This window comes from Euprymna scolopes, chromosome 29 (genome assembly GCF_053919585.1).
Source record: "Euprymna scolopes isolate OS-2025 chromosome 29, ASM5391958v1, whole genome shotgun sequence".
NCBI lineage: Eukaryota > Metazoa > Mollusca > Cephalopoda > Sepiida > Sepiolidae > Euprymna > Euprymna scolopes.
Window position 1 is genome coordinate 79799954 of NC_136510.1, and position 144179 is coordinate 79944132.

General features: G+C 34.2%; 2 protein-coding genes across 2 annotated transcripts; one reads left to right on the forward strand and one right to left on the reverse strand.

Moving 5' to 3' along the window:
• Positions 1-15147: 15147 nt before the first annotated feature.
• On the forward strand, positions 15148-79398 carry LOC145252744 (cell cycle control protein 50A-like). Its single transcript, XM_080112616.1, has 8 exons — positions 15148-15304; positions 44269-44402; positions 54165-54296; positions 59948-60152; positions 61601-61717; positions 64403-64627; positions 75792-75957; positions 78895-79398. The coding sequence occupies exons 1-8, from the start codon at positions 15244-15246 to the stop codon at positions 78932-78934; spliced, it is 1080 nt and encodes a 359-aa protein (XP_079968742.1). The 5' UTR covers positions 15148-15243; the 3' UTR covers positions 78935-79398.
• A 14688-nt stretch (positions 79399-94086) lies between these two features.
• On the reverse strand, positions 94087-111896 carry LOC145252746 (EKC/KEOPS complex subunit TPRKB-like). Its single transcript, XM_080112617.1, has 4 exons — positions 111688-111896; positions 104628-104750; positions 96545-96718; positions 94087-94320 (listed from the first exon to the last, which is right to left on the reverse strand). Exons 1-4 carry the CDS (start codon positions 111868-111870, stop codon positions 94228-94230), a joined length of 573 nt encoding a protein of 190 aa, XP_079968743.1. The 5' UTR covers positions 111871-111896; the 3' UTR covers positions 94087-94227.
• Between the last annotated feature and the right edge of the window lie 32283 nt (positions 111897-144179).

Consider the following 144179-nt stretch of genomic DNA (forward strand, 5'->3'; position numbering starts at 1 on the left):
TAAATAGAAAACGGGGACCATCAATTGATTACCATGAGATTGTTTCAGAGATGTAAAAACAGGATAGTAGTTAAATTCATGGCTCTCCCATGGAAAATACCACTTCCCTAATAACAATATGTAGACAAAATTGAGTTACAATTTGACTAATATATAAATTATAAAAATTATATATCTTGGAATTTTCTTTAAAACTATTAAAAAAAAATTGTCCTTCATTAGAACATTATTTTGTCAGTAAGTAAGTTAATCTTCTGTATCGCTGAATAGTTTAAACAAACAATAGTACTAATGTTCTTAAAGGGATCATCAGTTGTTTACCATGAAATACTGTTTTGGGGATTTAATATATATATATATATATGTATGTATGTATGTATGTATGTATGTATACAAAATTATGTGACTTCAAACATGTGTTTCTTGCATCCACATTAATTACACTTTTTTTATCTTTTTTTTAATTGATTAGTGTCAAGTAGTAAAACAAACTTTTTAAAAAAGTAATTTGAATACAAAATTAAAATTGACCAAATTAATTTCAGCTTCTTCATAAACGAGACATTTTTTTCTTCTTTTTCAGGAGGGCAGTAGCTCATGTATATTTCAAACCAGAAGTAACTAGAATTATCTGCCCTTAGATAATTTTGTTGATAAGGCAGACCAAGAAAGAACGCCATGTTGAATTTTAGTATTGCTGTGAATACAGTAAAAACATGATATTTATTAAGTATTGTTTTTACTACAAAAAAAATGTGCAATTCATGATTTTAGTTCCAAGTAAGATGCCGAAATCCATTTCATTGTAAAATATTTAACTAAAAATTGTTAAGGTAATTTCAATAAAGAATATCTTCTCCCTCAGTTAAATATGATTTCTTGCCTGTTTGGGAGTAATGTCAAAATCCACTTCACTGTAAAACCTTAAATCAGTAAATTACCTTATGGAGACAGAATCTAAAACAGTTCACAATAGATATTATGTTTCAGCACTTCAGCAACCCAAAAAAGGGTTGATATGGCATAAAATAGAAAAAAAAAACTTTACCTTTGATTTTCTTGTATATTTCTTTTTCTTATGCTATCTTACTTTCCTCCTACTCCCTCTATTTTTCTCCTTTTGAACATATTAACTCAAATAAAGTGTGGAAAGCCCCTACTCACAAAATACCTACTCTCAGTGCAAACAGAAAGCCATTAGCAACCCGTACTTAGTTTCTCTTTTATTTAAGAAATTATGAAAGCCTGAGCATATTCAATTTCCTAGAGAAATAATTAAAATATTTTACTCATACAAATAAAGTAGTGTAGTTATCTCCCTTGATTCTATATAGCTCTCATTTTTTTTTTTTTGGTTGTTTAATGTTTTAAAAAATATATAGAAAAAGGAAATTCTAAACTTTTTAACATATCAGTCATTGTTACCAAATAATTATTTCAAGAATAATTATATTATATTGGGATGTGATAAGAATTTTGATTTATATAAAGATTTCACGGCTAGATCGTTTTTAACTTATATTATTAATTACATTATTTTTTAAGTATATTTTTTAGAAATATTAACTTTTGTTTGAAAAAAAAAATCCCTCCTTTCATCGATTTTTTTTTTTTTTTTTTTTTTTACACTTGATTTTAAAAAAAAATTAAGATTGAAGTACTTAAAAAAAAACGTCTGTTTGTTGCAACTATTTTTTTTTTATTGTTAACATTAACCTTTTCTTCTTTTTTGTTACTTTTTTACCAATAAATCATTACCATTGATGGTAGTGGAGATCCACATAAAGAAGGTTCCTTCATTTGTTTTGTTTGTTTTTATTTTTAAAGGTGGTTTTCTTAAAGTATTCTTGGTAAACAAATATGCAGGTGTGGTGTTTGTTTACATTGGTGATCTTTTAAACCAACGCATTACAGGTGAAAACATTATTACGTACTTATGTGTCATGGCAAAATTAGTATAAATTCAAAAATTGATCCTGTAGAAAATGTACTACATGTATTCATAAAAAAAAATCAAACCTCCACAATTAAGCTCGGTTTTAAAATAGCAGATCCTTAATTTAATTCAATTAAAGTCAAGGAAGTTTGTCATACTGAATTGGTCGCACAGCTCTTCCACATTAAAACAGCAATAAAAGTCGATAATTCGATATAATTTTATTTATTCTTGTAATTATTATTTACTCAATCATTTTTCATAACTTTTGGAATTCATACTAATTTCGCCATGACCTGTAAGTATTTGATAACGTTTCCACCTGAAATGCGTTGGTTTAAAAGATCACCATCATAAACAAACATTGTTTGAGAAGGCTGTTGGCAATGTAGGATACAGGGATGGTAAAGTGACGTGACGTATGAACAAAAAGAGACACAGATTGCATTTAAATTAGAAATCTTTTTATATTCGTTTTTCAAAATCTTTCACATAACTCACTAAGTATGATTCTGCTTTTACAGCATACTTTTGGTTTGTTTTTGAAAAAGAGATTTTATTCTTACACGTTACCATCCCGATTATATTTAACAATAAGTCCATATTTACTGATTTATGTGTGAAAGATTTTTTTTTAAATACTAGGTGCCTTAAATAAGTTTACAGACATTTTTCGTATGGGCACTTTTATTGATAGCACACACATGAAACTCTCGTCCCCTTCAAAGTAATCTCCTCCAGCTACATTGCACTTGTTGTATCGTTCAAACAATTTCTTGAAGGCCCCATGGAAGTCCTCTTGTGTGACCATGTCAATGACACTCGTCACAGCCTCTTTCATCTCCTCAACTGTCTCATAATGACAGCCTCTAAGGTTTTCCTTGAGTTTAGGGAATAACCAAAAGTCACAGGGAGCAAGATCTGGGTTTTAGGGAGGGTGAGGAACTGTCTTGATGCTCATCTTGGTCAAATAGTCTGTGACAAGAATGGAGTTGTGGGCTGGTACGTTCACACAAATCTTCCGCATCTTCGGTTCATGGTCTGGAAATTTGTTTAAGGCACCTTGTATTTTATGTTTTCTTAGACAAAATGTTTATTATCAATTTAGCTGCTCCATCAGAACTGCTTAAATTAACATCCACCATTGTCTTTGTATGTATGACGTAGTAACCACTTAATTTTTAAATTGGACAGAATGTGACATGACTGTCCCAGAGGGTGGTTGAGCCCCCCAAAAATGGGGTCGAAAACTTAAAATTCACTAGAGAAAACAGGTAGACGTGACTCTTTATTAAATATTGGTGTGCCCAGGCGACGGCAAAAATCCCTACTGAAAAAAAGAGTAATATAAAATTTGATCAACAAACAATGTCATTTTAAGAATCGAACGAAAATATTCTGTGAGCCGGTGCAAATAGGTGATGACTCATATTTTGGAGAAGAGATGTTTACACCTCAAGGACAGCTTACCTCAACCCTGGGATCATGGGTGTGACTAGAGTCATTATAAACCGCTCGCAAAACTTGCAGGTGCAACTCGTGGAGGGAATCCCCACTGTCTGAAGAGACCAATAGAAACATGCAAGAAGTTGACACTCTTATGGTTGATTGGGTGAAGGGATCACCCTGCTTTGCCCCACCGCGACATATATAACCAAATGCACAGCTGAAAACAGCAGTTATTTCTGAGATTTGAGATTGATTTAGCTTGAAACAGCTTGTGAGCCAAATTATTGTTTCCGCTCCTCTCCGCGAGGCCCTGTGTTGCCAACACTGCACGGCTAAAAGAGAGAGAGAATGCATAAAGATTAATTATCGACTTAGAAGTCATGACTTGTATGGACTCCTTAACTATTGTACGGTAAAGAATAATTGTACATATATATTTTTTTCTTTTTAATCTAATCAGTAGACTAGAAAGAAAACGGGTTTGTTCTTTTTCCTTGTGAATTGAATTGTCTTATTGCCGGAGGGCAAATTGTCAAGTTACTGTTTCTTTTCCTTAGCATACGACCGATTGGTGAGGTAACGGCATAACCCTGACACAAGAACTGACAAACACCTGGACGCAAATTAAAGACTGACCAGTGTGACCAACTGAGTTCTGCTGCATAAAAAGGTCACAGCTGGACTTGGACAAAATCAGAGATCAGAAGAAGTGGAAGTTGGAAGTTAAGAGTCTTCTGTTCTTCAGGATAAATATTTTTTATTTTTATTTTTTTTTCAAAGTTACCTGTTGATATTTTGACTGTGGCACCCATGATCTCACTCGATTCATATAATTCATGATAATACAATTTAACTTGGATATTACCATTAGCTAATATATTATTTATCATGGGAACTAGTCATTCTATCATCATAGCTTGATTTAGCGGAAAGAAAAAAGCTAGTTAAGTGTCGTTCATGGGTGAAATGCAAGCCATTTTTGTTGGTTGAAATACTAGCAGGAGCAAACATGACACAGTTATCTGTGTAGAAAGCAAAAGGAACGTTTTGGAATTAGCAGCAGTAGTGGTTGTAATAAAATGGAGGCTACAAAAAACTTTATTCATTGAAACAACAGGTTGAAAAACAAATTTCTTTCCAACTCCTAACTTCAAAGACCTATAAATAAAATTAAACTTTACTTTGTATCTGGTTTTTTTTTTTTTTTTTTTTTTTTTTTTTTTTGTAATGCATATAAATCTGCTGAAACTTTAATTAATAAAGTTAACTATTAGAAGGTAAGAAAATAGTTGTTGCAGGGATCAATGCTGGTTGATCGATCTTACGGCTAAGAAAGAGGTTGTTTAATTTTCTACCACTGCAAGAACTTAGACACCAGGATCTAAAGTGGGATTCTGAAGTCAGCGCCCCAGAGTAGGTGCACTCTGACTTGCAAAGAGTGCCTGGCATTCCCCTATGAAAGCATCTCAGGCGACCAGCAATAAACAAACTCCTTCTCTTAGAGAGAAGTCAAAGCCTGGGAGGACCTCCTAGAACTGCACAAAACTAAACTCTCACCGCAAAATCAGCAAATCATTACAGGAATGGTCTACTCTCTTGATTTTGGGGGTTGAGGATAAAAATCCGTCAATAACAAAATGTAGGAATTATAAAGAAATAAAGGTTGTTTATTGTACTGATAAGATAGGAGAATAACTGTAAATCAAAAGGATGACATCAAACTGAGATGTGGATGTCGCTAAGGTGTAGAGAAGTGTTTCAGGTAGATCCAGTTTGTATTAACGTCAAAAGGTTTGATAGGCAGGACATTGCTAAATACAACTATGGCAAGAGTTCACTCTTTCGATGCCTAATTGTAATAAATCTTCCTATTCCAATAGCTTTTTCCAAGAACAGCAGGCTTTAGGAACTCTCTTCTTGTTGACATTTTTTCCTCCTACCTATAATCTTTAGTTAATAATGAAGACAACGAAAGGAAGTCTCATTTTTAACATTTTATAAACAAACTTTATTTGTTATCCTCGTTAGCAGTTTTATTAGAAGAGTACAAGAGAGAAACGTGTTAGTAAGAGAGTTCATTGTTTGTACATGCACGTGTAGTAGTATAGTAGTCGTGAAGAGTTCGTTGATAGAGAGAAAAGTGTTCCATGTATTTAAAGATAGAATTAATATATTTGCCGGCGTGTTGAGGGAGACGATAGTTCAGTGTTCGGCACGCACGTGTTCATAGCTAGTAGTTGCTGGAACAAAGGAAGCCGGTTAAAAGAGAAAGAAAGGGGAAAGACTACAGTGCGTTGCCGTGTTGTCATGAGTGTGTGTGAGTCGTATCAACGAGAACAGTTCTTTAACATAACAAAGAATGCACGTGGAAATAACTAAGTTTGAAGAGAGATATAGTTAGCTTGTAATACTCACGTTGGGCTTGAGGCTGAAGCCCCAGGCGACGTGTGCTTTTTGGGCAGACCACAGTGAAAAAGAGGAAGATAGATTCGTGATTTCGCCTTTTATATACTCGGTCACGTGATAGGGGGCTGGCTTGTGATTGAACAAGCCAGGAGAAAATAGATTTCAAATCTCAAAGTTATGAGAAGTAGCTTCTGCCTATTGGAGCGGCTGCTACAAATCTTATTCTTTTTAAGACCAAAGCAAATAAACGTCTCTTGTCTCTCTGATAATCATCTTCTAATCTGATTAGCTCCTTACAGTATGCGGTTTCATGCATGGTCTGGAGTGATTTCGATAAAAATAAATAAATAACATGTTTTAGTACTCGTCATTTTTAATCTCAATTCATCATTGTAATGTTTCGAAGCACAATAAAAGGGAGAAAACTTCTGGTGTCACAGGAGTTACGGGCCTTGGAGACATCCGGGGAGGTTGCTATTTCTGAAGATCTACAAACTAAATGTGTGCTCGTTTTCTGTCTCCCTTTAATCAAGACCCATCCTGCTATCTCACTGTGATAATAATGGATAACTAGCACATATTGATAACTTCATATACTAAATATGACAATCAGCATCATCATTATCATCATCGGTTTAACATTTATTTTACATGCAGGCATACATTTAATGGTTTTAAGAAATTGACTTTTAAGGTAAACATGACACTAGCCAGGTCTTTATTTATCCCTATTTGCAGTCAGTTCTTATCACTTCTTCCGATGTTTTACTTAGCCATTCTCTGTAAACTGAACCTGCCCTCTCCACTGTTCTATTTCTATTAACCCAAGAACTCTCAACCATGCTTTTAGTGTGACCACCCCATTGGAATAGGAATGAGATATTAAAACATTGAATTAATGGAGACCACTACACCAACGAGTCAAACGAGCTGAAACAAAGGACGCAGGGAACAGATCAGACAATTCTGAAGAATACATGCCATAATAGTATTTACTAGCACGGCCCATGGAAATTCCACAGAATTATAAATATACTGTGTAGCCTGGATATAAGAGACTTATATCCGGGTAACACTTCTATCCAGGTAACACTATACATTAATACAGGCTTTAATTTGGGACCAAAGAAAATCTCTCTTATATCTGTTTTTCTTATATTCGGGGCTCTTATATCCGGGTTACACTGTATTTAATCAACAAATATGTTATGATAAAGCCAATATTTTTCTGGATAGTGCAAAAAATTAGCTTTTTGAACAGAAAAAAAACAATAACGTAGCAAATATGAATCTATTAACATTTCTATGAAAATAGTGTCTATTGTATTTTAAATATAGAACTTACCCAAATGAGATTAATTAATAAGTACTAATAAATACTTAGCAAGTAATATTGTGCTACATAGTTCAATACAAATAATAAAATTAAATCGTAAAAGACAATCTTTAATTTTCTCCTTCATGCAATACTTCTTGGCATACAATGTTCTTTTTTTGTCCTGTTTCTTTTTAAGGAATGTTTCGCTAACTTCGTTCTTCGGTGAAGAACCACTATACGTCAAAATTACTATGAATTTTTTTCACCATTACAGCAATGATCATATATTATTATAATAATATTCAAAAACGAGGTTACATCAAAGGCGGGGGGTCACTTTCATATTCTTATCCTGGGTTACCTGATTGACCTTTTTAAAAACCAAATTTTGCAAGTACCAAATTTTGAATTACTAATTCTTTGCTTACCAGCCCCCTTTCCGATCCCTTTTCCCGCTTCAGCTTAGTGTTTAATCGATAATAATCTACTTCTTTTCAAGCAGCTTCGCCTTCAAAAATTGTATTTGTCCTCTTTCAAAGTGTAACTTACAATCTAAGGAAATATGCAGAATATTATGTAGATAGAAAAGACTGAGACTAACACTATCACATTTGTGAGAAATATTTTGTCGAGAAAAAGAAGAGGTAAGACCAATCAAATTACAGATATGTTTCTGCATCTTATCATGAACCCTCAAATGGGATAAGGATGTACCAGTCCAAATATGACAACGATACTCCATACATGGTTTGATAGTAGATTTACAGAGATAGAGGATAGCCTCAGGTGTGAGAAAGTGTTTAGAATGATATAGAGAGAAAACTGACAATACGAAAAACACAAAAAAAAAAATGGATGTAATATGTGGAGATTGATGAGAGTTGGCTGCGAACCGGAGGTTGACACATCCACTGTAAGAGACTGAATAAAAAATGTCTTGTTTGCATTGGCTCGACACAGAGCTTCCGGTTGAAAAAAAGAAAAATAGTAATAAAAAAAAATGATTGCAAACTAATGGGAAACTTTGGCACCTTTTAAAAACCGTCAACTTCCATTGCCGCTGGGAGCCCTCAGAAAAATATAAAAATCCAAGATTTTACAAACCAAGGGGAATCCAGCAGGAGGATTCGAGAAGAGAATTCGTCTCGCTATGTCAGTGAATGTACGGAGGATTCTGTCACCAAACTTTAAGAGATGTGAAGAAGAAAGAAGACACCAAAGTGGACAGAAGCCAACTCTGCTCTCACGTTATGGGCTGAGCGCCTTCATTTACTAACCATTGCCTGATTCACACCTAAACCGATAAGTACAAACCAAATGAACTTTCTTTTCTTGTCGATTTCTCTCCATGCTGACCTTTCTCTCACACATTCACGAACATTCTCCTCCACTAAAACAAACACTTTCCACTTACAGTCTATCAATAAATAAAGCTGCTTTTCTCACATTTAAAATTTAATGTCTGTCTTATTTATTTTATGGAGTCAGATAATTACATCACATCTGAGCAGGAGCTGCTAAAAACAGCCTATCCTGCCTTGACAGAGTACAAAATAGACTTCGTGGCTTAGTGGGGGATGCCCTTTTCTCTTCCCTGCAACCTCTCTCTCACAGAAGAGACATTGCGAGCCTGTCTTTGTTTTATCGTTACTTCCATGGCAAGTGCTCGCATGAACTCCAATCCCTGGTCCCCCCTCTTTAATCTTTCACGATAAACACCTATCTAGCTGAAACTACTGTCAAACATTTTTCCCAGTCTTTAACTGTGCCTAAATCAAAACATAGATTCCATGAACAAAGCTTCTTTCTTGGAAGTGCACGCCAGTGGAACTCTCTTCCGTCTGCCTGTTTCCCACCTGACTACAACTTGGATGTCTTCAAGTCCAACATAAACAAGTTCCTGATGAACCGCCCCCTTAAGTAAGACACTTTATCAAATCTCCAATACTAAAGATTACTACAATACTATCCCATCGATTACTGTACATGCAATAACCCTTATCCCCGAGTGGCTTCCGTGTCTTGATAAGTGGTGACTTCCATGTAAAAAAAAAAAAATTTTTTTAAATACAAACCTGGTAAACCATGGGCGATAAATATATGAACTCCAATAAAAATTTGATGAAAAAGAAAGGCTAATAAATTTCAGAGTGGATTTCTCCTTCAAGAGCAAAACTATCTATGAGAATCTCAAGAATAAAAAAATAGATACGATGATTGAAAGACATGAGTTGAGTTTTCGAAGGATTAAACAAAACAAGCTATTTCGTACTCTAATTGACAACAATTTCTTAGCCTGATTATTCATAACTAATTACTAATTTGCAGCAAAATAGCGATGTGGAAAGAGATAGAATACAATGTTAACAATGAAGTAAGGATTATAATGAAATCGAAAATGTTGCCATAACTATTAACTTTCAACTTTGTATTGACGTACTTCACAACACATAAGTATGATGTGACACAAAGTTACTAGCGGGAGGGGAAGACTGTAAGCATTCCTAGGTCAAAGAACCTCGGGCAATTAGCAATAAACTAACTCCTCCCCAAATAGTAAAGTAAGGCCTGGAAAAGTAGACCCTATAGAACTACTCATGGCTAATACCTCAGCCCATTAGATAAAAGGCCACTGAGTTGGCCTAGTCTCTGTTGGATTGATTGTCAAGAATGAATGCTCAATTGGTATATACTGGTCTGAAGTCTTCAAGCAGTTTTTTTAAAAAGTGAGACTGTTTCTACCCCCCCCTCTCTCTCTCTTTGTTAAAACTCAAATGTACTAAAGAAAGTAAATACTAAAACGACTGGAATAGTTTATTATAAACAAAAGGAAATATCACTACATGCAGTAAAACTATTTAACTTATAGTTAAAAGAAAGAGAGGGAGGAAAAAAGAGAGATATGCAGCAAGCAGAAAGAGACTAATTTTTAATTTTGTTTTTTTATTTCCTTATACTTTGGAAAGTCACTCTTAAAGTCTGGGAGAGTGAACCGCTTAGGACTACTCAAGACTAATACTTAATGTAACATTGTCCATGGAACCAACACGTTGTAGCCTTAGTCACAAAAGAGACAAAGAATAGAAAAGAACTGTGGGCTTGAGGAATGCCTCGAACAATGCCTAACGATGCATCTCAAGATGATCCGAAATGCTCTGATGATGAGTGTGACTAGAGAAAGCAAGATTCGAAACTGGAACCCCAGTGGTTAGTATTTTTTTTTTTTTTTTTTTTTTTTTTTACATAGGCATCATCACATTATCAAGGCCAAGAGGCCACTCAAGGATAATGGTTAAAGAGTGTACAGTAGAAATTGGACAATATAGTAATCATTAGTAATGAAAATTTGGTAAATTTGATAACTTATATGGAACGGCTCATCAAGAACTTATTTACGTTAGACTTGAAGACAACCATATTGTAGTCAGCCGGAAAGCAGGAAAACGGAAGGCAATTCCACAGGCGTGCAGTTCTAAGAAAGAAGCTTTGTTCATGGAATCTACGTTTAGGTTTGGGCACAGATAAAGAGTGGGGGGAATTATTGATAGTGTTTACAGCTAGACGAGTGTTTCTTGTGAAAGATTGGCGAGGGGGGACCATAGATTGAAGCTCAGTCGAACACTTTCCATGAAAATAACGATACATCAGAGACAAACTCGCAACATCTCTTCTGTGAGATAGAGGTTGCAAGGAAGAGAAAAGGACATCTCCTACGAGGCTACGAAGTCTATTTTGAACTCTATCAAGGCAGGCCAAGTCCTTTCTAGCAGCTCCTGCCCAGATGTGGCAACAGTATTCCATCCTTGGACGTACCTGGCTCTTATATAGATAGAGAATAGCATCAGCAGTGAGATATCTACCGGATCGATAGAAGGGCTTTACTGACTAAGCAAAGTGAATCAATGTTTGCTTCTTAAAAACTTTTTTCTATTTAGTTTAATGACACAAAATGACACAAAAATAGAGTGAGAGAAGATATCATGATCACCAGTTTGTGGAAAGGATTGCTCAGTAGATATCCATCCTTGATGTTGGGTATGAAAAAAACAGGTGATGATCTCTTGCTTTATTTTGCCATCTAACTTATTACATAGTGTGTCTGTTCACATTGTAAACCCATATGTAAAGCAGATAGCAAATAATAATAACAAGCTGTGCATGCATGGTTCCCCTCTGGTGCTGCATGTGAGATGACACCACAAAAAATAGTGAAGAAATGATGAATGTGAGAAGTGTAAAGGGCCAACGTTGCCTTCACATTTTCACCAGGTTTCAGAGAAATCTAATGGATGGGGTAAAAGTGATGGGGTAAAAAGTGTCAATTTTTGCAATTTGGGGGCATTTGTGACCCCTTTGAAGTTTCTGGGAACGCCGAATTCCAGTAAACATGGACAAACGGTGCAGTTTCACACCTTAAGACATGTATATTTGAATTCAGCACCATGGAAAACCACTATATACATATCAAGTTTTTGAGTAATATGAAAAAAGAGCTCCAAAAAGGCATATTTTTTAGCCCTAAAAGTCCCAGAGGGAGGCAAACCAGAATTTTGCCAAGGTCACCCATACTGAATTTATATTAAGAACAATGGCCTCCACATTTTGGCCAAGTTTCAGGAAAATCTAATGGATGGATCAAACGCTATGAGGCAAAAAGTGTCATTTTGGGCCATTTTTTACCTCTTTTGATCCCCTGGGGACACCGAATCCCAGTGTAAATGGATAATGGTGCATTTCAGGCCTTAACACATATATATTAGAGTTGACCACCGTGAAAAACCACTATATAGTCAGACATATCAAGTTTTTGTTGAGAAATATGGAAAAAGAGCCATAAAAAGGGGCGTTTTTAGCACTGAAAGTCCCCGGGGATGCAAACCAGAATTTTGCCAGGGCCACCCATAATGAATTTATATTAAGAACAATGGCCTCTACATTTTGGCCAAGTTTCAGAAAAATCTGATAGATGGATCAAAATTATGGGCAAAATGTGTCATATTTGGCTATTTTGGGGGCATTTTTTTTATCTTTTTTGAGCCCCTGGGGATGCAATGGGAATTTTCACAAAAAAAACTTTTTTACTGTGCACATTTATTTAATGAAATACAATTTGTGGCAAAATTTCAGGAAAAACTAATGGACGGTTATCTAGCAATCGTCCAGAATACAGGATGCACAAATGGACGCACGGATGCCACTGAAAACATAGGTTCTTCTCCAATAAATCAGAGGACCAATAATAAGTCTCTTTACTTCTATAATATCCTTATGGATAATATAGAATTTGTTTGTTGGAGGTTTTTTTTTTTTTGGTAACATCCAGTCTGCTTAGCAACTCTATTTATATTCCAGTGTTCCCTTTGAATAAAGGTAGTTTATATTTTAGTGGAGATGTCGGTGTTCTCTGTAGAAAATATCCAAAATTCAATTCTAATCAGATACGTCCAGACATGGCTAATGCTACAATGGCTTTCTTTAGAGTAACATTTTTCCAGACTAATCAACACCTAACACAAATCACTAAATATTTTTTAGACAACTCACTGAGGCGGGGGTGGGGTGGGGCGCTCAACTTTGCCCGGTCGTAAAGTACACTTAAATATGATATTTTAATTTGTACAGATTTCGTAAATATTATCATATAGTCGTGATTTTAAAAGTAAAAAAAAAAGTATTTGGGTGCCATCAGTTAGGATCGAAACCGAAAGCAAAACTGTAGCATTCAAAGCTGGCGACGTTACCACTGTCCTAACGTGACGTGCAAATGAACTGAATAAAAATTAAAAGTAAACTAAGATTAATGTACAAAATGTTTAACGATTATTTTTCAATTTTGATCCAATTTTGACCCCCGTAAAAACAATTTTAACCGGTTAAAGACCCATAAAAGAATGGCCCATAAAAAATCTAATAATTTGAGGCCCCTCACACAGCTCTGCGACTTTTAGTTTCGGAGGAGATAGAGTTTGAAAATATGGAGAGACAGACAGCCATATAGCCATTTATGTATTAGACTAGCGGTAGGGAGGGGGCTTTGCCCGGGTGTAAAATACGCTTAAATATGATATTTTAATTTGTCCAGATTTCGTATATATTATCATAGAATCGTGAATACAAAATTAAAAAAAAAAAGTATGTAGGTGCCATCAGCTAGAATCGAAACTGAAACTCGAGAATTCAAAGCTGGTGACGTCACCACTGTACCAACATGACACGCATATAAACCGATTAAAAATTAAAAAAAAAACTAAGATGAATGTTTAACGATTTTTTTCAATTTTGACCCATTTTTGACCCCTTAAAAACAATCTTAACGAGCTAAAGACCCATAAAAGAATGGCTGTAAAAAATCCAATCATTTGAGAACCCTCACACATCTCTGCAACTTTTAGTTTCGGAGGAGATAGAGTTTGAAAATATGGAGACAAACCGACAGACAGACATATAGCCGTTCATATATTAGATTATGAATGAATATTCTGAAAAACAAACAATTCATTTAGAAATTGTAGTAGGGGTTTCTGATTTAAATTTTACATAAAATGATCCCCTATTTTCAGTCTATTTTAGTATTTTAGAGGAGTTAACAATACTTTTTAGATAATTATGTGTAGTTTTACAAGGGTTTTTGTTTTGCGATGGGGCTTGCCACTCAAATTTAAGGCCATATTAAGAGAGTTTTTTAAGAGGTGGAGGCTTAGTTAAGTTTTTACTTTACTAACTTTTTAGCATTAACTTCCAACCCCACCCCCACATACATGCAAAAAAACAACAACAAAAAAAAAACATACAGCACTCATTTCTAATTGCTTTGCCACTTGAAAAAGAAAAGGCAATTGTACAGTTTAATCAACACATTAAAAAAATGAAAATAGCGAAAAAAAAAAAAAGGTTATATTGTACGTTTTGAACTGCAAATCTCTGAAAAAAATTTTTGCTTAATTTGATGGAGTAGTTTTTTTGTTTTTATTTTTACAGCGGAAAAACACGTTTTTCTGACAGTGCGTTGAAGGTAGACATCTTTGAATCTTTTTAACACACCATGGGGAGATAACTCAATTTAAAACGCCGACACTCCCTCTCCATCTTTAATACTAGCTTTTCTTCCTAAAAATCGAACCTTTTATTCGGTATCATAACAAATTGAAAAAAAAAACCTACTCGATGAAATTAAGTGAAAAAATTTTTTCAGAGAACTTCATTCCATAACGAATACGTACAATATAACTTTTTTTTTCGATATTTTCATTTTTTTTAATGTCTTGATTAAACTGTACAAGTTTCCCCCCCCCAAAAAAAAAGGTAAATTTTCAGATTAGGTCCACCTCCACAATTTTCTTTTAAATGACAACTTTTGTATGTTTTCGACTATGCTGAATACGAAAATCGCATTGAAATTTTTCAGAAATAAGTAGTTATCGAGATATAAAAAGTTGTATTATGCATTGTATTCTTTGGTGGTCATCTCTTTTACGCGCGTGCGCGCCATAAACAAGTCTACTCATCTTAGATGAGTCTCATCTATGACTGACACTGCACGAGTGCACGCGCATAAAAAAGATGTCCACCAAAAAATACAGTGCATAATACAACTGTTTATATCGCGATAACTTCTTATTTCTGCAAAATTTCAATGCGATTTTCGTATTCAGCATAGTCGAAAACCTACTAAGTTGTCATTTAAAAGAAAATTGTGGAAGTGGACCTAATCTAAAAAAAATACCTCCCCCACCAAAAAAAATGCCTGAAAAGGACAGAATATCCCGGAAATATAGCATCTACGTAAAATATACGAAATTGATCCCCCGCACTAAATTTTTAAATATTTTGTTTTGTTTTTTTTCTTTTCCCCCGATAAGTTTTTCATCGTTTTCACACGTAATCAGCTAAAAACGTAGCATCTCATTTCTTCTTTTGGGTGACGCCGATATAACGGAGAGTGTGAATTTGCACATTTTGCCTTTTTGTGTGTGAAGGAAGGACTTGCCAATGTTTAGCCATAAGGCAAACATAAAATAATCCAGTAGAGTTATCTTTCTTGTTTAAGAATATTTCTCCCTTGTTTCCTTGTAGAGGGCGCAACAATTCACCTGATTAAAAAAAAAAAAAAAAAAAAAAAAAAAAATCAGCCAAAATGGCTTCCTTAACGAGTCCTAATGTTTTGGATGAGAAACCAAAAAGTCGAAGGCCAAAAGGTAGATGTTAATTTTCTATGTTGCATCTTTGGGCTTTTTTTTATATTACAAATTTTCGCATCGTTTTAATATGTTGCTTTATATTTCCTTAACTGTGTCCCAGTCTGCTCAGAAAAGCAACCATATTTCGATTGTATCCTGTTTATGATAAGTGCACTGTGCAACTCTCATCTACGGAAAAACAACATTGAAATAAAAATATTTACCATATTTTTAAGGAGGGTTTTATTTCCTAAGATAAGTTATTATTATTAAGTTTTATTACATAAAATAATATATTAATGTTTTTTTTTTCTTTAGGAAATCTGATCTCTATATCTGTATCAATTTTCGTGTTTAGCTATTAATCGAATATTTATTTAAAAAAAGATGCAACTTTTAAAATTCCTATTAAATAAATAAATTTAATATTGTGTGCTAATGCACTTATTGAACAGCGCTATTTTTTTTTTTAAATATTATTTTCAAGTTTTACGATATATTTTATTGAATTGTTAGGTGAAAGTACAGAATAATTACAAAATACCTTCCCTATGTTAAGAATGGTTTTCTAAACAACGTTATCATTTCAAATTCAGCACTGTATAAATACATGAAAGTTGTAAACCCCCCCCAAAAAAACCCAAATATATAACAAATAGATGTTATCAAAGGCAAGATAAGTTACTTTTCTACCTAACTGAATAAGTTTTAGTGTTTTTATTTAATGTAAAATGTTTACTCGTTTTTCGAACCGAATAATGTTGAGTGAGTGCTGCTAGAGAACAAGAAAATATGGCCGCGATGTCTTTGAAGACTCGATGATCACTTCAAAATAAGAAATAAAGCATTTCTTATTTTGACGTGATTATCGAGTCTTCAAAGACATCGCGGCCATCTTTTCTTGTTTTCCGGGCAGCGCTCACTCAACATTACTCGTTTTTTCGAACCGAATAAACATTTGACATTAAATAAAAACACTAAAACTTATTCAGTTAGGTAGAAAAGTAACTTATCTTGCCTTTTGATAACATCTATTTGTTATATATTTGTTTGTTTATTTTTTTATTTATTTTCCACCGCTTTTTCCTATTGTGCATAGTAATACAAACCCAAAATCATACCTGGCTTTAAAATTCTTTACCAAGTTCTCACGCACTGAAAGTTTTGGAAACTTCCGTTCATTTTATATATTAAAAAAAGGTGATTAAACTCGCAATTAGTCATAGTTTTATAACTTTTGGTTATAATGGCCAAACGATACCATCATTATTAAAGTTAACATTCAAAATCCTATTAAAATATAATTTGATGCAAAACAAAGCGAAAATGGCATAAATGCTTTAAAAAATGCGAAATTAATACTTCCAACCTACTCACTTCAGGTTAGGTCTAGCTGCCACACACACACACACACACGTGTGTATGTATAATTTCTAACATATTTTTCATTTCATAAATTAAAGTTTTATCTTGATTATTTGGCTTAAAGATCGTAGAATATTGAGGCTTTGATAAAAATTAATATTCATTAAAATTAGTCGATTCCTTGTTGATTATATTTTCTCTTCCTTTTTAAGAGGGTGTGGCAAAATGGTTCAATTCTACCATAGGGCCCATTAGTATATCTCGCTTATTTACTTCGACTTTCGCCCACTTTATTTTTGTCCTCAAGTAAAATTCTACTCCTTGACCCCCACGTACTGCAAAATAGAAAAATGGGTATTTCAGCGATCCAGAAACATAGGCGACCATAAGTGCGACTATACCAGTGTCAAGTGAAAACTTAGCCTCGATGTGAAAATGTTTCGAATACTATCGGACTTCTTGTAAAATATATTAAACAAAATAAAATGAAAACAAAAACGTATTCAAAAGTTTCACATATTTTCTTTCGTGTCTATTTGGTTATTTATTTTCAACTAAAATAGGAAGCTCGGTTTAATAATCCAAATATTGGGTTTGTACTGTACATAGATTCGAAAAAGTTGTCAAAAAACAAATATATAATAAATAAATGTTATCAAAGACAAGATAAGTTACTTTTCTACCAAACTGGATATATTTTTTGTGTTTTTATTCAATGTAACATGTTTATTCAGCTCGAAAAACATGCAGTGTTTACCGATGTATTGGAAAATTAAAAATGGCGCCTGCGCCTGACTAACACGGGAAAAGGTGTTATAAATAATAAACTAGACAAAATACTATTTTAAAAAAACACCAAATATATGTCAACTTATGTCATGGTAACATATATTGAGCGAATTTTTAACAGTATTTTGTCTAGTTTATTATTTATAACACCTTTTCCCAAATTTACCGTGTTAAAGAGAAAGTCGGGCGCCATTTTGAATTTTCCAATTCATGCATGTTTTTCGAGCTGAATAAACATGTTACATTGAATAAAAACACAAAAACTATATCCAGCTTGGTAGAAAAGTAACTTATCTTGTCTTTGATAACATTTATTTGTTATATATGTTTTTTGACAACTTTTTCGAATCTATGTGTACAGTAATACAAACCACAAATATTTTCACCAGGCCTAGGTTTTCACCTGATGCCCGTACGGTTGCACTTAGGACTTAGGAGCGCCTATGCTTCTGAATCGCCAGTACTTCTGTAGTTTACTGACCATGCCGAAATAATGTTATTATTTGGAAACCATTTATGGGGAGGCTTTGTTTACTTGTATGTACTTTCACCTAACAATTTCATAGACAAAAGATATCGTAAAAATTGCGTTGTAGAGACTGCCAAAATTCACCACAGAATTACCCCACCCACCCACTTTTATAATAAAGTTACATCGTGTTACATATAGGGTGGGTGGGCCACTGGGCCACCCACCCTATATGTAACACGATGTAACTTTATTATAAATTAATATTATCAGTATAACTTCTGTACCATTTAAAAGAAGAACGGCAAAATAAACCAGTAATAATTAAAAAAAAAAAATGTTCCATCGAACGAAAATAATAAAATTGCGAGACGAAAATCGTGTTTACATAATTGGCGCTTTAAAATAACGTTCCCACGTAGAAGACATTCCGAACGTGAAAACATACCCGTATCTAATAAATCTAGCAAAAATCAACTAATGGTCAGATTTTCGTGAAATTTTCGATACTTATCTATTTTAGAATAAAATTACATATAAAAAGCAGTTTTCGTAAAATATACGAGGGGAAAATATTTTTTTAGTGAGTGCCCCCCCACCATATTTGTTCGAAATTCGAACAAAATATATTTAAATCTATCAAAATTTCTATTTATTATGAAACATAAGAGTTCAAATAAGTAAGAAAATATTTTTTTTTTTTTTAATTTAAATACACATATTGAACAAGACAAGTTGCAATTAAAAAATTGATATAAACTTAAGATTTTTTTTTTTAATAGCGTAAGTACTTTTTGACGTACCGTCTTTTTAAAAATCTATCAAAAATCGGGTAATTATCCAATCAATACGAAATTTTCAGCGATTATTAAGAGAAGAATGAACTTTATAACAGTGTACTTATTTTTCATAAACGATATATATATATGTATATATATATTTTTTTTGCTTGCAAACCCCCCCCCCCTTGTTTTGAGGGGGTTCCAAATATGCTTAAAATAATCATCTGAAACTGAACAAAACATATTGTGTTGTTGTAAGGGAGATTTAAAAAAAAAAATTGTTTGCATACCTTATTTTGACGTCTGAATACCTAAACCTAAACATAGATTCCATGATCAAAGCTTCTTTCTTAGAACTGCACGCGTGCACTGCACGCCTGTGGAATTCTCTTCCGTTTTCCTGCTTTCCAGCTTTCTATAATATGGTTGTCTTCAAGTCCAACGTGAACAAGTTTCTGATGAGCCGTTCCACTTAACAAATTTACCGAACTTCCATTAGTATCGATTACTATATTGTCCTTTTGACTACTCTACACTCTTTAACCCTTATCCTTGAGTGGCCTATAGGCCTTGATAACTGGTGCCGTCTATGTAAAAAAAAAAAAAAAGAAAGTTTTTTTTGGCCTGTTTGGTCTTCGGTAGTTTGGTTTTTATCAAGTACAAATGTAAACACTGTATCAAATCGACGCGAAGTAACTGGTTGCCTATATGAATAAGTGGAATTATTTGAAATCCAGGTACTTATATTATAATATTTTTGCATATTCTCATAGAAAATCACTCTAAATCTTGGTTAGACAAGAAGTAAACAAATTAATTCTTTCAAAAACCTTTTTTTTTTCTTCTTTTTTTTTTTTTTTTTTTTTTACTATTTATATACGTTTTTTGTGCAAAATAAAAAATGTCAATTGTTAACTTTTGGGGAAATTTTAACATTTAAAATTTAAGTAAAAATAGTAGAAAAAGTTTTACATTATTCTGATTTCTATATGATAAAATTCAGGGTTTTATCTTTCTGGAAAAAAAAAAGTTGCTCCGAAATAATGGATTTTAATAAATGTAATTTCGTTTTAAAAAAACAACAACAACTTGATTTTTTGACGGTGTCTATATTACAAGAAAGCTGATTGGGAAGCCATCAGGGATACTTCATGGGGAAATATCTTTTCTTTTTCTGCAGAACAGTGTGCAAATGAGACCACTGAATGTTTCCAAGCGGTAATTGAAGCGCATGTTCCAACACAGAAGTTCTAAAGCAAACCCTACTCTCCCCAATGGTTCACTCCTACTTGCACAGCTGCCATTGCTCAAAGGCAGCACGCATACCCCTGAATCATCCGACACTGGTCTAATATGAATAGACAAAAGTTTATAGAAGTTAGAAATAATTGTTAGAGCAAAATAGCCATAGCCATATGCTGAAAACACATTGAAGCACAGAAATTAGGAACTTGTGATTTCTGAAAAAGTTATAACTGTAATAAATAATGAACAATCAACAATTCCCCCACTACAACCTTGAGGTTTTTGCATAGCAACTGAGAAGACTAACCTGCTTGCCCAACGATTTGCATTCAACTCTACTTTGGACCCAGCCAACCACTTGCTCCCTGATGTTCCTTTGCAAACAGAAATCACACTCGATGATATGAAAATCACCCATTCTCAAGTTTGTGATATCATAAAAAACTTAGACACTTTAAAGGCATATGGACTTGATCTCATCCCAGATATATGATTAAAAATATGCTTTACTGAGGTTGCCCTAGTTCTCTCTAAACTAAATAAATGCTTTACTGAATCTTGCTTTCCTGACTGCTGGAAAACTACTTCTGTGGTATCAGTTTATAAAAATCTTGTCAAAAGAACTGACTCGCTAACATGAGGGGAAAATGAATGAACACATATCTAAGAAAATGTCTGAAACCTTAGAGGAAGACCTCCAGTCTGTAGTGGAATAGAGACATAAATAGATATTCAATGCTGCTAATAGTAAGCTTCTTTCCTTTTATAATTACCAGAAACCTTTTCAACCACTGATAGCCATGGCTTATGATACACTACCTGAAAGCTTTTCATTCAAATTCCTTGGCTTAACGTTTACAGAGAACCTGAATTGGAACAGATACATTGAGGGTATTGCCAAGGTGGGCTCTCTCTACCATGCTAGAGGGTTTCTTATTCCTGTCAGTATCTTGTATCTCTACAAAACCATCATCCACTTATGTATGGAGATTGGTGCCACTAGCCTTTCTCTCCTAGACAGGGTTCAAAAAAGAATCACCGACTTAATAGGTCCCGTTTTGTCAAGCATACTCCAACCATTGTCCCATTGATGGAATGTTGCATTCCATGCCTATTTTACAAGTATTTTAGTGTTAGGTGCTCTGATGAACTCCAATCCCTTGAACTCCTTCGATGTAAATACCCCAACAAACTCGACAGGCAGCAAAATCCCACCCCTACACAGATCCCTAGATGCCAGAAAGCTTTTTACTTTAATAGTTTTCCCCTCAAACTTCTAGACTTAGGAATTCCCTCCTGAGTGCCTGCTTCCCTGACTATACTGACAGGCAGAAGTTCAAGTGTAATGTGAACAGAGATCTTGTTGCTCGACTCTGTGCTTATTGTTTCTGCAAATTATGCCCCAAAATGTAGCCCTCTCACCCACCCACACACATATTCAATTAGTACCGTGCCTTATTTGGGGTGAAATAGCAATAAAAAGAAAATACCCTCAAAGTATTATAAAATTAAAATTGTATTCATAAATGTTTATACAAATTCATTGGGATCGCCAATGTGAATTTAATATTACCTTAACACTTCTTCCTTTGGAGGAAGCTAGTTCAACCTGCCTAGAATGAGTGCTGTACAACAACAAAAAAGACTGGCTAATAAGACCCTACCAAGCCTCTACAAAAGAATAGACCAACTAATGTTTACTTGTTTGTTTAGAACCAAAAACAAGCGTATCAATCTCTAAATGGGAGTGGGAGAGAAAGAAATAGGCAGGGTTTGGAAGTTAATAGTATCCTTTCAAAATGAATATCATTTTGGGAAGCTAGGGAGAAAAAGTAAGATGGAGAGTGGAAATCTTGGAGGAGCTCTATTATCAAAAATTTATTCAGAAGAGTGAGAAGTGACGTTTCTGAATTTTTGAGATGAGAATTAGTTATTTGTATTATTATTCATCGAACTACTGTTCTCATGTTGAGTGCGATTTTCACAACATTTCAGTCGATATAACTTCCGACTTTCTTCAGATGTATGTATCTTGTCGAACTCGGGAATGTTTCTGTCGAACATGGGAATTTGGAGGGAAATAAATAAAGGGTTTCGCTCGAAATTTCGTTGGACTAGGAAATTTGGACAAGAAAAAAAAAAAACATTTGCGAATTACTTAGGACCTCTATCCAGTTATGGCTGATGCAACAAGAGCACGCTACCCCCGTGAAGTAAATAAAGGGTTCCGCTCGAAATTCCGTCCAAATTCCTGAGTTTGACAAGACACACCTGAAGAAGGTCGGAAGTTATACCAACCAAAATGTTGTGAAAATCATACTGAAGATGAGAACAGTAGTCCGATGAATAATAATACAAGGGTGAGAAGTGTTTATATATTTTGCAAGCTGGTTGGAGTAAGGCATGTTAGATACAGCACGTAGCAGGATGAGGTTGCAATCGATGGGTTAATATTCTAATACAGAGTGCTATTGCCACATCTTGGGAGGTGCTGACCAGAACACTTTTCCCTTTCTTGACAGAGTAGAAAACCGACTTTGAAATCTAGTCAGAGAAGAGAGCAGTTCTTTTCTCTTTCCTACAGAAGAGAAGTTGCTAGTCTTTCTCTACTCTATCGTTTTCATTGCAGGTGCTCCACTGAGATACAATGTATCGTTACTCCATGTAAAACATTCACAACAAAAACTCGTCTGGCTATAACAACTGTAAAAAAATTTTTTTTTTTTTGCGTGTGTTCCTAAAACTAAATGGAGCTTAGATGAGCAAACTTTCTTTCCAAAAAATAGCCTATCCTGCCTTGACAGAGTACAAAATAGACTTCGTGACTTAGTGGGGGATGCCCTTTTCTCTACCCTGCAACCTCTCCCCCCACAGAAGAGACGTTGCGAGCCTATCCTTGTTTTATCGTTATTTCCATGGCAGGTGCTCGTCTGAACTCCAATCTCTGGTTCCCCCTCGCAAATCTTTCACAAAAAACACCCGTCTAGCTGAATCCACTGTGAAAAATTTCCCCCACTCTATATCTGTGCCTAAATCAAAACACGGATTCCATGAACAAAACTTCTTTCTTAGAACTGCACGCCTGTGGAACTCTGTTCCGTCTGCCTGCTTCCCACCGGACTACAACTTGAAAAGACAAAAAAAGCACAATACCATGGAGCTGCTTCCCATCTACAACATGTTTGTTTAATGTTAAATTCTTATTTATCTGTCCTCCTAAATCAAATTCTGTGCAGTTTCAGTCATTGTTGCCAATCCTCGCAGCATTGTAACCCTTATCCTCGAGTGGCCTTTACGCCTTGATAAGTGTAGACGTACATATAAAATAAAAGAAGTGAAGCATGCATGGTCCTCCATGAGTGCACAGTGAACGAGACATAAAAAGAATGACTAAGTTCAGCATTTGCCACTCCCCACCCATTTAGCCTCAAAAGTCCCCAGGGGACGTCAAATCCTGGTGAAAATAAACAAACGGTGCAGTTTTAGGCCTTAACATATGTAAATTTGAGTTCTGCTCCATGCAAAAAAAAAGAAATTACTAAGTCCATCATTTGTGCCCCATCCATTCAGCCTCAAAAGTTCCAAAGGCTTTAACAAATTTAAAACATGCAAAATTGCTAAATAGACATACACAGAAATTTTTGGACAAATATGGTAAAATAGTCCCAAAAATGGAGTGTTTTTTATTAGCCCTAAAAGAGCCCCTGGGTGCACCCAAAAGTTATCGCGAAGTATAGACAAACAAAATTATACAGAAATCAGTTGGTTACAAAATTTCAAAAAATTCCAAGGTGTAGTTATTGAGAAAAGTGTGGACGGATGAATGAACAAGAGTGAATTTACAGGTCCACCCTCATTTTGTCGGGGTACCAAAAATTATAGTACGTATAAAAAAAAATATAAATGGTAGATAAGTTTCAGTGAGTATTAGTGTTCAAAACCTCACTTTCAGTATTTTTAGAATGTTTTTTGTTTCATTGGAAGTTAAACATGTAAAGTTATTTTTTATGTTGTGTTGAAGCATTTGCTTTTGATAAGGTTCATGAACATATATAATTTGATTGGCTCTACCCTTTCTTCTCTCTGCACCCTCTCTCTCACAGATGTGATGTTTCCAGTTTCAATCTCTTCTATAAACATAAGTATGACATGTGTTCTACCGAATTGTGTGATTTATTCTATGCTTTTTGTTCCAACTTGTTTGACTTGTTGAATTAGTGGTTTTCATCAGTTCACTGTTTTAATACCTTGTTCTAATACAGATTCCGATTCCAGTAGCTTCTTTCCAAACATTGCAGACTTGTGGAACTCCCTTCCTGTTCACTGTTTATCTTCTACCTATAACATTGGTCTTTTCGAGACTAAAATCAATAGGAATCTGCTGTCTTTGAAATAATCATCTTCTGTTATTTTTAGCTCCTTACACCAAGTGGCTTCATGTCTTGTCTGAAGAGACCACAATTCAAAAAAAAAAAAAAAAAAAAGCTGGGGGAGGGGTATTTTGCATCCTTTCAGTATTTTGTGATCCATTTGACTAATTTTAATTGGCTATTTTCACTTGTGGATTGTTTTTCAGAAATATATTTCCGCTATGGTGTTTTTTTTTTTTTTTTTTTTTTGACATTGACACATAAGTTTTGGTCTGATTACCTAAATTAAGCGATGTTGACCCTGGTTAGTTCTTAGGTGACCCTTTGAGAATTTTATGTGTTGTCTCAATGGATATCAGCCTGCTGGGTAGTATAACAGGTGATAAACTAACGCCTTGTTAAGGAGTAATTCAGGTCATCCACTTATCCCCCTCGCCCCATTAGAAGGATTCAGCATGAGTTCCTCAAACCTTTTGGCTTAGCAAGGGGCTTTAAATTATTTTCTGTTGGATTAATAGAAAGTATTTTCAATTAGTTTTATTCATTAAATATTAAAAAATCGATTTATACTAATTGGAAATCTACTCCTTGAAAAGTATTCGATAATTAAGAATTTAAGTCAAATTCTTAATATTGAGTGCATTTCCAACAGTGAATTTCCTATTATTATTGACCCATACATTCAACCAATGTTAACACTATTATCGGATATTTAATCATCATTCAGTCTCAATTTGCAACTTCTGGAGATGTGCTAGGAGTTACCCCCACCATGACATGTAAGGGGAAAAAAATTGTATTTCTTGGAAAATAATATTTTATTCAAAAATTTGAAAAAAAAAAAATTAATTTTAATAAATAGAAATGTTTATTAAAATTAATTTTGCACTTGTCTGTTTTTTTTTTTTTTTTTTTTTTTTTTTTCAATCGTTAAATATTAAGGATTTATAATTTTAACTTCTGCTTGTCAGTTAAAATTTGATTTGATTTGAAAGAAAATCCTAAGTCAGGGCTCTACATTGCGAGTGAAACAGTCGCATTTGCGAGTGATTTTTCAAAATGGCGACTAGAAATAATGAAACGCTTATCTTTTGGCGATTGTATTTCTTTCACTGACAATTTTCCAAAGCTCACTACTGAGTGAAAAATATCTTTTCAAGTTTTTTTTTTTTTTAAATAAAACGAACAAAGTTAAATTACTTAAACAATAAAAGTTTAATAGAACAATATATATTTTTTTTTTTTTTTTAACGAAGGCTGTTTAAAAAAACATATGAAGAAATTAGAATGTCTATACCTTCAAGTATCAACATAAAATTTGTTGTATATTTAGAATTACATTTATTAAAAAAAACACAGAAAAATCTTTATGGTATACATACTCGTCACAGAATGAAGATGTCATATTCTAAAAATCATATGGGTTTGGCTAGTAAACGAAAATATTCAATTGTCAAAGGCCAACTAAAGATAAATTTGCCCTGTTAGTGTTGATTTGGAAAAAAATAAAATTATTACACAAATAATAATAAAAAAAATTTAATTCACAGACAATGTTAAAAAAATTAAAATATTTTTTAACATGATTTTTAGATAAGGTTTGATAATTTGGACTATTTAGACTACTGTTTTCATCTTGGATATTATCCGCACAATGTTTCAACCAATGTAACCTCTGACCTTCTTCAAGGACTAGTGCCGCAACAGATTATATTACGTTGGTGCAAAAATTTCGTTTTTTTTATGTTCAGTTTCAAAAGATCATAACTCCTTTCATAATAAACTTTATTAATCAAGATAAGAGCCATGAGAATCTACACATTTTGGCCAACGAGGAACAAATTTATTTATCCCATTAGCAAAGAAATCCATTCTGGAAGCGATGAATTGAAGGCCAATTTGGCATCATCTTGGCTTTTGAAGCATTTTTTGTGCAGGAAGTTGTCGAGATGCTTGGAAAAGTGATAATCAGTGGGAGAGAGATCCAGTGAATATAGCGGATGAGGCAGTCTCGTAGCCCAATTCATTCAGCTTCTGCAGAGTCAGTTGAACAACATGTGGGTGAGCGTTGCTATGGAGGAGTATTGGTCCTTTCATATTGACCAATCTCAGGCACATACGTTGGAGATTCTGGTGCATTTCGTCAATTTGTCGGCAGTGCTTCTCTGCCAAAATCAGTTCGCTCGGATTCGCAGACCACTAAACAGTCTCAATAACCTTTTTTGGTGGAATTTCGACTTCAGGAAGTGTTGTGAACCTTCTCCGGCATCCAACCAGTGTGCCAAACATCGGCAGTTGTCATAGAGGATCCACTTCTCATCACATGTCACAATCTGCTTGAGAAATGGATTGTTTTTGTTGTGTGGAAGGTGCGTGGAAGACCCTTCAAAAGGACGATGTTTTTTGATTATCGTTCAATTTATGCAGCATCCATTTATCCAACTTTTTTGACTTCCCTATTTGCTTTAAATGACGACCGACTATGGAATGGTCAATCTCGAGTTCAACAGCAACCTCTCGTGTGGTTTTGCAAGGATCAGCTTCAAATTAAGGCTTTCAAATGTTCGTTATCAACCGCAGTCAGCCGGCCGCAACCGTCTTCATCTTTGAGTCTCTCATCACCATTGCGAAATTTCTTGATCCACCGTTGTGCCACACATTTATTAGTGGTTCCTAGACCAAACGCATCATTGATATGAACTGTCTTGGCAGCTTTTCGGCCTAGTTTTAACTGAAACAAGAAAATCATGCGGATTTGAATTTTGTCCATGCTGTCGAAAATCCTGCAAAAAAAAAAATGAAGAGATTGAGAACGGTAACGAATAACATGATTCGATAGTGAAAAACGCACTTCAAAATGATATATAACATGGCTATATATATATATATATATATATATATATATCAATGAATTAATTCAGAAATCATATATAAAAGTAACATGTGAGAAAACTATTGTTTTTACACCAACCTAATAAGTGCTAAGTAAGGCCTCCTATTTTTTTTTTCACTAAAATATTGAACTATGAAGACCTGAATGTTACCATTTTAAATGAACAACTCTTTCTCAATGTTCTTTTGCCAGTGATGAATGATGCCGTGCTCGTAAATGTCTGAAATGTGCTTTGTCACTTGCAACTATGGCACCACTCTGAAATTGACAAACCCATCACCTAATTGTATTGATATCCACTGCATCAGCTTCGTAAACCTTCCACAGGCACTGATGAATGTAGATCGAATCAATTTTTTTCTGCATGGAGGAATTCCGTGACGCACGTCCGTGACAAGTTGCTTTCTTAATCTCACACCATCAATATCTGCAGCAGAGAAATGAAACTTTCAGGTTATGAATGCATGTTCAGTCATCATAACAATGCAATTTGCAATCTGCTTTGATCTGTTCAGGTGGAATAAAAAAAATAGGTGGCATTACCTTTGGAAGGTCGCTCACCAGTTCGAGATGACAGTCATCTGAAGATTGAATGTTGAAACCTCAGTATGGGTGATACTGAAATACTGGCTGACGGAACGAGAGAAAACTACCTACGTGAATTAGCTATAGGATTCCGTCTAAAATTCCAGATTCAGGAGTTAGACATTTAAATTCTCAAGAAGGTCTGTCAAAACATTGATGAAAACAGTAGTCTGAATAATCCAAATAAGACTTGTATGAAAAGTTTTTTTCTTTTTTGTAACTATTTAAAAAATTTACAGCGCTTTGATTTGCTAATTTATTCCGTCACATGATCTTGAACAATCTAATCTCGGTGATAATTTTATCGCTTATTCAAACGTTCTGTGCCAATTCTTTGCGTAGCAAATTAAAGAAATAAGATTAAAAAAATAAAACGTATTAATCAAACCGCTTTTCATACCTTCAAATGTAACTAGATGGCATTTCTAGCTTGCTATCGCTTTGCATAGTTCTCTACTCAAAATAATTGAAACAAAACTTTTAATGCAAATTTATCTTTTAAATATGACCATGAAGAAAGCAGAATGCAATTTGACTTGAAGCTAAGATATCCATCTAAAAAGACTGGCGTGCACAAACGCAGAAATACTGCTTATATTAATGAGTGATGTTGCAATCTTCTCAACTTAAAATACTTGAAACAAAACTTTTAAATAATATTTCATTGCTGTAAACACGAAACAAAAACTTTTATGTATTTATAAGAGCCAAGTGCATCCAAGAATGGAGTACTGTTGCCACATCCGAGCAGGAGCTGCTAGAAAATCTTATCCTGCCTTGACAGAGTTCAAAATAGACATCGTAGCCTCATAGGGGATGCCCTTTTCTCTTCCCTGCAACCTCTTTCCCACAAAAGAGATGTTGCAAGCCTCTCTCTGCTTATCATATTTTCATGGCAAGTGCTCGTCTGAGCTCCAATCTATGGTCCCCACCTTGCCAAACTTTCATGAAAAACACTCGTCTACCTGAAACCACTATCAAAAATTTTCCTCCCTCTTTATCTGTGCCTAAACCGAAGTGTAACACTAGCGAAGACAATTGTTTTAAAACAATTGTAATTTAAACGATTAGATAGAGTGAGAAACGCTCTTTAAAATGATATATAAAGTAAAGGTATTATAACGAAAACTTATTTGAAAATACATCATTTGAAATCAAAATTAAAAATCTGCAATGACCTTCTTGTCAACCTAGTATATAGGAAGGGGGGCAATCTGTGTGGGGATTTAAAGAGCAAGAGGTTTGTTCACATCACATTTAAATTTCTGCATGTTTAGGGAAATAAGGAATGGTAATGGAATTCCAAAAACAAGTACAAGGAAAGAAGTTATCAAACTAGAAAATATTACGGCATCTAGAAGTTTATTGAAAACTGCATTTGAATGGATTTTATTGTTATAAATTGTGTGGTATTTCTAAATTATTATGCAGCATTGTGTTTTTTCCACACAATTGGAATGTCAGTCTCATAAATTTCAGCTTCACTGATGTCTGATATAATTTTCACGTTTATATATATATATATATATATATATATATATATATATATATATATATATATATATATATATAGCCATACTCATGCCGATTGTTAGATCTTATTGTTGCATTGTTATTCACACATATGCTGACTGTGAAACGTTTGTTTTTTCCCATTCTGTTTGCTGAATGTCTATTTTTCCTTTTGTGTTGTATTTCTTGTCTAGGTTCCATGTTACTGGAAGCTTTACTTAATGCAATTTTTTTTTTTTTTTTTTCAAATTCTACATTTTTTTCTTTTCTTTTTTTCGTTTTTCTTTTCTTTTTTTTCTTTTCTTTTTTTTCTTTTCTTTTTTTTCTTTTCTTTTTTTCCTTTTTTTTCCTTTTTTTCCTTTTTTCCTTTTTTTCCTTTTTTTTCCTTTTTTCCTTTTTTTTCCTTTTTTCCTTTTTTTCCTTTTTTTTCCTTTTTTTCCTTTTTTTTCCTTTTTTTCCTTTTTTTTCCTTTTCTTTTTTTTTCCTTTTTTTCTTTTTTTTCCTTTTTTTCTTTTTTTTTCTTTTTTTTTCTTTTTTTTTCTTTTTTTTCCTTTTTTTCCTTTTTTTTCCTTTTTTTCCTTTTTTTTCCTTTTTTTTCCTTTTTTTTCCTTTTTTTCCATTTTTCTTTTTCCTTTCTTTTTCTTTTATTTTTTATTTTTTGTAGCTTTAGTAAACTGCATGACAGTTACTTCTATCATGTGCACCATTAGGTGTATCAGAATTTTGGGGGAATTTTTGACACCCCTAACAGAAAACTGCGAATAAAATATAAAAACTCGTAATTTCTCTTTTTAAAATGGGGTGTTTATTTTCTGTATGGAATATACTTCCAAAATATACTATTAAAGTTGTTTAAAAAATGATAGAAATATTATTTTTGAAAAAAGTATTTATAAAGTGCCGGTGCGCGTTCAACCAGCAATTTTTTTTACGTATGAAATCAATTAAATTTTACGAGTGAAATTTTTTTTCAATTTTTAAACTTTAAAAATCTATCAATTTTTCTATTGGTTCAATTTTTACATTATTTTCAGGGTCAGTGTGAAATTTTATGCTCTTTCCAATAAACCGATTATAATAATTTAGACAAACGATTTTTTTTAGTCACCCCCCCCCCTCATTTTGAAATGTCTATTAAAATTTAAATAATTAATTTATGTACCAAAGTTTTATATATCACAAATTGAAGATAAAAGATCAATAAATAAAATATTCTAATTTAAAACAAAAAAAAAAAGTGTTTTTTTTTGGGAAATTTACCTGTAAGGTCTAAAGTGTAAAACCTTTTTTTTTTTTTTTTTTTTTTTTTAAACCACGTTGATTTTTTTTTTTTTTATAAAAGCTCATGTTATGCTTATATCGTCAAGTAAATACCGGACGCTGACTGCAATTTTTTCTATTTCATTCAAGTTTTTCTTTTTTTTTAGATATTTTAAAAAAAAAAAAAATTCACTCGATAAAGTATAAATAAGCTATAATAATCAAAAACTTGTGCATTTCATTAAGAGAATTAAAAAAAAATAAAATTGGTCGACTGGATTTTTTTAACGGAAAAAATTGAATGTGTGCTTTTTTTTTTTCAGCTACAGAGACCCCAAAATACTAATTTTGGTTAACAGCACGCAATAAAAACACATTAATTCTGGCGTTTATAAGTCACCATAAGATAATCGTGAAAAAAATCAGATTTCTCTCCCTTTATTTGAACAGTCAATAAATCTGAGTTAGCATTTTTTTGGAATCCTTGTTTAAAAAAGTATTTTATTTAAAAAGGACATGGAATATAAGTATAAACATGGATAAATTCTTAACAATGAACAATGGAAGTACACATTGAATAGAATTTTTTATAGGTAAGTGATTTTTTTTTAATTTATATCGATTTTTTTATAATTGAACTAAGTAAAATTTTAAAGAATATTTTTTATAATTGAACTAAGTAAAATTTTAAAGAATATTTTTTATAATTGAACTAAGTAAAATTTTAAAGAATATTTTTTATAATTGAACTAAGTAAAATTTTAAAGAATATTTTTTATAATTGAACTAAGTAAAATTTTAAAGAATATTTTTTATAATTGAACTAAGTAAAATTTTAAAGAATATTTTTTATAATTGAACTAAGTAAAATTTTAAAGAATATTTTTTATAATTGAACTAAGTAAAATTTTAAAGAATATTTTTTATAATTGAACTAAGTAAAATTTTAAAGAATATTTTTTATAATTGAACTAAGTAAAATTTTAAAGAATATTTTTTATAATTGAACTAAGTAAAATTTTAAAGAATATTTTTTATAATTGAACTAAGTAAAATTTTAAAGAATATTTTTTATAATTGAACTAAGTAAAATTTTAAAGAATATTTTTTATAATTGAACTAAGTAAAATTTTAAAGAATATTTTTTATAATTGAACTAAGTAAAATTTTAAAGAATATTTTTTATAATTGAACTAAGTAAAATTTTAAAGAATATTTTTTATAATTGAACTAAGTAAAATTTTAAAGAATATTTTTTATAATTGAACTAAGTAAAATTTTAAAGAATATTTTTTATAATTGAACTAAGTAAAATTTTAAAGAATATTTTTTATAATTGAACTAAGTAAAATTTTAAAGAATATTTTTTATAATTGAACTAAGTAAAATTTTAAAGAATATTTTTTATAATCGAACTTAGTAAAATTTTAAAGAATATTTTTTATAATTGAACTAAGTAAAATTTTAAAGAATATTTTTTATAATTGAACTAAGTAAAATTTTAAAGAATATTTTTATAATTGAACTAAGTAAAATTTTAAAGAATATTTTTTATAATTGAACTAAGTAAAATTTTAAAGAATATTTTTTATAATTGAACTAAGTAAAATTTTAAAGAATATTTTTTATAATTGAACTAAGTAAAATTTTAAAGAATATTTTTTATAATTGAACTAAGTAAAATTTTAAAGAATATTTTTTATAATTGAACTAAGTAAAATTTTAAAGAATATTTTTTATAATTGAACTAAGTAAAATTTTAAAGAATATTTTTTATAATTGAACTAAGTAAAATTTTAAAGAATATTTTTTATAATTGAACTAAGTAAAATTTTAAAGAATATTTTTTATAATTGAACTAAGTAAAATTTTAAAGAATATTTTTTATAATTGAACTAAGTAAAATTTTAAAGAATATTTTTTATAATTGAACTAAGTAAAATTTTAAAGAATATTTTTTATAATCGAACTTAGTAAAATTTTAAAGAAAGCCGATTTTAAAAAAACAAATATTGCATAATTTGCTATTAAATTTGTTATTTTTTTTTTTAAATTTGGTCTTTGCTCCTTTAATTGAAAAAATAATTAGGGTTTGAATTACATTTTTCAAGTAGTTATAAGCTTCAATAGTAAGTTGATTTATTCAAGTTCATATAAGGCATTTTAATAGCCGATTCTGATACACCTAGTGCACCATAGTGATATCTGGTATTTCTTAGGAATATGCACTCCAAGAATTACAGTTGTGTTACATAAGCAATTCAGAGTATGAACATAAAATCCCTAAGCATTTACGACTATTCCAGACAGATGATGTGAATAAAAAGCCGGGATCTTTTATTTATTTTTTTTATTTATTTTATTTTTTTGCTCCAAATTTATTTAACAAAGTCTGATTTTTTTGTTCAGAGTAATTTTTTTTTCTTTCCAATTTATGTAACACAAAGCTTGATATGCCTGTTCATCTTAATTAAAATCTGTCATTTCTTGTTGATGTAAGAATTCCGGATTGCTCGAATGACATTCCTAAATGTCACATGCATAGAATCAACAAGAGGCATTTGTTGTGCCTTAACTTGTTGTATATAAATAACTTGTTGTATATTTTTTTTTTTTTTTTTTTTTTTTTTTTTACAGTGATCACCACTTATCAAGGCCCGGAAGCCACTCAGGGATAAGGGTTATTGCAAGTACATTAATTTAGTGAGGAGATTTGCTGAAGTGTTTACTTAAGGGGGCGGTTCATTAGGAATTTGTTAACATTGGACTTGAAGACATCCAAGTTGTAGTCCGGAGGGAAGCAGGCAGACGGAACAGAGTTCCACAGACGTGCAGTTCTAAGAAAGAAGCTTTGTTCATGGAATCCGCGTTTTGATTTAGGCACAGATAAAGAGTGGGGGAAATTTTTCACAGTGGATTCAGCTAGACGGGTGTTTATCGTGAAAGATTGGCGAGGGGGGACCAGAGATTGGAGTTCAGACGAGCATCTGCCATGGAAATAACGATAAAACAAGGACAGGCTCGCAACGTCTCTTCTGTGGGAGAGAGGTTGCAGGGTAGAGAAAAGGGCATCCCCCACTAAGCCACGAAGTCTATTTTGTACTCTGTCAAGGCAGGATAGGCTGTTTTTAGCAGCTCCTGCCCAGATATGGCAACAGTATTCCATCCTTGGACGTACTTGGCTTTTATATAGATAGAGAATTGCATCAGTAGTGAGATATCTTCTGGAGCGGTAGAAGGATCCCACCATCTTTCCAGCAACCTTGGCAACAGACTTGATGTACGTGTTCCATTTCAGATCAGGAGTAAAGGTCAAACCCAGAAGCTTGTCAAAACACGAAGCCTCACCCAGACGAGAGCCAACCATTACAATTGATGCCAGCTGGGGATCAGAGCGTTGATGATGTAAGGATAGGAGTTTGGTTTTGGATGCATTAAAGGTAACCAGCCACATCTTCCCCCACTGAACCACGCGCTCGAGATCAGAGGATAGAGAATCAGAGAGAACTTTGTCATTTACAGCCTTTGATGTGTTGCCGTAGATGGTTGTGTCATCAGCATAGATGTCAACGAATGATTTAAGTATGTGTTTAGGGAGGTCATTGATGTAGATCAGGAAGAGAGTTGGGCCCAGGATAAATAACTTGTTGTATATAAATAACTTGTAGTATATAAATACTAAAATCATACGAGGAAGTGTTCACTAAAGATGGAAAAAATTAAGTCGAAACTTCTTATATCGAGTTTAAAAGAAATCGTGCATATTCTTGTTTCTGCTCTATCGTTGAAAAACGTCTGCTTGATTTTGTTGGGGGAGAGGGTCACTGCCATTATACCGCCCCACCCCCATTCTCCCATTTACTTGAAAGCATCTTTTTGTGGGTTATTTGCCTTGCCACACAAATGAGATTTCGAATGTTTTTTTTAGTTTGTTTTTTTTTTTTTTTTTTTCAACTGTTAAGTTGATGCTGAGAATAAGAGAACATTTCTTCAAGTATAAGAGTTTTGTTTTTATTTTTATCCTAGCGGGGGGTACTCGGTGTTTGAAGGTGTGTGTGTGTGGTCACCTGGGTGTTTGTGTCCGGGGGGGGGGGATAAAAAACCGGTTTTGGTAGGTAAGTATGAAGGATCGCACCCGCACTCTTGAGGCAAAGTTGGAAATTAAAGTATGAAAAAAAAAAAGTGCGACATTAACCACTGGGCCACCACGAAATACTAACGGAAACACGTTTAAATTTATTTAAGTATTTAGAATTGGCAGGTGCCCGTTTTAATGACTTCATGAGGTCAACTTTGACTGCGAGAACGTTTTTTTTTTTATTCATTGTTATTTTTTTTTGTTTCCCCAAGATGTTGGGGGGGGGCAGCTCCCCATAACAAGGGGATTGTCCAAATTGAATAGCAATTGTCTGATATAAGGAGAAACTCCACATTGATCAAAGCCGATTGTTTTTGGACGTTCCCGCCGATCGCACCGGGAACAATGTCTTAAGCTCCATTTTGCTTTTATTATTATACGAAAAAGTTTAATGCACATACAGCGATCGAAAATTGTTGAATATTTATCTTTTCAATGTCGGGCAAATTAAATAGACGATCCCGGTTGTTAACTCTTAGTGTGACAGGATCTTTAAATTGGACTATGTATTTAAATCAAAATTTAAATACTTAATTTTAGGCTGACGAGATATATCATTTTTGTTTTTTATATTTCGTCACCGAAGTAAAATAAAACATGATTTTCACAAGATAGGCTAGTGCAGTAGTCGTTTTGGAATTGAGCGAGGCTACTAATGTACCCCCACCCCTTTAAAACTGGCAGAGACTTTACCAAGTCTATTTTTAGCCCGGATTGTGAAGCAGAGAGGAAGGGGGGAGACCAGGGAGTTACCGCTTCCTCTTTCCCTTTTTTCAACTGGACACTAGCAGAAGTCGCTCTTTTCGGCTTGGACCGCCGACCTGTTAAGAGGTCTCTCTCCTCGTGGAGGGGGACAGATGCCGATACACGAGACGCAGACGACGCGATCTTTTCCAGTCATGCGAGAAAATGCGATGAATTTACTTGCTCACGAAAGAGACAATGACCTTTTTCCCATCATGCAAAAGAGATATGGATGTGCCGAACGCACGATGTGATATCTTATCCCTCACGAAAGCGACTGATATATAACGCGCGAGCAAGAAAAGAAAATACGTGAGATTGCTATGTGAACTTTTTCCACACTGAAGGAAATATCTTGGATTAACTGCGTCGTTGTAGAGTTATGAAACACACCAAAAGAATCAACAACAAAAAAAAGGGAAAACAAAAGAAACCTGTAAGTGCAAAGACTTTGGTTACTCTCCGCCCCAAATAAAAAGGACTTTCGCTCCTTTCAATACATATATATACTTTAGATTCCATAACTTTGAATACATTTCTTTTTCTTTTGTTAAACTCTCCCTTTTTTATCTTAAATAAATCTATTTTTATATCATTTGGAAAAGTGTTTGTTATTGCATTATTTCCTCGCATTTTTATTGTGTTTGTCCTTGCGTTTCCATCCACTTGTTTTATTTTTTATTTTTGCTGTCACATATGCGATAAAGAGAAAATACTTGGGTTTTTGCTTTCCCGTAAATTCCCTTGTACCCCCCCCCCCCGTTTTGGGCAACGTGTTACAAAGATAAACAATTTTCATTCTTCTCGGAAATTTCTTATCATACCCCTACGCTTATTTGTTGCTTAAATCCCCACCTTTTATTGCATGTGTAACAATATACATACCCTTTCCTTCTAAAGGGAATATATATACCCTTTCCTCTATAGGAAATACAGTACTCTTTTTCTATAGTTTATATAATACGCTTTCATCTATAGTGAATGTAAATATACACACCCTTCCCTCATAGTGAATATACACACCAGTCCCTCTATAGGGAATATAAATACCTTTTCATCTATGGGATATATATATATATATATATATGGTCATCCACATACAGTACTGTTTCGCTGTTTCACAGCTCATCAGTGCGGCTAGACAGGCAACTACCTCAAGCCAGGATTGAAACGCGACCGTCTGTACGACAGTCAAGGCTCCTAACCATGATGCTATTGGTGGCTGCTGAGCGAGTAGTGAGTTTCCTTTCCGTCTATAGTGAATATACATACCCTTTTCCTCAATACTGGATATACATACCCTTCCTTTTCATAAGGAATACACATACATGACGGAGAGTCACATTTTTCAAGAGTTTACTCTGTTAATATGCATCGGCATCGATAGAACACAACGGATCTAGGGAAATAAACCTCGATAAACTGTTTTCCTCATGGGTGGCAGTAGTTCTTGTCATATTCAATTAAAGTGTGTTAGTCGCTTAGAAAACAATGTATTATTTTGACAATAGACGAGCACATTGTTCCAGTCAGTGAAGAACTATGATAGGAGGGTGTCTCGACAAAATACCACACAGTGGGCCCAGATGGCCAATGTTTGGAAATAGAGGTGAAGCATCATCACAAATGACTTTTATAAGATTTTTTTCAAAACTTTTGAGGCATATGATCAACTTGGGTTCATTTTAATTAGATTTTAACTGATATTTGTCTCTGAAAACAGTTCTGGGACCAAATTGACCTATTTTGGCTGTGTCACAAAATGTCGCGAATCTACCGAAATTTACTAAATTCAGAGAAATATTGAAATAGGCATTATTTCAGTTTGGATTGAGATAGGAAAGTGGTTGAGGGCTTGTTAGAAGCGTATGGCCAAGGAGAACATAATGGAAGCAATTCATGTTGAGCTAATATACCAGTTTATGTATTGGCTTTTATAAAGTAATGAATCTGTCTGAAATTGTGTATTTCTGTTGAAAATTGCACAGGTAACAATACAAACATTATGTGTATTATTGAATTTTCTCAAAACCTCACATAAAGATAATATAAATTAATCAAGAAAAATGTCTTCAATAAGGCTTGCATACCAGTTCTTGGACAAGCCAAACAACCGATTATGTGAACATATGGCACACTGGCCCCAGATCGCCAAACTTTGGAAATAGAGATTAGGCGAAGTCTTACTTTGATTTTTCTGGCATTTTCTCGTTTTTTTTTTTTCAGTTTTATACCCAAGTACAGAGTAACTAAAGCATATTTTGACTTAGAGAAAGTGTATAAAAGGATACAGGAACCAAAAATGCTTTGATTTTGTCTAAATTCACGAAATTAGGAGAAATTATAAAATTGGAGTAGTTTCGTTGACTCAACCGAGATAATTCAGTTTGTGTTATGTTTCTCATTCCATACTGGCAGATAAGAATATAAAATAAAACAACAAATAAATCACCATCTAGTCAAGAAAAATGTCTTCAACAAGGCTTGCATACCACCGCTTCGGTAGACCTACCAACCGACCATGCGACCGAATGGTGTGATCGTCAGCTCCACATTCCGTGCAAAATTTTCTTGCCTGAAAATGAGTGGTTATGTTCTGGATGATTGGATCTGATCGTTCCAGTAACCTGGCCATTACATCAGTTAATTGGAGCAGTGGGTCAGTTTTCCTCGACAAGAACTGCAAGTAGTTGCGAATGTCTTTGTTGTTCGACTCTAAGCATTCCTCTGACAGACTTCCCAGTCCATGAGCATCATTTAGACTCATCAATTCTGTTGAATGATGAAGAGTCCCATGCAAGGTGTGATTCATCATGACCCATGGGAAGTTGTCACACAAATTGTATGAAGTCTGCTCACAAAGTTCTTTGAACTTCATCAGATCGATCTTACGTGACGACGACACAACCGATAGAACAGTGGAGAGCTGACGATGAAGGAGAAGCAGGTTTTCTCGGTGTTTTTCATCAACTAATTTTTCGATTGAAGCTAGAACTTCCTCTGAAAAGAAGCGACGGCCTTGTGGACCATTGGTTGATGTCCCACCTTTTCCACCAGCAGAGTTGACTCTATCAAGATACAGGCCTGTCTCTGTGTAGATCGCTTCGAGAACTCGATCCTTCGCTCGACGGACAGGTTTACCACGAACGTCGGACCTCTCAATCCACTGTTGGTAGTCAGCATGGCACCGATACAAAACCTTCAGGAACCACGTTGTTCCATTGATGTACGAATGAGTCACAGTGATGCTTGATTGGTCAGATGTTGTGAGTGGCTTCTTGGTTAATCCTTGACGAGTCTCAAAATCTCCTTGTTTTGCTTTGACTTTACCATTCTCATCAACTAGTTCATTGTACAGCTCGAGAGAATTCTTTGCTGATCTGTTAATGGGAAAGCCCTCTGCAACCTTGGTTCTGTCAGTCCAATCAGCCTGTTTTGTTGTGCATAGGATGCAATCAGCCCCTCCCAACCCTGAAATGTCCCTTTTGAATTTCAGATCCTTCATTGAATCGTGTACTATGACATTCACATCATATCCTTGACCATCAGCAGTAACAAAAATTCCATCTGAAGCCAACTCTTGGCGTGCTTTGTCTGTAGTGGGAACGACCATATTAAGAAGATCTTCATCGGTCTCTTTCTCCCTGATCAAGAATAGTGGTCTTAATGTTCTACAGTTGTTTGGCGAGTGATTCTGCCACAGACAAAAAGAAGAACCGTCCTGGTAACGAGCAAGTAGTTTCAGTGGTGTAATGCCATACTGGAACATATTTTCAGTTGCGTCCAGCATACTTGTAGAGTTCCACACTACTTGTTGACCAGCACCGTCACATCCATCTTTAAACACCATTTCAAGGACACCATCTCTGCATTTATCTTTTATGATTTTCTTAGGGATCAAGGATATGATGGACTCGATCGTCATTTTCACTAGGTCCTTGTACTGCACCTGAACTCCACTGTCATCAAGAACTGGGGAGATACTGGGGCGGAGCTTTTTACGTCCCTTCAACAACTCATTGCTGGTTGGAAAATAGATTCCCTTCGCAGCAAGTATGTGCCTCATCTTTCTCATTTGTTCCCTACTCAGCATTAATGAATGCATCAATGCAATCGCTTCATTGATCTCAAAGGAATGAATATCGTTCACATTGGACGAAAATATCTCATACCCAACTCGAGCTGTCTTCTTTTCCGATTGAATATTCACACGATGAATCATATATCCTAGTGACTGAAAGCTCAGAACATTCCTTTGCAGCGTATTCTTCAATGTAGTCGAGCAGACCCTGTGTTCTTTCCTTCTGCATTCTCTCCCCTAAGTTGACAAAACTCTTCCTTTGCTTCTTTCCAACTTGTGGACAGTTCCCTTCCATTTCGATTTCTTCTTTCGATGCTTGAGCAAGGATTTCGGTGTTTGCTAGGCGTTTCTTTTTCAATCGTTTGAAATGGTTCCATGCATTCAAGAAGAAGCCACTGATTTCTTCGTTTTCGTGACAACCATGAGTTTCTCTGAATTGGCGAAAGCATTTGGCATATTCAGGTGGTTTGGTACGGCATAATGCAGCCTGACTAATGATGGCTTTGAAGACCTGATATTCTGTGGTGAGAACATTGTTGCCTGCCATCTGAATATGATAATTTCTTTTTTTTAAACTTCAGTTAACCCGATAATAGCCTGTAATGAAGAAAAAAGCATAGACATTAACTGAATGGTCATATAGAATAATAGAATACTCAAAATATTTGATAGAACATGTAAAAGCAAGCTAAAACTTTGGCAAAATGCCCGAATTTGGTAATTTGGTCCCAGATCCCGGAAAAATGAAAATTCTATTTGTCAGAAAAAAAATTTACTGCTAAGATTTACAAAACAAATTTGACATAGTTAGAAAGGTCTTAGGCTATATTTTTTGAAACATATATACTTTGATATGTAAATCTTAGCGGTTTTTGAGCTATTTGAGGAATTGAACAAAAAATAAATGACAATTTTGCTGAAACATTAAGGTAAAATTTCACTAAATAAGCTTTTATCTTATCAAAATTTCATCTATTATACCACAAACAAGACCTCTGTTAGAAAAAAAAGATGAATTTAGTTATACAAATTGAAAAAATAACATCAAAAAACCCATTATGGCATTTTATTTACAAATTCTGGCTTAGTTTATATGATAAGGTTCATATGTAGTCAAGAATATGATCTCGACACGATTTTGAATTTCCGCTAGGTTTGAGATAGCATAAAATCACTTCACGTGATGCTACAGACCTAATTTTTTTTTTGTTTGTTCAGAAATTTTATTTACTTACAGAATTTCTATAGTTCAAGGTACATAGAGAAAGTTTTTTTTTAGGCTATTTCCACCTCTGGGCCCACTGTGTACCAGTCCCTTTGGAGAAGTTGGTGTTTGGAAGGGCATCCAGTCATAAAAAAATTACTTCAATTTCATGTGTTATGTCATACGTCGCAGAACCCCTAATCCTCAAACACGGGGAAAATACAGATTGAATTTTATGTGTTTATATATATATATATATATATATATATATATAGGCGGCATAAAGAAAGTCCGCACTTGTAATTTTTTCAAAAACTGCAAATTTAAGCTAAATTTAATGTAAGCGTTTAAACAACCTATACCTCATTTGATTGGCCTTTTATTCTTCTATAATTTTACTTGTTCATATTTTACTTTTAATTGAAATATTCTAGTGTTCACGTCAATTAAAAAAAAATAACTTCAAATTGAGGAGACAAAAAGAAAGTCCGCACAATCGAAAACTGTTATTTAAATGTAACTTTAGGACATTAATGCAACACAAATATAACAGGAACACAGTGAACTAGTCAGTATTTAGTAACCTGCAATCTTTTGGGAAATGTAAACTTTTTCCACACCGAAAGAAATATCTTGGATTAACTGCATCGTCGTCGAGTTGTGAAACACCCCAGCAAAAGAAACAAAAAAGAGAAAGGGAAAACAAAAGAAACTTGTAAGTGCAAAGACTTTGATTCCCCCCCCCCCAAGGACTTTCGCTCATTTCCATATGCGTAAATATACTACAGATTCCATAACTTTTAATACATTTCTTTTTCTTTCATTAAACTCTTCTTTTTTTTCTTAAATAAATCTATTTTTGTATTGTTTGGAAAATGTTATTTCATTATTTTCTCGCATTTTTATTTGTGTTTGTCCTTGTGTTTCCATCCACTTGCTTTATTATTTTATTTTTGCTGCGTCACATATGCGATAAAGAGAAAATACTTGGGTTTTTGCTTTCCCGTAATTTCCCTTGTATCCCCCCCCCCTTTTGGGCAACGTGTTACAAAGATAAACAGTTTTCATTCTTCTCGGAAATTTCTTATCATACCCCTATGTTTATTTGTTGCTTAAATCCCTACCTTTTATCGCACATGTGTTACAGTAGATATTATCATTTAGGCGCGATATAAAAAGTTTTAAGAAGTTGTGAGGCGACCGATTGGTTCTCGGAAAGAAGGCTTTCTTGGACATACACGAAAACGCGTGCACACACACAAACATTTTCGCTTTTATATTTATGGATTGAAAAATAAAATAAAACAGTCTATATGTATATACTACCGGGGAGGGGGGCCCGGGCGTAAAATATGCTTAAATATGATATTTTAATTTGTCCAGATGTCATATATATTATAGTCATAATTTCAAAAGTTAAAAAAAAAAATATTTGGGTGCCATCAGTTAGAACCAAAACTTTAGCATTCAAAGATAGTGACATTACCACTGTACCAATGTGACTCACATATTAACTGATTAAAAATAAACTATGAATGTATAAAATGTATAATAATTTTTTTTTTTTTTTTTTTTTTTTTTCAATTTTGACTCCTTAAAAACTATTTTAACTGCCTAAAGATCCATAAAAGAAGGGTCTGAAAAAAAAAAAAAAATCCAATCATTTGAGGCCCCTAGCACCACTCTGCGACTTTTAGTTTCAGGGGAGATAGTTTGAAAATATGGAGACAGACAGACATATATATATATATATATATATATATATATATATATATATATGGCAAAAGTGGCGCATGCATTTTTGCATGTTCAAGAAAGGGTTACTATTTTGAAGAACTTTTTATATACTCCCTAAATTATAATATTGATGATTTGCGAATGGTCATCGTCTCTACATTTATTTTGAGCGAGTTTTTAAGAAAAACCTGGTTTCCAGTGTTTTTTGTCTTTTTCATCATATAAATAAAGCGAAACTGAATCGAATAAAATCAGTTCGCTGACTTTCGTGGCCCATATGTCTTGAAAGAAATCAGCTTTGATCAATGTGGGGAATACTCTTCATATCAGGTAATTGCTATACATTAAGACACTGCCAGAACTCCCCCTCTTGGAGGAAGCTGGTTTTCCTCAACAATGGCGGGCGGAAAGCTGAAAACTTAATTGGCTAACAGCCAAACTTACATGTGTGATTTTATTTCTGCACCTACGTGAACTCATTCACTTAACTTTCACTTTCTGCATGTCAACTTTTTGATCGCTTTTCACTTCCTCTCACGTCATAGCATTCTTTTTTTGTCTTCGCGTCAAGGCTTTCGGGTTCAAGCCTACCTGCCTACTAACACTTTTTTTTTTCACGTTCTTTTCCTCCTTCGCTGTTTGAGTTCGAGCCTGCCCGCCTGCCTACCACTTTTTTTTTTTTATCCTCCTCCACACACACCTCCAAACACCCAGGCAACACCGGATACTCTCCGCTAGTATTATATATTAGATATGTGCTTCCACACGTTTTTATGTAGTCAAAACTTAAGTGTTTACACTCAAGAAATATTAATATACAATTTCAGAGCATTAAGATGATAAATAAATCCAATGACTATATTTTTATTTTCCATCTGCAAAGAGATTGTTTAACAGCAGTTTCTTCAATTGTCTAGACGATCAAGGTTTATTTTGGAATCAACACATCCTAAACCATGAAAGCAATGTTTTAGAACAAATTTTATTTATCAATATTTCAAGTTTTTTGACAGCTTGCTTGGTAAAATCTAATATGGTGTCGAATTTGGAGTGAATATATGACACTATGGTTTCCCAGAGAGAGTTGCATGGTTGAGGAACGTCCTGGGAAAGCAACAATATTGCTCGATAGGCACATGGAAACATGAACACAACGGATCGATATATCGTCGGCTATAACTGGCTGACATGGAGCGTTTCTTCTGTCTTCACTGTGTCGTTACAGGCAGCTTTCCATTGTTGTCATCAATGGCAGGGACCTCAGGCTGAAATCGAACACTTGTACAAAAATAGCAAACAAATGCATTTTTATAAAAAAAATATATAATTTAATATTTAACAATGAGGGAACATATTCAGTCGACCCATTGTGTGCGCACCAAATCACTATGCCTGGCACGTGTAAAATCCAAGCTTCAACTGTTTAAAAACAATCATATTTAATTCTCTCTTTCTTCATTAAGAGAGACAAAGGGAATGAAAGTTCAATCCTTAGTCTAAGATTTAACTAAAGAAAAAAAAAATACAATTGCAAATTACTTAGAAGTCATGGCTGATGGAACAAGAGCATGCTACCCCCATGGATTAAATAAAGGGTTTTGTTTGAAATTTCATACAGATTCTTGAATTCAACAAAATACACTTAAAGAAGGTCAGATGTCCAAAACTTCATAATTATTTTAGTTTTTGTTTCTAACAAATTCTTTTTTTTTTTTCTCCTAACTCAATTTATCTTTTCTACATCATCAAAAAAAGTAATTGAAAAAGTTGCTAATATTTGGATTTTGTCTTTTTTTTTCTTTTTCCAGATACCAAATTCAAACAGCAACGCTTGCCGGCATGGCAACCCATCCTAACAGCAGGAACTGTCCTGCCTGCGTTCTTTGCTATTGGGGTCTCATTTATTCCTCTTGGGGTTGTCTTGCTTCTCACCTCAGATCATGTAAGTTAGCGCACATATATATACACACACACATATATATATATATATATATATATAATGTTTATTGGAAATTATGCTTTTTCAATTGTATTTTACCTTTTATTTATGAAGCTCGATGCATGTCAAATGTAACTACAGATTATATACAGATAGATGACAAGATATATTCCAAATTCCAAGATGGTATTCATCTTAACATTTATTTATTTGAGTATGTCAAAACGTCCACTCTTGACAGTATCTTTTTCATAGCATAGTAACAATCATATAATTGTGTTAATTTTGAATATTTCCTGTACTGACTGTTCAAAAAAAAAAAAAAAAAAAAAAAAGTAGGAACTTTTTAACTTTAAAAAGAACATAAAAATAAATGGACATGATCACATAAATCTGAATCCATGATCATGTACCTTTTTTCTTTCTTTTTTTTGGGGGGGGGGGCGGTCAGATTACTATAAATGCCCATATAATATGTGCATATATTTTTTCAGAAACAAAAATACACTTGTGGGTAGGAGGGGAGCTATGGATTTTAGATTTTCTGGTAATTCAAAATACATAATTATTTTATCATTAGTACCAGTAATGGAAAATTAAGTCTTAAAAAAAGACAAAGGACAATTGAAAGAATTTTTTTTAGCATCAGAAAATTGGCACAAATTTTTCCAATGCCAATTTCAATATCCATAAAACTTCCAATTCTGATTAACCGTCCCAACACTAATATACATTGCCGCCAAAAAGAAAGTTTGCACTTGTCATTTTTTTCAAAAACAGCAAAATTAAGCTAAATTGAATGTAACTGTTTAAACAACCTATACCTCATTTGATTCGCCTTTTATTCCTCTATAACTTTACCTGTTCATATTTGACTTTTAATTGAAGTATCGTCGTGTTCATGTCAATTTAAAAAATTAGCTTCAAATCTAGAAGATAAAAAGAAACTCTGCAGAAACAAATGAGCTTAAAACTAGCTTAAAATATCCACCTTTTAGCACCTCCAATCGTATTTGTTGTTGTTGCTAGGTTATACAATGTAACATGTAGTCCATATACCTTGAGTCGCTCTTAGTGATTGTTGGGCACTCATTAATCTCCACCTTTCTGGTTTATCCAATTGAGAAATCAGCTGCAGATGGAAATGTGATTAGAAAATGGTGTGCAACTGTACAAAAACACCAAAACACAGGCAGTGTTCGTGATGCCCCTAAATATGGTTGTCCGAGAGTTACTTACAGTGAAGGCAATTATATCAAGATGCGCAGCCTCAGAAAATAGATTTGAAACCGCTCCCCAAATACAACAACAGTGTAATCTTGTTAAAAAGTGCTCTCTTTCTACAGTCAAGAACAGATTGAAGGAATTTAACTTGCGAGGTTATGTTCTAAGATGCAAATCAATGATTTCTGTAAAGAACAGAAAGTGCCGTCTTGACTTTGTCAGATGCAATAAAGATCACGACTCTTCATATTGGATGAAAGTGATTTTTAGTGACAAAAGCAAGTTCAATAGGCTAGGCAGTGATAGTAGGCAGTACCTCCGTCAATAGGAAGGACCAAGATTTTAATCCTATGTGCAGTTTCAATGCTGCAAGATGGTAGAGGTTCAGTTTTGGTGTAGAGCGTTATTAGTGCCAATGGTTCAGGGCCTATTAGTCGCTTGCAAGGTCAAAGTAAGTCGACCAAATACATTAATATGTTGACTGAGCATTTTCTACCCTACTTTGGCTGGAATTTGAATAATAATCCCATCTTCATGCAGTATAATGCTCTAATTCACACAGCTGGCAATGTCAAAAGGTTCCTTGAAGAGCATGATATTTCGTATTTGGATTCGCCTGCATGATCTTCAAACCTCAATCCTATCGAAAACGTATGGCATTACATCAAGCAATAGCTACGCAATGATAAAATTTTAGATCTGGAAGAACTTTGGACAAAAATTAAAGAGAAGGGGGGGGGTACCCGTTTACTGGCGTATTGCTGCAGACTAATTCAAGAGAATGCCCCAAAATTTGCAGGCTGTCAAATTGCAGAAGGACTATGCTATTAAATATTAACTAGTTCATTGTGTTCCTATTTATGCTGCATTAATGTTCTAAAGTTACATTTAAATAACAATTTTCCATTGTGCGGAGTTTCTTTTTGCCTTGTTAATTTGAAGTTTTTTTTTTAAATTGACGTGAACACTAGGATACTTCAATTAAAATCAAATATGAACAGGTAAAATTATAGAGAAATAAAAGGCGAATTAAATGAGTTATAGGTTGTTTAAACAGTTACATTAAATTTAGCTTAAATTTGCGGTTTTTGAAAAAAATGGCAAGTGCATACTTTTTAGCAGTACTGTGTGTGTGTGTGTGTGTGTATAATCTCCAAAATTCCGACTCATCAGTGTGGCTAGACAAGTTTATTCATGCTAAGATTAGAAACCCAAATGGCCAGTTATATAGAAATACGATCAGCAGTCCAATTACTTAACTTCCTACATGAACAAATGCCATTACTATGTGTATATACAAACGTCTTTATATTTTAATTGTTACTATTGCCTGGTATATTTAATGTATATAGTGAAATAATTCTACGAAATATTGAGAATCACGAGCGAATTAATGTAGGTGGCCTCAACATCAACAACCTGAGCTATGCAGATGACATAGTCCTTATCGCCAACTCTGAAGAAAAACTGCTAAAGATTTTAACAACATTAACAGAGGAAAGTGAAAAGAAACGATTACAACTCTGTGCAAAGGAGACAGAATGCATGGTGATCTTGAAGAAAGCTGTTATACGGCAATGCAACATCGCCTGTAAGGGAGACAGAATCAGATAAGTAAACATCTTTAAATACCTTGGTTGTATTATCAACTTGGATGGCAAGTGTGATGCAGAAATCAAGAAGGGAATTGGACAATCCAAGACAAATTGTAACAGCATGAAATGCATTTTTACCAACAGTAAGATAAGCCTCAATACAAAGATACATGTTATGAGAGCCTACGTATTTTCAATTCTTCTATGCAAAACTCGTCTAGCTGTAAACACTATCAATAATTTCCCCCACTCTTTATCTGTGCCTAAACCTAAACGTAGATTCCATGAACAAAGCTTCTTTCTTAGAACTGCACGCCTGTGGAATTGTCTTCCGTTTTCCTGCTTTCCGGCTGACTACAATATGGTTGTGTTCAAGTCTAAAGTAAATAAGTTCTTGATGAGCCGTTCCATATAAGTTATTAAATTTACCAAATTTTCATTACTAATGATTACTATATTGACCAATTTCTACTGTACACTCTTTAACCCTTATCCTTGAGTGGCCTCTGGGCCTTGATAATGTGGTGATGCCTTTGTAAAAAAAAAAAAAAAAAAAAAAATGCGAACCCTAACCAAGGACACAGAAGAGCGGCTGGAAACAGTGGAAGTGTGGTTCATCCGGAGAATCCTAAGTCTCTTGGACAAAAATAAATGCAGAAAAATAATAAAAATAAAAACAAATACAGAAGTAATGGACATGGCTGACTACAAGAGATCCCTTCTCAGTACCATCAGAGAAAGACAGCTCAAATTTTTCAGTCATATAATCAGGTCTGACGGACTAGAGAAACTTATGGAGTAGCAAAATATGCGGAAACGAGCAGAGGAAGACGACGCACAAAAGTTCACAGACAGTTTAAACAAATAAAGAGGGCACCAACAATGACCTCATGAGAAATACTATAAACAGGGAAGAATGGAGAGTTATGATTGTTAATGCCTGCAAGACCAGACTGGACACTTGCAGAAATTACCTTTTTTGTTTTAGTAAAAAAAAAAAAAAAACAACAAAAAAAACACTTTTTTTTATGAATGTCCAACTTGTTTTAGACCATTTAAATATTCACGTTTTCTTGATGTACATAAATACAAAATATTCCAAATATTTGTTAGATGTTGGACAAAGTAGACCCACTAGTATATAAAATGGTTGGTTAAGAATATCAGGAAATAAAAGATCAGCCAGAATCAACTTGATGAGCTCAATGTGAGGATTACTAAAGTATGGGAATTAATAAAAACGGATATTACATCATATGATGATGGATGTGTCAAATATGGGCTAACAAAATATGATTAAACAGTGATTATCAATCTCCTCATTTCACACACACACATGCTTGGTCACATTCTTCGTAGTCACCCAGATGATTTCATCCCCAGTCATTCAATTAACCTCTTGTCGGGGTTGGGAAAAAAAACAATGCGAAGGTCAGCTGAAAACCTGGCTCAGAGTAGTGAAAAATGATACTGAGCTGATCCTGAATCCCTCATCTCTATGAGGTTCACCGCTGGAACCATAACTGGGTAACACTTGTGTCTACTACTTTAGTGGACCGTCACACCTGGTTGGCTTTCGTTTGGGACTGGTGAAGTCTCTGGATGGACCAGTACAACAGCTCCAGGGTGAATGCCGAAAGAAGTACACACGCACACACCCACACATACTCTAGTTGTTGATTATGAATGAAGATCATGTTGAATAAACTTCCTCTGTCTTCTGTCAGTTTTGTCTCTACGTACACCTTTTGAAATTATAAATAAGAAACTAATTTTTAAAAATGGCTAATCCTCGGTCCGTAAGGATCATGCAGTGGTGGGTGCAATAAAAACAACATAGTGCGGCACAAGGTTGAGAACACAACATTCTGGACTGGAAGTTAATTCGTAAATCAACATATGGATTATCCGCAATAAAATATCAGCATCTCTTTTGATCTTGTGTTATTTGTTCAGTAAACAGAACGACCATCTGCACTTGTTTGACCAGTTCTTAATGTGGCAGTGGCCGCATAAATTTCCAATTGATCAAAGGCTATTTTTACAACTTTTTTTTTGTTTAATTTTTTATTTCTTTACCGAATGAATAAAAAAAAACAATGATTGCTTATATGATTGTAGGTGCATGATTAAAGTAAGATTATGCTGCTTTAGGAGTTGGAGTCTATAAAAATTGTCTATCCGACTTGGATTAAAAAAAAAAAAAATTCCCCTCCCCTCTCTACTCCAATATATATATATATAACAGACATGTGTGTGTCTATCTGTGTAGATATTTAACTGATAAATGCTTGAACTACTGATCAGTAGAGCTGTGACAAGAGAATGTTCTTTTCATTATTTTGACTCTCAGTTAATATCTTATGTTTTTAGATAGTGATGTGGTTCTCGATTGATTAACTGTGTCAGATATAAACTCAAGAATCAAAATAATGAAAAGAATGTTCTCTTGTTACAGCCCTACCGATCACATAACCTTGAAGTTTAGAGGAAATAGTAATTATACACTAAGGATTGTTTATAATAAGTCAAATCTTTGTTTGGCTGCATAAATAACGTATACAAAAGTCGGCAAGTTGAAATGCAAAATGTTCATTTCAACTTGCTGACATGTCTCTGCTTTATCGTTATTTTCACTCTTTAACCCTTATCCTCGAGTGGCTTCTTGGCTTTAAGAAGTTGTGATGCCTAGCAAAAAAAAAAAAATGTTTGTATTAGTTTGCACATGCATAAAACTAATCACAGCTAAAAGTGGTTTAATTTTAAAACTTTCTTATCTGTCTTTCGGGTTAACTCAAACGGCAGGGAACGCAGTTGGAGCGCTAAATGTTTTGGTTTTGATTCAGGCTGATGGCACCCAAGTAATTTAAAGAAAATTTTTTTTTTAAATTTTGAAATCCGTACTATATATTAGGTACAATAATTGGCTCCGTAATAATAAATACGAAATCTGCATGAATTAAAATATATTTAAGCATATTTTATGACCAGTAAGGCCTCGGTCTCTCTCTCTCTCTTTCTCCTTGTGCTTGGCAATTTTTTTAATTTTCTATATTCATTCAAGCTTTTTTTACTAACTTATCTTCAGGGTGAAATGTAAAATAGTTGTTGAGAATGTTTTAGAACTTAAGATGAAAATTGATAATTTGTATTAGTATTGATTGTATGAAAACACCATCTTCATATTATTTGGACTACCATTTACTGTTAAACTACATTTAATATATGGCATAACCGTGTTGACACACCAGTTCCTGTTTGATCACCAAAGTTAAGCATCACCAAGCCTGATCAGTACTAAAATGGGTGACCATTTAACAATACCAGGTGCTCTGTGCTCTCCACTTATCTCTGCATTGTTTTTGGTTATCCTGGACTTTTCCTTGCCACTGGAATCGAGCAGTGCTGACTCCGTAGAAGGGTGGTTAGGAATTATGCAACCCTTGCTATACAACTCTGTGCATGTTGTCTATCATTTTTCCAGAATGATCAGCTGATCCTCATCATTTTGACGGACGAACATCCACTATTTGACTATTTGGCGTGACACATAAATTATCATAAATTAACATATAAATTAACATATAAATTAACATATAAATTAACATAAAATAACATAAAATAAATTAACATAAAATAAATTAACATAAAATAGCATATAAAATAACATAACGTATGAAAATAACAAATTAGCATAAATTAACATATAAATTAACATAAAATAACAATTTGTTATTTTATGTTAATTTAACATAACATATAAAATAACAAAATAACATAAATTATCATATAAAACAACATAAATTATCATAAAATTGCAAAAATAAAAATTTCAAGGGGAAAAAATATAGGATTACATACATATTAGTACTTTTTTTTTTTCTTTATTAAGCCGTGGTCATAAAACCATTAGCAATAAACAGATGCTACTAAACTAATTAGGGAATGCATAAAACTTGAGAATATCACGATAGCCAATAGAGAATTTCGAAAATGCGACAGTGACACATGTTCATTCACACAATTCAGAGGCTGCACATTCAGGACTGCAGAACACAATGTGGAAGAAGATCACTGGTACATCTCTGAGCAAACACCAGTGTGATTATTTGAATGTATATCCTAATATATACTCCATCCAGCACGACCGTAGCCAAGATTGAACTCACTACACAAGTTTGTAGTGTAATTTAAATCTTGTTGGTAGCTGAATACTTAATGCTTTGCCAAAACTATCAAGGGTATTTTTTATCGTGACGCTATCACTAGACGGTGCCTACCGCAGCTAAAGAGTCCCATCTACCCTTGAGAGAAGGATAGATCATGCCAGTTTCTCAACCTGGTATTTTACCTCGTGGTAATATATACTACCTGGATTATTCAGACTACTATTCTCATCTTAATCATTTTCAAAGAAATTTTGACTGATGTAACTTCCAGCTTTTTTCAGCTGCATCTTTTCTAACTTGGGAATTTATATGGGATTTCAGAACTGAATTCTTTATTTAATCCACAGGAGGTAGTGTTCTTCGTCCATCTGTCATGACGCGTTAGAAATGTTAATTATTGTTATTATCACCTGTAGTAAGTTTTGAACCTGCTAATCGAGGTAAAATTTGCATTGGTATGACTTTGCATGAACAACATATTGGGAAACCTCCCAAAGCATGCTATTTATGAATGTCTTGTTTATAAAAATAAGATATGGGAGACATGCAAACAGGCAACGGCAGAACATGAAACGCAAGTGGATGAATTCAGTTTATTCAATTTTTCATCCACACGCTTCTTTATCCCGTGTTGCCCACGTGAGTAGGAAGACGTTTTTTCTTCAATAAGAATTTGTTTGTTATCATATGATTTATGTCACGTGTCACACGTTCCACACTGATTCATCCAAATTTCCTTTTCAAAGTGATTGTGTGGGCGAACACCTTGCTCAAGGGTATAATTTAGTGCCCAGGACCATCTTGTGCTGCAGAAAATCCACTAGTATGGGTGTGGATGGTGATAAAGAAATTGATCTAGAAATATAATATATAAAGTAAAGTTAGTCTCTTTATAATTTCTTTGTCATCGATAGTCTTTTTCCTACAAAATCAATATTTGGTTCTGATGCATTAGTTTTTCTTGTGGATCGTTACATCATGTCAAGAAGAATAGCATGCAATTCGATTTGATTTTTTCCGGAAAATACTCTCGCAAAGTAGGAATTATTATTCTAGGTTTTATTTTCTCTTTGAGAAAGGCTTAGTTTATTGCTGATTGCCTGAGGTACTCCTACTGAGAAATGCTGATGCAATTTTTGTTTGGCCAGAGTGTTCTTCTAGAGTGCTGGCTTTCGAAATTCCATTTTTCATAACCTGGTGTCTAATCTTTCTGTCGTGGAAGGAGATAAATAAAAATGACTCCTTTATGGGGTATTTAATGTTGAAATACAATAACTTTATTTTCTGAATGGTTCACCAAAGGAAGGCAAGAAAGAACTCAAATGCCAAGCAAATGATTCATGTGTAGAGCATTTGAACCTACCTCAGGTACACTTTTGATTTGGATTTTAGCCTGTAAAAATAACTGCCAAGGGATCAAATTGAAAAAAAAAACAGTTGACCATGCCAGGAATAAATCAACTAACTTCTGAGCATACATATATATTTTTAGCTAGATGTTGTTTAATTTTTTTTTTTTTTTTATCCATCTGGGGATAGCTCAGACGGTAATGATAAAGATTGAAGCACTAAATAATGACCTATGGCTGGAGTGCTGAATGTTTTGGTTTCGATTTCAGTTAATGGCACTGAAGTCTTTTTTTTTTTTTTTTTTTAATCATTATTAGATACAATGTAATAATCAATAGAGGATTTACCCTGGAATATAGAATCTGCATGAATTATAATAGCATATTTAAGCATATTTTACGATCAGGCAACGCCTTGTGACCTGCTAGTATATATATAAAAATGACCTTGTGTGTACAACGGTCTCTACCAAATTACTCTGAAACCATTTTTTTTTTTTTATTTGTGTGATTTTTAGTATATTTTTATTTGGATTCTTCAGGCTACTGTTCTCATTTTGGGTGTAATTTTCAGATTTCGATGTATTTTGTTGAACTCGGAAATTTGGACGGAATTTCAAACAGAACCCTTCTTATTTACTTCACGGGGGTAGCATACTCTCGTTCTGTCAGTGTGAAGTAAATAAAGGGTTCCATTCAAAATTCCATCCAAATTCTCATGTTCAACAGAAACATTTCAGAGCTCGACAAGATACACCTAAGAAGGCCAGAGGTTACATCGACCAAGACGTGAAAACAACACTCAAGATGAGAATAACAGTCTGAAAAATAATACTGATAACCAACCCTCATCCCCAAAATTCCGAAACGTTTTAGCATCTTAAATACATCTTTCAGTTTGGTACTGTACTGCTACCAACTCCCTCTCATTCTTTTAATCATCGACATGATGATGAGGCAGAGGATTTTTATCAACAAAACTTAACGTTTCTGAATTTTATAGATGAGGATTGGTTATTTGAATTATTTTGGTTACTGTTCTTATCTTGAGTGTCATTTTCACAACGGATCCTAGCGCAGTGGTTAGAGTACTTAGTAAAACCAATTGTAAAAAAGTGTCCTCCTCCTGAAGTTTGACGGTTCAATTCTCAGTGTGGGTGACTGAAAAATATAATTGAAAATTACTTAGGATCTCTATCCAGTCATGGCTGATGGATCGAGAGCATGCTACCTCTGTGAAATAAATAAAAGGTTCCGTTCGAAATTCCGTCCAGATTCCCGGGTTTGACACAAACGCCTGAAGAAGGTCAGAGGTTATATAAAGCAAAACATTGTAAAAATGCTGCTCAAGATGAGAACAGTAGTTCGAAGAATCCAAATAATTTTTTTAAAAAAATTAATCTTTTTTTATTCCTTGTTATATTTCAGGTCAAAGAAGTGACGGCTGATTACACAAATTGTCAAAATGAAAATAATCAAACGTGCCTTAAAGTCATTGCAGATGACACGTTGGCAAGTTGCACTTGTAAAATATCGATTAACCTGACTGAACCCTTCAAGGTAAAAACCGTTGTTTGACTCGTTTCAATGATTTATCATCTTCTTCAGTTTGCAGTAGTGATAAGACGATTCCAATACAATTACAGATTCTGGTATAACTTCTGATTCCGATTCTTTTAAAATCTATGAATATTTAGCTATAGAGTTTTTATGTGTATATATATATATATATATATATATATATATATATATTAATGGCTAAATACAGACCAATCAACATGATTAAAAATGAAAATAAAGGTTAGCTAACAGAGCTAAATCAAGGAAAATACGATTTAAAAAAAAAAAATGTCATGAATATGGTGGGGAAGGGGAAAATTACATAGAAACTAAATTAAGTCCTAAAAGATTTTCTTTTTGCTTGCAAAGAGAAGGTCACAAAGACTTAATAAAAATAGTTTCTAGAATTTTTAAATGAAAGGGTGAGTGTAACTTACTCAAGATCATAAACATGTCAGCACTGGAATTAGTGGCACACGCATAGTTATTTATAAGGTGCTCGCAAATCGCAGAACCATACATATTATTCAGAACATTGAGGGTGAATAATACGTATGGTTCTGTAATTTTTCCATTTATTCCCCCCCCCCCCCCCCCCCGCCGCCATATTCACGACTTTTTTTTTTTTTTTTTTTTTTTTAATCATATTTTCCTTGATTTAGCTCAGTTGAGCGAGGAATCAAACCTAGTTAGCTAACCTTTATTTTCATTTTTTATTTTTTAATCGTCATGTTGATTGGTCTGTATTTAGCCATTATTAAATTCTGTACCCCCCCCCAAAAAAAATGTCATATTCCTGTTTGTTTGTTCACAGTTAATATAAACAAAAGGTACACTGTTTCACAAAATATATACACTTTTATTCCTGTATGATTTCTATGTATTCAAAAGAATCATACATTTGCATATTGCATTAAAGAAAATCTATTTTAATAATTAGCTCAATGTTATTGTTTGTTGTAATAGAATTATTTTAATTATTCTGTTTAGAAATGTTATTTAAAGTTGATTCATTTAATTTATTTTTAATGCAATTCATATTTATTTTCAGTTATTAATAGCTAAAGCAGTTACTTTTACAACCGGAATTAAGCTTAATTATTTAAGCTATGAGAGTTACTTCGCATTTGATTTTCATAGACCAACATGGATGTGTTTTATGATTCCCTAAATCTAACATGTGGTCACTTTTTGTAATAAGTACGCATATCTGGTGTATCTTAAATAGTATGTGATTAAACCCTCTGCCTGGCAATGTTTCAACTGGACAATGCCAGGTATATACAGCTAGTGTTTATGTGTGTGTGTGTGTGTATATATATATATATATATATATATAAATTCCACAGCCAAACAATGTCGCAGCCCACAAGAACGATGACAGTCAACGAACCGGAAGTCCAAGACTCGAGTTTTGCCCTCATTTGGGTTCATCAGTTAGACGCATCCGAACTCAGGATTCAAAACCCGAGCCTCCTGCATGCGAAGCAAGCACTCTACCAACTGAGCAAACGGCCCGCACACAAGAATTTCAATTAACCAACACAGATCAAGCAAACTGTGCCGAAATCCGATTGTGAAATATATATATATATCTGTAGTGTTTGAATATATATTTAAGTGGCAGTTTTAGTCATTTAGAACTGCTTTAAAGCTTCACCGCTCACTCATTTTATTGACCAAATTTCAAACAATTATTACAATTTATAGATCACTTTCTCAGCTATATTGTGAAATAATTTTTTTTAATTTTCGCTCAGTAAAACAAGTTATGATGAATTTTCTGGTGTTCAAAATCGTAAAAATATGTAAGGTCGTGAGCGACGTTTTTTATGACTGGTTTCCATAGCAACATCGTCGTTTCAGTGACTACTGTTGCAAAAAGAGAAGTAACTCGTGAAATAGACAGAATGAAAGCCTGAAAGGGAGATAATTGGGGGTATTTCATTGAAAGCAGATGAGTGTTGTACATTGTTATTACGTAGGTGTTTATGGGGGCAAAAAAAATAAGATTGAAATTAAACAAAGAACAAGTGAATTTATTGGAAACCTGGAAAAATCATGGATTACAATAGAAAAATGTGAGCATGAAAAGTAATATGGTTATGGAGAAATAAAGAACTAGTTGTTAAAACTGGAAAAGAAAAGGACAAGATATTCTATTAAAAAATATAAATTTATAACTTAAAATATTGCAGCATTAAGAATTTTTTTTTTTAATTCAATTTATAACATTATATAATCAATTCTTACTGCTGCAATATTTTAAGTTATAAATTTATTATATTTTTTACTAGAATATCTTGTCCCTTTTCTTTTTCAGTTTTAACAACTAGTCCTTTACTTTTCCATGTTCAAGCTTAACCATATTACTTTTCATGCTCACATTTTTTTATTGTAATATATATATATATATATATATATATATATATATAAAACATGTATAAATACATTTGAAGCCAAAACTGCAACGTGAAATTTTTTAATAAAATAAACAGGTGTTTATTTTTAAAGAAATATATTTCCGAGTAAGACTCCTTTATCAATCTTTTTTTTTTTTCTCTTCCACAACATGATGTAGTGGGAGATAGTTCGATGAAGAGTGTACGTGATGTTATTAACTGCGGGGTTTTTATGAAGCCGGATAGGAAAACGGATATATATATTAGATTAACAAGAAAGTTCTTGCAGTTAACTTTTAAATTCAGATGAACATATCTTGGCTCAAACAAAAATATATTAATCAAAATAAACTTAATCAGAAACAACATACTTTTGCCAACGCAAAACAAGTGTAATTATGCCAGTAACTTAAAAATCTTGTTTAGGTGATGAAGACACTGAAGGTGTTTTTAATGTCGCTTTGATTTTTGAAATATTTCTCATGCAGAAAGTTCTCGAGATGCTTGAAAATGTGATAGTCAGTAGGTGAGAGGTCTGGAGAGTATGGTGGATGAGGCAAAGTTTCGTAGGCAAATTCATTCAACTTCTACAGGGTCAGTTTAGCAACATATGGTCGGACATTGTCATGGAGGAGAATTGGAACTTTTCTGTTGACTAATCCTGGGTGTTGTTGAAGTTTCTGATGCATTTCATCCATTTTTTGACAGTACTTCCTCACCGTAATGGTTTCACCTGCATCCAAAAAAAAACTAATGATGAGACCAAACAGTCTGCATGACCTTGTTTTGGTGCAACTCTGGCTTTTGGAAGTGTCGTGAACCTTCATTGGCATCTTTCTACTGAACTGAGCGTCGCTGGTTGTCGTAGAGAACCCACTTTACATTGCAAGTCACAACCCAGTCGAAAAATGGATCATTGTTGTTGCATAAATGAAGGGAAAATGAGACGGCGCTTCTTTTTGTTGTTGTTAAATTCATGAGGCACCCATTTATCAATTTCTTTTTGTCTTTTCAATCCTCTCAAGTGATTGGAAATTGTTGTATATGTTACGTCTAATTCAGAAACAAGTTCTCGAACAGTTGTGCGTGAATTGGCCTTTGACTAAGGCTCTTAATTGATTGTTGTCAGCATCCAATGACCGACCACTACGCTCTTAATCCTCAAGACTCATCGCCGCCACAAAATTTCTTAAACCACCATTGTGCTGTGCGTTCAGTAATGGTTCCTGAGCCAAGCCCTTTATTGATATCGTGAGCTGTTTCAGCAGCTTTTTGGCCTAGCTTGAATTGAAATAAGAAAATTGTGCAAAGTTGCTTTTTTTTTCTATCTTGTACTCCATGTTCTGAAAAACAATTGTAATTTAAATGATTAGATAGTGAAAAACGCTCTTTAAAATTATATACAAAGTAAAGGTATTATAATGAAAACTATTTTGAAATAAAAATTCCGCAAGAACTTTCTTAACATTAAATAATGTGGATTACCCTAAAAAACGCATCTTATGTACATACATTTTTGCAAATGTAAAAAAAAAAATTGAGGTGGGGGGGGTCTATAGATTTCATTTTACTGGTAGTTTAAAATTACTAAATATTTATTTTATCATTAGAGTCAGTAATGAATAATTAAGTTTTAAGCAAAAAAAATAAATAAATTCTTTTGGAAATTAATCACAAATTTTTCTGATTCCAATACATGAAAAGCTTCAAACTTTTCCGATTCCTGATTGCAATTAATCTTCCCAATACCAATCGCACAAAGTTTTTCAAAATTGAGATTTATTTCCTTTTTTAGTATATTTGTCATTCTATCTGTTTAAGATTCTATTATCTACTAAACTAAACTTGTCGGATTTTCCAAGTCAGAAAGCTTTTAAGCTGACAAATCAGACTGCTTCTGACTAGTGCATATTATCATTTGATATTGCAGTACCATGTTATTTGTAATATAGTATACTTTGGTACAATTTATTTAGAAAATTACTTAGTTTAGTCCAAAACAATCTGTATCATGAAACATAATCACTAAAAAAATCAAATTCAGCAACTTGTTTTAATTAAATTAATATTAAACAAAAGTTGTCTCCCTTACAGTTACAATTTTAAGTTTTAAAACTGATAAACAGACAAATAAAAATTACAAACTAAAATTACTTCATTACATCTCGAGCAACATCAGCTATTTTTTACCTAAAGGTACTCATCTTAGGAATATAGTACCAAAGGACTGCTTCCCAACTGATTATAACATGGTAATTTTTTAAAGTTCAATGTAAACATATTATTGTTAAGGCGTCCTCTTAAATAATCAAATTTTACCCAATTTCCACCATTAGCTATCATCAACGTTGTTTCACCGGCTAACTGACACTCATTAACTCTTGTCGTTTGAGTTTTAATAAATGGTGACCCCTACTCTTAGTAAAAAAAAAAAAAAAAAAAAAAGTATATACTAAAGTTTCTATTATTTTCAATTAAGATTTTTTTTTTTTTGCTTAAGGCACTTTTAATTTTCCAACATTTCAACTTTTTCCAATTATAATACTTTTTTTTTTTCTGTTAGTGCTTTATGGTAGTCCATCCATGTCGATGACAACATCATCATTTTTTTTTTTTAATTTGACTCTATGACTCTGTTGATAACTGAGTTCAATGTATGATCTACACTGCTTTGCACAGATGAAGACAGGATTTGGATTTTGATGGTCAGTGACCGCCGCTCGTCGGTGTCTCAAGTGTGTGAAGCTCCATAGCTTCTTGCTCATGCTCATTATTGAAGAAGGCCATCCCGCTATCGCATGTGGAGTGCCAAGTGTTTTTATCCTCTACCAAAGTCTCCAAAAGATTGAAGGGGATATTGCAGCACTTGGGGGTGAGCTTGATGCAGTCTATGTAGTGTTTCTTCGAGCAGCCAGTCTTCTCTACAAGATCCGGCAATCTCAACCAAATTGTATAATGGGCAGACAGAGGTCTGCCCATTATACATATCATTTCTGTCGAACATGTATTAATTTATTTATGTATTCATCATCATAAACATCAAAGAGACCTGGCATCCTTAAAATGGTTTTCTTATATGAATGGTTTAACAAAAAATAGTGACCAAAGTCTTCCCATTACACTTTTCCTTTCTTTTCAGTTAGTATTACATGTTTAATTGCACTTTATATAAATCTTTTTTTAATAAACTAAATATGTCAACTTACATTAAAAAAAAAAAAAAAACTTTTTTTCTCTCTTTTTCTCCAGCAACCTGTATATCTTTATTATGGACTGACAAATTTTTACCAAAACCATCGCCGCTATGTACGTTCCCGTGATGATAAGCAACTGAAAGGCGATGAGTTCTCTCCAAACAAATTGGCTGAGGAATGTGAACCATTCCGATGGACAAACACGAGTGGTCAAGTTGGTTATGCTCCGTGTGGGGCAATTGCTAATAGCTTGTTTAATGGTGAGTTGACCATTCATTATTTTTATTTTTTTTGTTATTTTCTTTCAGCAAGATTGTATTGTGCAATGCACTGAATTACATGGATGTAAACATGCACGATGCTGCATGTTTAGTGGGGTGCATAGATGTGTGATAAAAACGGCAGGCCTGCATTTGGAGAAATATTTAGTTAAAAGAAGAGATTACACAAGAATGGTCTGATGTGTTTTAAGTAATTTTATGGTTCTATGCTTTGATTGTGAGCCACTTGAGATTTTGCAAAAATAATGTTCAAAACGTGCGTCCCATGGTCAGTCAGTTTTTATGCTTTTAGGGGCAGTAATATTTTTTTTTTTTTTAAGTAACATTTGAAAGAGATTTTATTTTAATTATCTTTACTCAACAGAAACTTTATCAAGCTTACATCCTATAAGTAAAACAAGGGAGGGACAAATTAATAGGTTTCTCTTTTGATTGGTCAAGGCTGGAAAGGAAATGCCACAAGTCTCTTCTCATTGATGACTTTCAACTTAAGTATAGATATTTGCATGTTATTGTAGGCTTGGCAGATATTTGCTCCAGTATCGCCTGTAGCCATGAGTATTATTGACGTCTGAGGTAAAGAGGTATGACGTTGGAAGACTTGAAACCAAGTGCCTGTTTTTACAAGTACTTTAATGGAATGTGTTCTGATGAACGTCTTGCATTTGTATCTCCTTGATGTACGTACTCCCGACAAGCCTGTTTAGCGGCAAAATCACACGCCTTCATTGTAGAGGTCCCTAGATGCTGGAAAGCCTTCTATTTTAATAGCTTCTTCTCTCTGACTGTTAGACTTTATAATTACTTCCTTGCTTCCCTGGGTGTATTAACATGGAGAAGTGTAAATACAATGTGAACAGCCATCTCACTAATCTTTTTATATAGTTCTCCATAGATATGGTCCCAAATAACTACTTATGTTTAAATGAACAAAAGTAAAAAAAAAAAAAAAAAAAAATGATTAACATCACAGACAAAGCAATTTTTGTTGAGTCTTTCTGTGCATAATGGAAAAAAACTCTTTATATAATATACTTTATACATATTACGTTATGCGTATTACTAAAACTGATCTTATTTGCTTACATGTTTGCACATTGAGTGTTTTTGGTGGTGGAGGAGCGAAAGGTAAGTAGGATAAAATGTAGAGGCGGAGACCAGGAAACATAGTGGAAGGAAGAGAAGAGAAGGATTAGTGGTAGAAACTGTAGCATGAAAGAGAAGTAAAAAAGATGGCATAAATAAGTGACATGAATTAAGAAGGAAAGAGAAACTTTAAAATTACAGAGCATTATAAAATGTGTAATATAGGTTCGTGGATGGGTGTAATACTATACAGGGATCGTCACATTATGCCTTCTAGTATTTAATAAACTCATGTCTTTATTTAGTTTTATTTTTTTACATTTTTTTATTTTCATTTTCAGATTCCTATAAACTGGAATATAATCACAATAAAAACTTGACTGAAATTCATTTGATTAAAACTGGAATTGCTTGGAAATCGGACAAAAATGTTAAATTTAGCAATCCATCACCCGCATGTAAGTTGAATTTTATTTTCGATTTTTATTATTGCTTTATCTCATGTTGGCTGTACGTCCCCGGGATTGCTGGGGAGGATGCAATTTTTGTTTGCACACAAAAAAAAAAAATAAAAATAAAAATAAAAAATTTTACTGGTAAGAGGCCTTCAACCAAAAATAAATTATTCTCTTTGCAGCTTTAATGAAATAATAATCATACACCAAGGATGGTTTATAACGCGTACAGAAATATGTCCGCAAGTTGAAATGCAAAATGTTCATTTCAACTTGCCGACATATTTCTATTTTGTGCATGCTCAATTCATTCATAGCTTAAAGTGGTTTAATTTTCAATCTTTTTTATCTGTCGATAGCTCAAACTGCAGGGAACGCAGCTGGAGCACTAAACGTTTTGGTTTCAATTATAGCTCATGGTACCCAAGTCATTTTTTTTAATAAGTACTGTATATAATATTCAATAAAAAATTGGCTCTGTAATAATAAAAAATCTGAATGAATTAAAATATATTTAAACATATTTTACGACCGGGCAAGCCTCTCCTCCTCAGGCTAGTATAGAATAAAAATGATTATAATAACAGAAATTTATTCTAAAAAGTGTTTTTTAAAATTTATAAAATTCAGTAAAAATGTTTTTCATAATAATTTATAGAATTCAATAAAAATGTTTTTCATAATAATTTATAGAATTCAATAAAAATCTCTATAATAATAATTTATAAAATTCAATAAATATGTCTATAATAATAATTTATAAAATTCAATAAATATGTCTATAATAATAATTTATAAAATTCAATAAATATGTCTATAATAATAATTTATAAAATTCAATAAATATGTCTATAATAATAATTTATAAAATTCAGTAAAAATGTCTATAATAATAATTTATAAAATTCAATAAATATGTCTATAATAATAATTTATAAAATTCAGTAAAAATGTCTATAATAATAATTTATAAAATTCAGTAAAAATGTTTTTCATAATAATTTATAGAATTCAATAAAAATGTTTTTCATAATAATTTATAGAATTCAATAAAAATGTCTATAATAATAATTTTTAAAATTCAATAAATGTCTATAATAATAATTGATAAAATTCAATAAATATGTCTATAATAATAATTTATAAAATTCAGTAAAAATGTTTTTCATAATAATTTATAAAATTCAATAAATATGTCTATAATAATAATTTATAAAATTCAGTAAAAATGTTTTTCATAATAATTTATAAAATTCAATAAATATGTCTATAATAATAATTTATAAAATTCAATAAATATGTCTATAATAATAATTTATAAAATTCAATAAATATGTCTATAATAATAATAATTTATAAAATTCAATAAATATGTCTATAATAATAATAATTTATAAAATTCAATAAATGTCTATAATAATAATTTATAAAATTCAATAAATATGTCTATAATAATAATTTATAAAATTCAATAAATATGTCTATAATAATGAATTATAAAATTCAATAAATATGTCTGTAATAATAATTTATAAAATTCAATAAATATGTCCATAATAATGATTTATAAAATTCAATAAATATGTCCATAATAATGATTTATAAAATTCAATAAATATGTCCATAATAATGATTTATAAAATTCAATAAATATGTCTATAATAATAATTTATAAAATTCAATAAATATGTCTATAATAATGATTTATAAAATTCAATATGTGTATAATAATAATTTATAAATATTAATAAATATGTCTATAATAATTTTATAAAATTCAATAAAAACGTCTATAATAATAATTTAAGTTACTAAAATATCTGATATTGAATGTTACTTTAAGAATCTTATAAGATTTCATTTCATTTAAGAAAATTTCAACTAAAAATATATTTTTAAACTTGTCATTTTATCAAGATTTTTATTGGGTGGCCTTTTGGGCATTGATGTGGTACACAGAAAAAACAAAACGTTCTGTACTTAGAATGTTGTTAAATTATATTCTTTATTATGGGAATTTTTTCTGATAATTAAAGAATTCTGCGAAAAGTGAATTGGATACCAATGCGAACTGATGATCTTGGTTTGCCAAATTCAAATGCACTTGGTTCCATAGTACCATTTCTGTTTACAGATGTTGGCAAACCTCATGTGGCTTCTTCTTCTAGGAAGAATAGAGATAGGCAATGTCAACAATGGAATGAAGCCAGTCAGTCAACATGCTGACAATGAGGCTGCTCAGATATTTTTTGTAGGCCAAAGGACAGGTTACCTAGTGCATTGTCTTTTCAAAACTCCTTTTGACCTTATGTCTAACTTTCTGTAGAGGAGATAAACCTGTAAACCTATCAAGTTTTTTTTTCTTGCTCTGACATTGATATTAAAAGTCTTCAAAATTGAAAAAATAGACTGAGGATTGAACCTTCAACATCCAGGAAAGTATTATTGAATTTTACCTAGTATTTTATCTTTTCTACCATGGGTTGTGAAAATAACACTTAAGATGAGAACAGTAGTCCAAATTTCAAATAATACAAATTATCACTTCATATCTCAAAAATTTGGAAACGTTTTTTGTTGCTGTAAAGATCATAAAATATTTTGAATTGTCAATTTTTTTTTTTTTTTTTTTTTTTTTTTCATTTAATTTTCTTAATCTAAGTGAATATTTTGTTTATTTTATTTTAGTCCAAAAAAGTCCATATTATGTACATCCGCCTTATTGGCAAAAATCTGTATGGCAGCTAGACAATGTTTCTGTGGACGACAATGGCTACCACAATGAAGATCTGATTGTGTGGATGCGCACGGCTGCCTTACCAACTTTCAAGAAACTTCATAGACGAATCAACCACACTGGCATCTTTAAAGAAAACCTGCCGGCTGGAATGTATACAATCACGATTGATTACAGTATCCTTTTTATTGGCAAAACTGCATTCTGTGGAAGTTTCTGTTGACTGTATTCTGAAATTAAAGACTATACCATTTCAAGTTCAAAATGATGACAATCAACTTAAAGATGAGAAACTTCAAATTGAGAAATAATAATACAAATAAATTTGATATTCATTTTAGTTTGACTTCAAAGGGATACAAAATATAAACATTCCAAAGAAATTTATTTAAAATTTATTATCGAAGTTAATTACAAAGGGAAGTAATCTCTGTGTTCCAGATTTGAATTTAATGCAAGTCTCAGGGGAAACATTATTAATAGCCTCGGATATCATCACTTCTAGCTTGCTGAGGTTAAATTTTTTAATTGTTAAAAACCCCTGGCCATCACCCCCTTAAAATATCAACGATTGAGTCTGCTATACTTATTTTTATGTCAACTTTTATGACTGACCAAACCTTTTCAATAGGATTTAACATTGGACTATAGATGGCAAGTCTTAAAATTCATCCTCTTCCACAATCTCTTCAATTGAAGTATGACAAGGGGTGTTATCAATAACTAAGATAAAACCCCTTTCAGAAATTTCATTCGCTTTTCTAAGGCCCTCCCTGGTCCATTCTTTTACATCCTCATTTTTGAAAAAGCCTCTTCTATGATGAATCAATCCATGGTTACTAATACACCCAATAACTTGGTTGTTATTTCCCCTGGATTGTAGTGCATCTTGTGCCTTTTTTAGCACGACTTTCTCTTCTTTAAATATGGAGATTAAAATTGGTTTCATCCATATAAAGAATTGTCAAACTTTGGGACTGAAATTCTAATAAATCTACTGCGTAATCCTTTCATTTCATCCTATTGATGTTATTATTGGCAGCTTCTGGTTCGTAATAAACCGCTTTTTAAAGTAAAGGCCATTGAGTCCAACTGTGTTCTTATGCACTCTTTTGGCACATGAATCTCGTAATTTTTTATTAACTTATTTGCGATGTCTTGGAGTGTTACCCTAGAAAAATCCTCAATTAAAATTCTTATGCTCTTGCGTAATTTTATATTTTCTTGCTTCTCACCTAGAGTCAATCTTATCAGCAGCCTGGAGTATCCAACGATATCCTGTTGGCAGAGGCACACCAATTTTTCTTATCAGGTCTTTCCAATTTCCTGGTGCTGCATGTGCAGCTAAAACTGGCCTCTTTTTTTTCGACAGCCGCAGTTTTCTTGAGGTAAGTCCTCTTTGGAGCTGTTGCTTCTACAGATTCTTTTGTAGAGGTTTCTCCAGCATTATCATGAAACCTCATTTTTTGCCGATACAGCACTTTCTTCTCTTACTTTTAGGTAGGTTCACCAAATGCTTTCTTGGCCTCTAAGTCGGCACGTTACTACTTATAAAAGAACATGCTTGTCTAAGTAGCGAGCTATGTCACATGATGATCGGTTTTCTTTTCAAAAATGAAAACGCATTTTTATTTCAAGCAAAATCAATTCCTATTTGCAGCCGCGAAGGATGTCTTATTATAGCAATTAAGTTACAAATTTTGTAATATTTCTTTTCTAGATGCAAGTGCTAATATTATATTTATTTCAGTTTTTAATCTTTATTTTTATTTCATTGTTTTATTAATTGTGTAAATGGTTTTCTCATGGAAAAATGTGCCGATTCTATCTGGCAAGTTCGTTTGGAATATATATTTTATTTATTTATTCTTTTATCATAGATTTTTCTTGTCCATAAATGTTTATATTTTCCAAGTTGATAGAATAACAGATTTTGCAATTGTTTTCATTTTCAGTTGGTGAGAGGGGAATCTTTCACCTAACCCCCTCTTAAACACACCAAATGGACATTTGTAAAATACTTAATTTTCTTTTTTTTAATGGAGAGTAGACAATGCATTGTGGCTGCGTTATCAGCAGCTCCCGAACTCTTGCTTCTTCTTATTTGTCCCTCAGTCCTCATTTTTAATGAGTGATTTTTCTGACAAAGGGAGAAGAAAAAGCTGTATTCTAGGTTGGCAGTATTTTGTGTGAACAGCTGCCAGGAATGTCGGAAATTTTCTGTTTCTATGTCTATCCTTGTAGCCATGTCACTAGTAAGGGTGCTGGATGTAAACGTTTTATCTGGGCTGCCGTTATCGGCCTGATAGTCAGGGACCCAAACCTTGGATTAACCACTAAGGAGGCTGTCCTATCAGCAGGTGCAAAGTACTGAGGCTGCTGTATTGTCATTTGGTGAATGGATTCTGGACCATGCAGTATCTTCTGGTGGGGCCTATCGATGCCATATTAGTGGATAATTCTTACAGCTTTACCTTTTCATGTGCTACAAAAAAAAAAAAAAAAATTTTCTTCATTTCTATTTCTCTCTTACTTTCCCTCTCTGCCCTGCTTCAGGCATGTCTGTCGACCTAGTCCACAAATTCCAAAACACCATGAAAGTCTCAATAAAAACACATGATTAAACCTGGATCTCCAACTTCTAACGTAGACCCCCACTACCAGGTCTCCTTCTCTAACATCAGGGGTCTATGTTCTAACCTTCCAGAGGTTGAAACCCAATTACAGGAGACTAAACCAGACATATTATTTCTAAGTGAAACTGGCATTAGACAGAACATTTCCCTAGATGGGTTCGTAATTAAAGGATACTCTAATTTAACTTCCAAATCTGACCCCCAAGATCGCCATGGGCATGGAATATGTGCCTCTATAAAAGATGGCTTTCCATGTGGTATGGACATCTCCAGAGAAGATCCTAACTTATCCTATATGTGCTTCGGGGTTGCACTTGCTCAAACTACTGCATTTATATTTGCTCTCTATCGCCCCCAAAATAGCGGAGTTACTATCTTTAAAAACATATCTTAAAAAATTGACCACACCCTGCTTATCCTTCAGCTAATATTCATGTCTGTGGAGACTTCAATGTTCACAATGTGGAATGGTTAACTCACTCAAACAAGACCGATGATGAGAGGAGATTCTGTCATGATTTCTCCATTGCCTATGACCTCACTCAGATCGTTCATGAACCCACCCGTGTGCCCAATACTGACGGCCAGTATGCAAGTCTCGTAGACCTCTTTCTCATAACTTGCCCTGAAATGTGTTCAGCTGCTGTTCTGTCTCCACTTGGATCTTCCGACCACTCAGTTGTATCAGTTAAGATAAAAATGAAATGTAATAAGTCCCCAGATGTACCTTTCCATCGTACAGTATATCAATATTTTATGTCTGATTGGGATAGCTTCCACACATTTATATCAGATCTACCTCTGCGTTCCATGTTTAAAAAGAATGTGTCCTCTTTAGTATCAGACCTGACAGAATGTTTAATTGTAGGTATAGACCGTTTTATACTCTCGAAAAATTCCAACAAAAACCTAACAGCCAGCCGTGGTTCTCACCGGAATGTGCTGCTGCTATTGCGCATAGAAATCACTTTTTCCATTGCTTCCAACGTAATAGATGTACTGAGACTAAAGCCACTTTTAGAACTGGCAGCAACCACTCTAAAAAAGTAATAAAGAAAGCAAGAGAGTTGTATGCTCAGTCCGTCAAGTCCAAAGAAGCTGAGCAGCGGCTTAGTTCCGACCAGTTTTGGCAAATAGCAAACAGAATCCTGAACAGAAGCATGTGCTCTATCCCAACTATCATAAATGGACCTGAGGTAATCTTGTCAGCATCAGACAAAGCCAAACTCTTTACCAGAACTTTGCAGCTAATTCTAACCTTTGCGACTAAGGCTGCCAATCTCCAATATTTCCTCCTGTATCAGAAAACATGCTATGTGATATACAAATATCTGTACGTGATGTTGCCAAGCTAATCAAAAACCTTGATTCCAGTAAAGCAACCGGCCCGGACGGTATTCCAATTATAGTACTCAAAAGACTTCAACCAGAACTTGCGCCCATCCTTACAAAACTGTTCAAACATTGTCTTAAGGAGAATTGCTTGCCGTCACCCTGATCTACAGCAGATGTGCTTACAGTTATATCTCATAGGATTAGTGAATCTCTCGACGGAGACTACCTTTCTAGGGCAGTTGCCCTTGACATATCAAAGGCCTTTGATAGAGTATGGCATAAAGGTTTACTTCACAAGATCTCGAGCTACGGTATAGCTGGAAATGTCTTCTCAATTATTAAATCATTTCTCTCTGATAGGTCCATAAGAGTAGTGGTTGATGAGCAGAAATCAGAAGCTCTTAGTATTAATGCTGGAGTCCCTCAGGGGTCCATCCTGGGTCCAACTCTCTTCCTGATCTATATTAATGATCTTCCAAATTACATCCTTACATCATTCGTAGACATCTATGCTGATGACACTACTATCTATGGTAGCACATCTAAGATAGTAAACGACCAAGTTCCCTCTGATTCTCTTTCCTCTGATCTTGAGCAAGTGGTACAATGGGGAAAGAGGTGGCTTGTTACTTTTAATGCATCCAAAACCAAGTTTTTATCTTTACATCATCAATGCTCTGATCCCCATCTGGCATCAATTGAAATAAATGGCTCTTGTCTTGGGGACTCATGTTTTGACAAGCTTCTGGGCTTGACCTTTACTCTTGATCTTAAATGGAACACATACATTAAATCCGATGCCAAGACCGCTGGAAAAAAAAATCCTTCTATCGATCCAGTAGCTATCTCACTGCTGATGCAATTCTCTATCTATATAAGAGCCAGATACGTCCAAGGATGGAGTACTGTTGCCACATCTGGGCAGGAGCTGCTAGAAAGGACTTATCCTGCCTTGATAGAGTTCAAAATAGATTCGTAGCCTTGTGGGGGATGTCCTTTTTTCTTCCCTGCAACCTCTTTCTCACAGAAGAGATGTTGCGAATTGGTCTCTGCTGTATCGTTATTTTCATGGTAAGTGCTCGGCTGAGCTCCATTCTGTGGTCCCCCCTCGCCAAACTTTCACAAGAAACACCCGTCTAGCAGAAAACACTATCACTAATTTCCCCCACTCTTTATCTGTGCTTAAACCTAAACGTAGATTCCATGAGCAAAGCTGCTTTATTAGAACTGCACGCCTATGGAATTGTTTTCCGTTTTTCTGCTTTCCAGCTGATTACAATATGGTTGTCTTCAAGTCTAACGTAAACAAGTTTTTGATGAGCCGTTCCATATAAGTTAACAAATTTGCCGAATCTCCATTACTAACGGTTACTATATCGTCCAATTTCTACTCTACCTCTTTAACCCTTATCCTCGAGTGGCCCCTGGGCCTTGATAAGTGGTGATGCCCATGTAAAAAGAAAAAAATAAGTTGTATATTGGGTTTTTTCTTATACATAATGAAGACGACCGGTCAATTTCCTTACTCATGGGAAAAAAGAATTATCAATTTAGTAAAAAAAAAAAAATCAATTTGAATTTGATTGTTCCATTTTGAAGTTGATTCTTATCATTTTAAACTTGAAATGGTATAGATTTCATTCTGTGAAAATTTAGAGTTACACTTGGTTAACAAACGAAAACAGAAAAATCTTTATGTACTCATCATGGAATGTTGATGTCATGTTCCAAAAATCACATAAATTGATAAAATTTTATGAGAAAGCAAGGAGGAGGCCGAGAATGGCCACATTGTGCATTCTTTTTTTTTTTTTTTTTTTTTTTTTTTTTTCGGAGTGTTATCCTCATTTTCATAATTGTTGTTGCTTCACCATGTTTCGCCCAACTAATCCTCTGGCCTTCTTCAGGTGATTAACCACAACCAGAGGATTAGTTGGCTGAAACATAATGAAACAACAACTATGAAGATGAGAATAAGTTTGACAAAAAAAATGAATACACACGTTATGAAACCTTATCTCAAAGGATTCCAAAAAAATAATATATAGTGGCTATATTGTTTTGAATTTTGGCAAAATTCAAGGGTGGCAATTCAATTCGACTAGAGATTTTGTTTTTATTTAAAACTAGTGGTTCAGCCCAGCTTTGTTTGGGCCCTATGTACTGTTCATAACTTTACATGCATATGTATATATATATATATATATATATATTAAAGTTTGACTCATTTCCAGGTAACCTACATCCAAAATTTCAAGTGTTTAGACCCAATATTGTCAGGAGTTTGGTAGAGTCTGCAAAGGTCAACTCTTCCAACTTTGACCTTTTGGCAGCCAAATCTTTGGCCAAAAACCGATTAAAAAGCTTGCCCTATGTTTGAATACACTTTATGTAAAATTTCAAATGTTTAGACGAAAGATTGGCTGAGTAATTTGGTAGAGACCGCTGGAGTCAATTTTTTAACTTTGAATCTCAATTTTGACCCCTTAACATTTATTGTTTTGGGCTTATGTCCAAGTAACCTGCATCTAAACTTTCAAGTGTTTAGACCCAAAATTGGCAAAGGAGTTTGGTTGAGTTTTCAAAGGTCAAATCATTGAACTTTGACCCTTGACAGCCAAATTTCTGGCCGAAAACCAATTAAAAAGATTTCCCAAATCTCAATACACCTTATGTCAAAACTTGAGTCTTCGACTGAAAAAGACAGTTTGGTAGGAAAATGTACATACATAATTTCACTTTTCTAGATATACTAGCAGGGGTGCCCGGCGTTGCTCGGGTGTTTGGAGGTGTATGCTGTGCAAAAAAAGCAAAAAAACTGGTTAATTTTTTTAAACTTTGACCCCTATTATGACCCCTTAAAATTTATTGTTTCGGGCTCAAATCACTTTATTAAGTTAGATCCAGGTTCAAGGAACCTAAATCTAAAATTTCAAGTGTCTAGACCCAAAATTGTCGGAGGAGTTTGGTAGAGTTCTTAAAGGTCAAATCGTTGAAATTTGACGCCTTAACAGCCAAATTTCTGGCTGACACCCGTCACATCGATTTTCCCAAATCTCAGTACCCGGTATGTCAAATTTCGAGTCTATAGACTAAAAATTGACAGAGTTATTGTGTAGGGAAATGTACACAGACAGACAGACAGACACGTTCACTTTTATAGATATATAGATAGATAATTAATGTTTTAATCTCTAAAAGTCGTAAAATTTAATTTTCTTGATTTTAAAAATAAAAGATAAATAAATAAATAAAGCAAAATACTTGATCAATTTATGTAATTTTTGGAATATGACATCCTCGTTTTGTGACGAGTAAATATTTTTCTGTAGTTTTGCTTTTTTAATCAAGTGTAACTCTAAATAAGCACCACTTCTCCAGTAAATAATTATGGAATAGTGATCGGATAACAATCAGTATTGACCTATGCAAACGTTCACATTTGGAGCATCTGCAGACAAGGTAATAAATACAAGGGAGGTAATTACTTTAAGCAAATAATAATTCTATAATGAAACAAGAATGTGGAACACTTATCAGCTATATATATATTATTTTAATTGGAATTCATTATTGAGATGAGTATTATGTTAATTTATTTTATTGCGGACTATTATTCTCATCTTTATTGGTTGTTGTTTCATAACGTTTCGGCCAACTATTCCTCTGGCCTTTGTCAGGTGGTAAACACGACGGATAGGAACTTCGAATCTCCTAACTGCATTCTCAGCAATTACTGCCATCCGTAGTTGTTGTCATCTCACCATGTTTTGGCCAAGTATGCCAGTGATTGCTGAGAATGCAGTTAGGAGATTCGAAGTTCCTATCTGTCGCGGTTACCACCTGACGAAGCCCAGAGGAATAGTTGGCCGAAACATTGTGAAACCAATAAAGATGAGAATAGTCCGCAATAAAATAAATTAACACTTATCAGCTATGTAAAAAGAAAGAAAAACAATTTAATTAGGGGAAATTTGGAAGCTTAGCTTCTTGCTCCAAGTGAGGTAACTCTATTTTAATAAGAAAAAAAAATTATTTTTTTTTCTCAACTTTCATGTAAAATGCGATGATATTGTAATGTTTTGAGTTTTTTTGTTTTTTTTTTAACTACCTTGGTAAAATAGTTACCTTCGTTGAAATGAGTTCAGCTTATGAATTGCCAAATTAGGTAAACAACTTTTTCATTAGTTCGTGGGTTAGTTAGTCTTAACTGTGGTCAATGAAAAAGTTGTTTACTTAATAAATGGTTAAAAATCTCAAAGAAAAATATCATTTTAAGTGTCCCAATTTCTCTTTTTGAGGGAAGGAGGGGATATTATCAACTTGGCAACTATCATCACAAAAGAAGCAAATAATTTTAAGGAAATTCAAAAAATAAATAAAAGCAATTTCAATTCAAATTCTTGTTTCATTACATGAGATTAATTTCTTGGTGAAACCTGGTTATCTCCCTTGCATTTGGTACATATTCTGCAAATGCATCACTCACATTTAAAGCATATCACAAAAAATGTGCACACACTAACACACATTTTGCCTTTTATATATATATATATATATATATATATAGACTAGTGGGGGTACCTGGTGTTGCCCGGGTGTTTAGAGGTGGGGGGGGGAATCAAAACAGAAGAATAAGCAAAGTAATAAACTTGTTAAAATATTATATAAAAAGAAACAATCTTTGCCCAGGTCTGAGAGGGGAGTGGGGTAAAAAAAGTTTTGGTAGGATCGAACCCGAAGCCTTGAAGCGAAGTTGGAAAATAAAGTGTGAAAAAACGTGACACATTAACCACTCGGCTAGCAAGAAAGAGTAACTGAAACATGTTTAAATTTATTTAAGTAATAACAGAATTGACAGGTGCCCGCACTTAATGACTTAATGAGGTCAAATATTAGTAGTGGAGTTAACTTTTACTGTGGGGCAGTTTTTTTGGGTTTGTTTCCCCAAGATGTTAGGAGGGAAACCAGCTCCCCATAAAAAGGGGATTGTCCAAATTGAAGAGCAATTGTCTAATATAAGGAGAAACTCCGCATTAATCTAAGATGTTTGCTTTCTAGATGTTGCCGGGAACAATGCCATCTTCGAATTAGCTTCGCTTTTATACGAAAAAGCCAAATCAACACGCAGCGATCGAAAAAAAATCTCGAAAATAGCGCATTAAAGTTGGGCAAATTAAAGATAGATGCGACCCCCGTTCTTAAGTCGTAGATATCATGATTTAGACAGCATATAAAAAGTTTTAAGAAGGAGTGAGTCAACTGAGCCCCCCCCCCTTTAAGAGGATTTTGCGGATATACAGAAAAAGTGCACACACTAACACACATTTTCGCTTTTCTATATATAGATGTCTTTTTTTTTTGTTTTTGTTTTTTGTTAGTAACATGGGTACACAATATTGGAGTAGTCCATTATATTATTCAAGCGGTAACTTTGGTTCTTCCACAACAAAACTTAAATGCGACTTTAAAAAAAAAAAAATAAAAAAAATAAGCTGACTTTCTTAAAATCTCATAAATTCTTGACACACTTCGATCTATTATCTTTGTCTTCTCATTTTTATACCATTGTTTGCTGTCAATCAAGGGAAAAGGCAAGCCCGTTCAACAGCAGATATCTTAACTGTAGTTTCTGAACATATATACCGTTCATTGGATAAAACAGGGGAGGGTAGAGCGGTGGCCCTCGATATATCTAAGGCTTTTTTGACAGGGTATGGCACGATGGTCTTCTAAGGAAAATTAGATCATATGGAATCACTGGAAGAATTCATAATGTAATTAAATCCTTCTTAAGTAATAGAAAAATCAAAGTTGTCCTCGACGGTCATACATCCAAACAATACGACATAAATGCGGGAGTACCTCAGGGGTCTATCCTTGGACCTCTATTATTCCTGATATTCATAAACGACCTCCCTGATAAAATTGTTTCGGAGATGGGTATATTTGCCGATGACACCACTCTCTATAACAGATATGAGGGGAAAACAAATGAACACATATCCAAGGAAATGGCAGAAACACTAGAGGATGACCTCCAATCCGTAGTGGAATGGGGACAAAAATGGTTGGTCACATTCAATGCTGCTAAGACTAAGCTTGTTTCCTTCAATAACTACAAGAAACCTTCTCTACCACCAATAGCAATGGCTAAGAACACATTACCTGAAAGTACTTCTTTTAAACTCCTCGGCCTAACGTTTACAGGGAATATGAACTGGAATAGATACATTGAGAGCATTGCCAAGGCTGCTGCAAGGAAGGTTGGCTCCCTCTACCGTGCTAGAAAACTACTTACGTCTGACAGTATCCTATACCTCTATAAGGCAACCATTCGCCCATGTATGGAGTACTGTTGTCACATCTGGGCTGGTGCATCTGCTTCTTGTCTCTCGCTCCTGGACAGGGTTCAAAAGAGAGTCGCCAACCTGATAGGTCCTGAACTGTCATCTAGGCTTCAGCCTCTGTCCCATCGACGAGATGTTGCATCCCTCTGCCTGTTCTACAAATACTTCAATGGTGAGTGCTCTGACGAACTGCAAACACTTGTACCTCCCCGACGTAACTACCCCCGACAAACCCGACAAGCTACTAAGTCTCATCCCTTTACAGTAGAGATCCCTAGGTGCAAGAAAGCCTTTTACTCCAATAGTTTCTTCCCCAGAACTGCGGGTCTTTGGAACTCCCTTCCGGGATTCTGCTTTCCCAACTGCAACGATATGCAGAAGTTCAAGTGTAATGTCAACAAACATCTTTCTACTCATCTCCCTTCATAATGACCCCGCTAATTAAGTCCCTGATAGTAGCCCCCTGCTTCAGAGTGGCACTGTGCCTTGTTTGGGGTGAAAATTGAATAAAAAAAAAAATAATAAATAAAAAAAATTGGGCATGTACATATGTGTGATGATTTATGAAAGTAAAACCATGAGGTGAAATTTGAGGACATGTGTTGCATGGAGAGGAGAAATGATATGGGAATGATATGATGGATGAGCAATGTGAATCTTAAATTTTTTTTCTACAAAATAATCAAACCAGACCCCATGAATTTGAAGAACTTGAAGCATAGAAAACTTTTCCAAAAATTACTGGATTCAACATTAAATAAGCCGAAAATGGTTGATACGACATAAAACAAAAAACAACCAACTAACATTTTTACAAACTTCTGTCTTCACTTCATTTATGCAAATATTTCATATTCTATGCCAATACACCCATTGTCACAGTTTATTATTATTAGACTGGTCTAGTGTTAGGGAGAGATGGAGAAAAAAAAATTCTAGGTTATTTGTAATTATCAAGACTGATTTGCATACATAAATGTATTTTTTTTTTTGCATTTTCCTTAATGTCATTTCAAAAGATTACCCAGTACACAGTTTTGGCGGAACTAAAAGGATCGTTTTGACGACGATGTCCTGGCTCGGAGGCAAGAATCCCTTTCTTGGCATTGCTTATTTGGTGGTTGGCTGTATCTGCATTCTTTTAGGCATTGTGCTAACCGTTATTCACTTCAAGTGTGGCAAGAGGTCAGTATCTGATTTTCACTTATTCTCTCACGTGTCACTCCTTCTGTGATAATGAATGTTTTTTACCGACTGTTTGATGATTTTACATGTTTGTCGCTTTGTTTATTCAAATAATACATAGGGTGATTTGAAAATCTTGTCGCTTTTACTGAAACATACAGGATGATGGGAAAATCTTGTTACCAAAGATTAGTGTCTTCCAAAACATTGTTATCCTTACCAAAAGTAAGGGGTAATCAGAAAGTCTGCTTTTCTCTACCAAAAAGCAACAACAATTAAAAAAAAAAATTTTTTTTTTTAAATCTAAATCAGTAAGAAGTAAAAAAAAAAAAAAAAAAAAGTTTCGGTTTTTGTCCAGAATTCACCCTATAATAAAACAAACAAAAATAAAGAAAAGTCTGTATTATGTACATAACCGTTATGAAATGAAAATATCATATTCCAAAAATCACATAAATCAGTAAAGTATTTTTTTTTTTTTTAAGAAAATTAAATTTTATGAGTAACTGAAGAGCAGCTGTCTTATCTGCCATTTTGAAAACAATCTAAAAAAAAAAATATCAAAGGAAGATAACTCAACAATAATTCATACTTTATTTATGTCCACAAATTCCCATTAACCCTTTATGACCTAGTTGAACTCATTCATTTAGTCGTAAATAAATGAATACAATAGCATAAATAGTGTGAGAACTGATTCAAACACGCCTTGTACGTATTAGTTCAGTATCTGGGTAGATGCCAGATATCTCCAGATTGCAACCGTCCATTGCTTACATTCAGTATGCCTCCATCTAAAATTAACAAATATTTTTTTAATCATCTACATTATAATTCAGCTCATAAAAAGTTAATCATTTAAGAATTATTTTCTTCATAAAAAAAACTACTTGATCAATTTATGTGATTTTTGGAATATGACATTTTCGTTTTGTCCCAAGTTCGTACATCAGAGATTTTTTGATATAGGGAAAAATTCTGGACAAGAACCCAAATTCGAAATTGATTTTAGTTTGACTAATTGCCATCCATCCCGTGCGGCCATAGCCGAGATTGAACTCACTACACGAGTTTGTAGTGTAATTCAAATTTTGTCGGTAGCTGAATACTTGATGCTTCATTAGGGCTATCAAGAGTATTTTTTATTGTGACGCCATCACTAGACAGAGTGCCTACCATGGCTACAGAGAGTTTCGTCTACTCTTGAGAGAAGGATAGACCACGCCAGTTTCTCAACCTGGTATTTTACCTCGTGATAAAACCAGGTTCTAATTCCAATTGGTGAAAAAAATAGCTGTGTGTAAACTTTAAAGTATGTTCTTTTATCAAACGATTATGAACATTGTCTACACGCGAAAAACAAATGTTATAAACATAATATATGAACACAAAAGTGTGTGTTTTAGCTCAATGTCAGTGTATCACTAGAGCTATTTAACATTATATAAACTTTACTTATTCAGAAAAAAGCATTCCATACTTTTTTCAAAAATACTGGAATGCCTTTCTTTACTCATTTCTAGAACATGTGAATGAAAAGCAAAAAAGGGTTTTATTTGAATATTTAATATATTAGCATTTCAGCCAGGAGGTGTATGTTGAACAAAAAAAAAAAAAAAAAAAGCGGCCAATTTTTTTAACTTTGACCTCTATTATGACCCCTTAACATTTATTGTTTTGGGCTCAAATCAAGTTATTTAGATCCATGTCCAAGGAACCTATATCTAAAATTTCAAGTGTTTAGACCCAAAATTGTTGGAGGAGTTTGGTAGAGTTCTCAAAAGTCAGATCATTGAACTTTGACCCCTTAACAGCCAAATTTCTGGCCGAAAACCGATCAAAGATTTTCCCAAATCTCAGTACCCTGTATATCAAATTTTAGAGTCTGTAGACTTAAAATTGAGTTATTGCGTAGGGAAATGTACACACACATACACAGACACGTTCACTTTTATAGATATACATACTAGCAGGCTGCCCGGCATTGCTCGGTCATAAAATACACTTAAATATGATATTTTAATTAATGCATATTTCATATTTTGTTGGGCTGAGTGTCAAGAATGGATCCTTGACAAGTACTTTCTACCCAATCTCCAAGCCGCCAGGAGACTGATCCCATCACAAACGAGTCATAATGGGATATGGTACCTTACAGTTGGTAGATTCTATTTATAAACGATGCTGCTATAAATTGACCAATCAAATTAATTCACGTTCTGCTATCAACCAATCAGAAACCAGAATTGCTCCATAAAAATTAAACCTTTTTTAGCAACCTTGCACATATTTTTTTCGTGTCAACAAGAGAAGGATCTTTTGCTCTTTGGCTGCAACATTATAAAGTCCGGAACCTGTACAGAACAGCTGTCCACTGAGAATTCGTCATCTCCAGGACTTGTATAGAACAACTAATCATCGGAAACTGTTCTGAAACTAAAACATGGTTTCCAACTCAAGATGCACCTTTTGTTATAATAAGGTTCAGTGAAGTAAGTATTATGGTATCTATTTAATGCACAGTTGGGCATCAATAGAGATTAGTATATAATGCAAAAATTAACAAAAAAATTTTATGGGCTAAAAAGTTTAGTTGTAATTATAATTCTCATAAATAAATTCAGGCTATTTTTTTTTTTCTAGAAATCTGTTTAAATTTATTTTGGTATGAGCATGCATGTATTCTTAGGGTTCAGTGAATGATTTCATGTCATGTGCCATTGTTGAAACATGTGCTATAGGTTAGCCATCCTTACTCTCTTGTCTGTCATGATTTTACAACTCTCTTAGTCTGTTAGCATAGCTAGAATTGTCCAGTATGCGCTTATTTAAGTGTGTTCTAACTTCCATTGAATCAGTTTATGTGTCGTTAAGAGCATAACTCTAATCCGAGGAGTTTGTATATTCATAATTTTTTTTTTTCTTTTTTTTTCACAGATCGCAAGACATGAGTGTCACAGGCAGAACCACTTATTGAAACAGAATAAGTTTTTTCTTTTTTTTTTCATTTTTTTTTTTTTTACTTGGAATTTTTTTTATATATAAATATAAATATGTCCCTCCTATCTCACTTTCTCTCTACAATGGAAACAACAATTAAAAAAAAACAGAACCCAGGAATATTAAAGTGAAAAAAAAAAAAACGTTTCTTTCTCTTCTGTGTTATTTGCATAAAACAGATATCCTGATTAGATCGATGAAGAAGTCACTGGTCACAAGTGATGGTTCAGGGAAACAAGAGAGAAAAGTTGAGGGAACGGCCTGATGTCTGCTGCCATTGTTGCCTGTGCCGCTGTTGTTTTTGCTCTTTTACTGCATTCAGATTTGTATCTTTGAGTTGATCTTTTCAAAGAGAAAGGGAGAAAAAAAAATGGTAACCCAAGAAAAACTTTTTTTTTCTTTTTTTTTTTTTTCTTCATCAAAATTCTTGTAAAATTCTTACCATTCTGTAAATGACAACATTCCAATCAGCAAAGACTTTGTCTACTTTCATGTGTCTTGGGTCAATCTGATAACACCTAATACTGAGAATTGCGAAGGTTGACGTGGAAAAAAAAAAAAATCGATGAGTTTTGTTAGATGTAAAACAATTGATATGACAGGGTAAGGTCATGGGAAATATGGAAGGAAGGTGATTAGGATGGATTTGAGTGAAAGCGGAATAGAGACCTAACCAGAGATGGATCAGTTTGAAAGTAAATTTCTAAAAATGGTCCAATTCATGCCAGCATTTAAAGCAGATGTTGAACTGAATATGATGATAGCATTTCAATAAAGAAATTCTCTATTTGGAAAACAAGTATATTTTATTATTATTCAATATATATACCGTACTTTGGGGTAATTGCACCAACTAAAAAAAGTGCTCTTTATATGCATGATTGCCAAAAGAGCACTTTTAGCTAGTTGGCGCAATTACCCCGAAGTATGATGATATATATATATATATATCCTCATCAATAGACAGCTGTTTAATCATTTTGTGGCTATCAGCAGTCAAATACCATTTTGCTACCAGCCATATATAATGGAACTCTATAAATTTAAATGAGAATGTGAAAACTTTGAAATGTCGGAAATAATGATGAAATTTTTGTAAAAGTAAAAAAAAGGTAAATAAAAATTATTTCATTATTTCCGATATTTCAAAGTTTTCAAATTCTCATTTAAATTTTATTCAAAATAACTTTCTTCTAAAAGTATGTGATCAGCTTTTACTTTAAACTCTATAAATGTTTGTATATAATCCATTTATCGCTAGTTAAAGTGCTACACAAACGATAGTGGATTCATAAAAAGCTATTACAATTCAAGAAATGGAAATGTTGCTAAGATAAAAACAATGATTATAAAAAAAAAATTTTTTTTTATCACTGTTTTTATCCTCTTAACATCAAAACGTTTCAATTTTTTGAATTTTAATAGCCTTTTATAAGTTCTCTATATAGAAATTACACAATGCTTGAAGCAAACTACATATTCTTTATAACAAAAGTCTATATTCCACAGTTCATGATGTTGACTATCTTACAATTTATTCCTTTAATTCAGTTGACATTTACAATTATTGACAGTATGTTTAGTAGCACAAAATCAGTCACTTAATTTAGTGAATCTATTTTGCCCCTAACTCATCAGAAGAAATAGCAATAATCAATCCATCAAAAGGAACTAAAGTGCATTTTGACATGATTAAAATCCAAAAATTGGAGGAGAAGCTGTAAATGCCTTATAATATGTTTCTATTATGCCATTTTGAATATTGGATTTAAATCATGTCAAAACGCACTTTATTTCCTTTTGATGGATTGATTATTGCTATTTCTTCTGATGAGTTAAGGGCAAAATAGATTCACTAATTGATATAATGATTAAATGATTTTGTGCTACAAAATAGATACTGTCAAAAATTGTAAATGTCAACTGAATTAAAGTGATAAATTGTAAGTGGTCAACATCATGAACTTTGGAATATAGACTTTAGTCATTCATTCACTACATTGCTCTAGTTACATTGAGCTTCTTAAATAAGGATTGGTATATATTATAAGGAAATAAGGTATATTTCCAAGAAATATATATAGGTGTACATAAATCACCTACTTTAATGAAATTAAACCTTCCACCTATCACAATTCAAGAAATGAAAATATGTTGTTAAGATAAAAACAATGATTATAAAACTTTTTTTATATTAGTTTTTATCCTCTTAACACACCATGTTTCCATTTCGTGAATTTTAATAGCCTTTTATGACTCCTATATATAAATTACACACAATGCTTGAAGCAAACTACATTTTCTTTATATATAATAGGTGTACATAAATCACCTACTTTAATGAAATTAAACCTTCCATCTATAGTTTTGTACTATGTTGATTACGTTAAAAATGTGCTCTGTGCTTGATTTTCATATAATCTTAATGAAATGTTCTCTTTTCTTTCTCTCAAAAATGTTAATCTCTGTTTTTTTTCATCTTTTAACAATTCCATTTACAAGTCTGTTCACAATAGCAAAAATGAATCAAGTTTTCAGGTGCAGCATTAGTTTCCACAAAGGAAATTGAAGAATCAGAATAACATTGATTTTGTAGGACGTGTGCTATTGCTGACAATATATGTGAACTAGACAGACTCTCCTATATTATACAGATGTTAGTAGTACTATATAAACAAAATGTATTTATGGTAACTGCACTACACAAAAACCCGTTTCATTCCTGAAGGAAATCATCAGGCTAAATGCATAGACAATTTTAAGTCTTTTTTTTGTTAAGCAGTATCCACTCTAACCAATGTAAAGTCCCCGCTTTTATCACCTCTATTACCATTTTTTCAGTGTAAAGCCATTCTTGTAGTGACAAAAAATAATCCGAAAAAAAAAAAAAGAATGGCAAAAGAAATAACTATTTTTGAGACAAGAAAATTATCCAAATTTGAATATTAAATGTAGCTGTCCCAAGCAAAAATTGGCAGCATAAATCCAGTCCTAGAAACTTTAAATTGTAAAAAAAAAATCCAAGTAAAAAAAGGGTAGTATTAATGCAATCAGGACTAGCAGAGTGTAGTTTCTTTCTTGTGTTAAGATGAAAAACTATGACTGAAAAGTTTAAGAGATTCAATATATTGTATACTAGAGGCGTTGCCCGGGTGTTTGAAGGTGTGTGTTGAGCAAAAAAAAAAGTGGTAGTAGGCAGGCAGGCTTGAACTCGTACCGCGAAAGAAAGAACTTGAAAAAGAAAATAACGTGACGTCTTTGCTGTTGCACCCATCACCAAACCTGAAGTGATATAGGTTTAAATTAAGGCTAGTCAATCAAAAAGAGGGGATAACTTTCGAAATTATCGGCAAAAAAAAGCGACCTCCTCCCTGTAGAAAAGTACTCAGTTGAGGATGAAGGAATTGATTTTTTTAGTCAATTTTTTTATATTTGTCGTCGGAAGAGTCGAACTTCCAAATGATACTGATCTTGTGAAAATCCATCGCCTCCATCAAAAGTTTTACACAAGCATACAAACAAACATGCATAGATTTAAACAGACAGGTGAAATTTATATTATAGATAACAATTCTGGTATTTGGCTTGTTCTTATCACCCCTGGCTATAAATATAATCGTCCAAATCTTTGTGAGCATACACAGTACAATTATGCAAAAAAAATATTGCAACATCATTACAATTCATATTCATTTCAAAAGTAAGAAGGAGGATTACATCAAATAATTTCTCCTTCCGGGCAACAAGTTGTATGCCCAAACCATCAAAACACATTGTTGCAACAAGAGGGGAAAAATGTACTCACAAGGTCAACACAGCTTAACCTGTAGCTACAGTAAACATAATTATTTGACTTATTTAAACTTAAGATGCGTCTGACCTTTAGTGCTTTCTTTTTTTTCTGGAAAGTGAACTAACACCTCATCTAAAAGCATCAAACTATGTCAACCTACACAATCTTTCTCAAATCTCTGTTCGTTCATATTTGTCCCTTAAAACATGAATTGTAATTTAGATTCATTTTGAAACTATTGGAAGCAAATTCTAAATTATTTTTAACTTTTGACAGGCTTGTAAGTCGGAAATGAAGAAAATGTCGGAGTTTTCAAAGAAATTGATTCCCTCCAAATAAATCTCATTAACATGAAAATATCTTTATCTTTGTCTTTGACTTTAATGTCTTGCCATCTTCCTATTTACTCTCTTTTTACAAAACTTTGTTACCATAGCAACCATATTATATTAGCATTAAAGTGAAAAATTAAGTTATCTCCTTTATATTATTTCAGTATTAGAAAAAAAAAAGGTAATGCAGCTTTTTTACATCATTTAAATTTGTCAATATGAAAATTTAATTTCTTAAATTTGTTACATAAAACAATTAAAAGAATGTGTAACAACATTTGGCTAGCTTTCTTCTGCAAATGGTTGTTATACATTTTAAAATCAAAAATCATTAATATGGGTGCTATATATATATATATATGACAAAATATAGTTATATTTAACATACATTGAGCTTTATGAATAAAAGGTGAAATATAATCGAATAAGCATATTTTTCCCATAAACATATATATTAAAAAAATAAATAAATGGACTCTCCTGACATATGAGGTTCATTGTCAACTAAGTTGTCTGAAATCCACACAGATGATTTGTTATAGTGGTGAAGGCTTTCTACAGAACCATCCACACTTTTTGGAATCACTGCTGAACTCTGCCTATGATTGCCACAAGATAGAGCAGACAGTAGACCTCAGATTTTTACACCCGATTTTCTCCTTCTAGATGCATGGCCTAACGAAAACTGAGGGTGTATCTCTCCCAGTGGTTTTAAATGGCAATAACCTGGAAATTTCTATGTCCCAGCGCAATACATAGAATACCTAGTATTTAATGTTATAAGAAAAATAATTAGTGTTTAATTACTTGTGTAACAGTCTTTATCAGTGTCTTCATTTCATAAAAACAATAGAAACTCAGTCTGAAGGGTTAAAGATACCAAATGTAACAGATTCTGAAATCAGTTTTAATTTTTTAACTTTGGTCAGTTTTAAGAGATCAAGGGAGCTAACTCCTAGAGCTAACACTTGATTTCATTAAGATTTGAATTTATGTCTGAGGGCTTTTTTAAGAATAGACATTGTTCCCTTTATGGCTGCTATCTGTATTTTGTGCCAGCTTGGTCTTCCAGGGATTGTTCCTAAGTATTTAAGATTTTTGTTTTCATTAGGCTCCTATCATAACTGTTGAATTATGTGAAAATATCTTGCTCTTTGTTTTTGGCTTTAATGTCTTGCCATCTTCCTAATTATTCTCTTTATAAGACTATGTTGCCATAGCAACCATATTAGCATTAAGATTTGAAGATTTTTTTTTTTTTTCATTGTACTCCTATCATATGTTGTTTTTAAATCATTTTTTAGGTCCTGATATTTTATCTTTCCCCATTCAGCTCTATTAAAGCCATAGTCATTTGGGACAGTGACATCGATAATGAACACACTTCTTTCAGGCTGGTTCCATATGACAATGTCTGGTTTAATGGCTCTGTCTTTTTTGTATCTGCCTGTATGGCATTTGTCATAGAACACTGTCATTTTCCCGTTTGATGTTATTGGTGATGGCTATGTTCCCAGACGTTTAACGATCTGTCAAGGTGTATCTCTCCACAACCCTTAAGATATTCATCTAGTGAATCTCAACTGTTTCATCAGATGGAGAAACTAATAGGGTATTATACGATCAAAACGATTGACTGGGGAACTGGTTACATTTGGTATCTTTTAGGCCTGAGGGATGAGTTTTTGTGAAACTAAAGGTATTAGAGTATCAAACTAATAAACAGTGTCAATCGAAATTAAATATTTTATTTTTCGGTGTTGCACTTTTAACATCTCTCATGGTTTTCTTGGCTTATTGCATAAGAATTTTGGAACTCTAGTAGCAAAGGGCAACACTGCTTTTCTTTTTCTTTATCAATTTTCACGAACAAATGCAATATGAAATGGCTTTTTTTTATTATTTAAATAAGTTTATAAAAGGCAGCCAGATTTTCTTTTGTTTGGGAATAATCTCTTGCCTTTCACAGTTTTCTTGGGTTACTTAGTCAATTATAATTGACAAGAATTTTTGTTGTTGTTGAGCTTTAAGAAAGGTATTTAAAAAGTTGCTATAATTCATCTAAATTTTATTTTTTACAAACTGTAACCTACTGAATGTTTTCTCGGATTCAGTAATTTTATTTTATTTTTTGCACATTTTAAAAGTTAGACAAACAAACAATAACAAATTTTTATTTTACAAGGGAGTCACCCAAACGCCATTCAAGGATAAGGGTTAATGAATGTAAGGTGGTAATGTAGTAATCGTGTAATTTGGGTAGAAATTGATTATTTAAGGGAACGGTTCGACAAGAACTTGTTTATGTTGGACTTGAAGGCTGTAGTCTGTTGGGAAGCAAGCCGGTGGAAATGTTTCACAGGTGGGTGTTTCTAAGAAAGAAGCTTTGTTCATGGAATCGTTTTTCATTGAAGAATATAATAGAATTGTTTAACTCAAGTTTTAAAATGTGCAAACAAAAAAAATTGAGAACTAAAATTATCTCATTGCATCCTAGGCAAGACCTGGTAGGTAGAGTTCATTTCAAATAAAATGATGAAAATCTTATTGAAAAGTTAAGCATTGAAATTTCAACTGATTTTATTTTCAAAACAAAAATACAGAAACATGTTTTAAACAAAAATTATCATGTACATGCCCATCACGAAATGAAGATGTCTTAGTCCAAAAATCATGTAAATTGATCAGTTTTTTTAACTAAGAAAATCTAATTTTATGAGAAGCGATGTGGTGTTTTATAAATAAGAGGTACAACTCAATTCGAATTATTGAGATCAAAATCAGCCTGATAATGGTTACAATTAAAAATTGTAAAAAAAAAATGATTTTCTATATATAAAAAAAAAAACTACAATATCAATTTGTGATTTCGTAACGGATGTGTACATCTTAAAGATTTTTCTGCAATTTAGTTTTTTAAATTGTTTAATTCTTTAAAAAAAAAAAAAAATTCTAAATAAAAAGGTGGGGGGGGGTCATCCATCTTGTCATTTCAGGAAAATTTCCTGCCTGAAAAAAAAAATTTTAAATTGCCATTTTCTTTTTTCTTAAATTTTATGTATAAATTTTATGTATTTTTCATTTCAAATGAAATGTTATTTTCCCCTTTTTCAAAAAAAAAAAAAAAAAAAAAAAAAAAAAGATAGCTTGGTCATGTTGTGCACATCGGAAAGATTAATTTACAGATGTTACTAATTGATGGCTGACCTACCATCAAAATGGAAGAAAAAAATAGGTCAAATATATATATGAAAATATCATTTGTTGTAAAATTTTCTAAAATTGAGATTTATTGTATTTATTTCATGATATTAAACTGTTTAAAAAAAAAAATGCAATGTACCAAGTTGTTCTGTTTTATTTTGATGGAATTCTCATAAAAAAGATAATGTACTCTTTCTCCCACAGGAAGTAGATTATTTTTTCTGTTGAGAGTACTTGTGCAGATTTAGACCTGAATTGAATGGAGATTCTCAAATTGAAAGATTGCCTATAGGTTTTTCTTTTTGTTTTTTGTCCCAACAAAAGGAGGGTGGACCACCTTTACTGTTCACATGTTTCTCAATAACTACGCCTTGGAATTTTTTGAAATTTTGCACAAACATTAAATATGATATGAGTAAAAAAAATAACAGAACGAATTTTCCAGGACAACTCCGGTTACCCCTCCCCAAGGGTGCCTTTTGGATTAAAATGGCTAAAACTGATTTCTATATAATTTTGTTTGTCTATACTTTGCGATAACTCTTGGGCTATTTTGGGGACTATTTTACTATATTTGTCCAAAATTTTCTGTGTATGTCTATTTAGCAGTTTTGCATGGTGTTGAACTCAAATTTAAATATGTTAAGGTCTTGGGGACTTTTGAGGCTAAATAGGGGGAGTGGGGGGCAAATGATGGATTTAGACTTTTTTTTTTTTTTTTTTTTTTTGCATGGTGCAGAACTCAAATTTACATATGTCAAGGCCTAAAACTGCACTGTTTGTTCATTTTCACCAGGATTTGACGTCCCTTGGAGACTGGAGACTTTTAGGGTTAAATGGGGGGGGGGTCAGATGCTGGATTTCATTTTTCTTTATGCCTGTGCACTCACGGAGGACCATGCATGCTTCACTTGTTTTTTTTTGGGAATTAATTCCTATTTTAGCCATGTAAATTTGTTCAACGTACAAGTGTTTGTGTTCGAAATGTTTGCTTGTTCACATAACGGAAAAAGAAAAAGGTGGGGGGGACTCTGTGTTGTACTTAAGAGGCTTTTTCTTTTCAACCACTCATTTGCTTCTCCCCCAATCAGCTGTCGTATTTTTTCATCCTCTTCCCAACTGACAGCAGCCTCACATGCACAAGGTAAATCTCACTCCCATGGAACAAGATAAATGCCTTTTTACACCGTCACCTCAAACCACGATAGCACCTAAATTTGCATGCATCTTATTTTTTCATATCAAACCGGTTTCAGGTTAGAGTGCCAGTGCTTCTCTACCCAGGGTACAAGCCAACTGTCAGCACTTACTGCTGTGGTTCTCCACACCATTATTACACAAGTTTTGACTATAAAAGACATGCGGACAATAAATTGCTTCCTACTAATTTGACTTTTCCAATGTTTAATTCCAATTTATACCCTCCTCCAAACAAAATCAAAGCACTGGAACCATAACACTAAGTTGTTCCTTCTTCTCTTGTACCTAAAACAAGGCTGATAGCCATTAGTCGCATGCTATTGTGTAATGAATGAATGTGTGAATATAAGATTGACATGAAATTCTTAAAGATAAACTAAAATGACCGAAAAATGGGCTGAAATGACTTAAATAAATAAAAAGTGAATGACTTTAATGAACTTAAGGATGAATTGAATGACCTTAAGAATGACTTGAATGCTTAAAAAATAACTGGGATCCTTCAAAAAACAACTTGAATGATCTGGAGAATGACTTGAATGGCTTTGAGACTGACTGGTTGTAAAGTGGGTGATCATTTTACATTAAATTAATACAGAAAAATGATCCCCCACTTTATATCACAATAAGTACAGCATGTAGTAAGAACAGATACTACACTTTGATCTTCATATATAATTTATTTTGTGAAAAAGAAAATTACAATCAAAATAATTCAATGTAAAATTAGAATAAATTAAAAGTAAAATTCCAATTTACAAAACAAATTTAGGCACAAGGCCCTATACGATCTGGGAGGGGGAGTGTTGCAGGGTCTTTGTTACTGAAGTGAAAATGGAGTCTTTGGCGACTTTACTCTTGACTGGCAACATTTACCACGATACCTCATTCACTTAATGAAAACCCCAGCGTTTTTGCAAAAAAGAATATATTTACAATTACTGTGTGTGTGTGTGTGTGTAAAAATTTTTTTTTTTTTTTTTTTTTTTTTTTTTAAATGTGCGTGTGTGAAAAAAGTTCAATTCATTGGAAAATAAAAGGTTCTTAAATTTGGAAGAGAAACAGTTCGTGTTGGGGAGTGGGGAATCTAGAACAATATACAAAAAATAAAGTTACCTAGTACATTGTTAGTAAGGTCCCTCCCTGAGCTAATCTAGAAAGTTAGATCACCTACTGTTTTCGGTGCCCCGAAAAACAAGCAGGAAGATCCCTAGTGGGGATTAGGAAGAATTCTTATCGAGTGTAGGGAGGAAAAATAAATAATTATCAAAAACCAAAAAAGGGGAAGAATTAGGCAGCTACCTTCGAGTAGGGGGTGATAAAACAAAAAGATGAGGGGGGGGGTAGTGGTAAGGTAGCCTCGAAAGGTTCTCTAGTGCCAAAAAAAACAAACAATCGGAGGGACAGTATCTCATTTGTACTACCAGTCAAGAGTCTCTTTACTTTTTATTTGTCTAACCTAGCGGGATGGGCTCCGTAGGACCCAGTACCACGTGTGCCATGCTTATGGTGGTAACACGAATTCAGACTTGGCGCCTCGTTCGGATGCGCAAGCTAGCGTCATGCACCCACCTCTTGTCAAAGGCCACTCGAGGCAACCTCTTCCAATCGCATCTGATCTTTACTTTAAGCAGATGTTTAAAGTAGACGATCAGATCCCGATCTGGAACTGATATCCCTTCGCGGACTCGCTTGAGGCGTGTGATCCATATGACCATCCTCGCTACTGCTAGTATTCCTAGAAAAACCATTCTTTTCTCCCTAGGCAGCGGCGGATCAATGTTCTCCACAAAATATGACTCGTCAAGTTCAAGCCAGCGCTTGGCATCGATGCAAGCCGTTACCTCATTGACATACCCTAGGAGGGTCTTGAGCCTGCTGCAGCGGAAAAAGGCATGACCAGTCGTTTCCCTCATGTCTTCGTCGTAGCGCAGGCAGTAGACCCGGGTTTCTTTATTGTACAGGTTAAGTTCTTCAAGGAGGGGCAGTGTGTTCTGGACAAGTCACCAGGTGAGGGAAAATTCCGAGTTTATAAGAAAGTCCCATCCCGGCACCCAACTCCACTGGGAGCGGACCTCCTCTAACGACATCCCCGTCCGTTTCACTAGCAGTTCCTTTGTGCTACGCCCCACTAGCTCCTGATAAAGCCTGTTCCTAGACTGTTCGAGGACACTGGTCCCCGGCAACGCTCTAAGTGCGGACTAGCATTCGGCATAGAATGTTTGTTCCCTCCTCAGTCGGGGGAAGATTAGAAAACAAGCTTCCAACCGCAGTAACCCATGGAACGTCTGCGTACAACGAACGCCTCAGGAATGCCAACCTCTCTGCGTGCTTGGGACACCGGAGATCGGGCAACCCTAAGCCTCCCTCGCTCAGATTTCGAACACAGACCTCTCTGCAAACATAATGCTTATCCTCGTTCCACAAGAGTGTGTCGAGGTGCTCCTGTAAGCTGATTTGTCGTTTTGCAGGGAGGGGAAGTACAGACAGACAGTAAAGGATGAGCGGAAAGACGTATGTAGCACACGCCTCCGCCCGACCCTTCGAGAACAATTTCCTTCAAACCCAAGCCTTGGTCTCTACTTCCGACCAGTTTTTCTTCAGCTGCAGACCCGGTCCGAACCACACATCGAGGATCCGGACCAGGCCATCAGTCCAACTGAAGATGCCCAGAAGCGAATTTACTCCGGTCCAGGCACCAAATAGCAGACCCACCGACTTACTGCGATTGAAGACGGCTCCCGTAACTTCTTCGTATCGAACGAGCGCCTCAGTGACCGCCCGAATGTCCATGGGGCAAGACACGAACACGGTGATGTCATCGGCGAACGTGGAAACCCTGGCTCGTGTGCCTCCAGGCAGAGCTATCCCGCCCAGGACTGGTGTAGTCGCTCATCCCTGAACTTGCAAAAGAGGGGTTCCAACGCCAGGACGTACAAGAGAAGCGACAGCGGACAACCCTGTCGCACCGACCGGGAGACGGCAAAAGATTCCAACAGCTTACCATTGATCTGCACCGCTACCGTCGGCCTGTCATACAGTACAAAGATCCACTTGCGGAAGTCCGGATTAAATCCGGCGGCCTCCAGCACAGATCCCAGGAACCGATGGTCCACCCTATCGAAAATCTTGGACCGATCCAAACTGCTCCGATAGATGCTTTCGAAACCCCTTGCAAATTTCCCGCGTCAACACGAGGGCGTGCCCTTCCAGGTCGTTTACCTTTCAAATGTACCCGTCCGAGCCGTGCCTTAGAGCAGCCTTATGCTCAACAGCGTCTACATTAACAGCCTTGTTCGAGACTTTCATTAGCCTAGCACTAACTATCTGGCCCTTGTACCGCTCGCTAGCCAAGTGGTTGAGGTCTTGTTTAGCTAGTGCTATCTCTAGGGGGTCCCCCCCCTCCACGGCCCTGGTCAGCCTATTCTGTATACGCTTCTTAGCCTTAGCCTTATCTAGCGCGAGGCGTTGGCTGTACTGGACCGAGATGCATCTAATCTTAGCCTTGAGACTAACCCACCACTTACTCCCAGTAACCGCTCCCACTAATGCCCGTTGGATTATCTCTCTAACCTTCAACCGGTAGTCCTCCAGCTCCAACAAGGTGCTGTTGAACTTACAGTATCCGGCCAGTTTAGGCCTAGAGCTCAAGTTCAGACGGGCCATAACTAGTTTATGGTCTGAGTGTCCTAACAAGTGGAACGTGGGGCAAGATAGGAAATCTACATCGCCTCTTCTAACTAACATCCGATCCAAGTAAGTACTTGGATGGGAAGGCGTATTAGGATGCCACGTCCACATCTCCCACCTCGGGTGATCCAGGTGAAATCTGTCGACCAGGTCGCATGAAGCCATCAGGTCAGACAGACTGCTGTCACATCACACCGACCCGCTAGTCCCCCGGACCTTATCTATCTTGAGATTAAGGATGGCATTAAGACTACCCTCTTCGGATCATCTATAAAACCTTCCACCCGTCGAAAGAAGGAAGCCCTCTCCACAGCGGAATTAGGTGTGTAAACTGCGACTATCCGAAACACACTGCTATTAACGGCAACATAGACGACATTCACCGACGCTGATAGGGTGCGATTTAGTAGCAAGGAGATTCCACGACTATAGGTATTGCCATATGCTGAGTAAACGTCGTAATCGTTCACCAGCACCTTACAATCCCCATCAAACAAAGTGGGTCTCCTGTATAGCGGCAATATCTAGCTTGAGGGACACCAGATCTCTCAGCACACGTGCAGCCTTGCTTCGACATATGAGGCCCCTCACATTATAAGTAGCCAAGTTTAAAGCCATGGTCACCTACCTTATTCAGTGTCACACACGGGCCTGAAGTCCCCGGTGGCGAGGACGTGGCAGGCCTGTCCAAGGCTTCCATTCAGTAAGTCTACAGAGGGTACTCCATTCTTGGCCATGCCTCCCACGTCCAGGGGAAAAATTAATTTTAAAGCCCTGTAGAAGGAGGGGTGAATATATACAGGGACTCTACCCTCATATTTAAAAACTAAATTGTTTAGCAAAGGATGTTCCATGTCCACCAGCTGCTGGCCTGGGATTGCATCCTTCGCAGCGTTTATCCACGCCCAGAGGGCCTCAGTCCTGGAATCCTTATTGACCCTAATAAACGTGGTCAACAAGGGAGCGTCCTTGAACTTGGTTGGGTCGGTGACATTATCGCCACTGACGTAGAGAAAGTTCTTTAGCTGTGTATAACGGACCTTCTGCTGGCCTTTCTGTTCTGTTGTTGGCTGCAAAGGGCCCATCTCACATATCCTTCCTCCTGGAAGGAAGAGGGGGTCTCTTTGTCTGCTCCATGCGGATTGGTGGGGTGGGTTTTTCCTTGACTGGGGGGGGGGTATGTGCATGGGGAGTAGGGGAGGGGGTGTTGGGGTGTATGGTGGCGGGGGAGGTGGTTTTTTTGGGGTCGTTACTCGACCTTTCTGAGGATGGATTGCGTGGTAGTGTTTTTGGGGGCTTGGGGAGGGTGGGGATACATTGCTCTGGCTGTTTGGGGGAGTGGGATTTGGGGGTTTCAGCCTCGGCTGGTTAGATAGTCTTTGCAGGTGGGGGTGTCTCCTGCTTTTCCTCCTCTTCGTCGTTCTCTTGCTGACTGCTGCCTCTGATGTTGTCTCTTCTGTGTCTGTCTCTAAACTCTCCGACGCGATCTCTTCCTCAGAGTCTTGGAGCTTCCTCTTGTTTGAGGAAGAGGGCGCCTGAGTGTCCATCGGGGTGATTTCGGGTTGGGTTTTGGTTGTTATTGGTTTGGGCAGGTTTTTGCTGGGTCTGCCCTTCCTTGTGACCGTTGCCCAACCCGCTTCTGCTGCCGGGTTGGAATTGCCTGCGGCTAGGGTTGGGGCTTGTACCTCTGCTGGGGTTTTGGGGGGGTGTTTTGGTGGGGACTTTTCCCTGGGGGTTGGCTGGTTGCCTTTTAGGACAGTCCTTGGCCATGTGGCCCCTCAACTGGCAGTGCCAGCAGTGAGGTTTTCTCCCCTCCACGATCAGCGTCATGGTCTGCTCTCCAAACTTGAGCATGGCTGGAACGTTGTCGAAACTGTCCTTGCCCAGGACCAAACTACACTTTGATCTTGGCCAAAAAACCATGAAAAGCTTAAAAAGCTAAGAACAGCATCTATTAACAACAGACCTTTGATCTTCACCAAAAAGGCCAAGCACAAAAGTGTTACCGACGGAGTGACTTATAGAGTCGCTTGCACGCGACTAAAAATACTTAAGCTTTGCCCATTGCATTCTCAGTTTGTTGAGAATACAGATAATCATTTTGTTAATGAATTTAGTTTTTGAAAACCACAAAAAAGATTTTATCGAAGCTCAAGTCTCATCCAATTGTTTTCTAGACTAATTCTTGTTTTTAAGTTGATTATGGCGAGAGTTTCAATCGTCTCATTCAACAGATAAAGATGATCCATCTCATGAATGCTGGAGTTTTTGGTGACTTAAAACAAAAGTAACTTTTAATTGAAAAGTGTTATAATCTAAGACTGTGTGCCACTACCCTTAATGATTACCAACCCCCTTTCCAAACACTTATATGTCATGGTTTTCTTCTTTCTTCATCTTCAGTGTTGGCTACGTGATCTCTTTGACAATCCCCGTCTATAACCCAGTGTGTGTGTGTGTGGCACCGTCACAGAAAAGGACCCCCTCCCTCAAATAATAGCGTCCACATTTTTACTGTATATCAGCTAAAACCTAACTGGGATGAGTTGTCTATTAGGGCCACTATTGGTGTTACAGTGAAAGTCCACTCATCTCATCTCGGCTGTGATTTCACTCTACCTCCATTCAATCTTTGTCAAGCTATTTTGGGGACCTTCTCGAGCCGCCAACTCTCTTAAATAATTCTGACTACTAAATATATTAACTTACGACTGGAAATACTAAAGGTGTGATTTTTGTTTAAGACTGACCTTCCAGCTGAATCGCTTTTTATTTTTAGGGAATCATTTCCTCATATTGTCCAGGGTTTTAGCTGGGTGGAGGGGGGGGCATAATATCTAAACAGCTTCAAAAAATCTGCATTTCACTAAACTACACATAAAGAGCCATAGATTCAATTTCTCTCCAATAAGAATGCAACACTTTAATTTTTTTTTTTTTTTTTTTTTTTTTAAGAAAAATTTATTATATCTTTAAAGGATAAATGAAATTTTGAAAAATAGATGAATTTTACCCAATCTGCAACTTTATCATTTTGTTTGATATCTCCAATCAAACTGCAAAAATATCCTTCATTGCAATTCTTGTGACAAGAGCATCAACGAGAGATCCAACTTGCATTTCTTCGGCAGTGACTTTGTAAATCTGAAAGGGAAGAAAAAAAAATTTTTGTGACAAAAAACTTAGTAAAGATTAGCTGAAATACTCGCCTCTCTTTTGGCATAGTGGTTTATCTGTGATCCACAAGACTATACAAGTAGTGGTCATATCCTAATAGGTTCAACCAAAGTGAGTCCCCTTTATGATGGAGGCCAGAAAAAAAAGCAGCAGCTAGTCTTTCAACTGAAGTAATGACGCCTCAAAAAAAAAAGTGAAGCATGCATGGTCCCCCGTGAGTGCACAGTGAACGAGGCATAAAAAAAATGACTAAGTTCAGTATTTGCCCCATTTAGCCCCAGAATTCCCCAGGGGACATCAAATCCTGGTGAAAATGAATAAACAGTACAGTTTTAGACCTTAACATATGTAAAATGGAGTTCTGCACCATGCAAAAAAAAGAAATAACTAAGTCCATCATTTGCCCCCTTCTCATTTAGCCCCCAAGGCCTTAACATATTTAAATTTGAGTTCAGCACCATGCAAAACTGCTAATAAATAGACATACACACAAAATTTTAGACAAATATGGTAAAATAGTCCCAAAAATAGTGTTTTTATTAGCCCTAACAGAACCCCTGGGGCACATCCAAGAGTTATTGTGAAGTATAGACAAACAAAATTATATAGAAATCAGTTAGTTACAACTTTTCAGAAAGTTTTATAAAAATCCAAGGTATCAATTTTTAATAAGCACAAAAGTGTCAATTTTAACCATTTTAAGCCGAAAGGCACCCCTAGGCGGGGCAACCGAAGTTTTCCCGGAAAATCCATTGTGTTACTTTTGTACTCATATCATGTTTAATGTTTGTGCAAAATTTTAAAAAATTCTAAGACATATTTATTGAGAAAAGTGTGGACAGACGAACGGACAAGGGTGAATTTACAAGTCCATCCTCCTTTTGTAGAGGGGACAAAAAAAAAAAAAAAAAGCGTCAACAGTCTTGACAGAAGGCTATACAGATATTGAATTTAGTTTTCAGAGGATCGATGGTGTCACACACACACACACACACACACACACACACACACACACACACACACAGTGCAACTGATACTTGCATATACTTCTGAGCCAGTGCATCCCCCCCGCCCATGAAGTCATCCTAACCCCCCCCCGCCCATGAAGTCATTCATGCATAAGTGAAGCTGACACAAGTTTAAATTTTGTGAAATTAAAAATGAATAGAAAGAATTTGGTTGCATAATTGAAAATTTATTTCATAAGGTTATTTGATCGATTTTAGAACTAGCAAAGGAACCCGATGTTGCCCGGGATTTAATGAGGATCAACGAATGTTTCACCTTCCAATATTTTTTATTGTCAGTGCAATTGACCACTCTTTAATCAAACTGATTGATTAATAAAACTTCTCAAATGCAACTTTTGTCAAAAATCGTCTGTTCCTTCTTTCATCGGATTCTTTGAATTATCAATACTTATGGAAGACATTTCGATACAAAACCTTTCTAAGAACACTGCCAGGCACAGAGTACATTTGTGTGAAATTTCAATAACTTGGCCCAGGGAATGAACTTACACGCACAAAGTTCCTTTTATATAATAGTAGGGATAGAGATAATGTTATAATTATTTTATTAAAGAAATAAATTATTTGAAAAAAAAAACAAAAAAAAAAACATTTCTAACACCATGACAACAATGATCATATATTATTATAATAATATTCAAAAACGAGGTTATTCTCATATTCTTGTCCAGATTGACCTTTTTAAAAGCTAAATTTTGATAAATTTGACCTTGGAAAAGGCCAAATATAATGTACGGATTAACTGGGGAAGGAACAAGCAGAATTTTATATAAATGTTTTTTTTTATATAAATTTCACAAATGTGTAAATACAGATATGCACGATAAATAATTTTCTCAATAAAGACTTAAAATATAATTGCTATTTTGGGGCTCTTTAAACCCCTGGAAGACACACTATAGTTCTCAGGCTAAAATCAAAGTGTAGTATCTGCTCTGAAGAAGGACATTTCCTTCTTTTGTTGTTGTTCTAATCCAGATTGTCCCGTTTTGGTAGCTAGTTTTCTCCGTGTTAAAAACTGACCTTGTGTCGAACTTGACCCTCCTGGGTAGAGCCCAGTAAATAGAGACAAATAGAATCAGTCTCGAAAACAGAAAGAAGCTCTTCCCGATAATTAATCGGAAATAAAAAAAAAAAAAAAAGGAACTTTTGAAGTTTACCTTTTTAATATTTGTGACATCACATAAGTTTTCAATATCATTCATGTCGTGTAGTTTGCCTTGAATTTTTTCCACAATTTGGCCTAACACCTTGTGATGTTTGTCATCAACAATCGCAACAAATACACTTTTATCATCGTCCGAAACACCAAATTTACGAAAGGAATCAGAAATCTACAAAAGAAAATAAATGAACATATATTCGTCAAGTTTCAGATTTAAACATTAATTTGCACGAATATGCTTTGAAAGTTAAGTATACATATGATCTGCCAGTCATCTCTGAATGCATATACAATGAACTGGATAAGGCAGGCAAAACCAGGGCTGTAGCTCTTGATATATCCAAGGCTTTTGACAAAGTCTGGCATGAAGTGCTACTAATGAAAATTAAATCATACGGTATAACTGAACGTGTACTAAATATAATTAGATCCTTCTTAGACAATAGGACCATCCAGGTTGTCATTGATGGACGTACATTGAAGCAGCATAACATTAATGCAGGAGTGCCTCAGGGGTCGATCCTTGAACCACTATTATTCCTGATATTCATAAACAACCTCCCTGAGGCGACTTGTTAGGAGTAAACATGAATAGAAAAAAAAAGGGAAAGAAAATCTATTGTATCAAGCTCTTGTCAGCACCATTCAATTGTATGGCTGTGAAATCTGGCCAATGAGAGCAAGCGACCTATGAAAGCTTGAGATGTTCCATCACTACTGCATGCGTTGCACCTTTTGTGTTGATTAGCAGCAGTTCATTTCAAATGCTGCTGTTCATTCTTGCTGCAACATATCCTCTTTGCAGCTGAATCTTTTTTTTTTTTTTTTGACACAGTGGTCACCATTTATCAAGGCTCGGAAGCCACTCAAGGATAAGGGTTATTGCAAGTACATTACGTTAGTGTGGAGATTTGATGAAGTGTTTACTTAAAGGGGTGGTTCATTAGGAATTTGTTAACGTTGGACTTGAACACATCCAAGTTGTAGTCAGGTGGGAAGCAGGCAGACGGAACAGAGTTCCACAGGCGTGCAGTTCTAAGAAAGAAGCTTTGTTCATGGAATCCACGTTTTGATTTAGGCACAGATAAAGAGTGGGGGAAATTTTTGACAGTGGATTCAGCTAGACGGGTGTTTTTCGTGAAAGATTGGCGAGGGGGGACCAGAGATTGGAGTTCAGATGAGCACCTGCCATGGAAATAACGATAAAACAAGGATAGGCTCGCAACGTCTCTTCTGTGGGAGAGAGGTTGCAGGGTAGAGAAAAGGGCATCCTCCACTAAGGCACAAAGTCTATTTTGTACTCTGTCAAGGCAGGATAGGCTATTTTTAGCAGCTCCTGCCCAGATATGGCAGCAGTATTCCATCCTTGGATGTACTTGGCTTTTATATAGATAGAGAATTGCATCAGTAGTGAGATATCTTCTGGAGTGGTAGAAGGATCCCACCATCTTTCCAGCGACCTTGGCAACAGACTTGATGTACGTGTTCCATTTCAGATCAGGAGTAAAGGACAAACCCAGAAGCTTGTCAAAACATGGGGCTTCTCCTAGACGAGAGCGATCCATTTCAATTGATGCTAGATGGGGATCAGATCGTTGATGATGCAAAGATAGGAGTTTGGTTTTAGATGCATGAAAGGTAACCAGCCACGTCTTCCCCTACTGAACCACGCGCTCGAGCTCAGAGGAGAGAGAATCAGAGAGAACTTTGTCATTTAGTCTTTGCTGGTTCGGTCACATTCTTCATTGTCATCCAGATGATTTCATCACAAAGGCATTGACCAGCTCCTCTTCAGAGTTGGGAAAAACGATGCACAGATCAGTTAAAACCTGGCTCAGAACAATGAAACATGATAGCGAGCTGATCCTAGGTCCCTTGTCTCTATGGGAATCACTGCTGGAACCGTGATAGACTAACACTTTTATCTGCTACTGTGGTAGACCATCACATCTGGTCCCACCGTGTCCGGAGATGAACACTGACCCAACTAACCACCAGGTCTTCAGAAAAATCAATTGCATGTGTCCTGCCCTGATGGCTTGCTCTAATTGCTTTCCCTTCTCATCTCCTGGAATCTTTTCACCTCCTGACCAGAAATACTGATCTGTGTCAATGGTCACCATTCAACCACCCAGAAGCTAACAACTCAAGCTATCCATTAGAGATAACCGTGAAACAGTGCACATTCAAAGGGATTACCTGCTGATAATCTCAGACATTACTTTTCTCAAGTGGGTTGCTCTCAAACTGAACCCCATTTAATGAGATACTTATTTTATTTCAAATAACAACAAAAAACATCTGTTTGGTGGCCGGATTCCAACCAGAGATATTTTCATTTCTTCTGTACCCTCCCCCCGGCATTTATCACATCACCTGCAACGTCTGCCATTCATATGCATCACTAAAACATGCAGTCAGCACATGTTTACAAGGTGGCAATGTGGTAGTGGAAAAGCTATGCTATTTGGAACTCCAATTGTTGACAGAACCATATATGGTGGACAGGTTTAACGCCAAGCAATATTGGGGCTGCTATCAAGAAACAGGGATCGGGTGAAAATTCAAGTATCAAGATTTGTCATGGTCATCTCTGTCTCTGCATGTAGCAAGCAAAAATGTGTCAAGTGCAGAACTGCAAATTAATGGAGTGAAAGTGGGAACATTGCTTTTGCTCTTGTATGTCCAAATGAGAGACGCTCAAGGGTACAAAAATAAGAATTGTCCCAGTCGTGAAGGATTTCTCCTCCACCGAAAGAGAACAAGAAATGGAAGTGCGGCATCCGAAGAACAGATGCTGCACTTTGATCCTGACCAAAAGGCCAAGAGTAGCGGTGAACCCGTAGAAAAAGAAAAGGAAAAAAAAGGCAGCTGTAAATGACGAAAGGAAGAGAAAGAAAGACAGAGAAAAAAGATAAGATCATAGCTTATGGTGGGAGAACGTGATGACGTTAAATTGGCCATGACAGCCCGTGGGTGGCTAGGATACCAATGAAATTCCAATGTACAAAGCAAACAGTCGACAAACAGCGGGGCGATAAGTGACCCTATTGAAAAGACGCGTGGCCTTTGTGGAATCGGATTCAGCTGTTTTTATGTCCTCTCAAAAATAATTAAGTTGGGCATCTCTGTTTTTACGACCTGTCAAGTTCCATTAGAGAACACCCGAATGCCAACGGAGAAAGAAAGACAGCTCCTTTTTTGGGTATAGGCCGCCTGGCGAAGATTTGACGGACAGTGATCCCTTAATTCTGATTGGCCAACGACCTGAAACGGGAAGAGACCCAGTCCACGCCCCCACAATATAAGCAGCGAGCCTTGAGAGATTGACAGTGAGAGTTAGAGAGAGAGCTTTGCTTCCTTGGGTCCGACGAACGAAGATTCCCCCATCGATTGACCCTGTCACGTAGATAATTGAGTTGTCTGTCGGAGAGAGAAGAGAAAACCTCGCAGTTAACAAGTGGCCAGTCCCTAACTAAACAGCTAACTGCGATTGTACCCTAATTGAATACAAAGAAGTTTAAACAAAAAGAAACGCTTATTGACTTGGTCCCTTCAATTGTTTTGCATGACAAGTCTGTTTCAGGAAACCGGCCATTGACATCATCGCCGAGGAAACATCAGAACCGACAACCGGGGTCATTCCACCACTGGACGACGCGCGGGTGACGTAAGTGTCACACAAAGTCAAAACCTTCCTTAACTTAGCATGCAACTGCTGAGTCTTGCTGCTCATAGTATCTTTTTTTTTTTTTTTTGATAAAGAAGTTATCACTAATTAAGGCCCAGAGGCTACCCAAGGATAAGAGTTAATGAGTGTACAGTAGTCAATGGGATAATATTGTAGTAATCGTTAGTAATGGAAATTTGGTAAATTGATTACTTAAGAGGATGGCTCATCAATATTTTATTTACGTTGGACTTGAAGATGACCATATTGTAGTCAGCAAGAAAGCAGGCAAACAAAAGAGCATTCTACAAGCGTGCAGTTCTAAGAAAGAAGCTTAGTTCATGGAATCTATGTTTAGGTTTAGGCACAGATAAAGAGTGGGGGAAATTATTGATAGTGGTTTCAACTAGATGAGTACTTCCATGAAAAATCTTAGTGCATTTGTATCTCAAGGTATTATTGTATAGTTAAACTCTCTTCAGTTCTAACTTGTGAGAGCTCATTTATTTTTTTGGTGATCTTTATAAATGTATAACAATTTCTCTCGTGTCATTAGTATTTTTTTTATTTATTTTTTTTTTTTTACATGGTTTCATATTGAGTGATTTATTTATTTAATGTAAAAAGAAAAAATACTGACGTTTTTTTTTTTTTTTCAAATTTGGTATGCACAATATTATGCACCTATGCATAGAAAGATAGTTTCATCTTGAAACAGATTACTTGTCGATATGGTGGATTTAATATAGCGTCTTCAGTGGTCTCCCCCACCTCCAAAAAAAAAAAAAAAAGTATCAATTAAAAACTTTACTAATTAATAAAACCTGCGACCAATGAGGATTTTATGCAAACGAGACAATCCTGAGGTATGATCTTTGTTTGACTTGTTGGTTATCGAGCATAACACAGTAGCTTAACTTTCTAACACGTTGTTAGAAGGCATTCGCATCATTCAATTGAGCTATGGAAGCAAAAAAATGGAAACAATACCTCCGCTTTTCTCCAAAACTGCTTATTTAAATATTTGAGCAAAATATTAAGATATTTTGTTTTGTTTTTGTTTTATGTTTTAATATATATATATATATATATATATATATATATATATATATATATTACATTTTCACCCCAAACAAGGCACATTGCCACTTTGATGTAGGGGGCTACTATCAGGGACATAAGCTACAGGAGTACTATGTGGAGAATTGGGCAGCAAGATGTCAGTTCACGTTACAATTGAACTTCTGCATGTCAGTACAGTTGGGTAAGCAGGAACCCGGAAGGGAATTCCAAAGTCTAGTGATTCTGGGGAAGAAACTACTGGAGTAGAAGGCTCTCTTACATCTAGGGATGTCAACTGTGAAGGGGTGGGATTTTGCTGCTTGCTAGGTTTGTCGGGGGTATTTACGTCGAGGAGGTACAAGTGCTTGCAGTTCTTCAGAGCATTCACCGTTAAAGTGCTTGTAGAACAGGCAGAGGGATGCTACATTTCGTCAATGGAACAGAGGCTAAAGCTTAGATGACAGTTCAGGATCTATTAGGTTGACGACTCTCTTTTGAACCTTGTCTAGGAGCGAGAGGCTAGTAGCAGATGCACCAGCCCAAATATAACAACAATGCTCCATACATAGGCGAATGGTGGCCTTATAGAGGTACAGGATACTTTCGGGCATTAGTAGCTTTCTAGCACGGTAGAGAGAGCCTAACTTTTTCGCAGCGGTCCTGGCAATGCTCTCAATGTAATTGTTCCAACTGTTTCCTGTGAACATTAGGCCGAGGAGTTTAAAAGATGTACTTTCAGATAAAGAGTCTTTGGCCATTGCTATTGGTGGTAGAGAAGGTTTCTTGTTGTTATTGAAGGAAACAAGTTCAGTCTTGGCAGCATTGAATGTGACCATCTATTTTTGTCCCCATTCCACTACAGATTGGAGGTCATCCTCTCTTGTTTTTTTGTTTTTTTTTTACATGGGGGTCACCACTTATCAAGGCCTGAAGACCACTCAGGGATAAGGGTTATTGCGTGTACAGTAATCAATGAGATAGTATTGTAGTAATCATTAGTATTGGGGGTTTTGATAGAGTGTATTACTTAAAGGGGCGGTTTGTCAGGAGTTTGTTTATGTTGGACTTGAAGACGTCCAAGTTGTAGTCAGGTGGGAAACAGGCAAGCAGCAGAAAGTTCCACTGGCGTGCAGTTCTAAGAAAGAAGCTTTGCTCATGGAATCTACGTTTGGATTTAGGCACAGATAGAGAGTGGGGAAAATTATTGACAGTAGTTTCAGTCAGACGGGTGTTTCTTGTGAAAGATTAGCAAGGGGGGACGAGAGATTGGAGCTCAGATGAGCACCTGCCATGGAAATAACGATAAAACAAAGACAGGCTCGCAACGTCTCTTCTGTGGGAGAGAGGTTGCAGGGAAGAGAAAAAGGCATCCCCCCACTAAACCACGAAGTCTATTTTGTACTCTGTCAAGGCAGGATAGGCTGTTTTTAGCAGCTCCTGCCCAGATGTGGCAGCAGTACTCGATCCTTGGACGTACTTGGCTTTTATACAGATAGAGAATTGCATCAGTAGTGAGATATCTTCTAGAGCGGTAGAAGGATCCCACCATTTTCCCAGCGTCCCTGGCAACAGATTTGACGTATGTGTTCCATTTCAGATCAGGAGTAAAGGTCAAACCCAGAAGCTTGTCAAAACATGGAGCCTCCCCAAGACGAGAGTCATCCATCTCAATTGATGCCAGATGAGGATCAGAGCATTGATGATGTAAAGATAGAAGCTAGTGTTTCTGCCATTTCTTTAGATAGGTGTTCATTTGTTTTGCTGTCGTGTCTGTTATAGAGTGTGGTGTCATCAGCATATATACCCATCTCACAGACAATTTTGTCAGGGAGGTCATTTATGAATATTAGGAATAATAGAAGTCCAAGGATAGACCCCTGAGGCACTCCCGCATGTATATCATATTGTTTAGATGTACAACCATCAAAAACAACCTGGATTTTTCTCTTATCTAAGAAGGATTTAATTATGTTAAGTATTCTTCCAGTGATGCTGTATGATCTGATTTTCCTGAGAAGGCCTTCATGCCATACCCTGTCAAAAGCCATAGATATATCTAGAGTTAGAGCTACCACTCTACCCTCCTCTGCTTTATTTATTAACAGAAACATGAAAAAACAATGAATGTGTCGCGAAATATTGTTTTGAATTCTTACACTTTTTTATAAACTTTTATTTATTTATTTTTGGCAAACTATTTAGATATTTGAAAAATATATTTATTTACAAAAAAACATGAAAAAAAAAATAATGAACATAATACATTTTTATATTTTTTTCTGACTACTAAATATATTAACTTACGACTGGAAATCCTAAAGGTGTGTTTTTTGTTTTAGACTGACCTTCCAGCTGAATTGCCTTTTATTTTTAGGAAATCATTTCCTCATATTGTCCAGGGTCTTAGCTGGGGGGTGGTGCATAATATCTAAACAACTTCATTTCACTAAACTACACATACAGTTTACAAAAACCTCTTAACAGTTTACCAAAATATATAACAGTAATTAAATAAACAGTTATTTTTTTTTTTAAATATGCAAAAAAAAAAAAAAAAAAAATGTAATAAAAATAAGCAAGCAGTTTTGGAGAAAAGCGAAGGTATTGTTTCCATTTTGTGCTTCCATACCTCAATTGAACAATGCGAGCGATCTCTAACAACATGTTTGAAAGTTAAGCTACCATGTTATGTTTAATTACCATTTTGTTTAAGTCATTCAATGCATCATTCTGAACAGAAATGTCAACGTTATAAAAACAAACCTCTCCAACTTAGCATGCAACTTCTGTGCCTTGCTACTCATAGTGTCAGAAGCAAACCGAGCATGCGGGGTCCCCTCCATGAGTTAAAAATTTACTTTCACCATGACTAATGTTTGTGCAAAATTTCAAAAAAATCCAAGGTGTGGTTATTGAGAAAAATGTGAACAAACAAACGGACGAACGATTTAGGGGCAATTTTACCACTATAATGCCCCCTAGAGAGGAAACCTTAGTTATCCCGAAAAATCGGTTCTGGCAAAAATTTACTTTCACCATGACTAATGTTTGTGCAAAATTGTAAAAAAAATCCAAGGTTTGGTTATTGAAAAAAGTGCAAACAAACGAGCGGGAGTGAATTACTAGGTCCAATCCCTCCTTTGTTGGGGGACTAAAAAACCTTTTGAGGACTTTGTGCAGACCAAACAATCCTTTGCGAGTCCAATGCAGGAGTTTGACTCATTTAACAGTCATTCAACGCTTCATTCTCAACAGAAATGTCACCATTATAAAAACTAACCCTTTTTTTTTTTCCTTCTTTCTGATTTAAAAATTAATCATGGAGAAAAATTTTAAAACTACTTACACTTTTTAATGGAGACAAAGCGAAAAGAATTTCAGAATGAATATTTTTGGTCAACATTCGATTGTTTAGCCTTTGCTGAAGGGCTTTGTGGGCAGCAGTTATCACTTGGAACGGATTTTGAATCTAGAAAGAGAAACAAAAAGATGAAAAGAACAAAACTTGATCAACAAAATTGTAATGTTTGGAGATAAACTGAAAGCAAAACTTAAGTACAAAGTTGGTTGGTTGATTGTTTTTGTTTTACGGCATATCAACCCTTTTCAGGTTATTTAATGCCAAATCCAGTGATTTTGAAGAACAATTTTTAATAGAGTATAATTGTTTTTTATTAAGTCAGTTTCTATTCAACACATAGTTGGGACCCTAACAGGTACTACCACTCCGGGTCAGAGTGGACCTGAGAGCAATGGCAATTAAAGGGTGGCTCCACACTCCCCAAAGCCTGCAATCTGGGGCCTCACCATCGGATATAGTTTTAGGTCATATCCAGGACCTAAGGACAAAGTGATGAGCTGATAAAATAGGGTGATAAGATATAAATAGGTATTTTTATTTGTAGTTAACCAAATAAATAAAAGAGATGAAAAAAAATATAAAACAAATAAATGTTACCAAAAGCAAGATAAGTTACTCTTCTACCTACCTGAATCTCTGTGTTTTAACTTATTTTAAAGCGTCTGTATGCTACCAAACCAGTATGAGTATATGTCTTAATTTAACCGTTGTGTTCTGGTTGTACGTCATTTATGATTCTAAAATTTTCTGACCAAAGCTGCTTTGGCTGATAAAAATTGGTGTGATAGAAGATATTATCGAAACATAATTCCATTGAAAACGGGTGAATTGTGTCGGCCAATAATCTCTACGATTGTATAAATGCAACTTTGTCTGTGTGTGTATGTGTGAGTTTGTTCCTAATATGTTCTCAAATGGCTGCACTTATCTATTGCAAATTCCACACAAAGGTAATTTATATATCTGGCAGTGTTCTTAGCAGGGCTCTATGAACAAATTTATCTTTAGTTGACCTTTGATAACTATATTTCATTAACTAGCCAAATAGAAAAGTTACTAACCAAACCCACATGATTTTTAGAATATGACATCTTAGTTCTGTGACGAGTATGTACATCATAAAGATTTTTCTGTGTTTCTTTTAATAAGTGTAATTCTAAATATACAACAAATTTTATGTTGATACTTGAAGGTATAAACATTCTAATTTCTTAAGATATTTTTTTAAACAGCCTTCGTTAAAAAAATATTTTAAAAAAGAGTATATTGTTCTATTATATTAAACTTTTATTGCTTAAATAATTTAATTTTTTTTTTTTAATAAAATGAACAAAGTTAAAAAGATATTTTTCACTCAGTAGTGAGCTTTGGAAGATTGTCGTTGGAAGAAATGCAATCGCCAAAAGATAAGTGTTTCATTATTTTTAGTCGCCACATTGAAAAAGCACTCGCAAATGCAACTGTTTCACTCGCAATGTAGAGCCCTGTTTAGATATGTTTTTAACAAAAATTCATCCGATAATTATCAAAAATTGAAAGAAATCCAATCCTAAAATTTTTTTTCTTTTCTTAAAGATAAAAAAAAGAATAATTTTTACAGGGGAATTTTTATACGTCACACTAGCAAGGGAGATAATGCAATCTTATTTTAGCATTTGTTTCTTGTCAAAAAAAAAAAAAAAAAAAAAAAAAAAAAAAAGAATTTTTGACATCTGGAGATATAGCTCAGTTGTAAAACATTCAACTACTGATCGAATGATCCCATGTTCAAGCCCGGGTGTACCTCACAATTTTATTTTATTTTGTTACCTATTAATGAGTTCAATTTACAATGAAAGAATCGCCGCAAATCATTTCTTCGTTTGCATTTTTTTTTTCTTTTTGTTAACTGGAAAGAAGTTAAACATATATATATATATATATATATATATATATATATATATATATATATATAAAAGGAAGTGTCTGTCTGTCTGTCTGTGTGTTTGTTCCCTATGGACTCGAAAACGGCTGGATCGATTTTTATCAAATTTCACACGAAGGTACTTTACGTGCCTGGCAGTGTTCTTAGATAGGTTTTGTATCGGAATGGCTTTGATAAGTATCGGCAATCAAAAAAATTTGTTAATCATCATTTAATCCTGGGCAACGTCGGGTCTCCCTGCTAGTAATCTGATAATTTCGATTTTGATGATAAAATTGGAAGAAAATTTGCCATCTGCTTCAGTGAGAAAAAGATTTTGTTAAAAGAAGTTTTATTTTGACTCACATCTTTGATGAAGTAATGATTATCCTTTGAAGATTGATGGAGTAATGATTATCCTTTGAAGATTGTTGGAGTCAAAACTTGGAAGAAAAATTATCGGCTGCAGAGTTTGTGACTACTTAAGCTCTGTTTTGGCAAGCTTCTCTCTGGGTGTTTGAGATCCCTTCTTCTAGCCGAGTCTCTCGGGTGACAACAGTCCTCTAATATCAATCTTCAACAGGAATCTGGCTCCCAAGGTGACTGTTTCTGATTAGTTATTGAGATCCGGCTTCAACCACTCAAACTTTTAAGTATTTTACAACGAAAACTGGATATTTTACAGAAATGTTTTTTTTGGGAGTGTTTTTGATATTTTTTGTTGCTATTGTCGCTCACTGCTGCTGCTGCTGCTGCTTTTTGTTGCATCTGTTTACTATTAGGTAGATGTTATATGTTAGAAACAAAACTTAACTTGGACATTCCAAATGCTTATGTAACAATATTATTATTATTAATATCAACTAGCGGGACACCTGTGGAAATTCCACAGCAAACTCTTTCATCTCTATATAAATAAAATGAACTCATTTTTTCCCGTGGGATTTTGACATTAATAGGATTAAAAATCAAGATATTTCATGCAAATATAATATGCACAAACGGCAGAACAATATCTGAGGTGTGTTATAGGCTTATTATTTCTCAAATTCCTCGATAATCTTAGATTTCTATACTTTTTCTGCTGAGAAGTCACGGCCAAAATCGGTTAAGATCAATGGAAGTGGTAAAATATTTTCTCTCTAATAAATTCCTCCTCCCCCTGCCACCACTTAACACCGTTTGGGGATCGTTCACAAGGAACAGTTGAGAAGAGAACACCGGTTTGGCTTCGTAGTTCTTTCATGTGAAGTTATTTAAAATCACTAAACTAAGCTGCAGTGCTCTGTGGCGTAGTGGTTAGCGTGCTGGACAATTCACATTATATTTTCACGTTCGCGCCGACCTACCGTAGTTGTTTTTTTTTTTTTTTTTTCTTAAACAACTGGAATGGACTTTTCTTGGTGGCCGAACTGTTAACGATGCAGATGTTTTTTTTTCACACTTTATTTTCCTACTTTTACTCATGACTCCAGGTTTGATCCTTCCTACTTACCTACCATCCCGGAAACAAACACTCGGGCAACGCCGGGTACCCCAGCTAGTATGTAATATATTGATGTTGGTATTCTGTGAATGTTTAGCGTAAATGAAGAAGCCCTGATATTATTGTAGTTCTTTTGTTAAAACTGCAAAGTATTCATCTAAGCTAGCAGGAACGCTCAGCATAGCCCTGTCATAAAATACGCTTAAATATATTTTAATTCATGCAGATTTTGTATATATTATTATAGAGTCAATTTCTATCGATTTGTATATATTATAAAGTTGTGATATAAAAAAGAATATATCCATATGACATTTGGTCACACTCTCCATTTTCTACCAGATGACTAATATCCACAAAGCTATTTTCATGAGAGGACAGTTTTCCTCTTTAAAATATGAAGAAATTAACATTTCTTACATAAATAATAATATACAATACAATAAGTAGAAAATATAAATAATAATCTATATATTAATAGGATAGCATGTGTGTTATTCAATTATAATAACTTTGCATCAGTCGCAGTTGTGATAGTGGTTATCTCATTCCGAAGTAGCAAGTATTTTACCAATATGCGACGTACATGGGAACATCTTAATGGAGACTCTTATTACCTAAGGAAATCTGAGAATTATCACCGGACTCACATTCGAACAATAATTGGAATTTACTTGCAATTCCACCAAGACTGGCGGAACATTATTCACCAATACTTTGAATGATTCAACTACCACCACGAAAGCGTGAACTATTATTTCAACCCTATCAATAGTATTTTGGCGGCTTTGATGTTTGTAGCTTAAAAGGGAATGTTCAAGCAATTGACTGAACTGAAGGGGATTTATAAGTGTTTGTTGAGGTTGGTTATTGCAACCCACTCTTCCGACGTCGTACTATGGAGTTCCGTGTCTGGTTTGTTGCTTATTAACATTACGCCAGTTCATGTTACGTGACTTGGTTCAGTGTTAGTAGTATCTCGATGAGCACTTCATTTGTTACCAATTTGGTTGCTGACGTACATGCACCATACCGAGTCTGGGCGAATTAGTGAAGTACGTTGCAGACGGGGCTCTCTGGTGTATTGGTGTCAAGGCCACATGGGTACCAACAACTACTGAATTCAGTATGGCTGCTATTTTTTTTTTTTTTTTTTTTTTCAGAAAACAATCGAGTATAATTTTGAAACGATGGCAGTTCGGGCTAGTTTCTTTAATTATTTGGTCCATGTATTTTCTTTCTTAATGAGATTAATGCTTCTAGAGAGTTTGAACCGTATCAAGCAAACTCTTGTTGAAGTAAAGCTAAATATTGGATTAGGGTTAAAAAAAAAAATAAAATAAAAAAAAATAGTTCGGTTCAGATTCTGGATAAGTACCATGAAGGTCTATGCTCTTTACATGTTCTTATTTGTTGAATATTCCTACATTGCCCTTCACATGTGGAACAAACGAAGATTCAAAACTATGGGTTCCCTTATTTTTTCTGATTTTTTAATTTTTTTTATTGTTGTTGTTATGAGTGTGTTGAAAAAGGGAAGTAGCAATGCCAATAGGAGGGTGGAGATCCGAGAGGGTCGGTTCTACCTGAAGGTGTCTTCAACTGACATTTTCTATCTATGAGGGGTGATTAGCGTATATGTACTGGGAGAAATAGTGGGTGAAGCTGGCCCTTGGATATATATATTGAACGTACCTTGTGCCAGGGAGGAGGAGGTAAGTTGATCGTTCCATACAGTTCTGAGAGGTGCTGACGTCATCCATGTTCTGTGGTGTTCCCTGTCTGCCTTACAGCTTCTTACATTGCTCCTATTCATGGTACGTGATGCGGTAGGGTGCTAGCAGTGCCTCATTTGTCACCAGTTGGTTGCTGACGTATATGCACCATACCAAGTCCGGACGTGATAATGAGGTATATTGCAGATGGGGGACTCTGTGGGATGTAACTGTCATTCGTTCCTTTCTGAGCTTGTCCAGTAACTCACCACGGAGTCAAAGCATCATCTTGGTGTTAACCGACTCCTGAGTTGGGATCGTGAAATAACAATCATTTTGATATCTTGGATACTGGAGTATCCAGCCCCACTCGAGTCGGAATTAAATTTTCAACAATATCGGCTGCCATGGGGCTAATCTGTAAAAGTGCTATTTACATTTCAGATATCTTTACGATTGCTGTTTCTTCACTTCCTGTTGCCCCCCCCCCCATGTTATATATATATATATATATTTATTCTAAATGGCATTATTATTTTAGAATAGCACTTTTGAACTTGGGGAGAGGGGGGGGGCTTCCTTTACCTAGTCTGTGCTTTCACCTAACAATTTAATAAACAAAAGATGTTGGGGGGGTGGAATTGGTACTTGTACAGTTTAGTCAAGACATTAAAAAATGAAAATATCAAAAAAAGGTTATATTGCACGTATCCGTTATAGGACGAAGTTCTCCGAAAAAAAAATTCACTTAATTTCATCAAGTATTTTTATGATACCGAGTAAAAGGTTCGATTTTTAGGAAGAAAAGCTAGAATTAAAGATGGGGAGGGAGTATCGGCGCTTTACATGGAGTTATAGCAGTGTCAGAAATTTCGTGAAAACTATTGAATAATTCCACCCGCTATCTTTCGAAGCTTATAACTCCTCGAAAAATGTAATTCAAGCCCTAATTTTTTTTTCAATTAAAAGGAGCAAGGACCAAGGTTTCATTAAAAAAAAACAAAAAACAAACAAATAACGTGTTTTAAACTTCGGACTTTACAGGTAAATTTCTAAAAAACACTACTTTTTTGTTGTTTTAAATTTGAATACATTATTTATTGATCTTTTATCTTCAATTTGTGATATATAAAACTTTGGTACATAAATTATTTACTTTTTAATAGACATTTGAAAATGGGGGGGGGGTGAATTAAAAAAAAAAACGTTTGTCTAAAATATTATATTCGATTTATTGGAAAGAGCATAAAATTTCACATTGACCCTGAAAATATCGTAAAAATAGAATCAATAGAAAAATTTTGATAGGTTTAAAAAATTTTTTAAATTGAAAAAAAACTCGTAACATTCAATTAATTTCATTACTATTTTTTAAAAAATATTTCTATTACTTTTTATACAACTTTTAATAGTTTATTTTGGAAGTATAATCCATAAAGAAAAACAACCCACTTTTAAAAGAGAAATTACGAGTTTTTTATATTTTATTTGCAGTTTCGTGTTAGGGGTGTCAAAAATTCCTACAAAAATTCTGATACACCTAATGGAGTTATCTCCCCGTGGCGTGTTCAGCAAATTTCACAATGGCTGACTTCAACACGCTCTCATAAGAACGTGTTTTTCCGCTGTAAAAAAAAAAAAAAAAAAAAAAAAAACTACTCGATCAAATTAAATGAAATTTTTTTTTTTCGGAGATCTTCGGTCTAAAACGTACAATATAAGCTTTTTTTTTTTTTCGATATTTTCATTTTTTAATGTCTTGACTAAACTACAAGTACCAAAAAAGCAATTGAAATGGTAGATGCAACCGGAAGTGAAGGGGAATTATAAATCCAACCTACATTTCGATAATTTTCAAAATAATTTAAGAAAAAAAAAACAACAAAGAAAAAACATGTGGCCGCTATTCTGAGAGACAAAAAAATAAACAGTAAAACTTACCATCGAGGTTTTCAACAAAGCCGCTTCGAATTCTCCACTCATGACACATTTTCGCACTTCGCTCATATTTTGGACGTCGGAAAACAAAGCAAATGAGACGTGAGAATCTTGCAGAACTTCATAAGTCTGAATTTTCGATAAAAACGTTTCATCTACCTCCATGCTTGAAACGGATGACGCCATGTTTACATGACCGCTTATGTAGACACTGTTTCGTATCCGTGTAATTGGAATTTTATTTAATTCTTTTTTTTTTTGTTTTGTTATTTTAACAGTGCATCTAATAAATCCATCATTTTTATTAATATTGTTTAAATATTCGGTTATGTTAAACGAACTTATTTCATTTTGACTTCAGCTTCATAGTTGGAAGTTTTTAAATTAAACTGGAATTAGTTACTAATCAGAAGGGACTTTTCTTCGTAATACACCGGCAAAACTTCCAACTAGGAAGCTGAAGTCAAAATGAAATAAGTTCGTTTAACATAACCTAGTCTTTACTTTGAAACGCTTCTTTTTTTCGGGTACTAGTGCATTTTGTGATTCTTGTAAAAAGTATGGCTGAACTGGAAACTTACGCAAACTGCCGGAATATGCAGATCAGCCAAGCAAGCAGAAAGCGACAACAAACGTGATTACTAGGGCTTAGGGCTATGACAAGAGAATATTCTTTTCATTATTTTGACTCTCGAGTTTATATCAGTTAATATCTTATATGTTTTTATATAGAGTGATGTGATTCTCAATTGATTAACTGTGTATAATTGTGTCGGATATATACTAGAGAGTCAAAATAAAAGAATATTCTTTTGTCATAGCCGTAGTGATTACTCAATGAGAAGCAACATAATCAGCAGACGACTTTTGATAAATTATCAAAAAATAAAAATAAGCTAAAATAAAATTAGTTGTTGAATGTACATCTTAGAGTAGCACACTGCAAAAAAATTAACCATGCTGCACAAGCTGCTATGAACAAGTCGTCAAATATTGCCAAAAAAAAAAAAAAAAAAAAAAACATTAATAACATCTGAAATGAGATGCAGGACCTGTGGCCGGAAATGTAGTCTAGGAAAGCAAGTTTCCATCAGCAATTGTTTCAGTTGGTGCAGAAATGTGCAATGCCAAAAGTAGACCTCCTTGCACAGTGGGACCTTCTTCGAGTAATCTCACATGAAAATCAGCCAAATAATGAAAACCATTTAGTTGTGGGTATACGGTGTAAAGGAAGTTTGGTCGATATTTACGGATGCCTGGTATCACAGCCATGGCGTGAGCATAGATAAATATCTCCCAACTCTTAACAAAAAAATAAAATAAAAAATAAAGTAAAAGTTGTCAGTAATTAGCAATATGAAGACCAGTTTCAACATTTAATGTAGAAATTTATTGAAGAAAACATCACTTTTTTATTCATATCTATTTGTGCTCTGTAATTGCACAGGAGAAAAAAAAACGTGACATTTGTTTTTGATTTTGGAATTAAATGAGAGAGTTTTTCTGGACGGAGGAAATAATGTTCTTTAAAGAAATAGGGGCAAAAAAGAATTAAGTCTCTTCTTAGAAAAAATCAGATCCAATTAAGGGTAAATCCTTTCCATGCAAATATGTCGGAGTCAATTGTCCAAGAAGTTATTCTGCTCAACTCGAAAGACGAATAATGATGAGCGGCAAAATCATATTGTTCTTTTTAGCCGGGTTGTGTGTTTTTGCACCGTGTTGGTTAGCCTGAGGCCAAAGCCTCCAGGTGGTTTGCTGCCAGCCAGCAGGGAGAAAAGAGGCAGTTTATATTCGCACAGTCTTTTATATGCATTGGGTGGCTCCAGTGGAGCTGTCAGAAAAAGATTTGAGAAATGTGTTTTTCTTCGAACATTGACTGGATGGAAAGTGTTCACCCTCTGTCACGTGGTATGCTCTGTTTTATGTCCACACAAAAAGACAAAGTTTTACTTTTTATCTCCACACAATTTGCATGGGTTTATACGGCAAAATGCACGTAACAGAAATGTTATTTATTTATTTTAATGTCTCTAGCATACCGCTACAATGGCATGACTACCAAAAAAAAAAAAAAAAACATGATGAGAGAATGTGAGGTGGGCTCTGGACATATCATTGCCAATTGGAGGAACTTTATGAGAGACATTTTGCCGGGATTATTCCCTTAGGAATCCCCAACAGATTGGAGGCCCAGGTTATATGATGGAGATCAACAAGCCCATCTTTAATAGAGGAAAACATAACATCAGCAGACCCCTCACACCACTCTGGGTCTTCGGTCGATACAACCCCACTGAAAAGGAGGGTTTCTGGGTCACTTGTAGTGGCTGCTACGTAGCGGCCGGAACAAATTTTCATGAAGCTTAAGAATACTGATTTTTATGGACAGTGTCACACATAGTTTGGACATGGTTATTTTCTGAGGGGAAAAAGCAGTCATAAAACCATGTAAGCAGAAAACTGTAGTTCAATAAAACATTGTTAAAAAGAAGATTGAAATTCTCGTTCTCCGTGATAATTTTTCATGAAGAGAAATTAAGGTACATGATGTGCGCAAAGTCATGTTGGGTGATTTAACATCTCACAAGCACAGAATATCTTAGACACGTGTTGAACTGGAGAAATCTGAAGAGAAGCTGGTTTGATTTTCACGGCAAATCTTTATATAGAGATTTCTGGAACATCTTTATATAGAGATGTTCTGGAACATCTCTATATAAAGATGTTCCCTTATTGCGTGTGCGCGGATGGGCAAATCGCAACATTGTGTGCTTGCATGTTCTGATAAACGTGGGTGGTGAAATGGTGATTACTATGAAAACGTCTCTGCTGAAGATTTGTTCCAGCCATATATAGTAGTCGCTACACACTGTACCGAATTGCAATGCTGAAACCCTCTTTCCTATAATAAAAAAAATATGTGTATTTTAGTTTCAAGATGGGGAGGGAGTGTCAGCGCTTTAAATTGAGTTATCTTCCCATGACGTATCCAAAAAATTCAAAGATGGCTACCTTCAACGTGCTGTCATAAAAACGTGTTTTTCCGCTGCAAAAAAAAAAAAAAGAAAAAAGAAAAAGAAAAAAATAATACTCAATCAAATTAAGTGAATTTTTTTTTTTTTTCGGAGATCTTCAGTCCAAAGTGGATACATACAATATAACCTTTTTTTTGATATTTTCATTTTTTAATGTCTTCGTTTAACTGTACAAGTACCTTATTTTTTATTCAAAAATAAAATAAAATTTAAATTTAAAAACATGTTTTTTTCTCACCGGTTATTGAGAATCTTTAGTTACCATATTTTTCATGGACATGCTCTAAAAATGTTTCAAAATTATCTAGTAATCATCGACATGTCATCGACATCTCCAAACCATTGTGTAGAACGTTATCATTGTGCGCATTAACTAGTGACATCATTATTTCGTGTGCTTCCTATAGTTACTATGGAAGAGTATTTATACAGAAATTTATGAATAAATAAAATGCCCAATAAAAAATGGATAAAAAGCAATACAAGACTTACCTTTTGTAAAACAAATAGATTTTTAATAACAAACTACGCAAACGATGAAATTAATTTTAATTTGTTCTGTTGATGCATGTATCTAAAGATGTTGTGCGTACAGACCTCCATACTTTTTTTGGTAAAATGGAGCAAAATTTGAATATCACCGTCTGTCATTTTAAATAATCAAATCCAAACGGATTTTTTTTAGTCGATTTTTTTTTTTTTTTACATAGGGGTCACCACTTATCAAGGCCCGAGGGCCACTCAGGGATAAGGGTTATTGCGTGTACAGTAATCAATGAGATAGTATTGTAGTAATCATTAGTATTGGGAGTTTTGATAGAGTGTCTTACTTAAGGGGGTGGTTTGTCAGGAGTTTGTTTATGTTGGACTTGAAGACGTCCAAGTTGTAGTCAGGTGGGAAACAGGCAAGCGGCAGAGAGTTCCACTGGCGTGCAGTTCTAAGAAAGAAGCTTTGCTCATGGAATCTACATTTGGATTTAGGCACAGATAAAGAGTGGGGAAAATTATTGACAGTAGTTTCAGTCAGACGGGTGTTTCTCGTGAAAGATTGGCGAGGGGGGGACGAGGGATTGGAGCTCAGACGAGCACCTGACATGGAAATAACGATAAAACAGACAGGCTCGCAATGTCTCCTCTGTGGGAGAGAGGTTGTTTTTGTAATTTTTATTATCTCAAGAGTCATATGTTCTATTATATGAATATATTTTTTTTATTATTGGAAACCTGTTATATAAAAAAAAATCTGTTTAAACTTCATATCACGTAATATTTGAAATTAATATCAGTACTAGTGCACTTATTGATCCGTGCTGAAATTGAAATAATAACATTATTATTTAAAAAAGCCATTCTTAACATGGGGAGGGAGAGTGTTTTGTACCTATTCTATACTTTAACCTTACAATTGAATGAAAAAAAACATATAAAACTTTAAACTTGGAAATACGATTTAAAAAATAGCGCGGATCAGTAAGTGCACTAGCACCTTAATATCATTTAAAGCTTTTTAAAAATAATTATTTTTTAGAATTCTGTTTATTTATTTATTTATTTTTTAATTCAAACAAATATATTACCGATAAAAAAGAATTATCAGGAAAAAATGTTTATTTATTTTTTTAACATGATAATATTGATTTTATTTCCAATTTTATTTCCAACTTTAAGGTAAGTGAAAAAACAATGACGGTATTTTATATATATATATATATATATATATATATATATATATATATATATATATATATACAGTAGCATGGGTTCCCGGCGTTGCCCGGGTGTTTGGAGGTGTATGCTGAGAAAAAAAAAAGGTCAATTTTTTTTAACTTTGACCCCTATTATGACCCCTTAAAATTTATTGTTTTGGGCTCAAATCGAGTTATTAAGTTAGATCTATGTCCAAGGAACATATATCTAAAATTTCAAGTGTTTAGACCCAAAATTATTGGAGGAGTTTGGTAGAGTTCTCAAAGGTCAAATCGTTGAACTTTGACCGCTTAACAGCCAAATGTCTGGCCGAAAACCGATCATGTAGATTTTCCCAAATCTCACTGCCTTGTATATCAAATTTCGAGTCTGTAGACTGAAAATTAACAGATTATTGCGAAGGAAAATGTACACAGACAGACAGACACACAGACACGTTCACTTTTATAGATATATAGATTAGGCACCTCAAAAATTCAACACAGAATTAACCCCCCCCCCATGTGTAAGACAATATAACTTTATTATAAATTAATATATCAATATAACTTTTGTACCATTTAAAAGAAGGGCAAAATAAACTAGTAATAATTTAAAAAAAAAAAAAAAGAATTTTTTCATCGAACGAAAATAATGAAATTGTGAGACAAAAATCTTGTTTACATAATTGGCGCTTTAAAATAACATTCCCATGCAGTGAGCATTTCGAACGCGAAAACATACCCGTGTTTAATAAATCTAGCAAAAATCAACTAAGTCAGATTTTCGTGAAATTTTCGATACTTATCCATTTTAGAATGAAATTACATATAAAATGCAGTTTCCGTAAAATATACGAGGGGAAATATTTTTTTTAAGTGCGTGTCACTCCCCCGATTTATTTTTTTCGAAATTTGAACAAAATATATTTAAATCTATCGAAATTTCTATTTATTATGAAACAAGAGTTCCAATAAGTAAAATATTTATTTTTTTTTAAATTTAAATACACGTATTGAACAAAAATTTACCTTGAAGTTGCAATTAAAAAAAAACCCATAAATTTAATATAATTATGTTTTTTTTTATTTAAATAGCGTTTTTTCTAATTAATATATACTATAATCAGTTGAATTGCCAAGAACCTTCCTAAAAATTAATTAATTTTTAAAAGATTAAAACGATTAAAATTCCATTATTTCAAAATGTTCCGTTACAACATAGATTTTTAATTGTTTAAATTTTTTTTTTCAATATTAAGTTTTAATAGAAACATAACTCTTGCCAGCTATTTTACCGCCAAATTAAAACCGATTTAAAAATATTATTGTACAAATATTAGACATTTTATATACCGCCCCCTCATATTTTGTTTGTCTCTTTTTACCAAACAAAAGTATGGAAGCCGATGGTTACCCAAATAAACACTCCTAAAACCGTATATGATATTTAATATACAAATGTATATAATATTATTAATCATTAAACTATGTAGATCTTAAAACCTAACAAAATTATAAAAAAGATTAATTATTAATTTCAGTTTGAAGAAGATAAACAAAGGTTTTAAAAAGTCATTAAGTCGCTTCTGCTTTTCCATAGTTCGTATAGTTAACACAAGTCTGACGTCACAGAATCATGCTTTCTTTTATTCACATTGTTTCGCAGTCCCTAATATGTATAACTATTTTTTTTAATTATTTGATCTTTTCAGCTTAAAAAAATGTTGAAATTTTTATCGGCCTACATTTATTTTGTTTAATTTTCGTGACATGGGGGGGGGGGGTAGAACACCTAAAAAATTCCTCTAATATATTTAACGAAACCTACTTTTATTATGTAAGTTTATTTAATACTGAATAAATACGGAAAATTTTAGGAAAATCTGACAATTATTTGATTTTTGCTAGATTTTTAAATCATGGGTGTGTCTACGGCTTATAAAAACGTCACTACAAAGGAAAGTTGTTTTAAAGCGTCGATAATGCAAACCCGATTTTTGTCTCGTATTTTCATTACTTTTGTATGCTGTAAAAAGAGTTTTTAAAATATTAAATATTAGCAATTTATTTGAAGCTTCTTGTTTTAAATGGTAAAAAAGTTAGGATGATAATATTACATTGAATTACAGTTACTGGGGGGGGGGACTGTGGCGTGCATTGGAGGTACCTGATCATCCTAATGATCCCGATATCTATTTCAGTGTTTATTGCCACAAGTGCTAATCTAGGTGTATTAGAATTTGGGGGGAATTTTTGACACCCCTAATACGAAACTGCGAATAAAATATAAAAAACTTGTAATTTCTCTTTTAAAAGTGGATTGTTTATTTTCTTTATGGAATATACTTCCAGAAGAAACTATTAAACTTGTTTAAAAAATAATAGAAATATTATTTTTTATTTTTTAAAAAACAGTGTTTACAAAGTGCCGGCGCGCCTTCATGCAGCCATTTTTTTTACGTAATGAAATCAATTGAATTTTACGAGTTGTTTTTTTTCTCAATTTTTAAACTTTAAAAATCTATCAAAATTTTTCTATTGGTTAAATTTTTATGATATTTTCAGGGTCAATATGAAATTTTATGCTCTTTCCAATAAACCGAATATAATATTTTAGACAAACGTTTTTTTTAATCACCCCCCCCATTTTCAAATGTCTATTAAAACTTTAATAATTAATTTATGTACCAAAGTTTTATATATCACAAATTGAAGATAAAAGATCGATAAATAATATATCTAAATTTAAAAGAAAAAAAAAGTGTTTCTTTTTAGAAATTTACCTGTAAAGTCCGAAGTTTAAAACCTTTTTTTTAAAAAACCTCGTTGTTTTTTTTGTTTTGTTTTTTTAAATGAAACCTTGTAATCTTCTTATATTGTACAGAAAGTTTCGTTTTATTACGAAAATTATTTCTATTTCATTCAATGTTTTTTGGGGTTTTTTTTTAGATATTAAAAAAAAAAAATTCACTCCATAAAGTGGAAATTAAATATATTAAATCAAGAACTCTTGTATTTTTTGAGAAAAAAAAAAAAAAAAATTCTTGAACTAGTTGGTTTTTTTTAAGGCAAAAGATTATAAATAAAATGTGACTAGTTTTCAGGTATGGAGGCACAAATTTCTTTACGCGCAAAGTTAGATGGCTAACGCGAACGTGTGGTTTTTACTTCATTCTGTCCATCCGTAATTCAAAACAATAAAAAAAAAACTACTTCCGGTTTTAAATAAAAACGTAAAATGTTTGCATCATGGCGGGTTTTTCAAATAGGCGTTTAAAAAATTCTTTTATTTAAAAAATAAATGGATCTTAAAATATAAATATGGATAAATTCTTAACAATGAAGAATTCAACTACACATTGATTAGTAATTTTTATAGGTAAGTGTTTTTTTGGAATTTATATCGATTTTTAATAATCGACCTAAGTTAAATTTCGTTTATTTTCTTCAAATCTTTTAAAGAAAACCGATTTAAAAAAAAGAAATATTGCATAATTTGCTATTAAACCTGTTATTTTTTTTTTAATTTGGTCTTTGCTCCTTTAATTGGAAAAAAAAATTAGGGTTTGAATTACATTTTTCGAGTAATTATAAGCTTGGAAAGACAGGGGGACGAATTATTCAATATTTTTTCACGCATTCGTAAGGTCAGTTTCTGACACACCTAGTACTAATCTGAACAGTGAACTTGCACTAATTTTTCTGTTTTCCTAGGCCCTATAACTATAATCTCTGGCCCCCAAAAAGATATCCAGCGCGCAAAAAAACAAACAAAAAATAAATATAACAAAATAATCCACGCTACCTGAAACGCGCTGCGTACAACATCAGAGCCGATGCGTATATCCCTATGGGGGCCTCCTCACTTGTGTAAGTCCACCAAATTGCCGCCATCTTGTTTAAATCGAAACAGAAAATTACCGCCCTTTCAACCCTCTTGTGTCTTACGATCACTTTCATCAAATTCTATTTATTATTTTCTTTAATAAATAATGTTCTAACCTATCGATTTTGATAAATTTTGGATATAATTATCTTAAAAATACGAGGAATACGTAGATATCCTTGTTTTCATGTGAAATTCAGTGTTACGATTTCCGAACGTCAGGTAGTTGGATGACCTCCCCCCCCCTATAAATGCGTGTGTTACACTTTCTTTTTTTTTTTGGCGTGCGCGAGCCTTTTCTAGTCTCACACAAAAACACGCGTTCACATCTCAAACCATATTTCTTGTCATATACATACGCGCACACAAACATATACGCGCACGTCCACACACGTACATATATTCACGTTCGCGTGGATACACTCACATTCATGTGTATACACACACACGCTAATGTACACACATGTACTCACATATACGCACACACGTACGCACACATGGGCAACGTCACTTCCTCTTTGAAGGAAATCCACACATGCACAAAAGACCACTGGAAACACCTAGAGCAATAAGCAGCTTTTTTCTTTTCGGACCAGCTTCCGAGCTGAGCGGTCTACGGACCGACAGCGTGCCTTTTCGGCAGGCGCACACATGCGCGTGCCTCACGCCACTTGCTACTATGTGGGAAAAAAAACTAACAGACCGTACATACACTTTATACGCTTTCTCTCTCCATGAACTAGATTGACTTTCTCTCTATCTACAACTTGTGCCAGAGAACATCACCGCATAGCTGACTGCTAACATGGCGCACAGTTTAATTGATGTCAACCCTCTATCTTTGTCTTTATCTACATGCTGGATCATCATTCCAATTTTCACTACATTACTCACTTCTCTTTCCACGTGCGAACAAACGATAGTGACCTGAACGTGAGATGAATACACATTTCCTTTTTCCTTCTATACTACCAGCCCCACAACAAACGATGGTTACACCCGCACGGACATGAACACGGGTTATATCTAAAACATTCATTCTTTCAACAGTAAATGAACAACACGTTTATCTTATCCAGCAATTGAGTTTTTGTTTCCTTCATTCCATTCGTTTCATTATTTTCTTTTGTAACGGGATTAGGATATATATATATCCTAGTCCTCTACAAACGATGGTGACCTTGTTATTTTAAAATGAAATGGATGCGTTTGAACGAAACACTAATACACACACTCACTTTCTCTCTCTCTACAACAATACACTTTCCTTCTCACCAGCTAACAACGAGAGACGCACGCCAAACTATAGACTTTCCCTCTCACCAGCTAACAATGAGAAACGCACGCCAAACAATAGACTTTCCTTCTCACCAACTAACAATGAGAGATGCACGCCAAACTATAGACTTTCCTTCTCACCAGTTAACAGTGAGAGACGCACGCCAAACTAAACACATGTTGTACCCTTTTCTTTCATTTATTTCTTCACAAAATAAATTCCTGTTCGTTTAATTCAATTTAACACACCATTCGTTTCTTCCTCAAAGCAATTCATTATTCCTAATTTGCACCACCTCAACAAATTGGTGACACACGAACGTGAGAGGAACACACATTTCCTCATATAACTACAAGTCCACAACAAACCGGCGACCACGACGAGACGTGAAACGAACAAGCATGGTGACCCTACCTTTTTGAAATTAATTGTTTTGAGCGAGATGCGCGTTTTATTTGATAACGAAAAAAACGAACATTTCAACAAAGAAAAACAAGTGAACCACTACCGACAGGAATAACTACTACAAACAACAATGACGAAACCCCTCGTCAGACTCGGTACTCTGCAACAAACGCGAGGAGCAAAATCACATAGGCCTATGACTTTGCTAGCATATATCCAAGATCACTATCCAATCAACCACTACCCGCCCCCTCATATTGATACTAAATCAACAACTGCATCCAGTACTTCTGCCTCTACTACTTTTCCAACTAAAAAGTTTCTCTTTAAAAAAACTAACAAAAGTTAAAAAAGAACTTTCTGTCCTGAAAAAATAATTCAATAATACAAAACGTAAGTTCAATACCAGGACAACAACAACAACAAAAATTAGTAACAGCTGAATACAAACTCCAGATCTCCAACAAAAAACTGCATGTACTACAAGAAAAAGTAAGAGAAGCTGAAATTAAAAATTTGGATAAAATTGTTTTAAGAAGTCTGTATTATAGTTGTATCCTTAGTGATGTAATTTAGTCAGCTTTCTTATGAAGACTATTTACCATATGCTGGAGGAACTTTTCTTTTTTTTTTTCTGACAGTCGATGCAGTGCTAAAGGCAGAAACCGCAACCACAACATATGATGCCACAACACAGGATGGGATACATATTAATTGCCTTTTACTTACAACATCCGACTCTGCTCATCTTGTGTGTCTGGAACACTTGCCAGGTGGCACTGCAGTCGATTACAAACATATTTATTCAAGCATCAGGTAGTTGACCAAAGTTTATTTAATAATGACTGGTCATTGTGTTGATGACTTGTTACAAAAATTAATCACTAAAATAAACTGCCCATTTACTGATCGAACTCCCGTTAACCATGCCACATGTCATTTGCTGAAGAAGGCGTGGAAGAAGTTGAGCTTAACTGTAATACACCCACCAGAGGTAGTTTCCCGTGCAATCTGAAAGGTTTTTGCAGACTGTGAAATTCCTTGTCTGAATGATATTCTTCCGGGTGGCGAGTGCCTAGCATGGAAAATTATGTTAGGTATGAATTCCCTTCAATACAGCGACAGAAAAGGAAATATGGCATTTAAAGTCTTTTTGTATGAATTAGGCCATAAATTGTCCCTAATTCCTAGATTTCGAGGGAATCACATTCACATAATTTTTCATTTAGGGGCTATTTATTTTAAATATGAAAATTTGAAATCATTTTTGCAAGGTTTGTTGAACAAGAATCATGACAAAAAATCTGCAAAGAGCATTTTGGGAGGAGATGGCTGTGGTAGAATTTCAAATACTGGACGTCATCGGTCAGCTGTTAACATTTTATACCTGAAATAAAAATAGACATCCAATTTCTCAAAATATGGATATCATTAAAAAGGTTATAATAAATTAAAGGTACAATTCCAGGACCCTTACAGCATCTTATTTCGAATACATGATTTTTTTTTTTTTTGGACATCCTTTGCTGGAAATGGAAAACGTTGCTGAATTCATAATGATTCCTACTATTATAATCTTCTTTAGTAAAATGATGGAAACCACTAAGTGAAATAGTCTGTGCGTTAAAGAGGCAATATGAACATTATTTACGGTAGTAATTTGATGCAGTCATGTCATCAGCAAGAGACCACACAATGCTGGTAGAAAGCTACATTGGCGAATTTTGTGAAAGAAAACGTCTTGCACATAATTCACATGTTAGTAGCATTGGCAATTTGATGAAGGCAAAACATAATCCAGTCAGAAAATTCGTCAATGAGATTGAAATTGGCAATTCCTTGTAGCAGGCAACTTTTGGAGTTTTATCAGTTTTGAGAAAAAACAAAAACAAAAAACAATGTACAAATTGCAAAAGGAATTTCTGAGAAGAGGTCTAAAAAAGAAGCAGTAACCTGAAGGAAAATACAGCCATGCTGCAAGGCCTTGAGGTACATATTTGTTTCAAATTTGGAAATTATTTTCTATTTAATTGAAATGAAATCATAAAATTATAAATGTTCACCACCTTTAAATTAAGATGTAAATAATTATACATTTATTTTTTAAAGGATTCATCATTTCCTTACTGCAAAGACAATTTCCCTGATGCATCAGACGAATTGCTGATCGATCTGCAAGGAATATATACTCATTCATGGGAAATTGACGGCGACAATTTTACATGCGATATTCGTTTTCAGATTACTCGAAAACCTTTAAATGCCATCAAAAATAATCTTTTTTAATTTATACTAATTTCAACAGGACATGTAAACACATGTTTTCACCTGAAATGCGTCGGGTTAAAACATCCCCAATCTACACAAGCACAATGAAAAATATATAAATGTTTATACATTTACATATCTACAATCTAAATGTCCAATTTGGCTTATTTGTTTGTGAAAATTTGGCTTTAATTTGGCCTTTTTTGGCTTTTTTTTTTTCTGAAAGACTTAGTCTCAAATATTTGTAATATTCTGGCAATCCTGGGGACGATGCGCTATTGTATAGAAGCACCTGAATCAATTTTTTTGGTTTTCAGTTTGGAGATTTGGATAGTGCAATAAGCAGGAGCAGATAAATGCAATTTCAGGACCGAATCTAAAATGTCAATAATAAATGCATGTTTTTTTATTTTTTTTTTTTTAAGAATGTTTGGAAACAAACAAAAATCTTTTTTTTTCACAAGTTTACAATTTTCATAACAAAGTCAAAACTGTGTAATGCATGAATGAAAGTTGTCTGCCCTTGCTGTGTACTCTCCAAATGTCCAAATTAAAAACCCCCAAAAATAGTTTCTTTACAGTAGTACACAAGTGCCGAATTACCTTAAAAAAAACAATGGTATCTATTTAATTTTATGTCAGTTTCAACTAAAAGCAATTTTATTTACTTGCAATTAGTAACACATAACTACATTATTGCATAAAACATACTTTCACAATTCATTGATCAGCCAACAATATATTTGAAATGTGTCTTAAATTAGGGAGATAACTCAGATTAGAATTGTTTATTTAAGTATAACTTGCAATTATTTAAAAAAAAATATTTTTATTAATAATTAACTAGCGGGACCTGTGGAAATTCTACAGAGGACTCATTCATATGAAATATCTTGATGCTGGCATTCCGTAGATGATCAGTGTAAATGGAGACGCTCTGATATTATTGTAGCTTTTTTGTTAAAACTGCAAAAGTATTTATCTAAGCTAGCATGGACGCCCAGCAAAGCCCGGCTGTAAAGTATGCTTAAATATGGTATTTTAATTCTTGTAGATTTTGTATATATTATTATAGTTAATGTTCCATCGATTTTTATATATTATAAAGTTGCGATTTCAAAAATAAAAAAAATATATCCATTTGATTTGGGTGCATTAGCTTGAATCGAAACCAAAATAATATCTTATTAAAAATATATGCATACATATATACTGTCGGAATTAGCATACCGACGAGTGGGGTGGGGGGGAGAAAAGACGGTTTAAGTCTTGCAACGAAATGTCGATGTTGCTTACAAGCAGTCTTTCCTTGTAAAAGTAATAAATGGGTAATGATGGTTGAAGTGTAACTTGTCTAAAAGACAGCAACAACTACTACAACAACAGTAGAGCGGCCACCCCTTTTTATCTACTCCAACTCTCAGTCAACGAGATTCACGCGTGACTGGAATGTCTATTTAACTTGTAAGGAATAAGCACTCAGGTTCTTTGATTTACGGACCACCGGCCGTGTTGGTCACAGCTACCAGCACTCCTTTCTTCCCCACCGACCTACCCTCGGCAAGTCAACCAATTCAAAATTCTCACAATACAGCTTGAGTTCCTTCAGCCATAATCGGAACCGAAACCAAAACTTCTGAAGAGTTCTTGATAAATCTATTTATAAAAAAATTTAAAAAATAGATTACTGGAGTGTCATCAGTTATAATCACAATCAACACCAAAACTTATGAAGAATTCTTGATAAAATTATTTATGACAAGAAATGGAGGTATATAACAATTAAACGACCCGAATGTAAGTGTGACACAGAAAATAACACACGCTATCGTATTAATATAAATGATTTTCTACAGGGTGGAACGATAAAATTGTTGCCCTAGAAAAGACATAATTCCATTTCCATTTCATGAAAACGGGTATTCTTTTTTGTTGCAGACCGTCTAGTTAGCCAGTTGTGTACAAATCCCAAAAGTGATAGGAGCCTTCTATCATATCTGAAAGTGCCACAATGTTCAACGAACGAGATTGGAGATGGGCCTCTGTACAACTCATGCTCTCTACTGATCCAAGTTATGACAGCAGGACTATTGCCAGAACGCTTAAAATGCATCGCTCGATTGCCAAAAATAATAGGGATATGCTTAGTGTGATGAAAACAAAGTTTCTGGCCACAGTTATGGTCTTTGGTATAGTTTCAAGTGGGGGCCACATCATACCACCTCACATCTTCAAAGTCGGCTTGAAAGTCAACACTAAAATGTACTTGGATGTGCTGAAGAGTTTGGTGATCCCTTGGTGCAATCAGGTGGCTGCTAGCAGACCCTGAATGTGACAGCAGGACTTGACTCCGGCCCACAAGTCCAAAAAACACTCAGGCTTGGCTTCAGAAGGAATGCTTTGACCTTGTACCCTTCTCTCACTAGACCCCCCTCCTCCCCCAACCTAAACCTGCTGGATTGGTTGTTTGGTTGTTTTTGTTTTACGGCATATCAACCCTTTTCAGGTCATTTAATGCCAAATCCAGTTATTTTGAAGAAATTTTTTAAAAATAGAATATATATTTTTTCCAAGTTGGGACCCTAACAGGTACTACCACTCCGGGTCAGAGTGGACCTGGGAGCAATGGTATTAAAGGGTGGCTCCACACCCCAAAGCCTGCAAGCTGGGGCCTCACCATCGGATATAGTTTAAGGTCATATCCAGGACCCGGAAGGGAAGGGAGGGGAAAAAAAGGGGGCTATTGTTTTTGTTTTTAGTTTTGCAGAACATAAGTTTTGCAAAGGGAGATAGAAAACAAAAATAAACCTGCTGGACTTGATTATACATCGAGAACATCACCAACATAACCTCCCACAACACCAAAGCCAGCCTGATCGCCACCATTTGCCGGGCTCCCACCAGTGCTTGTGGAAAAGGCCTGCTCTTAGTTCCGGACCCATATCGAGGTAGTGATTGAGGCTGAAGGCGGCTACATAGAATAGATATCAGTTCTACTACATAATCAAGTTACCTGAATTGATTTTTTCAGTAAAAGTTTTCAAATAAAGCTGTAGTGTTGTTTTCTTTAGGGTGACAACTTTATCATTCCACCCTGTAGAAAAGAAATAAAAGCCTTCAAGTCATGGTTAAGAAAGTTTTAAAAATGTTTTATTTAATAAAAATTACAATTCCTCTGCAATTGTCATCGCATTTCCTTCTATTTTGTAATGTTAAAGATGACAATTTTTAAAATGTTAAGATTTTTAATAAATCGAAAAAATTATATTTTTGCTTAAAAATCTTGTAAATTCCTCAAGTTGCGTTTTCTTAATAAAAAAAAAATGTAGCTGTAAAAAAAAGAAAAGAAAAGAAAATAGTCGAAATAACAAGTCCTCGAAGTTGCATTGGTTTTATCGTTCCAAACTCTCGAAAGAAAAAAAAAAAAAAAGAAATTACGAATTTTAGTATAATGGAGTTATCTCCCTTAGACCAATGCTTAAAGCCTTTGTGATGTTGCTGCAGAATTCTATTCAACGAATTTAATTACTTTGGAAGATGTTTTATGAAAGGGAATTTATATTTTCCTTCTTAATTATAAATTTATGAACACAAAAGAAAGAACGAATAACAAAAATCTGTTTAAAATAAAACAACGGAAAAGTTTATTCAATATAACAAGTTGATCTGCTGGGAAGAAATAAGACATTTCTTCGTCAAGGGCTGGTATGCCAAAGCTTTTACACCGAGAGTTGATGCCCTGTTGCATCCGATGGATGATGGCAGGAGAGAGAGAGAGAGAGAGAGAGAGAGAGAGAGAGAGAGAGAGAGAGAGAGAGAGAGAGAGAGAGAGCTAGATCGATCTGTATTGTTTGTTGGTTGAGTTCTCTCTGTTGGCTGACCGTAGTTCTGAATCCCAAAAGGGGCTAAAGAAGTTACTTAGAGGACAGATGAATCAATGCGCCCCGGCAGCTGATTGGTCAATTTGTGGTCAAATCACTCAGTGGGTGAGGTGAGGTGTGGGGGACCTTGATTCACTAGAGAAAATAGATCATTATTTTGTTTGTTTCTACAGATATTCAAACTTGGCAGATGCATCAACCTTTTTCCCCCCAACAATTCATAGTGCATTCATTTTTTTTTGTTTTTTGAATGACTTTATTTTCCATTTTCTTTTGAGGGGAGGGGGGGTAATGAAACGTTCCACTAGAGATTTAATTGTTTTAATTGGTATTTCTATTCGAACCGATCCGTTTTGGTTTTTTTAACACTAACATTAAGTTAGTTATTTATGTTAACTCATCATGTCCTATAGCAGCTCATAGGCTACATGACTCGTGTTTGTGTAAAACCCAAACTGAATGAAATTGAAACGAAATAAATACATTACAATTTATTGGATCCAACATCCATCGGTGGGTCAGAAAGAAAGATGCAATTCCTTTTATTGCCCCAGTTTTCTTTAGTCGTATCTTTCTGGTGCTTACTACGATAGAGTTGACATTATTTTTTTTTTAATGTCATTTTAAGCAAAAACAATATTACGTATTTAATTCTCATGTGGAAAATAGTAATATATCCAAAAATTACAAAAAGTCATCGAGTAGGAAGTTATTTATAGTTAAAAGTAATTTTTACAGAAAATTGGATAAAATTGTACTTTTCTTACATGTTTTAAGTAGACAGTGAAGAGTTCATACACACATATACTTTTAGATTCCATTTTAATGGCGACCAACATTTTAGCCTTATAGCGATAGAATTCTTTTTTTTACTAAAAACAATAGTAATTCTACTCGATGAATTTTCCTAATTTTTGGATATGTTACTATTTTCGACATGACAATTGTTGCGGGCCAGGATATAATTACCCTAACTTGCTACAAAAGAAAATAATGAAACGAATGGAATGAAGGAAACAAAAACTCAATTGCTGGATAAGATAAACATGTTGTTTATTTACTGTTGAAAGAATGAATGTTTTAGATATAACATGTGTTCATGTCCGCGCGGGTGTAACCATCGTTTGTTGTGGGACTGGTAGTATAGAAAGAAAAGGAAATGTGTGTTCATCTCATGTTCGGGTCACTATCGTTTGTTCGCGCGTGGGAAGAGGCGTGAGTAATGTAGTGGAAATGGGAATGACAGTCCAGCGTGTAGACAAAGAAAAGGATAGAGGGTTGACATCAGTGAAGCTGTGCGCCATGTTAGCAGTCAGCTACGCAAAGGTATTCTCAGGCACAAGTTGTATATATAGAGAGAGAAAGAGTGAGAATGTCGTTCCAGTTCATGGAGAGAGAAAGCGTATAAGGTGTACATACTGTTTGTTAGCTTTTTGCCCCACATGGTAGCAAGTGGCGTGAGGCGCGCGCCTGCTGAAACGGCGGCGGCTGGCCACTCACCTCGGAAGCTGGTCTGAAAAGGGCTGGAAACAGCTTGTCTCTTGCTTTTATAGTTGTTTTTGGTGGTCTTTTGCGCATGTGTGGATTTCCTTCAAAGGGGAAGTGATGTTGCCCATGTGTGCGTACGTGTGTGCGTATATGTAAGTACATGTGTGTATGTTAGTGCGTGTGTGTATACGCGAACGTGAATATATGTACGTGTGTGGACGTGCATACATATGTTTGTGTGCGTGTATGTATATGACAATATAGCTTGAGATGTGAATGCTTGTTTTTGTGTGAGACTAGAAAAGGCTCGCGCACAATTAAGTACATATTGTTTTTGCTAAAGACAACATATTTTTTTTAAAAAGATCGATCTGTTGACTAGCTTAACAAGCACCTATCTTTTTTTTCCTTACAACAAATCATTAGTTTCGTTGGTTTCCGCATCCAAAGTTCTTGTACGAAAAATGAATAATTCCCCTGCTTTTTAATGGTCTCATTCTTTATTATTAATGTTAACATTTTTTTGTTTTCAAGTTAAAACTTAACATTTACTTTTTTTTTATATATAAAAAAAGTAGTCGCAGTTTTCCTTAATAAAAACTAGAATGCCTCTGCAGAGCTATCGTCGCGTTTTCTTTTCTTTTGAATTGAAAATTACATATTTTTGTTATTAACGTTGTAAACTTTATTACATTAAAAGAAAAGTAGTCGCAACTTCTTTTTCTTTTGTAATGTGTGTGTTTTTTGTTTTTTTTTGTACAATGCATTAAAAAAATAGTTGCATTGTTTTTTTCTGGATCACCAGCGGCCATTGAATCCGATATGCCCAAAAATTGTAAATGCATTTATTTTGTTTCAGTTTTATTCAGTTCAGAGTTTTACATACACACAGGTCATGTGACCACTGAGCAGCCATCAGAAGTAATTAGTAAACATTACCCTTATCCAGCTAGGTAGAAGAATAATTTGCGCTTGGTAACATTAATTTTTTTATATAGGTACTTATGCACTTATTGTACCGTGCTGAAATAATAACATTATTATTTAGAAAGCCATTCCTAACATTGGGATGGGAGAGTTTTTGTAACTATTCTGTAATTTCGCCTAAGAATTTAATTTAAAAAAAGATATTGTAAAACTTGAATTCAACTTTAACGGTCATCTCTGAACACATATACCATGTACTGGATAAGGTGGGCCAAGCTAGAGCTATAGCTCTTGATATATCCAAGGCCTTTGTTTGACAAAGTCTGGCATGAAGGGATTCTAATAAAATTAAATCATACGGTATTACTGGATGAATACTAAATATATGTAGACAATAGGACCATCCAGATGGACGTACATTCAAACAGCATAACATTAATGCTGGAGTGCCTCAGGGTCGATCCTTAGACTACTATTATTCCTGATATTCATCAATAACCTTCTTGATAATATTGTGTTCGAGATGGGGAAATTTGCTGACGATGCAAATGCTCTATAACATGCATATGAGAAGAACGGATGTACATATAAATCTAAGACAATAACAGAATTGTTAAAAAATGACTTCCAGACCGTAGTAGAATGGGGCTGTAAATAGAAGGTAAGATTTAATGCTAGTAAGACTAAGCTGCTTTCCTTTAATAATTACAAGAAGCCTCTCCGACCACCAATATCCATGACAAATAACACCTTACCTGATAATTCTTCCTTCAAACTGCTGATTCAAATATTCACAGGCAATATGAACTGGAACAAATACATTGAGGACATTGCGAAGGCTGCTGCAAAGAAGGTGGGTTCTCTCTATCGTGCTAGAAAATACACTTGAAACTATTTTGTACCTCGACAAAGCCACCATTGGCCCATGCATGGAGTATTGTTGTCACATCTGAGCTAGTGCATCTACCATTAATCTTTCCTTCTTGGATAGAGGTCAAAACAGAGTCTCCAATTTAATAGGTCCCGCTTTGTCAACTAAGCTCCAACCCCTGTCCCATCGCCGCAATGTTGCATACTGTGCCTGTTTTACAAATATTTTAAAGGAATGTGCTCTGATGAATTCATTGCATTTGTGCTCTCTTGACATACATATCCCCAACAAACCCGCTTAGCAACAAAATCACACCCCTTCATCATTGAGGTCCCTAAATGCCAGAAAACATTCTACTCTAATAGTTTCTTCCCTCAAACAGCTAGACTTTGGGATTCTCTTCCTGCTACTTGACTGTACTGATATGCAGAAGTTTAAATGTAACGTAAACCAACGTCTTGTTCATTTTCCATAAGCAAGGTCCCAAATAGTAGGCCGTTACATCCAAGTGGCGATGGCCTTTTGGTCAAGATCAAAGTGTAGTATCTGTTCCTCAGATTGCTGCACTTCCATTTCTTGTTCTCTTTCGGTGGAGGAGGATCAGTCCTTCACGACTGAGACAATTTTTTATTTTTGTAACTTTTCTCCACGTTAAAAAAAAAAAAACTACCCTGGTGTCTAACTCTGTCCAGTGGGGAGGCATAGTAAATAGGTACATCCAAGTGGCGATATGCCTTGTTGGGAGGGAGGGGGGGTGAACGTGAGTAAAAAAAAAAAAAAAAAAAAAATAGCGCGGTAAAATAAGTGCATAAGCACCATTTCGATTTTTTTTTTTTTTTTTTGCCACTTTTATCGGGTTGTTGTTGTCATAAAGCCCAGCTTTATTGAAGACGTCTTCGAAAATTATAGCCTTAAATAGTTTAAAATATTTCGGAAATTCTGTTGCTAAAAAAAATCCCAAGTTTCTGAAAGTGGATGGGAAAAGTGGTGGAGCGTGATGGAGAGTAGGAGGTAAGGAAATGGGGAGTGGCAGGAGCAGATACGGAGAGGGGGGGGGGAGTAGGGAAGGTGTTTTACACGCGCCAAAAAGTAATTGACAAGACTTTTGAAAAATGTTTTTAGTTTGAGCCCCACTCGTTTTTATTCCTGCGTTGGATTTAATTTCGTACCGTTTTTGATAACTGAATTTATTTTTCTTTTAAGTTTAATGTGATTCCTTTTATATAAAACGTAAGTATTCGTCTTTTCTTTGGTTCAGTTCCAGTTTTAGCTATTGAGTAAAAGATTTCGACTTTTTTTTTTTTTTTTTCAAACGAAATAAAAATTTAATTTTTATGCCAAAAGTTTTACCATAAAAATTAAATCTCGCAATAGTCATTTTTAAAACCCTGAAAATTATTTTTGAGACATTTCTTTCAATTGGTTTTTTTTCTTTTTATTCGATGTTGTCTTTCAAGAATTCAACCTTTTTTTTTTTTTTAAAAAAAAAAAAAAAAAAAAAAAAAAAAGCATAATCCAGAGATTCGAAAAAAAAAAAAAAAAATGGTCAAAAATCAAATATATAAGAAATATTGGCGGAGTTGTACAACCATGCGTAATTATACTAATAGGTTTTTTGAATTTTTTTTCACTGAATTATTGATTGGAAATTGAAATTAACCAGATTATGGAAAAAAATCTTTTTGACATTTGAAAGGGGGGGCACTTGTACAGTTTAATCAAGACACGGTAAGTTTGGGAAATGGAGCTATAAATAAAAAAAAACTAGACAAAATACAGTTAAAAACTCACTCGATATATTTTACCGTGACATCGGCTGACATATTCGATGGGTTTTTAACAGTATTTTGCATATTTATTTTTAACTGCTTTTCCCAAACTTACCGTGTCAAAGAGAGATTCGGGCGCCATTTTAAATTTTCCAATACGGGTTTGTATTACTGTACACATAGATTCGAAAAAGTTGTCAAAAAACAAATATATAACAAATAAATGTTATCAAAGGCAAGATAAGTTACTTTTCTACCAAACTGGGTACATTTTTTTTGTTTTTATTCAATGTAACATGCTTATTCAGCTCGAAAAACATGCAGTGTTTACCGATGAATTGGAAATTCAAAATGGCGCCCGACACTCTTTAACATGGTAAGTTTGGGAAAAGGTGTTATAAATAATAAACTAGACAAAATACTATTAAAAAAACACCGAATATGTCAACTTATGTCACGGTAACATATAATGAGCGAATTTCTAACAGTATTTTGTCTAGTTTATTTATTATTTATAACATCTTTTCCTGAACTTATCGTGTTAAAGAGAGTGTCGGGCGCCATTTTGAATTTTCCAATACATCGGTAAACACTGTATGCTTTTCGAGCTGAATAAACATGTTACATTGAATAAAAACACAAAAAATATATCCAGTTAGGTAGAAAAGTAACTTATCTTGCCTTTGATAACATTTATTTGTTATATATTTGTTTTTTGACAACTTTTTCGAATCTGTGTATAGTAATACTAACCCGAAAAGGAACTTATCTTGTCTTTGATAACATTTACTTGTTATATATTCGTTTCTGATACTCCTTGGGCGTTGAGTTCCATGGCGTCCAGCATAAAAAACAAGCGTTGCTCCCTTTCTTAGTAACTAAACGATTATTGGTCACATTTATTTATTTTGAAAAAGTGTTACCCTTATTAATAATGTCTCGCTAATAAAAAATAAAAAAAGTCGCCATTTAAAAAGAAATTACCAAAACAACAAATGTCAACATATCCATCCGTAAATGCTATTTAAAAAAAAGGTCGATAAAAGTCATTTAAAAACAAATGTCTGTAAAAGTGAGACATTAATAAATGTTAAGTAATGTTTTTTCTTTTAATACATAAAGAGTAAAACTTTTTCAAAATAAATGTGACAAATAATCGTTTAGTTACTACGACAACGTCAGTAAAAAATGTTGGTACGTGCGCATGCGCCAGGAAGGGAGCAACGCTTGTTTTATGCTGGTCGCCATGGAACTCAACACCCAAGGAGTACCTTGTTTTTTGCCGTTTTCGAATCTGTGTACAGTAATACAAACCCTGATGCCTTTTGCATGGTATTAACCCCTAAACTCTGGGACTATATTTCATTTTACAGCCTAGCCTTCGTTTACGCTACGCGCGAGCATAAACGAAGGCTGTTAAATGTGCACTCGCGTACCAAACTGCCTTGTCACAGTGTAGTATTGGCGAAAAATTAAAATTAGACGAAAAACAAGTAGTTTTCCAAATATTAAACCATGTAATTCTGTATGTTATCACGAGTGGCCATTTTGTACGCGCAAGCGCGCATATGGTCGACCAGGCCAGTCGCAAATATAGGGTTAATGGCAAGGTAAGTAGTTACAACTTTCCAGGAATTAAACCTCCAACAGTGAAATGCGACCTTTTTTTTTTTTTTTTTTTTGTAGTAAAATAAAACTGAAAAAAATTGAAATAAATTTTGTCTCGTCCGGTATACTTTTAATGTGCTCAAACTGTTAAGTTTTTATTTCAATTTTTTTTTTTTTTGTCGTTTCTTTTTTGGTTTATGCTTTCTCGACTTAACATTTACTATTTATTCTATTCTTTAATTCCTCACCACGAGACGAGGGCAGAGTTAGGTACTCCTTGGGCATTGAGTTACATGGCGACCAGCAGAAAAAAATAATAGTCGCTCCCTTAGTCTCCCACCTCACCCGCACGTAATATTTTATTTACTGACGTTGCCGTAACTAAACGATTATTTGTCACATTTACAAACATTTATTTATTTATTTTGAAAAAAAGTTTTCCTCTTTATGAATATTAAAAGAAAAATGTTACTAAAACATTTATTAATAATTTCTCACTTTTACAAACATTTGATTTTAAATTTCTTTTTATGACGACTTTTATCGGCTTTTTTTTTTTTTTTTAATAGTATTTGCGGATGTTGATGTTGACAACAAATATTAGTTAAATTTTGTAAATGGTGTTTATTCCGAAATCCGTTGTTAACATGGAGAGGTTGAGGATGTTTATTCTGAAAGCCGTTCTTAACATTTGTGGAGGTGGACCTAATGTAAAAATAAATAACTAAATCATTTACTGAATTTCTCACTTTTACAAATATTTTTAATTTACATGCGCGGATGAACAAATTGTTGAATAGTGCGAAAACAATTGGTTTTTGTAATAAACTAAGGGTTTGCAAAATTTAACTGATATTTGTTGTCGGCATACCCATAAAGAAATTTAAAAACAAATGTTTGTAAAAATGAGAAATTAGTTATTTTTTAGTTTACCGACCCCTCGGCATTCACCTTTAATTTGTCGACTTTTATAGGTTTTCGGGTACGTTGAGAACGAATATCGCATTCATTTTTTGCGCAAACAGCTAGTTATCCATATTTGAAGACATTCAGTATCCAACGTAATCACTATCGTTTCCACTGGCGGCCATTTTGTTTTCGATTTTCCAATTTAGGAAAAAAACGCCAAAAAAGAGCCAAACGACATATATTCGGTGGGTTTTTAATAGTATTTTGTCTAGTTTATGATTTATAACACCTTTTCCCAAACTTACCATGTTAAAGAGAGTCGGGCGCCATTTTAAATTTTTCAATACATCGGTAAACACTGCATGTTTTTCGAGCTGAATAAACATGTTACATTGATTACAAGCACAAAATATAAATCCAGTTAGGTAGAAAAGTAACTTATCTTGCCTTTGATAACATTTATTTGACAACTTTTTCGAATCTGTGTACATTAATACAATAAATATTACTCTAAACACTTTCTTGTAAAAAAAAAAAAAAAAAAAAAAAAAAAAAAAAAAAAATTCATGTTCGTTTGAGATAAAAAGTTTTATTATTCGTTAAAGAATGTTCATTTTTCTACAGTATTTGGGTATTGGAAAACAAGATGGGCCGCCAGTAAATTGATAGTGATTACGTTGGATACGGAATGTCTTCATAAAGGTATAATTAATTGTTTGCGCAAAAAATAAATACGATATTCGTTTTCAGCATACTTGAAAACCTTTCAAAGTCGAAAAATTTAAAGGAAATGCGGAGGGGTCGGTAAACTAAAAATTTACCCGACTATTATTTTTTTCTGCTGGTCGCCATGTAACTCAACGGCCAAGGAATACCTAGAGTTAAACACAACGTCGGTTTTTGATGTGAGGAAATTTCAGCTCCCTAAAAGGAGTAACTCTAGATTGGAACAAAGAAGACCTCGGTGTAGAAGGACTTCTCTTTCTTTGGCCGAGGACAGAATAGAGTAAGTGCAGTTGCAGTACTCAGTAGTAACTGTTTTAATACTATTAATAGTATCAAAACAGTTACTACGCCTTGTTCCTAACTAAAATATTTCATGTTTTACTATGTTTCATATATCTCATTTAGTATTTTAATCGTTTACCAAAATGAAAAAATAAAAGGGGAAACTGAAAGCTAAAACAATTTAATTCTATTAATTCATAAATAACAAATTCAACAGTTTAAAAACCAAACTCTTCCAAGTATTACGAACTTTCAAAAATCATGTGAATAAAATAACGTTAATAAAATTAAATTACTATTGTACACTAAATAACCCTTATCCTCGAGTGGCCTCCAGACTTAAATAAGTGGTGACCCCTTTGTAAAAAAAAAAAAAAAAAAAAAAAAATCAAATTTGACCTCATAAAAAGGTTGTGTGAGCTACTGCTACCTTCTTTCCTATTCTTAAGCTTATTCTTCCCTTTTTCTTTTCAAGTACTTAGTTTTCAACCAAACCAAAGCCTGGTGTATCCACTTCATAATTTCACATTTAGGTGTGAAATCGCAAATACTTAACCAATGAAATGGCTTGTCTTATTATTCTCTTGAATTCAACTGATTCCAATATAAACAAAAACTAGCTGACCAAATTATGACCTTTTTAGTTCTAATGCCCAAAAGAAACAAATTACGATCAAGCAACAAAGGTTAGTGCCAAACAAATACACACCACACCACTCATCAGGTCTAGCTTTTGAATTAGACAAAAATTAATTTGCTTCTTGGTTATCCCTTCAAAATACCCAAGTGGAAAAATAGTTATGAAACTGGGCGTAAATATAATAAAGCCTGGGAAAAGTCATATTAATGGTTCAAAAGTGCCGATGATTGTTAGTGCGCGAACTGTGTTGTGGCTGTTGTGCAAAGTGACAGTTTTACCTAAGCAAAGCAATATTTAGCACACGAAAAAAACAAACAAAAAAACATTAAAATAAAACACCAAACAGGAATATTTCTCTATTTTTGACAATTTTATATGGACAAAGTAAGATCGAATTGACTAAGAAAAGGAAACAGAAACAAAACTTAGTTTAAGTATAGTTTTGCCATTCTTCAATCCGTTATATTGGTGAGATTGTGAAAAAATATTGTTAAAAAAAAAAGTGTTCTAGAGAATATAAACGCGCATAGAACTAAGTGCACTAATGTGATTTCGGCTGCATTAAAAGAAACATTAAAAATGATTTGAAAGACAAACATCTATGTATTCTCGTTATATTTTATTGTAATAAGAACGAAAAAATCCCAAACAGCTCTTTCTGTACCAGTAATCGAAACTACTGCAATCTTTAGACAAAATAATGGAAGAAATAATTATAGACATATAGGAGTTAAAAAACTTCAATATAGTCAAAAATTGGCTTTAATTTTCGATTTGGCTTTTTTTTTTCTCTCTCTCTTTTTTTTTTTTTTAATGTTTCTTCGCTTTTGAATTTGGCCTTTTTTCCTGAAAAATTTGACTTCAAATATTTAATATGGTAATCCTGGTGTCAGTCGCAGAAAAGTTGATTTGTTTATCGCGCGTGCGTACAAACATGGCGGCCAGTGAATTACAGTGCATGATACAGGTCTTTATATCTCAAATTATTTGTCCCTACAAAATTTAAATGAGATTTCCTTATTCAGCACAATCGAAAACCTCTTGAAATCGTCATTAATTGTGAAGGTGGACCTAATGTAAAAATTTACCGATTCTAATTTCCAATACAATATTCTAGCAAATCGATCCTCCATATTGGAACAAGTCAACGTGTTTGAAGGTCAACCTGCTTTTAAAAAGGCCGAATTTGATAACTTTAACATTACAAAGGCCAAATTTCGATTTTTGGCTCCCTGTTTTATAGGTACTTATACAGTTTAATCAAGACCTAAAAATGAAAATATCGAAAGAAAAAAAAAAGAAAAAGTTATGTTGTACGTATCCGTTATGGAATGAAGTTCTGTGAAAAAAAATCGATTTGATCAAGTAGTTGTTAAGTAAATTTTTACAACATACTCCACCGCATTATAAACACCCCGATCTCCCCGTGGTAAGAACGGCTTTCGGAATAAACACCCAACCTCTAAAGCCGTTCTTAACATGGGGTTGGTTGAGGGTGCTGGGGTGGGCAGGTCGTAAAAATACCTTTTTTCCAGGAAAAGCTAGTTTTAAGATGGGGAGGGAGTATTGGCGCTTTAAACTGAGTTATCTGCCCGTGGCGTGTTTTAAAAATTCAAGCGTGATGACTACCTCCAGCATGATGTCATAAAAACGTTTTTCCGCTCTAAAAAAGATTGATCAAATTAAGTGAACTTTTTTTCTTTTTGTGGAGATCTTGTTCAAAACAGATACGTACAATATAACTTTTTCGATATTTTTGTTTTTAATGTCTTGATTAAACTGTACAAATACTGTTTTATGTAGCAGTTTGACCTTCAAACGCCGATTGGTTCCAATATGGGGGATCGATTTACTTGAACGTTGTCTTAGAAACTGAACACCTTACAAATTTTTTGCATCTTTGAAAGATTATATTTAGCAAAGAGGGAGGAAGAATAGGAGATAAGGGAAACCGTCAGAGGAGGAGCATGAAAGATGTTGAATGCGCGGCAAAATAATTTGCAAGTCAGTTTAATTTCCACTTTTTAATTCATTTTCTACTTTAGTTTTCATTTTTATCTCTTATGTACCAATCTTAAGCTTAATATTTCTTTTTATATAAAACGTAAGTATTCAACTTTTTGGGTTTGTTTTACTGTACACATAGATTCGAAAAAGTTGTCACAAAACATATAGAACAAATAAATGTTATCAAAGGCAAGATAAGTTACTTTTCTACCCAACTGAATATGTTTTTAGTGTTTATATTTAATGTAACATGTTTATTCAGCTCGAAAAACAGTGTTTACCGATGTATTGGAAAACTCAAGATGGCGCCTCCTCACTCCCTCTTTAACACTGTAAGTTTGGGAAAAGGTGGTATAAATAAAAAACTAGACAAAATACGGTTAAAAAACCGCCGAATATATGTCAACCTATGTTATTGAGCGAGTTTTAACAGTATTTTATCCAATTTTTTATTTATAACACCTTTTTGAAACATACCGTGTTAAAGAGTCAGGCGGCGGCGCCATCTTGAATTTTCCAATACATCGATAAACACTGTATGCTTTTCGAGCTGAATAAACGTTGCATTGAATAAAAACACGAAAAATATATCCAGTTAGGTAGAAAGGTAACTTATCTTGCCTTTGATAACATTTATTTGTTATATATTTGTTTTTTGACAACTTTTTCTTTGTCCAATTCCAGTTTTAGCCATTTTCAGTCAAGTTTTCAACTTAAAAAAAAATGAAATCAAGTGTCAAATGTTATAAAATCTAGCAATAATTTAAAAAAGCTTTTTTTTTTTTTTATAATCGACGTTGCCTATATTCCGAATTTTAGCCGAAATAAATTAAAAAAAAAAAAAAAAAATTTATCATCCGATATAAATTGTCATATTTTTGGTGTTAATGCACTTGTGATCCGCGCTATTTTTTAAATCGTATTTCCAAGATTAGTTTTTTTTTATTTATTTATTCAATTGTAAGGTTAAAGTACAGAATAATTACAAAACACCCTCCCCTCCCCATGTTAAGAATGGCTTTTTAAATAACTTTATTATTTTAGCAGGAATCAGTAAGTGCAGGAGTTCCATTTTTAATAGAATATCATGTTAGAAAATTAGTCAACAGCAGTTTATTTGGCTTTCCCTTATTTTGTGACCAAAATGTTATTTATCTATTGGTAAATTTGAAATGTCATAAAATGAAACAATGCCACCTAATAAATGTTGAGGTAAAATTTACTGTTTGGTTTCTAACAGTATTTTTTTTTTTTTTTTCTTTAAATTTTATATCATTAGCAACACTTCAAAATTACGAGTCAATTTTCAGCCGGTTTTTTTTTCCTCGCGTAACGGAAGGCTTCTGATCGGTTAACTAAACTGAAGCAGAAGCACTTGTTAAAAACTATACAAGTTCTATAATTGAATACCCCCCCTAAAAAAAAAAAAGAACGAAAAACAAACCGGCAGATCCCCCCCCCAAAAAAAAATGTGGTCATAAAGTGGTTGCATTTCTTCATATCATGGAAACTACTTGTTTCCTTGAATTTTAAACGTTAGTGGTAATTTTAAAGGCTTTTCCGAGAGTGGAAAGAAAGCCCTATCTTCTACCAATAAAGTGGGTGCTCATTTTACGTTAAATTATTATAGAACAGTGATCCCCTACTTTTTAAAAACTAACTAGCGGGTTATTATTCATTCGATACTAATTTATCAGATTATTCCCATGAAAATTTAAGGTATTTTTTTAGATTAGGTCTGCCTCCACAATTTTCTTTTAAATGACGACTTTTACTGGTTTTCGATTATGCTGAATACGAAATCGCATTGAAATTTTTCAGAAATAAGTAGTTATCGAGATATAAAAAGTTGTTTCGTGCATTGTATTCTTTGGCAGTCATCTTTGTTACGCGCGTAGATTTGTTTATCGCGCACGCACTCGCGCAAAAAAGATGGCCGCCAAAGAATAAAATGCATAATACAACTTTTTATATCTCGATAACTACTTATTTCTTCAAAAGTTCAATGCGATTTTCATATTCAGCATAGTCGAAAACCTAAAGTCGTCATTTTAAAGAAAATTGTGGAGGTGGACCTTGGACCTAATCTAAAAATTTACCAAATTCAATATTTAAAGATTTTTAGAGTTATCAGTTTCAAATAAAACTATTCTAGGAAATCGATCCTCCATATTGTAACCAGTCGACTTTTGGTCTAACTTGCTTTTAAAAGGCCGATCAATCCGACATCCTAAAACGGACATATTTCGCGATGTCTTATATATATATATATATAGAGAGAGAGAGAGAGAGAGCAGTTTACGCAGACTAGTTTCAATGTGGGGGATCGATTTACTTGGACGTTGTATTAGGAACTGAACACCAGTTACAAATATTTAATCATTGAATGTTTTGCCATTCTTTTGATAGGTAGATTAGTGTCTAATCGATAATAATCCGAAAAATTTAATTAAAAAGAAAAAAATAGGGGGGTGGTATTATACAGATCGACTAAAATCTGATTGTACACCGATGTACTTAAACTAACCTGAGTTTGATTGAAGAAACCTTTGAAAATTATACGATTATTTTGTTGCTAAAAATTCCCAAGTTTTTCAAAATTTGAGAGGGAAGAGTAGGAGGTAAGGGGAATAGAGGAAGAGGAAGGGAAAAGATGTTGAACGCGCGGCAAAATAATGGACAAGTCTGTTTAATTTCCATTTTTTAATTTTCTGCTTTAGTTTTCATTTTGATCTCTTGTGTAGCAATCTTAAGTTTAATATTTCTTTTATATAAAACGTAAGTATTCAACTTTTTCTTTGGTTCAATTCCAGTTGTACCCATTTTGAGTCTAGGTAACTTTAAAAAAAAAACGAAATAAAGATTTAATTTTTATGTCAAATGTTTCACCATAAAAATTAAATCTTGCAGTAGTAATTTTAAATTCCTGAAAATTTTTTGAAACCTTTCTTTCAATTAGTCGTTTTATTATTTTTTTGACGTTGACTATATTCTGAATTTAAGCAAAAAAAAAAAAAAAAAAAAAATGTAAGTAATCGAATACTATATGAATAAAAATTATTTCAGTAATTTATTTTTGTATTTTTTAACGACCTGTCCCAACGGTGTATAAACGCCCCCAACTACCCTATGTTAAGAAAACCCGCAACCTCCCCATGTTAAGAACGGCTTTCGAGGTTAGGGCTGTTTATTCCGAAAGTCGTTCTTAACGTGGGGAAGTTGGGGTGTTTATAATACGTTGGGGCACCATAAACACCCCGACCTCCCCGTGTTAAGAACGGCTTTCGGAATAAACACCCCCAATCTCTAAAGTCGTTCTTAACATGGGGTTGGTTGAGGGTATTTATTGCTGGGGCCCAGTAAAAAATACATTTTTTCCCCCCAGTGAAAAAACCTTTATGATACCGGGCAAAGGGTAGTCATGTTTCGATTTTTATGAAGAAAAGCTAGTTTTAAGATTGAGAGGGAGTATTGGCGCTTTAAACTGAGTTATCTGCCCGTGGTGTGTTTTAAAAACTCAACATGACTACCTCCAGCATGTCATAAAAACGTGTTTTTCCGCTCTAAAAAAAAAAATATCCATCAAATTAAGTGAATTTTTTTATTTTGGGGAGATCTTGTCCAAAACAGATACGTACAATATAACTTTTTCGATATTTTTATTTTAATGTCTAGCAAAGAGGGAGGAAGAATAGGAGGTAAGAGAAAGGGTCGGAGGAGGAGGATGAAAGATGTTGAATGCGCGGCAAAATAATTTGCAAGTCAGTTTAATTTCTAATTTTTAATTCATTTTCTACTTTAGTTTTCATTTTTATCTCTTATGTACCAATCTTAAGCTTAATATTTCTTTTTATATAAAACGTAAGTATTCAACTTTTTCTTTGGTCCAATTCCAGTTTTAGCCATTTTAAGTAAAGTTTTTAACTTAAAAAAATAAAAATAAATAAAAATGAAATGAAACTTGAATTTTTATGTCAAACGTTATAAAATTAAATCTAGCAATAATTTTAAAATCTTTTTTTTTTTTTTACATTTGAAATATTTCTTTCAAATTTTTTTTTTTATCGCCGTTGCCTATATTCCGAATTTTAGCCGAAATAAATGAAACAGAAAAAAAAAAAATTATAATCCGATATAAATTGTCATTTTTTAATTTTTTTTTTGTGCTAATGCACTTACTGATCCGCGCTAGTTCTTAAATCGTATTTCCAAGTTTAATTATTTATTTTTTATTATTATTCAATTGTAAGGTGAAAGTACAGAATAAGTACAAAACACCCTCCCCTCCCCATGTTAAGAATGGCTTTTTAAATAACGTTATTATTTCAGCAGGAATAAGTAAGTGCATCCATTTTTAATAGAATATCATGTTAGAAAATAAGACCAAAGCAGTTTATTTGGCTTCCCCTTATTTTGTGACCAAAATGTTATTTATCTATTGGTAAATTTGAAACCTCATGTCAAAAATAAAACAATGCCGCCTAATAAATGTTGAGGTAAAATTTACTGTTTGGTTTCTAACAGTATTTTTTTTTTTTTTTTTCTTTAAATTTTATATCATTAGCAACACTTCAAAATTACGAGTCAATTTTCAGCCGTTTTTTTTTTCCACGCGTAACGGAAGGCTTCTGATCGGTTAACTGAAGCACTTGTTAAAAACTATACAAGTTCTATAATTGAATACCCCCCCTAAAAAAAAAAGAACGAAAAACAAACCGGCAGACCCCCCCCCCAAAAAAAAATGTGGTCATAAAGTGGTAGCACTATCAGAATTTTTGTAGGAATTTTTGACACCCCTAACACGAAACTGCGAATACAATATA

What these genes read in the sequence shown, in the direction of transcription:
- LOC145252744 (XM_080112616.1), top strand. Translation starts at nt 15,244, where the DNA reads ATGGCTTCCTTAACGAGTCCTAATGTTTTGGATGAGAAACCAAAAAGT. An exon ending in AAAAAGTCGAAGGCCAAAAG is followed by an intron (nt 15,305 to 44,268) that starts GTAGATGTTAAT and finishes TTCTTTTTCCAG; the next exon opens with ATACCAAATTCAAACAGCAA. An exon ending in ACCTGACTGAACCCTTCAAG is followed by an intron (nt 54,297 to 59,947) that starts GTAAAAACCGTT and finishes CTTTTTCTCCAG; the next exon opens with CAACCTGTATATCTTTATTA.
- LOC145252746 (XM_080112617.1), bottom strand. Translation starts at nt 111,870, where the DNA reads ATGGCGTCATCCGTTTCAAGCATGGAGGTAGATGAAACGTTTTTATCG. An exon ending in CTTTGTCTCCATTAAAAAGT is followed by an intron (nt 96,719 to 104,627) that starts GTAAGTAGTTTT and finishes TTTCTTTTGTAG; the next exon opens with ATTTCTGATTCCTTTCGTAA. An exon ending in ATGTCACAAATATTAAAAAG is followed by an intron (nt 94,321 to 96,544) that starts GTAAACTTCAAA and finishes CTTCCCTTTCAG; the next exon opens with ATTTACAAAGTCACTGCCGA.